At 47.0% G+C, this 123,019-nt stretch overlaps 13 protein-coding genes, 1 long non-coding RNA gene and 1 pseudogene across 29 annotated transcripts; 9 read left to right on the top strand and 6 right to left on the bottom strand.

Moving 5' to 3' along the window:
* Positions 1 to 4,388: 4,388 nt before the first annotated feature.
* On the bottom strand, positions 4,389 to 7,668 carry LOC120663552 (heavy metal-associated isoprenylated plant protein 33-like). 4 transcript variants are annotated; one of them, XR_005670535.1, is made up of 5 exons: positions 7,230 to 7,590; positions 7,025 to 7,111; positions 6,799 to 6,874; positions 5,085 to 6,646; positions 4,389 to 4,739 (listed from the first exon to the last, which is right to left on the bottom strand). XR_005670535.1 is itself a non-coding variant. In XM_039942410.1 (5 exons), the coding sequence occupies exons 3-5, from the start codon at positions 7,052 to 7,054 to the stop codon at positions 5,220 to 5,222; spliced, it is 1,533 nt and encodes a 510-aa protein (XP_039798344.1). In that variant the 5' UTR covers positions 7,055 to 7,111; positions 7,230 to 7,320; positions 7,521 to 7,668; the 3' UTR covers positions 4,572 to 5,219. The 4 variants fall into 4 exon arrangements, 3 of the variants coding, with proteins under 3 accessions (XP_039798344.1, XP_039798346.1, XP_039798345.1); XM_039942410.1 differs by having other exon boundaries at positions 4,572 to 6,646; positions 7,230 to 7,320; positions 7,521 to 7,668; XM_039942412.1 differs by lacking the exon at positions 4,389 to 4,739 and having other exon boundaries at positions 4,981 to 5,963; positions 6,003 to 6,646.
* An 8,502-nt stretch (positions 7,669 to 16,170) lies between these two features.
* LOC120667334 lies at positions 16,171 to 17,499 on the top strand. Its single transcript, XM_039947436.1, has 2 exons — positions 16,171 to 17,126; positions 17,234 to 17,499. Exons 1-2 carry the CDS (start codon positions 16,241 to 16,243, stop codon positions 17,278 to 17,280), a joined length of 933 nt encoding a protein of 310 aa, XP_039803370.1. The 5' UTR covers positions 16,171 to 16,240; the 3' UTR covers positions 17,281 to 17,499.
* Positions 17,500 to 24,719: 7,220 nt separating this feature from the next.
* LOC120663550 lies at positions 24,720 to 27,586 on the bottom strand. Its single transcript, XM_039942409.1, has 7 exons — positions 27,286 to 27,586; positions 27,112 to 27,182; positions 26,789 to 26,897; positions 26,325 to 26,407; positions 25,997 to 26,155; positions 25,209 to 25,310; positions 24,720 to 25,108 (listed from the first exon to the last, which is right to left on the bottom strand). The coding sequence occupies exons 1-7, from the start codon at positions 27,350 to 27,352 to the stop codon at positions 24,956 to 24,958; spliced, it is 744 nt and encodes a 247-aa protein (XP_039798343.1). The 5' UTR covers positions 27,353 to 27,586; the 3' UTR covers positions 24,720 to 24,955.
* A 689-nt stretch (positions 27,587 to 28,275) lies between these two features.
* Positions 28,276 to 46,042, top strand: LOC120663548 (long chain acyl-CoA synthetase 6, peroxisomal-like). Of its 5 annotated transcripts, none has more exons than XM_039942406.1 (24): positions 28,309 to 28,585; positions 29,323 to 29,383; positions 29,460 to 29,537; positions 29,985 to 30,056; positions 30,157 to 30,238; positions 30,375 to 30,480; positions 30,566 to 30,642; positions 31,139 to 31,183; positions 31,273 to 31,359; positions 32,225 to 32,314; positions 32,421 to 32,500; positions 32,585 to 32,678; positions 33,091 to 33,179; positions 33,648 to 33,736; positions 34,072 to 34,201; positions 34,298 to 34,416; positions 34,834 to 34,957; positions 35,040 to 35,126; positions 36,073 to 36,176; positions 36,257 to 36,342; positions 36,618 to 36,704; positions 36,801 to 36,887; positions 36,963 to 37,088; positions 45,867 to 46,042. In XM_039942406.1, exons 1-23 carry the CDS (start codon positions 28,435 to 28,437, stop codon positions 37,056 to 37,058), a joined length of 2,121 nt encoding a protein of 706 aa, XP_039798340.1. In that variant the 5' UTR covers positions 28,309 to 28,434; the 3' UTR covers positions 37,059 to 37,088; positions 45,867 to 46,042. The 5 variants fall into 5 exon arrangements, 4 of the variants coding, with proteins under 4 accessions (XP_039798340.1, XP_039798339.1, XP_039798342.1 ...); XM_039942405.1 differs by having other exon boundaries at positions 28,310 to 28,585; positions 36,963 to 37,082; positions 45,861 to 46,042; XM_039942408.1 differs by having other exon boundaries at positions 28,352 to 28,585; positions 29,328 to 29,383; positions 36,963 to 37,082; positions 45,861 to 46,042.
* Positions 46,043 to 48,048: 2,006 nt separating this feature from the next.
* LOC120663547 (meiotic recombination protein DMC1 homolog B) lies at positions 48,049 to 52,600 on the top strand. Its single transcript, XM_039942403.1, has 15 exons — positions 48,049 to 48,143; positions 48,243 to 48,363; positions 49,419 to 49,510; positions 49,698 to 49,769; positions 49,866 to 49,904; positions 50,123 to 50,180; positions 50,264 to 50,309; positions 50,929 to 50,974; positions 51,096 to 51,157; positions 51,260 to 51,326; positions 51,435 to 51,527; positions 51,607 to 51,675; positions 51,770 to 51,848; positions 51,937 to 52,103; positions 52,320 to 52,600. The coding sequence occupies exons 2-15, from the start codon at positions 48,264 to 48,266 to the stop codon at positions 52,362 to 52,364; spliced, it is 1,035 nt and encodes a 344-aa protein (XP_039798337.1). The 5' UTR covers positions 48,049 to 48,143; positions 48,243 to 48,263; the 3' UTR covers positions 52,365 to 52,600.
* Positions 52,601 to 54,990: 2,390 nt separating this feature from the next.
* On the top strand, positions 54,991 to 60,914 carry LOC120663544 (suppressor of mec-8 and unc-52 protein homolog 2-like). Of its 4 annotated transcripts, none has more exons than XM_039942398.1 (12): positions 54,991 to 55,160; positions 55,259 to 55,327; positions 56,157 to 56,294; positions 56,380 to 56,429; positions 56,550 to 56,664; positions 57,373 to 57,421; positions 57,519 to 57,608; positions 58,490 to 58,558; positions 58,636 to 58,759; positions 59,007 to 59,368; positions 59,556 to 59,942; positions 60,426 to 60,914. In XM_039942398.1, exons 2-12 carry the CDS (start codon positions 55,281 to 55,283, stop codon positions 60,699 to 60,701), a joined length of 1,707 nt encoding a protein of 568 aa, XP_039798332.1. In that variant the 5' UTR covers positions 54,991 to 55,160; positions 55,259 to 55,280; the 3' UTR covers positions 60,702 to 60,914. The 4 variants fall into 4 exon arrangements, with proteins under 4 accessions (XP_039798332.1, XP_039798335.1, XP_039798334.1 ...); XM_039942401.1 differs by having other exon boundaries at positions 54,992 to 55,160; positions 59,010 to 59,368; XM_039942400.1 differs by having other exon boundaries at positions 55,006 to 55,160; positions 55,267 to 55,327.
* A 1,063-nt stretch (positions 60,915 to 61,977) lies between these two features.
* On the bottom strand, positions 61,978 to 66,188 carry LOC120663540 (protein TRAUCO-like). The gene is made up of 2 exons (XM_039942394.1): positions 65,147 to 66,188; positions 61,978 to 62,839 (listed from the first exon to the last, which is right to left on the bottom strand). The coding sequence occupies exons 1-2, from the start codon at positions 66,114 to 66,116 to the stop codon at positions 62,565 to 62,567; spliced, it is 1,245 nt and encodes a 414-aa protein (XP_039798328.1). The 5' UTR covers positions 66,117 to 66,188; the 3' UTR covers positions 61,978 to 62,564.
* Positions 66,189 to 67,455: 1,267 nt separating this feature from the next.
* On the bottom strand, positions 67,456 to 68,462 carry LOC120663541. Its single transcript, XM_039942395.1, has 2 exons — positions 68,330 to 68,462; positions 67,456 to 68,216 (listed from the first exon to the last, which is right to left on the bottom strand). Exons 1-2 carry the CDS (start codon positions 68,349 to 68,351, stop codon positions 67,840 to 67,842), a joined length of 399 nt encoding a protein of 132 aa, XP_039798329.1. The 5' UTR covers positions 68,352 to 68,462; the 3' UTR covers positions 67,456 to 67,839.
* On the top strand, positions 68,037 to 68,740 carry LOC120663543. The gene is made up of 2 exons (XR_005670531.1): positions 68,037 to 68,171; positions 68,273 to 68,740. It is a non-coding gene; the product is annotated as an uncharacterized LOC120663543 (long non-coding RNA).
* A 1,590-nt stretch (positions 68,741 to 70,330) lies between these two features.
* Positions 70,331 to 73,103, bottom strand: LOC120663542 (ubiquitin-like protein 5). The gene is made up of 2 exons (XM_039942397.1): positions 72,710 to 73,103; positions 70,331 to 70,545 (listed from the first exon to the last, which is right to left on the bottom strand). The coding sequence occupies exon 1, from the start codon at positions 72,965 to 72,967 to the stop codon at positions 72,746 to 72,748; it is 222 nt and encodes a 73-aa protein (XP_039798331.1). The 5' UTR covers positions 72,968 to 73,103; the 3' UTR covers positions 70,331 to 70,545; positions 72,710 to 72,745.
* Positions 73,104 to 74,595: 1,492 nt separating this feature from the next.
* On the top strand, positions 74,596 to 77,130 carry LOC120663539 (tRNA-uridine aminocarboxypropyltransferase 2-like). Of its 5 annotated transcripts, none has more exons than XM_039942393.1 (3): positions 74,596 to 75,510; positions 76,070 to 76,098; positions 76,496 to 77,130. In XM_039942393.1, the coding sequence occupies exon 1, from the start codon at positions 74,643 to 74,645 to the stop codon at positions 75,423 to 75,425; it is 783 nt and encodes a 260-aa protein (XP_039798327.1). In that variant the 5' UTR covers positions 74,596 to 74,642; the 3' UTR covers positions 75,426 to 75,510; positions 76,070 to 76,098; positions 76,496 to 77,130. The 5 variants fall into 5 exon arrangements, with proteins under 5 accessions (XP_039798327.1, XP_039798324.1, XP_039798326.1 ...); XM_039942390.1 differs by having other exon boundaries at positions 76,070 to 76,123; XM_039942392.1 differs by lacking the exon at positions 76,070 to 76,098 and having other exon boundaries at positions 74,596 to 75,527.
* A 685-nt stretch (positions 77,131 to 77,815) lies between these two features.
* LOC120667331 (phosphatidylinositol 4-phosphate 5-kinase 6-like) lies at positions 77,816 to 81,567 on the top strand. Of its 2 annotated transcripts, none has more exons than XM_039947434.1 (8): positions 77,816 to 79,281; positions 79,380 to 79,547; positions 79,672 to 79,837; positions 79,917 to 80,033; positions 80,108 to 80,301; positions 80,510 to 80,595; positions 80,702 to 80,762; positions 81,039 to 81,567. In XM_039947434.1, the coding sequence occupies exons 1-8, from the start codon at positions 78,002 to 78,004 to the stop codon at positions 81,328 to 81,330; spliced, it is 2,364 nt and encodes a 787-aa protein (XP_039803368.1). In that variant the 5' UTR covers positions 77,816 to 78,001; the 3' UTR covers positions 81,331 to 81,567. The 2 variants fall into 2 exon arrangements, with proteins under 2 accessions (XP_039803368.1, XP_039803367.1); XM_039947433.1 differs by having other exon boundaries at positions 80,510 to 80,601.
* A 10,530-nt stretch (positions 81,568 to 92,097) lies between these two features.
* Positions 92,098 to 92,901, top strand: LOC120666775 (translation initiation factor IF-2-like). Its single transcript, XM_039946704.1, has 2 exons — positions 92,098 to 92,127; positions 92,209 to 92,901. Exons 1-2 carry the CDS (start codon positions 92,098 to 92,100, stop codon positions 92,899 to 92,901), a joined length of 723 nt encoding a protein of 240 aa, XP_039802638.1.
* A 23,126-nt stretch (positions 92,902 to 116,027) lies between these two features.
* LOC120663537 lies at positions 116,028 to 119,052 on the bottom strand. The gene has a single exon (XM_039942387.1). The coding sequence runs from the start codon at positions 118,914 to 118,916 to the stop codon at positions 116,220 to 116,222; it is 2,697 nt and encodes an 898-aa protein (XP_039798321.1). The 5' UTR covers positions 118,917 to 119,052; the 3' UTR covers positions 116,028 to 116,219.
* Positions 119,053 to 121,454: 2,402 nt separating this feature from the next.
* Positions 121,455 to 122,735, top strand: LOC120666754 (annotated as a pseudogene).
* The last annotated feature ends 284 nt before the right edge of the window (positions 122,736 to 123,019 follow it).

Raw genomic sequence — 123,019 nt, 5'->3', positions numbered from 1 at the left:
GAAGAGCAGTTAAAAAAAGCAAATACTACTATCAGACATGAGTTACAGTCCACAGTATATAAATTTTAGCTGCCTGCCTTTTGGCATGCGAGCTCTCTTGGATCATTTCATGGCGTGATCCTAACCTATCAGTCACGATGCCGTTGTGGGAAGCAACGGGTTACCCGCACCCATGCCCACATATTACCCATCCCCAAATCAATGGGCAATTACCCAATGGGCACAGATAATCCATATCCAGAGCAGCATTTGCACGTTACGGCTAAATGCAGCTGATTATGTAACTAGTGCTGCTTCCCCTAGCTCGCGCTGACTCGTCGCTGGAAGCGCAAAGGCTTGTGCAGTAGTGCGGGCAGCTGAGGCTTGTACGTTAGGGTGTCCGGCCCTAGACCCGGCGCAAAGGTCTTGAGTTCGCTGAGAACGAACCTCAGTGCTGAGCACGGGACCTCCATTTCGCGAACTCTAGCGCCGCCGTCCACGAATGTTGGTGCCGCCGCCGTCCATGAACACCTGAGCTGAGCACGAGGACCTTCATTCGCGAACTCGTGTACCGCCATCCATGAACACTTGAGCGCTGAGCACAGGTACCTTCCAATCGAGAACTCCAGCGCCGCCATGTTCGCAAAGGCCGGCGCCGCCACCGTCCGTAAACTTCGATCGGCGCCGGCGCCGCGGCCACCAGACGAGGAAAGGTGCATGAAGACGGGCACTGTGATTGGCAGACGCATGGCGTGCTCTACCTTCTGCTAGTCGTACGATGATGGCAGCCGGCGGCGACAATGCCGCAGAGAACAGCACTCGCTGCGATGGCAGCTCCGCTTACTGCGTATAAATTTACGGGCATGGATAAAATGGATACTACCCACGTATACCTACCCATACCTAAGTTTATATGGGTAAACCCATACCCTACCCAAATACAACGGGTATGGGTTTGGGTATGGACACTGGATACCCAACGGCATCTAGTCATCAGTGAAGTGAAGTTCCTCTGCTACTTAAAGAAGCGACTGTTCACGAGACTATTTGGGCATCCCTCGTCCGCGTCCTCTTCCCCTCTGCCCCGCCGAGCACCGGCACGCATCATTCATGCCAAGGCGTGCCCGGATCATTGCGGTTCGTTGATGGCAGCACGAGCCACGAGCCGATCCATCGATCCAAACGGGGCCGACCACTATAATTGCGGCACACCGTCCTCTATTGCTCTTCCTCCTCCTCTCTGACATGATAACATATATATTAGGCTGTTAGGCATTTGCTAGCTGCTGCTACCTACCGCCACAAGCCTCTCCTTCCTTCCTAAAGATGGCTTTGAAGCAAGCAATCAGCTACTGCTCATCTGCAATTATGATTCAGTGCCGCCCCCCAGTGTTTTCTTTTGACCTATGCTATGCTTTGCTTTTGGGAGCTGCTGCCTGACCTGCATTGCGTTTGCATACCCCGGATAGCCGTAGCATAATTGTAGTTGTGGCCTTCCATTCCATCAGTTGCCCCCACTTTAGATCCTACTGCTTCTTCTGAATGTGTAGAGAAAGAGGGAGGGATGGAGCTTTATTTGCAGAAAGCTCATGCCTGGCCTACTTGGACTAACAAGTCACAACAGCAAGGCAGGCAGCAAAGCAAAAGCAATATAAAAAGCAGCAGCAGCATTCAGCAGCCTGATGGCACATTCCCAACTCATGAGTCATGATGGCAGGCACGCCACAAAGCAAGCAGTACAATCTCTAGTTTAAGCCCGGGATGCGTGTCCCATTCGGAGGCGTGGTTAGGGATACTAATCCATCCACGGCACCGCATGTCAATCCGAATTCCGAGAGTACCAACGCGTACTAATCTAATCCGCCATGCTTGCTCATGCTGCCGGGGATTAGGCGCCCTGATACGGAAACAAGGCGTCAGGTCCCGCCCGAATCCACAGCGGATGGATCCGCCACTCGCGACAACCAGCACCGAATCTCAACCACCGCCGAGTTTGCAAAATACTACGGAGTAGAACTACTATACTACTAATCCGTACACCATGCGCGGTCGCGTAGTACTCTGCTGCTCCCAAGAAGCATTCTGAATTTCTCACTTTTAAACAAACGGTAACCTGTCCTACTAGTAGGTTTTTTATTTTCAACGGGACTACACTTCAGCCCTGTCACATTAAAAAGAATGTTAATATTTACAAGTATTAAATAAAATCTAATTATAATTTTTGGATGCTAATTTGCGAGATGTATATATCTAGCTAGTAGCCTAATTAATTATAGATTTGCTACAATAACGCTACACTAAACATCCGGATTACGGATTACTTGCCATCATTATATTCGTCTTGTGAAATAGCTTGGAGGTTCTGCAATCAGTTTTGTAATTAAACTTCATTCAGTACATCTAAATAACAAAATTCTCTTTGATGTGATAGGGCTACACTCTTTGGAACCAAAGTTATAGCCCTTCGGAACCAAAGTTTCACATAAATGAGACATTCTTGAACAGGTTATACTTATATGTTTTCCGTGTGCCGAGTAGGCACCATTTAATAAGAATTGCAAAGTTCAATTAGCATGACTATTAGATGGTTCTATTAGACTTTTGAAACAAGCAATTTTCACATTTCACTTTGTATGCGAGCCACTCAGTGGTTGATGGTAGCATGGCTTGGACTGGACATTGGGTTTATACCGAATTTGTTCTTCTGTTTTTCATTTTGGTTTTGAACAATGGGAACCGTTAGCAAAATTATCATATAGTCATTAGTTTCCCAGTGCAAGTTTAGAGACCATACTACCACATATTTGACACAAGTATCAATACTAAACATTCGAATATCACACATAACTCATTCATGTTTGAGGCAGACACGCATAATATGGGCAATTATTTTATTTATATTTGACATCTGAACATTTAAATTTACATTCGAACATTCGATATGATAGCTATTTAAAAACCAAACGAGACCAAACATGGGCTCATGACTTCCAAGATTCTCCCGCTAGGCCCAGGGGAGGTGTGGTAAAAAAGAAGTTGAGAGCTGTGGTTTGAGAGCTTCTTGGTCACCCTACCCTGCGAAAAAAAGTTGAGAAATGCGGCTTGCGAGCTTCTTGAGAGCTGCGAATTAGCATATATCTATGTAATAAGTTTTATAAATAGATTTTATTTATATTTTTTAAATGGTAAAATTCTCTTTAACGATAAATCTGTTCATTTGGTTTGTCAGCAGTATTTTTCTCTCATACCAAATCAGCACCAGCTATCAGCTATTAGCAGTAATTTTCTCTCATAACAAATCAACACTAGCCACCGACCACAGCTAAATGAACACAGCGAACTCTAAAGTTTAACGGATCCTGCAAAGATTTTTTTTACTGTACTGGGGGTAGTTAGACTGGGATCCATCAATCAATTATCGCTGGGAATATGGCATGGGACCATGCTGTGAATCCGTGGCCTACAGGCTATAGTGGAGCAGGTTAATGTATTCATAGGATTGAGGTGTGCCGCTGCAATCCTGGCGTGAGCCAAGCAGACCTGAATGTATGCAGCTGCTACCACGATTTACAAAACCGACCGGTCCGGTCAAACCGCCGACTTTCGGTAGCGGTTTACCAGACCGGTTTGATCGGAAATCGGTGGAAACCGGTTGAATTCAAATCCAAATTAAAAAGCACATGTGTAATCGGTTCCGACCGGTATACCGAACAGTTTGACCGGTTTACCAGTCTGGTCGAACCAGTTACCGGTGTTTTAACCAAAAAATCCGATGGTTTAAAAGTGGTTTCCCGGTTTGACTGGTTTAATGGTCGGTTTGACCGGTTTACCGGTCGCCATATGCGGTGGGCCTTAATGGGCCGACCCATTTTTTCTTTTTCTTTTTTGATTTAACTTCATATGCCCATAAACTATACTAAATGTACAAATTTTTGAGAAATTTGACACCATTAAATTCGTCGCACCTTGAAGTATTTTTAGAAATTTTTTAAATTTTTTTCATTTTTTAAAATTCAAATTCAAATTTTGAATTTGGACCGGTTTGATACCGGTCAAACCGGACGGTTCCCACCGGTTTGGTTAACCCTTGCTGCTACCTGCTGGTGCTAGTGCTATCTACCCAATTCTTTACCTTACCCCATCAGCATCAATAATGCAAGTGCAGGGTGCAGGAAAAAGCAAATTAATCAATCTGCGGCAGCTGCAGCTCCCCCTATTCAATCACATGGACCACCACCACAAGGGAGCCCTCATCATGATCGCCCCCCTCCTCCATTGCTGCCACCACCATCATCTCCTCACCTTGGGGATACAGTAGTAGTATTACATCGAGAACAGAACACACACTTCTCTCACATCAAGGAAGCCAGGCACAAAGGTAAAGGCACTAGAGTTTGACAACATTCCACTAGCATGCCAAAGGAATATGCAGCTCGACCATCCATTCATGCATCCAAAGCACAGGGAAAAGGCACATTGAGATTAACCTTGTTTTGCACATTCTTCTACCTTCACAATATGGAGCAAGAAGGGAAGCCGGCCATGCAGCAGCATCACCTTCTTGGCCTACTGTAAAGCACCACCATCATCTCTTATGACCACTATTCATAATTACTATACCTACCTCCCACTTCAAGGAAGTTGCTTTTTTTGTCCAAAGCAAGAAAAAAAGGTGAAAATAAGCTAGAAAATAAAAAGGAAAAAAGGGGCGATTCTAGCTGGTACTAGCTTCTCATGTATACTGACTGACTGATCCAGGGCCGTGTTTAGTTCCCAAATTCAAAATTCCAAATTTTTTTTCCAACACCTGCATGGAGATTTAAATATAGACGAAATAAAAAAAACATCATTGCACAGTTTGCCTGTAAATCGTGAGACGAATCTAATGAACCTAATTAGGCCGTAGTTAGACGCTAAATTGCTACAGAAATGCTACAGTAAACAACCTCTAATGACGGGTTAATTAGACTCATTAGATTCGTCTTGCGATTTACAGACGAGTTCTGTAATTAATTTTATGATTAGTCTATATTTAGTACTTCAAATATAGAAAGATATCCTTTTCAAAAACTTTACGGGAGACAACTAAACACTGCTCAGGTTCCTGTTATTTCGACCATGGTGACGACGCTGACCGATGACCACCTGTGACCTGCGCTCCCCTCCTTCCGGTTGGTTGGTTCACTGCTTTGCCCAAGGCATCAGCAGGAGAAAGCTTTGCAGGCGCCGGCGACCTTGCCTCACATCATCGAGCAGCTGTTGGGGTTCTCGTCGCTGAACATGTTGTCATGAGGGTGCGGCTGAGGGTAGTACATCGGCGGCGGGTAGGGCATCGCCGGGCGGCCGTACCCATACCCGTACCCCATCGGCGGGTAACCGGCGCCGCCATGTCCATGGTGGCCGTGAGGACCATGGCCATTCATCATCATCTGTGGCTGTTGCTGCTGCGCCATCATGGACATGTACTGCTGCTGCGCCATGGGATTCCCGGCCGCCTGCATCATCTCCGGCCCGGACGGCATGCCGCCGCCGCCAGCACCGCCAGGATAGAACCCAGCCCCAGGCATCATGCCGGCGGCCGGCATGCCGTGCGCGGCGGCACTGCCACCTCCCGGCTGCATGCCATTGCCACCCATGTGGGGATGGCCCATCGGCATGCCGCCCATCTGGCCCATACCGGGGAAACCGGCGCCGCCCATCATGTTCGGCGGCCTCATCATCATGCCCGGCTGCTGCTGCGACGGCATGCCGCCCATCATCGGGCCGCCGACGCCGGCGGGCGGACCACCGCCCTTCTTGGCCTGGCCAGGCTGGTTCCCGCCGCCCTTGCCGTTCTGCGGCGGCTGCGCTCCGCCACCGTTCTTGCCGTTTCCGCCTCCGCCACCTTGGTTCTGCTTGGCGCCAGAGTCCTTCTTGCCGCCGTTATTGGCGTTCCCCTTGATCTGCACCGGGATCTCGTTCCCGGCGCCACCCTTCTTGCCGCCGCCGCCGCCGCCGCCGCCGTTGGCACCCTTCTTGTCGCCCCCGCCAGCGCCCATCGGCATTGCCATGGGCTTTGCCATCATCTTGGGGTCGTCGTACCAGTCGTCGTCGAGGCCGTCGTCCTCGAAATCCTCGTCGTCGTAGTCATCGTCGAACTCGTCATCGAACTCGCTGCCGTCGTCCCCGAACTCGTCGTCCTCGGGAACGTTGAACTTGACGGCCTTGGGGTCCTTCGCCGGCGGCGGCGCGGCCGCAGGGAACGGCATCTTGCCGCCCATGCCCATGAGCTGCGGAGGAAGCTTCATCCCCTTCATCTGCATCTGCTGTTGCAGCTGCTGCAGCTGCTGAAGCTGCTGCGGAGTCGGCTGCGGCATCATCATCTTTGCATCTTTCGGGCCACCTCCGCCTCCACCGGCGCCGTTTCCAGCACCCGCTCCACCCTTGGGCTGGCCCTTGCCGCCGCCATCCTTGGACTGCCCCTTGCCGCCACCATCCTTCGGCTGCTGGCCCTTGCCGCCGCCACCGAGCTGGAGCTTTTGGACCTGGCTTACCACGCCAGGCTTGGCGCCCCACAGCTGGGCGGGCTTGCCAGCCTTGTTCAGCTTCTTGATGACGGTGTCCGGATCCATCAGCCCGGACACCGTCACCTTCCCCTGCTCCGCATCTACGCTGCTTTGGTACACACCTGCAGATCAATCCAACATTTCTCTTAGGAAAAAAAATTAAGAATGGACAGCAGAAGAACAAAGCAGCAGCGCTGGTGAACAGAACTGGCGATGAAAAAAAATGTAAACAGAAAATCAAGCAATTGGCGTTAAAAAAAGGTTTCTTTCGTACCATCGATCTTGTGGAGGATCTTCTTGACCTTCTTCTCGCACCCATCACAGTGGATATTCACTTTCAGCACGCAGGTCTGGGAACAGACAGGAACAAAATGTTAGCGAAAGGGCAGCAGGAGACATGCACGGCGAGATGAAAATCAGGCTTGCCTGCATCGAACACAAGAAGGGACATGGAATGTGTGTGCTGTTGCTTGAGTTGAGAAGAAGCAACACTAACTCACCTGCACCTTGAGGATGTCCTCCTTGCTCATCCTGACCACCTCAAATGCCACAGCCTCCAATCGCCAAAGGCACGAGAGGCTTCAGATCTGGTACGAGTGCACTCAAATCAGGAAGAGAAGAACAAGAACGGCAACAGCCAGGAAACATTTGTCATCCCCTTCTCTGCGAAAACAGCGGTCAGATAGAGAGGAGAGGAGGGAGTACCGTCAGTCTTGTCTTCTCGCTGGAGCGAGAGAGGGCTTATGGCTTGCAATCAAATACTGTCCCTTCCCACACACTCACACAAAGAAAAAATCTAGAGAGGGAAACAACAGACCCTTGTTAGAGTTTGTGTTTGCAGAAAACCACGAGCAAGGCTATTTAAGCGCCTGCAGTGTGGTCCAGAGAAAAAAATAGAGGTAAGAGGAGGAAGAAGAGACTCCTAGTCCCTCTCTCGCCCCCTATCTCTGTCTACCAACAAAGCTAAGCTAAGCACATGGAGGAGGCTCTGCTGACCCTTTTTATTTTCCCTGGAAGCCTTTGCCTTTGGCCATGGAAGCTGAAGCCTTTGCCTTTCTTCTTCAGAAGATGGTGAAATGGTGGTCTGCAAAAGACTAGCCCATGGGGGATTTAAATAGGCTTTGTCACTTGTCACGAAGTACAGGAAGGTGTAGAACATGTGAACTTAGTACTGGGCTTACAGACGTCGGTTTTTCTATATTTTCTTATCAAAATTCTAATTTTGATATACAAGTCCCTATGGGACTTCCATCCTGTTAGTAAATTTTTGGGCTCTGCAAACAACTATTCAACAGGGAATATTCCGTTGGGTGTATGACTGTATTTGTCCAAATAGTTTGTGGGGGACAAGCAGTGACTATTGTTTGACTATTCAGAAAATGAATTGGTTAACCAAAGAACTTGCTTAGGGACAATCTTGTAAAGAGGGGTTTGGATGTAAAAAGCTGGAGGATGAATGCACATGCACATTGCCGCAGCAATAGATGGCCATTTGGCCCGATACCCATGGGGCCCGAAGCCCGGCCCATATTAGCCCGACCCGAGCACGGCACGGGCCCGAATATTATTGGGCTCGGGCCGGCACGGGCACGATATCCGGGCCGTGCTTGAGCCTCAATCCTGGCCCATGGACACGTCCAAGCACGGCTCGAAAAAGCCGGCCCGATCGGCCCGATGGGTGGCACGGCGGCCCAGGCACGGCCCACGGCCCGCTCCCCAGGCCAGGCCAGCAAAAGAGACGTTGGAGGCGCTGCTGGCCCAGCCCAGCGGAGCGGGTATGTAAGGGGCGCGGGGCGCCGGCCTCCATTCGCTCGCCCCCGGCCTCCATTCGCTCGCCCCGCCCGCCCCCGACCCCTCTCGGCCTCTCCGCTCCCCTCGCGGCCTCGCCTAACCCTAACCCTAGATCGAGCCTCTCCGCTCCCCTCCCGTCTCCGTCTCGATCTGACCGTCTTCTCCAACTCCGGTCGCCGGCTCGCCGCCGTTGGCCGTCCACTCTACCCTCTTCTCTTTGTTTTCCTCCCTACTTTTGCATCTTCACCGGTCGACTCGCTTTCTCAACTCAAATCCATCCCCAAACCCGGTCATCCCTCTATAAATCTCGTAGATCCGGCCGTCCTCGATCTCGCCGGCGTCCTTGGTGCTCCGGATCTGGTAAGTCCCTAAACCCTAACATGTTTTTTTTCAGTTTTTTTGATTTCTTTCTCCTGTTCTGATCTTTTTGACCTCTCTGCGCAGTTGCTCGGCCGATGCAAAGCCGTTGGGGTACCTGAGAGGGCTGGATCTTTGGTCTTTGGACCCTAACCGGCAGCTCGGTTCCCTCGGTTTTGCCGGCCGACGCGAAGCCGTGACGCGCCGAAGGCCTGGCGTGCGGCCTGCCCTCTAGGCCATGGACGGCGACGAGGGCCACACCATCAACGATGAGTTGCGGATGATGGGCCTGGAGGGGGACGACGAGGACGGTATGGAGGAGGAACGGGAGGAGCTTTTTGGTCGGCGTGGTAATGTGGAAGTAATCATGCCCCCTCCCCCTCCCGTTGGTGTTGGTGGTGCCGGTGCGGGTGCTGATGCTGGTGTAGGTGCCGGTGCTGGTGCCGGTGCTGATACTGGCGCTGGTGGTGCAGCTGACGGTGCCGCGCCGGACTCTGTCAGCCACGCCGGCGAGAAGCGGGGACGGCCCTGCACCTCCAAGGTGTGGGACGAGTACGAGAAGCTCTTCAAGCAGATCAATGGTAAGACCGTCAGGTATGGAGCCAAGTGCCTTCACTGCAAATCCATCCTTTCTGGCTTTTCCAGTAGCGGCACTGGCCATCTTAGTCGGCATCTTCTAACTTGCCGTAGTAAGAAAAAGAAGTCTGGTGCTCAGTCAATTCTTAGTTTTGATGCTGACGGTAGTGTGGTTTCCTGGGAGTACAGTCCTGATGTGGCTCGTACTCAATTGTGCCGTTTGATTGCAAAGCTTGATCTGCCTCTAGGGTTTGGTGAAACAAATGAGTTTAAAGAGTACATTCAGATTGCTCATAACCCTAGATTTACTCCTGTTAGTAGGCAAACCACTACTAGAGATATTGCCAAGTACTTTAATGAACGCCGTGATGATCTTGTGAAGTACTTAAGCTCTAATTCTGTTAGCTCTATTGGTTTTACCTCTGATATATGGTCTGGTAATGCCAAGGAAGATTACCTTTGTGTGGTTTGTCATTATGTTAATTCTGATTGGCAACTAGAAAAGAGAGTGTTGGGTCTCAGCCTTATTGATGTCAGTCACAGTGGTGACAACATTGCTAAGCGTGCGCACACTGTGATCTCAGACTTTGGCTTGACTAATAAGGTGTTCTCTATCACTCTAGATAATGCTTCTACTAATGCCTCTGCTATGGAAGCACTGACACCTTTAATTAGAGGTTATATTGGTGATGAATACTTGCATCAGAGATGTGCATGCCATATAATTAATTTGATTGTTAAGTCTGGCTTGAAAAGACTTAAACCTTACTTGGAAGCATTTAGGACTGCTATTTCATTTGTGAACTCTTCTAACCAACGCATTGCTGCTTATAAGTCCTACTGTATTGCTGTGGGTGTGAGGCCTAAGAAATTTCAATTAGACATGGATGTGAGGTGGAACTCCACCTATCTCATGCTTAAGCATCTTGTTCCTCACAAGCAAACATTTGGTGTGTTCATCCAAACCCAGTACCCCAGAGCAGAATGTACTCCTTATCTCTTAACTGATGGACATTGGTATGTTGCTAAAAAAATTCTAGAGTTCCTTGAACTATTTTGTGATTCTACTGTTGTCTTATCTGGTGTTTATTATCCCACTGCTCCACTTATATTGCATAATCTCATTGAAATTGCTGGACAACTTAAAAATTATGAAAATGACAGAATGCTTAGAGAGGTGGTAATTCCTATGAAATCTAAATACCTTAAGTACTGGAATGACATACCTCTGCTTTATTCCATTGTATTCATCATGGATCCTAGAGCTAAAATAAAAGGTTTTAGCAATGCTCTCAGGCTGCTCTCTAGTTTAACTGGTACTGACTATTCTGCTTATTTTACCTCTGTGAGAGCTGCTCTGTCTGACATGTTTGGCAAGTATGAAAGCAAGTTTGGTTCTATTAGATTGGCAAGGCCTACACATAAACCTTCTACTGGTAAGAAAAAAGCTCAATGGGGTAAGATCTTTGGTGATGGTTCTACTTCTACTACTTCTTCTGGGTCTGGTCTTGGCAGTGTTGGTACTGGTGGCTCTTTTACTGTTCCTCTTGGTAGAAGGACATCTGCAAGTGCTTTGCTGCAAGCAGCAAGCACTGGTGGTACATATGGTATTTCTTCTGAACTTACTGCCTACCTAGACAGTGACACTGTCAACCAGTTTGATGATGATTTCAACATCTTGACCTGGTGGCATGAGCACAAACAGTCTTATCCAGTACTTTCTATCTTAGCTAAGGATGTTTTAACTGTGCCTGTTTCTACCATCTCTTCAGAATCTACCTTTAGTCTAACTGGCAGGATCATAGAGGAGAGGAGGCGTCAGTTGAAGCCAGAGATGGTAGAAATACTCACATGCCTCAAAGACTGGGAGGCTGCAGATGAAAGAGCTCAGCACATGGTGGAGGATGGAGACCTGCAGGCAGCTTATGAAGATCAGTACCTTGATGAAACTCCAGCACAAGCTGCTGTGTAATAGGATAGTTTATTTGCACTATATGACTATGAGGTTAACTTAACACTGGAACTTGAACTTAATGAGCTAGGCTGTACTCTTTTTTTCTATCTAGGGTTTTCTCACGAGGTGTGAGTTTTTACCTAGATAGGTTTTTAATGAGACAACCATTGCACAAAACAGCTCATCCTTGATATTTTGTTGATTTCTGTCATTTTTTGTTACTCAAGATGAATCGATCTGTTGAATGAGTCATGTTGCGATTTTAGTGCCTAGCCTCGTGCTTGGGCACTTGGGCGGCACGAGCCCGGCGGGCGGCACGGCACGGCCCGAAAGGGTTTAGTGTCATGCCTGGGCCTCAAGTCCGGCACGTTGGGCGGCATGGCACGGCACGAAAGTCTTTTCGTGCCCAGGCGTGCCGTGCCTATTCGTGCCGTGCCTAGGCGTGCCTGGGCCGGATTGTGCCGTGCCGCCCATTTGGCCATCTATAGCCGCATCCCATAGTAATTGGCTACTACCGTCCATGCACCTCTAGCCATGACCGTCCTCTTCTTGGTCACCGGAGGTGTCACTAGACACAGTGACGTGGTGGACTGGGAGCGCGGCGTGGCCTGCAGTAGGGCTGGGCATATTACCCGAAACCCGAAACCCGTACCCGAAAAACCCGAGTCCGAACTCGAAAACCCGAGCCCGAAAAGCCCGATCACCACTTTGGGTAGTAAACTCCGGTACCCGAAATTATTATGGGTAGTTCGGGTATTAAACCCCGGTACCCGAAATATCCGAAACCCGAAGTACCCACCCTGAAATAATACACTTTGAAGGCCTGTAAGTAAATTTGGCCCACCACAGCCCAACTCTTACCTCGCTGCCCACCTCCACCCTAACCTTATCCTCTTTACTGCCTCCCAATCCCCATCTCGCACCCGTCCCCGTGCCCCCACAAATTGCTAGTGGATGGAGCAAGCCTTCTTGCTGAGCAGCAGCGGCGACGGCTGCGGCGAGCGGCCGCGGCGAGCGGCCGCGGCGAGCGGCGCAGCGTCACGACGCGCAGCCGCGGGCCGCGGCAACCGGAGCCCAGCGGCGACGCGACGCGCGGCCACAGCAGCGCAGCGGCGGGCGGCCAGGTGCCACACCACGACGCACGGGGCTGAGGCCTCAGGCGGCTGCAGGCTGCTTGCTACGCCGGCTATTTGCATCCATCTTAGGCTTGCTTGCTGCGTCGGCGACATGCTGTTGAAGTGTGGATCTGTTGCTTCTTGCTTTGGATTTGTGTTGTTGCTACTTGTTCAGTGGATCTGTTGCAGGCTGCCTTCTTAGCTGCATCTCGGGTTGATCGGGTAAACCCGAACCCGAACCCGAAATATCGGGTACCCGAAATGTCGGGTTTTGTTTATTTTGAGCAAATTTCGGGCTAGAGTTTTTGAAACCCGAAATTTGTAAAACCCGAAAAACCCGACCCGAAATTTTCGGATAGCCCGAACGCCGAGGCCTAGCCTGCAGGCTGCAGCCCCCGCCCGGCCGCCCCAAGCATCAGGCATGACCACGAGCCATCCGGTGGTGCGGCCCGAGGAGGGTGGTCAGTAGAGCACATTAACTTCTCACTCTTTTATGACGTTTTGGAATTTAGGGCTTGTTTAGTTGCATCCAAAATTCCAAAATTTTATAAAATTCTACATCACATTGAATCTTTAAACGTATGTATGAAATATTAAATGTAGCTAAATAAAATAACTAATTACATAGTTTGTTTGTAATTTGCGAGACGAATCTTTTGAGTCTAATTAACTCATAATCGGATAATAATTACCAAATATAAACGAAAATGCTACGGTACCAAAATTCTAAAAAAATTTACAACTAAACAAGGGCTTAGGCTCATGCCTAAACTTTCTTCTCTTTTTTTTCTTTCTGTTAGTCCGTTACTGACTTTTTACTAGCAGCAGTAACTCCTCAACAACTCCTAAACTTTGGAGTGCTTGCCTTTTTTCTGTTAGCTTTACTGTCTTTTAGCGGTAACTCTTCTCCTAATCCTAGAACCTGTCCTCTCGTTTCTGTTGGTCTGTTAATGTTCTTTTACTAGCATTTTTTACTTTGCCTAAAAAGTATGTTTCTTCTATTACTCCGTCTTCACGCTCACCTCACACTGAAACAAAATGGAATGGAAAAGCCAAGCAATCGCGCTTCTGACACCATGGTTGCTTGTGTCCAAGATTCCAGGTTCATGACAGTACATGCAACGTACGTATGCGACGTCTGTTCTGAACGGCTCGTCGTCCGCGAAGAGTATTTTGGTTTTTTGCAGTGACAGCCGGTGCAAGGCAGGAAAGGATGGGTGACCGTTTGTGCGTCACTGTCGCAGACCCAGGTTGTTTGTGCGCTCAACTGTGACTCTGTGACTGTGCATCACTTGGTCTTTCGCCATCAAGCGCAGGCACACGACAGATCGATCGATCAGTCAGCACTCAACACTACTGCTGCTTGCAATCAAGTGTCTCTTGGCATATTAGAGAAGATATGTTCTATGGAGCGAGGCACTAATTCATACAGGCGTATCTTAAAAATCAGAGGTTTAATTGCATATTCGTATCTTAAACATCACAGGCCGGGTTTAATTACATATAGTAGTGCTAATATGAGCATGCATTTGCGGATTTGGCATTCAGTTCATGCAAGCATACAAATATCTTATATGAAGATTTCAGTTCATGGAAAATAAATATGCAAATATCTACTACAATTTTGCAGCACCATATGTTTTTTCTATGTAATTCATTAGTTCGCACTACTACAGAAACAAGCTTTTGTCCCGGTTCCAAATCCCCCTTTCATCCCGGTTTTGGAACCGGGACAATGAAGCCGGGACAAAAGGCCCGGACTCTTTAGTCCCGGGTGAAATAACCGGGACTAAAGGCCATGTGTAACGTAAAAAAAATATTCTGTGTAACTCAGAACTCGAACCCGAGATGTCTTGCCTCGCGTGTAATTTCTTTACCACCCCACCTACACACCACATGTGACTTTAGAATGAATGCATTCCTGTTAAACTAACACGTGAAGGACCATTTTGTCCGGGTTGGAGCCACCAACCGGGACAAAAGGACCCCTTTTGTCCCGGTTGGTGGCTCCAACCGGGACAAAAGGCCCCTGTCCCCCCCCCCCCCCCCCCCCGCTGGCCTAGCTAGCCGTTGGACCCGGGACAAAAGCCACCTATTGTCCCGGGTCCAAAAACAGCCGGGACAAATGGCCTGGAACAAAGGCCTATTCTGTAGTAGTGTCGGTTAGATATTGACATGCATGATCTGCTATATATAACTAGACTGATGTCATTTAAAGTGCTAAAAAAAGACAATCTAAATAAAGAAAGGGAAGCAGTGCTAGTATTTGTATATTTTACAGGCACCACATTAAATTCCTGCAAATAAACATGTGTATATCAACGAAGATTTTGCGTATCAGGCTGACATATTCTCTCACTCTCTACAATTCACTGCTTTCCGCTAGAGATTGACATGCATGCTGATCTACTATAGCGCTAGACTGGCCGACGTTAGTGGCGGACCAGAACTTGAACCTAAGGTACGCCTGACAGAGAGATTTGAAGCAGGACTGCAAATCAATAGTAAGAGAGCTGGTTTTTAGCCGTTGATATCTAACTATAGTAATCAGAAGATTGCACAAAATCTAGGTAGTCCTAGGACTATAAACCGCCTGGGTCCGCCGCCCGGCGCCATCTTAGTTTTTTAGCAAAGATTGATGCTATTTTAAGTGGTATAAGTAGGACAATCCAGACCAACATATTTGATCTTTTCAAAAAAAAAAATACACACGTTCACTTTTTCCCTACAATTTATTGCTGCCGTTGGAGAGAGATCGAAATGCAAGTGCTAAATAGCTAGCCTGATGTCAAAACATATTCAAATGCTAAATTAAAGGAAATCTAGAGAAATATCTATGGAACAGAAGCGTGCTTGTTTTTGTGTATCTTTTGCAGGCTGGCATTTAACTCATGCAGATATCAGAGTACACTATCTACCAGCCTGCTACCAAGAGTTGACAAACCAAACAAGTATACGTTGATTTTGTGACAACAGTCCGCTACCAAGAGATGCATGGTCCGCTACTTTTCTATAGCTACAGTGATGTAAATCGTGTCCTCCGGTGCTAAAGGCGTGACAAGGACAACCCTAGAGGTCATGGATGGTTGGTTGGCACTGCCTGAATGTCCTTGTGTCGTTGCATCTACGTACTGCAACAATAATCACAAAGCGAAGCTGAATAGAATATACTATGGTGATTCTGGTGGCTTCTTTCCTTCCATCTCCCAACCGAATTGAAGCAAATCAAGGCGCGCCTTTATTTAATTTAATCTGAATTCTGAAAACCAGCTGCAATGGGATAGATGTACCTGATCTGGGTACATCCTACGTGGTACAGTACAGGGTTTCAGCTGCAGACACGGAGACACCTTGTGGTGGGCGATGACGTTGCTGTGTGCTGCCTGCAGCACGATGATGTCGTCACGTAGTGATACCGGTACTGGTCCTGGTAGTGGTACCGGTAGACACATACGCGTACTTGTATTTTGTACGTAGGTAGAGTAGTGATGGCCTAGTAGCCCTGTATCTATCAGACTGGCGCTGCAGGGAATCTGTGCAGCGTACGTACGAAATGAATCTGTGCAGAAATTAACAAGAATTATGCTTCTGAATATTTAGAATTTTACATGTTTTCCGTTGCAAAGAATTTATTTTGTCTCTATGTTAATTTGAACCAACGAGATAATTGATATAGAGGCTTATAGAATTTATTTCTCAGAATTTTCAGAATATTATAATGTTGTAATTTCTGACCAAAGTTGATATTGCAATATTATAATTTTGTTCAGAATTTTGTATACATTATATCTTTTTCTGCCCAACGGTGATTTAGATTTAATGTACAAATTATTGCATGTTTTAATTTTGACCAACGTTAAACTGATACATGCATTTATTGTTGTCCTCACAAATTTTGAATTCAAATTTCAGGCTCTAATGCTATGACTTATGTGAATGCCATTCCTGAACTGGATGGCAACAACTATGGGAAATGGTACCAGAAATTGGAGATAGCTTTGGCGATGGCCAATATAGATTTGGCCATCACAACGCCAGCTCCACAAGAACCAGAAAAGCCCGTAAGGGCACAGAATGAAGAAGCAGCTGCTTGGGCTATCCGAGAGAAGAATTATGACTCTGCTATGACTAGATATGATGCTGACAAGACACGTTGGAATGATTCCAACCGCAAGTGTCTTATGGTCATGAAGGGTTCCACTTCAGATGCCATCAAGATGGCGATCCCAGATTGTGACACCGCTTCAGAATATTTAGCAAAGGTGAAGAGTCAGTTTACTGGTTCTTCCAAAGCTTATGCTGCCATTCTTGCTGAGCAGCTTATCACCAAGAAATACACTGGCGGTGGCATCAGAGAACATATCTTAGAAATGAGCCACATGGCCAACAAGCTTAAGACAATGGACATGCCTTTGCCAGAAAAAATCATTGTTCAGCTGGTCTTCAAGTCCCTACCAAAGGCGTTTGAGGCATTTCATGTCAACTATAACGCTTTTCCAGAAGATTGGGGAATTGACAAGCTGATTGACATGTGTGTTCAAGAAGAAGATCGCCTTAAGAACTCCAATGGTGGTGAACTTGCTTTTCAAGTTCAGCACAAGAAAAAGAACTTTCAGAATAAGAACTTCCAGCATAACAAGAGACATTTCCCACCAGGCAAGAATCAGCATGAGAGTGGCCCTTCCAGACCACCTCCACAGAAAGACTGGGAAAATTTCCCAGTTGAACAAGACCAGTGCCTGAAGTGCAAAAAGAGAGGGCACTACAAGAGGGACTGCCCAGAATTCCTGAAAGAGTTGTTAAGAAAGGGTGAGGACACCATTACTTTTGTAGATGAATCCCTGTATTTAAGTTATGACAAATCCACTTGGTGGATTGATTCTGGTGCAACTACTCATGTTGCTAATTCTTTACAGGGATCAAGTATGAGGAGGACCCTGCCAAGAGGCGCAAGAAGAATTAAAGTTGCAAACGGTGTAGAAGCTGAAGTCGAAGCCATTGCAGAATTTCATTTAGAATTACATAGTGGCTTTGTACTTTGTTTGAGAGATGTTCTTTATGTACCGTCTTTGCAACGAAACTTAATAAGTGTGTCTAAATTAGATGATGACGCTATTGCTTGTCATTTTGGTGATGGCAAGTGTAAGATACAAGTTAATTCAGAATGTGTTGGTCTTGCCTTTCGACAAGACAAATTATATTTGCTTTCATTATCTGAGAATGTGAATGCAGTATGTTCTGAGAATAAAAATGCCTCCTCATATGAGAATGTTACTAAGAAACGCAAACGAATTGATGCAATTTCGTCGAAATTATGGCACTGTCGTTTAGGCCATATTTCGAGGGGGAGAATAGAGCGCTTAGTGACAGCATCAATTCTTCCACCGTTAGAATTTTCAGATTTAGAACAATGTATTGATTGCATTAAAGGAAAATTCGTTAAGAACATAAAGAAAGGTGCCAAACGAAGTGCGGGAATTTAGAAATAATTCACACAGATATATGTGGACCATTCCCTGTCACTACTGTAGATGGTTATGTTTCTTTCATAACATTTACAGACGATTACTCGCGTTATGGCTACATTTATCCAATAAAAGAACGATCAGAAGCATTGGATAAATTCAAGATATTCAAAGCAGAAGTAGAAAACCAACATGATTTAAAGATTAAGATAGTCAGATCCGACCGTGGGGGAGAGTACTACGGTCGACACACCCCCTATGGCCAAGTTCCAGGACCTTTTGCAAGGTTCCTTATGGAAAATGGCATAGTTGCCCAGTATTTTACGCCGGGCGAGCCTCAGCAGAACGGAGTAGCAGAAAGAAGAAACCGTACCCTGATGGATATGGTCAGAAGTATGATGAGCTACTCCACGTTACCGATTAATTTGTGGATGGAGGCATTGAAAACCGCCATTTACATTCTTAATCGGGTGCCAAGTAAATCGGTGCCGAAAACACCGTATCAACTATGGACAGGGGCTTGCTCCACTCCACGGGGCGCGCGCGCGTACAGACGGTACTCCCTCGCTCGTACCTTATATAATGCCCGTACGTCCTTAGAGATTCCTTTTGGGGATGTCAAGTGTCAATGAAAATGTGAGGTGTTACTAGTACCTATCCACTGAATTATAGTGCCGTTTTATTTGCTCAAGAATTAGAATCACTCGGTAGGGACCGAACGCGCGCATCATATCAGGTTCAGGCAAAGGCACGCCATCGCCATGGCTCAACCGCGTGCCTCCGGGAGCACTCATAATTGTCATTCCTCATCAAGTTAGCAGCTACTACTAGCAAGATAGGAGAGGATAGGCATGTCGGCACTTTGAGGTTCAGGCTTCTGGATAGCATGCAGCTGCATTGGGACTCCAGGGACTTTGGGCCCTTTGTATGCTTGCTCTTCGTACGTAGCATTGTGGGCCTGTACTGTGTAACAATTAGGAAAAAGTCTACTTTGCCTCCCTTAACTATCGCAAAAGTCTGATTTTCCTCCCTCAACTGCAAAATCGGATATCCACCCTCCCCTAACTATCAAAACCGTTTGTTTTACATCCCTCAATGGTTTTATAGGCGGTTTTACATTTATTTTCATACATTTTTCTCTCTTATCTCTTTTTCCATTCAATTGAGGCAGCAAATGTGGTTCAAAAATCATAAAAATTGGCTTAGCGGTAGAGAAGAGTAGGAAGAACCCAATTTTGCAAAGTTAAACCTAAAACAATTTGAAACTTAAAATTTCAAAAAATAAAGAATTGAAAATTTATTTAATTTTTAAGACATCAAGATGAGCTCCATATTGGACAAAATTTGAATTGTATGACACATATTAGAGGTAAATCACTAGATAATTTTTGTGAGTATAAGAGCAAGGTTTATTATGAAGGGTCAAATTTGAGCAAAATTTTATAATTTTATTTATTATCATAAGTATAAAATATACTCAAGAATTTGCATATGTATAAATCAAATATACAAATAAATAAAAAGAATTATATCTGGCTTAAATTTGACCCTTTCTAAGAAGCTTAAATTTTTCTACGGAACCTATACTCCCAAAATCTTTAATTATGCACCTCTAATATGTATCAAACAATTCAAATTTTGTCATAGATGGAGCTCATCTTAATGCTTTAAAAGTTCAATGAAGTTTGAATTCTTTATTTCTTCAAAGTTTGAAATTTCAATTTTGTTTGAGTTCAACTTCAAAAGGTTACAAAATTGTGTTCTCTACTCTTCTCTACCACTATGCCAATTAATATGATTTTTTATCCACGTTTGCTATCTCAATTGAGTAAAAAAAAAGATAAAGAAAAAATCTATGAAAAAAATGTAAAAACTGCTTGTAAAACCGCCGAGGGAGGTAAAACAAACGGTTTTGATAGTTCGGGGAGGCTGGATACCCGGTTTTGTAGTTGAATGAGGAAAATCAAACTTTTACGATAGTTGAAGGAGGTAAAGTAGACTTTTTTTCTAAAAATTAAGATGGTCTTCTCCGGCTGCTGCACTTAGTGGGCCTCCAACCCGACCATCCGTTCCATGCAGGAGAGAGAGACACATTAACGTGCCGTTTATCTGAAAAGGAATTCCTAAACGTCTCCCGAGTAATTTTCTATTTCATCTATCAATCGATTTTTTGTAATTTTCTATTTCATATATCAATCGATTTTTTTTAATTTAGTCGGCTTGTTTCTGTTTTGTTTTGTCGGCCCATCGGCCATCGCGGACGAGGAGGCAGATCGGCCCAGTTCTATCGCTCTTTTTTTTTTTCTTGCGTGTGCACAAGAGAGGTGAAATGCACACGGTAAAGTAAGGAATCTGGCAGTTAACGGATTTCTTGTTATTTGTTACAATATCCAATAATCAAAATGAATTTTGTGCTTTTTCAGATGGACGCGAACGAAACCCGAGTAACCTTTGTTTTTCTGTTGTTCGGGGCTCATCAGTGAATACTACCCAATAGCACATGATGCTTCTTTTGTTCTATAAATTTTCATATATTGCATTGGGTATTGTATTTGTCATGCAATTCTCAGTCTGATCCATCAGCTGTGACCGGAGGCCGGAGCTTTCTCTCCTTTCTAGGGGGCAAAAAAAAACTTCTAATTAGATAACAGCTCCATGATTTGTTTATAGGTGGGGGCCACTTTTTTGAGTGGTTGTTTCTAGGTTTTCAGCCGAATTCGCCCCATCCGACTGGAAAATTTCGAGTGATTTTTATCTTTCCATCACTCAAGTTGTGATTACTGCTAATGTCACGTGGCTTCATTCTATTGGTTTTAAAAATTTGAGTGATAGAATTTTAATTTTTACTCGATTGTTAAGTAGTCAAATTGGCTCTGTTCGCAACAGCCAACCAGTAGTACTTTTCTCTCACAACAAATCTGCAGCAACCACTAACCACCAGCCAGTTAGCAGTAATTTTCCCCCACAACAAATCAACATCAGCCACCAATCACAGCCAGCCGAACAGAGCAACTAATCGGTGAATTAATTTGAAATAGCAGCCCATCCATGCACATCATTTATACGAAAGCTCACCTATGGGATCATGCATGCTATATAGTGATAGAGGGTTTTAATTTTAAGCCTAGATAATCTAAGGGCCGAATGCTAGAAGGATCGGGCTCTAATTTTATTCAATTTTAAGCTAAAAAAAGATAAGTTGAATTGTAAAGAGAGTATTAGGGTCACGGTCTATTACCACCTCTACCTATATATATTACTGTACAAGAGTTGGTTCACGTCAAGATGCATGTGCACATTGTATACAACATCTCCATCACCTGGATCCACAATTGCTAATCGGCCAAGCGCCCAAGCATCAACCAACAACGAACGGTTCGTAGCGGCAGCCCCTCCCCGTACACATACACATCCATCCAGAACGTACGTAAAAGTTGTGGCACGGGGGCCTAGGCCCACCTGCCGGCCTTGAGATTTGCGCGGCAATGGACCAACGTTCCGGTCCATCAGGCCCGACCGGCCCACTGCAAATCCTGCCACGTCAGCCGGAGGCTCCACGTCCTCCTCCCGGGCTCCCTCGAGTTCGAGCCGACCTCGACACCGACTGGTTCGCGCCAAGCCGCTTCTTCTTTTATAAATACAAAAACCACTTTAAACACTTTAAGGTCCAAATTTGACTGATTTCGATAGTTGGATGACTTATGTTATTTAGTTTTATAGTTGAAGCTCGAAAATTGAATTTTTACAATAGTTTGAGGGTGTAATTTAATTTTTTTCTATCAGATTATAACTCATAAGTAGAGCGACATCTTTAGTTCTTTCTTTGTGATCTAACTAATAGCCTATGCCAAAATACGCAACAAGGAGAAGAGGACTAAGATGCATAGATGTATTCCACTTCTACTTTTTTCAAGTAAATGCCTACCATACATAATCCTTGAAGACTTGGGTCATCTTGGCACGAAATTCAAAATCCAAGGCGCAACTTGTAATGATGATCTAGCAACTGGCATACGTACAAAATCGAACAGATACTTGAATCTGGATCTAGGAATGAGTAGACACAAGTGCTAAACGTACATAGTAATTCATATGCTGTTATGTTAACATGATTTCCATCTCAATTCTTTCAGCAATTGGCACGGTACGTTCAGGCTTGATGAGAAACTTTTTTTAGCAAGATGGTTGAGAAACTGATTGAGGACGGCAAGCTACAGAACTCAGCCCTTTACAAGCTGCTAAAATCGGCCAATGGTGACACATATGAAATTCTTTTATTTACCTAGCTTTCCGACTTGTGAGTTCTAATACAAAGGCATCCTCGGCTGTTGAAGAAGGGAGTTGTCGATGGCAGCCCAGACCACCTTCCACTGCCCGTTTGCACCAAGCTTCTGATCAGTGTGGTAGTTCAGTGCAGAATAGATTGGTTATTGAAAGAAAAAAAAGAGTATGGAACCCAACAGAACCAGCGTCCCACCGGTGGTAGCTTGGCCGAACCCAACGAACCAGGCTCGGGTTGGGTCGATGGCCAGCGCGACAACCGAACCAGGTACCGCCTTCCCCCGCCCCCAAATTTCAAACCCCTCCTAGCTCCCTCCCTCCCCTCCTCTTCCCCCTCTTCCTTACCTGACCATGGAGAAGAAAGCCAAGAAGGCGAGTAGCTGAGCAAAATGCCAAATCCACAATCCCCTCCTCCCTTCCCCCAATCCGCGGTTCGCCACCCTCCCTCCACCAAATCAGCATGCCCCCTCCGCACCCACCTCCAGGCCCGAAAGCCGCGATCCCTATGGAGCGCACCCCGCGTCAAGGCAGCCCTCGCGAGGCTCCCGCCGCCACCAAACCCTTGGACCATCATCGGTGGAAGGTCAGGACGAGGCGAGGTTGGCCACGAGGCCGCTGGAGGCGTGGGCGTCCACGCCGAAGAAGACGGTAGCCGCACCGTCATAGGAGGAAAGAGGGGCGGCAACAAGCTCGCGGGAGGCCCAGGCTTAGACACCTTGGGTGGTTGTCAGAGAGGTAATGGCGGCAAGGGCACAAGACGAGATGCCGCTGGTGGCCATCGGGGAGGCCAAAGGGGCGGAGGAGGAGGAGGATGAGGAGGAGGCAAAGCCGGGACGCCACATCCTGTCTCCCACAGCTCCTACAAGCAATGATGAAGATGACGACACCGTGGGGGCAGGCTGCGGCCTGTCTCTCACAGCTCCTACAAGCAACTATCGTCGCTACAATCCATACACCGACCTCCTTGTGTGTGGTACACCTTGTTCGAAAATTTGGAAACAGGCCTGGTACATTAGGCCGCTGCTTCTCGATGACAAGTACCTTGTGTGGGCTAAGAAATCCGCGGACACAACAGCTGACATTCTTGCAGTTAGATTTGCTGAAGCTTTTCTGGACGCAAATCAGCAAATGACGGCAATCCTTAATAGTCACCCTGTTCCTATTGCTACCTTCCGTGTGGACACATCAAAATGGATAGATGATAGTGTACTTCGCACTTGCTTAAGATACTGTCCGACTAGTCTGCACCAGAAGTCACACTTTGAACTTGGGACACGATACCAGCAGTTATTTCCCCATAGAAGAAATACAAAATCCAAATCTTAAGAATTTGCACCTAGGGTTTATGAGAATCCTTGAACTTGATCTTCTTTGCTTCAACTACTCAGCTTTGCGAGTGCTTTGTATGTGCCTACTGCTAGGTCTGAAGCTGTTATGGATCATAGGACTATTTGTGTCTGGAGGGGCTCCACATCGGGTTTTGCACTGAAAATATAAAGGTCAATTCGAAAAGTTTAGAGCTAGTTGAGATATTGGATTCCTCAGCAAAACAATTGGTGATTGAGTGTGCACCGAAAGTGACCGTTTTGGGTACTTCAATCATGCCAGGAGGTGATCACACTCTAGTGAAACCAAAAGGATACGACCCAAAAGTTTCTATCTCTATTAATAGTGCACTTCCCTTAAAGATTAAAGACAATGAATCATCTTCTACCCCTATCATAAGATCACAGTGAATATCATCCCATCATCAAGGTCCGTAGTCCACCCAATGGAATTAATTTTCATTTGGAGTTGTATATTATAAAAATGTTTCTCTGAAGTTATTATTGTTATTGGACTTAAGATAAAATTTCATGTTCTCGTAATGTGCTTGCTTGAGATTATTTATATGAAATACTCAGTGTTTAAAATATCAGATTAAGACATTTAGCGTTTGATATTTGTAGAGGATAAAAAAGACTATAGCAGGCTATAGTCTAGCTAACCCATTTAGCGGTTTTATAAATACCATATATTGATAAATCGGCGCCCCTAATCTTGACTCCGACTTCCGAAAAGTCGTACCTAAGTAGTTTGATACCACTTCTTCCATGTACCACTTGTTCTGTGGACCCATATTACACCAAGAAGACCTTCTCCTAGACACTAATACGAGAGACCAACTCCTATTTATAGGACTCTATGGCTCATATGGTTTTGCCATGTGTCCATCTTCTACACACTTCTTTACATATATTTTAACTCTAGAATTTTTCTCATATTTATCTAACCATACAAATATCTAATTTCTAGAGTATTCCATATTTCACCAAGAAGCATGATGATCATGGTTCATGCATACTATCTAATCTTCTAGAAACTTCTCATAATTATGCATTTCTAGTTTCAACATCCTGCATAAATCCCTAAGTAATTTTGCATATAAACATGAAATCAAGAAAAATTCATGTAATGAAGTACGTCATGGATTTCATTCCCCCGTTATATCGTTGATGAAATACTAAATTTTATATATGATGAAGTTCAATACTAAACTAAAAATAAATAAAAACAAAATATATGATTTAGCTGACTAAATAACCCTAAATTGATTAGCAACCAGCAGCTTGGTGGGTTTTCTTTCTATTCCGCCAAAGAAGTGGAATCGAAAGCGTAATTCTGATTATATTGGCTTCAATAAACTGTGCACCAACAACCATCACGAGGATGCGAAATAGGATCCTGATTGCTAGTGACCCATCACATGCTTTGCAATGTGTTTCAAATGTAAATCTGAATAATTTACAGTTGAACATATGAAGCAACAAATTTGCCTTCTTGAGCAATGTTACGATGCATTAGTACACACCCAGGCAGATCTGGGCGCAGGAGCCGCGGGTCCACATGCAACTAATGTTGGCACCCAGTCTTCTTCATCCTGAGGAAGCTCACTAATGTGATTCTGGAAGGAATACCCGTGCCCGGCCTCTTCTTGATGGTGGTTGTCTTCCACGGCTTCCCGTCTCTTGCACCGCTCGTTGTTGTTGAGGTCACGTTGTAGAACTGCATGTAGACAAGCCGTGATCAAGACTAGAAACAAGCACATTAAAGTGAGAAAGTAAATTCTTCCAGAGGAAACTGGTCCAGTTGGGAGCATATTCACCTCACAGACACCATGCAGAAGCAGCCTCTGGAATGGGTCCTGGACATTCAGCACAAGCACATCTTTATCACTAGTATCTTCAATGAAGGCCCTAACTCGTTCCTTCAAACATGAAAGTGAGAAGCTAGCAAAGTAAGCAACTGACAAGCGGAGCCAAATGTGCTGGAAGAAAAATCAGTACAAGTTACATAAATAATGTGATGAAAATCATGTTTCTAAGTGAAAAGAACTCTGATCCAGATTCTGGTGAGGTGACCAAAAATTCACCTATCACGCATTGGTGCCAGTTTGAAGCCTGTAAATGTAAACACAAGGTTTCCAGCAAAGCAGGTGCCGATAATAAACCCACAATACAACATTTTTTTTCCAACGTATTTTTCTGACAAATCCTAGGCACCACCGAACTGGTTGTAATAGTCATCTGTGCTTTTACAAGCATAGTGCTAAACTGTTGAACTGGAAACTTCACAGTTATTAAACAGCTTTGTATAAATATATTTTATTTCATATACTTCACTTAAATCTTTTGAGCCTTGAAATAAATAACAAACTAGAAGTAGTATGATGTATTATCTACATGTGCTAAATAGTATATAGACGTACAAATACATAATCAACTAAGCAAGAGTTCAGATGTCTTCTTTACAAGAAAAACTAGTCAATCCTGAATCCATTTTAATCACTCTATAAATAGAACTCCAAACATGATCACTTTTTTGAGGGGGAAAAATAGAATGAACTTGGTTTTGCGGAAAAATAAAGTTAAACTAAAGGAACAAAGCTAGTACTTCATATATTTCAAGCAGATCGGGTAGGAAATTTCTCTTTAAAGATTCTCTTGTTTGGCAATCTATACGGCGCCAAGCATTCAGCGCAATTGCCTCATCTTCGTCCACATGAGTCCTTGGTTTTTCCGATGATATTTTCATGTGTTGCATCAATCTTGCCTACAAATAAGAAAAAAAAAATGCAAGTATAACTGATCCATAAACGACTGCATGCAATGGTAGTGTGACATACAAATCCTATCTCCCTTTTTAATATTTCACTAAATTATACTGTGAACCATGATGAACAGCATGTCGCTGGCAAGATAGGCACTAATATGCTACATACCTCAGCATCCATGTCAATGCTCCTGAAGGCATCCCATTCACCAACACTTGTCCTGCAGAATGCTGACAAGGGCAGTTCCTCACCTACATAATCATCATAATATGGAGATGAGCTTTTTCAAATTATACACAGGTAAATAAAGATCATGTATTTGATGCCTATGCTGAACGGAAGAGCAACTCCACATGAGCATCTATAAATGAAAACATATGATCTAAAAATAGAAGAGAAACGAGTGTATGCTTAACTCCGTAAATTTCAGAACTGCGTTACTTATGAAAAGATCAACATGTTTTAAGAGAAAATATCATCTTTATATGATTTTGTCAACAAAGTCTAGAGCTTTTCTGGCATACATTTACGTGGAGCAATCAAACCAGTTACAATGAATAGTTGAAGTACTGAACTGAAAAATCAAGAAAAATCATGTCAAAGAAAAAACTCAAGCAGCATTTGGAGTTTACCCCATGGTGGAGGAGCAAAGAGGCCTTTGATTTCCTCAACATGAAGCCGTGGGACAAGTTCAATCAGCAAGCGGTCATTCATCCATCTACGCGATCTCCGGTTACTGACCTGTGTAAAATTGTAATGGGTAAACCATCAACCTGCAGACCCCTAATACAAATCATAACATGTTTCATAATATATCAGAATTCTATTCCACTAAAGACTACAACAAAAAGATGCTATTTTTGCACATTTTCATTTTTACTTCTCATCACCAAAGACAAACAAAAATGAGCGGCAAGAGGTAGAAAGCAACACCAATTCAGATGAGTTTTCTCACCTTGGTGGCCATGTCCTCGAGGGCTTCAATCTTCCTCTCAATCAACTGTGAACGCGACCGAACGCCGTCGCCTGCGTCCATTACACCAAAAATTTCAGGAAAGTTCGCCACAGTTGCCCGATTTGGGGGAAAAACCGACATCGCCATTAGAGAATTTTCTGGTAAAGGGGCTACCTTTAGCGGAATCGAAGAGGGAAGAGTAGAACTCCTCCTCCCTCCGCAGCAGATCCGCGCTCGCCATGGTTGAAGCCTCGCACGATCTCGGTCTTGAACTGCTGCAGGCCTGCAGCTGTCGATGCGGTCGCCGGTGGTGCCGAAAGCGCGAGAGAACCGTGCCGCACCGCACAACCAGCCACGGTGTTTTTTCTAACCCTGTCCCTCATGAATGCCATCAACCTTGGCAACCAGCTACAGTGTGGTTTTGTATGCCGTTTCACATGAGAAGAAAGAAGCATGATCTGTGGCGTGAATTTCACGGCCACCATACGAAAGTGTAGCAGCGTACCACATTTTTTTGAAGCGAGTTTAATCGGGGGATCAGCAATTGGCATCCTGTCAACCTCCATGCAATGCTCCAACGTAAACATCCTATCCTATCCTCTAGCAGCTGAAAGCAGGAGCGAGCTTTGCTGCTTGCCTGCTTCTACTTGCGGCAGCAGCAGACCGGCCGGCCTTGACTGGGGCCGTGGCCCACCTTCCCGCCCGCAACCTTTCCGCACCGCCGGACTTGGGTTGGCGTGCCGTGCCGGCGCACGACGGCACGACCACGACGAGACGCCCACGCAAGCAAGCCGGCCGCCCGGAATATCCTAGATTTAAAAAATCCCCGCCCCGTGCCCGTGCTCCCCAAACGCCTCCATCCAAAAAAAGCCTTGGAAGTATCCATGCATGATGCATCCATTTGGGAAAAGGCGAATCAGCCCTTCGTTTATCCTGGCGTCCAAGGGCCTGTTTGGGACCGCCAGTAGGATAAGCGCGAGCGTGATAAGCGCAACGCGGCTCCCCGCCCGCTTCTGCGATTTTTGTCCACGCAGTTCAAATCCGGCGTTTTTCCTTTGCAGGCGGTCGAGATAAGCGCGAGCAACGCCGAGGCGTTCGGCGGGATTATCCGGTGTTTTTCGCGGATAAGCGTAGCGAACGCGGTCCCAAACACGCCCCAAATCTGGTGATTAAACGCCGTGGGTCCCCCACGCCCTCGGTCTCTCAGCTCTCAACTAGACGACAGCTCTCCCGCGGCGGCACGCCAGAAAACCGTCCTTCGTTTCGGGCGGGCAGTTCGTCCCCTCACCGTCCCACCACGCAACCTCGCACGGCACGAGAGCCATGGCGCCGCAGCAGGGTCAGCAGCAGGAGCAACCCCCAATGGACGCCGCCCGCCTCCGCCTCCGCGTGGTCTCCGCCCACCTCCGCCCTTCGGCGCCCGCCGCGGGGCGCGGCCTCGACGCCAACCCCACCGCCGGCGAGTACGCCCATGGTCCGTCCTCTTCCCTGTGTTTATTGCCTGCTGATACACGTAGGCGCCATCGTCCGTGCTCCCGCGTGGCGGCACTGGAGTTCGGATTCGAGTCGATGGGACTTGCAAAGCTAAGAACGGGAGGGAGGTCCGAAGTAGCGAGTTACAATAATGCCTTCGCCTTACTCCATCTCTTGTAGGCTAGTACTATCTCGGAACGAAAATAACACAGTACAGAATCGTCGCTTTGGCAATTCGCGCTGGATTGGGGATGTTGCCTTTTTACATCACAAGGCAAACAATTTTGAGACTCTGAAAAAGTGCTTTCAGCAACAAAATACGAGAATTTTGTATTTGGTTTAAGATTTGAATTGCGTCATGCTACTCGCTCCTACTGAACTGAGGAGAGCTGCCTAATCTGGTTCTCCTCCCTGTCGACGACCTGATTAGAGTAGGTGCTACTCCTCTCTGTCAACACATTACACATAGGACGCAAAGTTTCAGTTTTGTAACCGTATATGCATGCACTCACACTTCATAAACTATACTTCTGTATCTGTTTGTCAATGCCAGTGATATGAATCTACCCTGAAACGTGTCAGACATTAGCATCCACACCTTGATTGCTTCTGCTCCTTTTTCTGATGACTTGTTGCCCAGCCGGCGGCAGCCGATGCTTTCTCTATTCCAACTATGCATGTTTGAGTTGACCAACTTAAAAAAACTATCATTATTAATTCGCTCTACTATCTTTTCAGTGCAGGGTTACAGTGTGGTTCTCCCTGAGAAGTTGCAAACTGGAAAGTGGAATGTGTACAGGTAGGCTATCTATAATGTTATAAGCTGCTTTTTTTTTATTGTATGGTGGATCATAATTGTTATTCCCATCTCGCAGATCTGCACGGTCACCTCTTAGGTTGATAAATAGATTTCCTGAAAATCCAGATATTGGAACGCTGCATGATAATTTTGTGTAAGAATCCTCACCATCTCTCTTGGACATGCAACCTAACCAATGCTAGCTCTTTACTTCCTTAGGATGCTCCCATTACTTCTGTTTTTGGAATTGTACCCAACATTGATTCTCTTTAAAACCTAACTGGAAGAAGTTATCTGGAAGGCGTGCTTCTTTTCTTTTATTTTCGGAAACTTTGGTACTGAAAAAGAAAGGTATCTGGGTAAACTATGTGGGGCTAACATGCCAAACAGAGTTTATTTTTTTATATATTGTGGTAAAGTATGGTCTGAAAAAACTTCAATGCAGGAACTTCTATCTGACAGTTTTATGAAAGCTAGTAAAATTATAATGTCATTTTGCAGACTGCATGACTGTTGACTGATATGAAAAATGCCAATATTCAAATTTAAGTACTGTAAAAATCTCTCAGACGTGATAGTCTATGATATCCCATATTGACAGGTATGCAGTTGAGACATTTAGAGATTGTCGATACCTGGGAACAAGAATCCGTGAAGACGGAATGGTTGGAGAGTAAGGAACTAAAGAATGGCTACTGGATGCAATATTATCTCCTTCTTTACTATTTTTACCTGCCTTGTTCCACTCTTTAAAGCGTCAAATAATTTTTCAGTTACAAATGGATGACATATGGGGAAGCAAGTACGAGCAGGACTGCAATAGGTTCTGGTCTCATTCACTATGGAATACTTGAAGTGAGTCTTAACAGGCAACTTTCCATTTGTTTTTGTCTATCAACAAACAGATAATTTGTTGCACACAGAACCTACAGACTACAGTGTAGGGTGGTGAATTTTTTTGAACGTACATTAATAACTTGTCTAATTTCAGGGTGCACGCATTGGTCTGTATTTTATAAACAGACCTGAATGGATCATAGTTGATCATGCTTGTGCTGCATACTCATATGTATCTGTGCCACTTTATGACACCCTTGGTAGGTTCAAATCACAGATTTGCCCAAAACTCTTTGACATCATGATTCATCTAGTGACCATTTTGTGTATTGTACTTTCCTGTAGGTCCAGATGCAGTTCAATTCATCGTGAACCATGCAACAATAGAAGTTATTTTCTGTGTGCCTCAAACACTAAGCGCTGTAAGCTTTAATACCTTCCTCAACATTAGATAATTTCCAACACCTATAATCTATTTAAAGTTTAACCTAAACAACTAATGGAGATGCTTGCCTCTGGTCATACCAGTCCCAACTAGTTAGGTTGAACTGGCAAGTTATTCCCAGGAAGCTAGGCTATTTTTATTGTGAACATGAAAATTGCTCGTCTTAGATGCTTGGCAGTGTCAAAAAATCTTGGGATACTGCAGTTCCTAATGGATACGTCATGCTTTTGTGGGCCCTATCCATGTATGTGCACGTTAACGTGGTGGGTGTTGGGGTCTGATCCTGAAATGGGAGCTGCATGCACTACAGAGAACTTTTTTGTGATTACTAAAGTCATACATTTATTCTTGTTTAAAACAATAAACATTTTATGTCTATTATTGTTCAATTGAAATTGTAGATATATTCTCTGAAAAATAAGACCATTCGGTTTCCTATTTTCCTACCTATTGATTTTCTTTATTGAATGCAGCTGTTAAGCTTTATAACTCAAATGCCATGTGTTCGTCTTATAGTGGTAAGTCTGAACCATTCACAATTAACAATGTAACATTCATATCTTTAGGTTCTACTCTTTCCTTTTATTTTGTAACTTCTTTTGTTTAGGTAGTTGGTGGAGAAGATGTTAAGATTCCACCCACGCCCGCAAATACTGGAGTGCAAATTATAACTTATTCCACGCTACACAATCAGGTGGGTTTTCAAAAGAGGCTCGAGCTTTTATACTAAAACAATCCTGTTTACGCTGAACTGTTTTAAACACTACATAGATGTTTTCTCTTTATAATTCACTTCTAACAAGCCACATAATTCCAGTTAAATGAATATTATTTATTTGTACCTTAAGTTAAGAAACGTTATAGATGCCAACTATCCATTGTCAGTGACATTGATCTTGAATTGGCTAAGTCAACTTCACTATAAGCAATCTGCAATTGTTTTTTTTCTCTATTTCTGTTTGCTCCTGCCTTAATTTATTCTCCTTTTTTTTGTAAAAAATGTGCTAAATGGATTCATACCTTACAAAGTTGATATGCCATCTAGTCTGCATTTATGTTACACAGTTTATATGTGAAACCGCATGAGACAGTGTTTTGTTTTGGTTAAAAAAATGGTTTTAGCTAGAATGTGAAATTGAATCACTAGCTGATACTTGATAGTAAACTGACATGCTAAATGTCTGTTTCAGTGTATGAATATGAGCATATGATGTTACATTTGTATTTTACCATCTCGGATGCCATGCACATGAGAGCATATGGACAATCTTACTCAGCAGTAAATGTCCTCTTGTTCAAGTTGTGTTATCTTCTAACTGTTCAATGCTTATTGGTAGACAGTGTGTGCATGCTGGACATAGTCTTATATTTTATTTTTACGTTGATTAGCAGGTGCATTTCCAATGCAATTATTTCTGTATTCTGTTGCCACAAGTCCAATTTAGAAAGACATCTTGGTGTTTTATATTTGGATAAAAATATTAGCACCTCAATATGCTCACTTCTGCCCATATGTTATCTTCAGCTGTCTTATGAATTCCTTCCGATCTTTGATTTAGGGAAAGATGATCCCTCAACCTTTCCGACCTCCAAAACCTGATGACGTTGCTACTATTTGTTACACAAGTGGTACCACAGGTACTCCAAAGGTAAGTCATCTGTCCTTCTAATTATTATTCGTCTGTTGCTCCATCAGTAAATCTATTCTACTTCTGCATTTCAAACCTGTGATGTTGGATGCCAATATATTACCAGGGAGCTGTTCTTTCTCATGAGAACTTAATCGCAAATGTAGCAGGGTCAAGCCTGGATATTAAATTTTACCCCTCTGATGTGTAAGGATTCTACATTCACTCTAGAATTGTTTCTACTGGCAAGAAATTATTCTTGACGATACATTTTTCTACTTCCCACCTCAGCTATATTTCTTATTTACCCTTGGCTCACATCTACGAGAGAGCTAACCAGGTTGCATTGCTTCACTATGGCGTTGCCATTGGATTCTACCAGGGGGTATGCATATCTGAAACTATTTAGGATGATAGCCTTATAGTACGTTGCTTTTCTTTTTGCTTGAAGAACTACACAATTGGTATTACAATTTGATATGGATTCAGAAAGTAACTGGTTTTATAAGTGCTTGCACATCAGTAGGCAAAGGAGTATAGGACATCCTGTGCAATGCGCATTTGACGCATTTTCAGTATTGAGTATACTGCATAGGTGTTGCTAGTTTCTTCTCTAGTCATTTCTTGTGCTTCTACCTCTTTTATGTTCTGCCTTCTTGGGCTTTCTGCAATACACACAAGTTCATACATAATGTGGTACTAGTACGGTAACTTATTATTGCATGTCACAGTAATCTTTTACCTTCAATTATGGCTGTTTTCCATCTTTTTGATTAGTACGCTATGTTAATTTCCAGGATAATTTGAAGCTGATGGATGATCTGGCCGCTTTGAGATCAACAGTATTCTCAAGTGTTCCTCGGTTATATAACAGAATTTATGCAGCGTAATACAACTATACCAGTATTTAGATTTTTTTTTTGTTTGTACTTTGTGTTATTGCCTCTTGGGTTCCGAATCCAGGCAGTAACCAGCTGGTTAGTTGCCATTTTGAGATGAGAAAAAAGAAAAGAAATAGAAATAGAAATAGAAATGGGACTGGGATTATCATCAATTGACTTTTTACTGACTCAGAGCCAAGGTCTGAGAAACTACTAAGAAACAACTTTTAGACCGTATGAGGTCTGAGAAACTTACTGGAAAACAAGTGCCCAAAATGAAACTAGGTTTAAGCATTTGAAACTAAAAGGGCACCTATACAAACGACAAGCTTAAAGATAAGTGGATGCACGCAGGCAATCTGAACAGCAGATAATTGTAAATGGTTTTTGAACCATGTTTCTAGTCATATCTTCAATGAGGTTATTGTTTCTTCCTTTTTGGTACTGCTAACTAGCTAGATGCCTATTTACAGAATTACAAATGCTGTGAAGGAATCTGGTGGGCTGAAAGAAAGACTATTTCATACTGCATACAATGCCAAGAGGCAAGCAATTCTTAATGGTAAGAACGGTATGAAGTATGTCAAAGCAAGTCCCCATACTGTTTCCCTAGAAGTTGAAAAGACTTTTCCTATGTCTTTTGAACCTATCCTCCAACTGTTTCAAGCTAAAAAGTTAACATGTAGGCCCTTTCACCACTTGTCATTAGTCTATTTTATAATTTAACCGATTGTTATGTTTCCTACAAGGATACCTTCGTAAAATGATCGTTTCTTGCTTTAAGCTCATTTTAACTGTACTAAAAGATGCAAATTTTAATTTTTCATGCCATCATTTGATCAGAATTTCATCTCCTAATGTATAATAAAGTATTACTTCTATACTTTGTGTAATTAGGACGAAATCCATCGCCAATGTGGGACAGGTTGGTGTTTAACAAAATAAAAGCTAGGCTTGGTGGACGAGTGAGACTCATGACTTCAGGTGCTTCTCCATTGTCATCAGATGTCATGGAATTCTTAAGGATGTAAGCTGACTTCTTTTGAGCTCTCTTGGTGCCATATGATAGTTATTTGGAACTTTGCTTTACTACTAATAGTAAATATTGTTTGATTTCTTATAGATGCTTTGGTGGTGAAGTTCTTGAAGGCTATGGAATGACAGAGACATCTTGTGTCATCTCTACAACGGATATTGGTGATAAGTTAATTGGTCATGTTGGATCTCCAAACCCTTCTTGCGGTAAAGCTCTGTATTTGGATTTCCAAGGATATAATAATATTTGTTTATGTAAAACTTACGCTTATGTTGGCAGAAAATTGTATGAATTCAACTTAGTATATTAACAGTACATACTACAACAAAATTAGGAAAGCCATCATGAAATAGCTGCACTGAAGAAACTTATGTTTCTGAGTTGTCGTTATTTTTCAATTTATCAATTAAGGGTTATTATTGTGCTCAATATGCTGTCCACTTAGCAAATTCTAATAGTGCATTTTGATCTGACGTTCTTCAGAAAGAAAATTAGGTTGGCTTTTGTGTATTGATATTATTTCTCTTGACACAACTTAAATTATATTCTATCTCCAAGACTGCATGAAGTTTGTCCTTTTCCATTGCTATCGCTTTCTAATCAAATCCTTTTTTCTTGTTCAGAGGTTAAACTTGTGGATGTACCGGAAATGAATTATACTTCTGAGGATCAACCATATCCTCGTGGAGAAATCTGTGCTAGGGGACCTATAATTTTCCGTGGCTATTACAAAGATGAAGTTCAAACGTAACTTGCTACCCTTCACTTCTATTTACATTTCTATATTATTTTTCAGTGAGCTAAAATAAATTCATTTGACAAACTGCAGAAGAGAGGTCATTGATGAAGATGGTTGGTTACACACTGGAGACATAGGTTTGTGGCTGCCTGGAGGGCGCTTAAAAATTATAGATAGGTAAATCTGAATGATGTACTCTTAGGTATTCCAAAATTTCTTTGGACTTGTGATTATATTTGTGTGGATGTGCTTTCATTTAGATTGATGTGTCTAAAGCTTTGAAAAAGCAGAAAAATTAGCCAAATGAATCAAGTGGAAACCTCAACCATCTGTTTAGATTTTCTAAGTTTTCAACCACTCCAATTCCAAATCTTAATAGTAATCTTCTTGTTTGGTATTTGGGTGGGATTTAAAGCACATTCATCTATGTCCAAACATTCCAACATCAAACTAATAGGCTCCCATTAAAACATATTATGAGTTCTAACCTGTTGGTGTAGCAAAGACCTAACTGCATTGGCTGCATCTCCCCCCCCCCCCCCCCCCCCCCCCATTTTCTGTCTGTAAATACATTGACTATATTGCAATCACGTGTCCCCATCAGCATCCCAACTCGCCTGTGTTGCCACCCCAGCAACTATCGTGATGGCTCTGGAAGAGGGATCCACCTCTGAGGAGTCAGGGTCTGACTGGGCCAGATCAGCTGAATGCAACATGTGATTAGTGCTGGTGTCATTCAGTGATTGCTTAGACCTGGTGTAACGTGCAACTCATGCCACTTTAGCAGCAAAGGCAGTTTACTAATTGATAACATGGCAGCATTGTTTACTACTAATGTTTTCCAAATGCATGCTTAAAAGTAATAGCAGATTTTCAACCTACGAATAAAACAGCAAACCACAATGGATAATGCACAAAATAACATAAAAATCTTGCTCCATTATTGTAGCATCAAACCTGGTCTTGGCCTTTCATGATGCACTGTATTTCATTTAAATAATTACCTATTCTCTTTCTGGTAATTCTTCCTATGCTATTTAACTAAATATAATTCAATTAAACTCTATTTGGTCTGAAGTTTTCTCCTGAGTTGCTAATTGTTTTATACTTTTCTGGGCTCAAGGAAAAAGAACATTTTCAAGTTAGCGCAAGGGGAGTACATAGCTCCGGAGAAGATCGAGAATGTCTATGCTAAGTGCAAGTTCATTGCTCAATGCTTTGTATATGGTAATAATATTCATGACTCTGTATGAGCTGAAACCATCAAGTACTGTCATGTATATCTAAAGCTGTTAATTTGGATGCAGGTGATAGTTTCAACTCTTCCCTAGTTGCCATTGTAGCTGTTGAACCTGAGGTATTGAAGGCTTGGGCTGCATCAGAAGGAATTCAGGTAAAGATATCTTAATTGCATTTGTCTCCTACTAAAAACACAGTTTCCACACTGATCCAATTTAGAAATGTAAACGGAGCATAATTTTTTGGGATGTTGTGGAATATTAGGATGTTGCATCTTCCAGCTTAGGTTCTTACCACTGCGTCATCATCCGGGCTTCTAAACGGTTTACCTGACACGAAACACTCGTCTCTTTTTAAAGTAGAGTCACAGATAGAAGGTCTAGATTTGTAAATCCTGTTTATATCCTAAATGCTCTTTCTGACATGCAGTACGAGGACTTAAGACAGCTCTGCGCTGATCCTAGAGCAAGAGCCGCTGTCCTGGCTGACATGGATTCCATTGGAAAGGAAGCTCAGGTATATTTCTTCACTTGTGACCCGTCTGAATGAAAGTGGTTTGTCTGTCATCGACGAGTCTTCCTATTATTGACTTCTTTATGCATATTTTACCAGCTAAGAGGTTTTGAATTTGCTAAAGCTGTTACCCTTGTTGCTGAACCATTCACATTGGAAAATGGTCTCCTCACCCCAACGTTCAAGGCAAGCCCACTGGCTTCTGTTTCAGGAGGTTTCAATACTAAAATTCTGACGCACTCCATCTCAATGCTTTTTTAGGTCAAAAGGCCGCAAGCCAAGGCATACTTCGCAAAAGAGATCTCAGATATGTACGCGCAATTGCGAGAGGCCGAGTCAGCTAAGCCGAAGCTATAGTCGCTAGTGTAATTATCCGCAAATAGCCATTGTTAGATAATTAGGCAAATTCATGTTTAATTTATTCTATAAAAATGATGCAAGAAAGATTAACATGATATCATATATGTGCTTGTCCAAATAATACATCATCAACATCATCATGAAAAATATTCCAATGCCAAACAGCAAGACATGACATGTGATATTTCTTAATAAAAACACGTTAAACATGCTGTAGACACTAGACACAAAATTACTGATTTTCAGAATTAAATCGGCATACCCAGCGGCAGAGTCGGAAGCACCCGAAAGCGACATGGTGCTTTGTCGATGTAGTCGTCCCGCTTGGTGCAGTGCAGAAAAGTTGTTGTGAAGATCCCGCTCGTTCGCCTAGCGCCGGGAAGAAGTCGTGCCGCGCCGTCGCCCGAACAGGAAGAAGTTGACGTCGCCGCAGGGAACAGGGAACAGAAACGAGTAGTCGTGCCACCGCTGACACTCCCCAAAAACGTGATTGCCGTCCTCACCCGAGCAGGTGAACCCAGCGGACGGAGACGTTTCGGAGGCCTACTCTTCCATCTCGTGTGCGCGCAGGAGACGGAATGGGAAAACTCAGAGTACTGCTGGATTGTGATTGTCGCAAGTTTTTTTTAACTGAAGGTGGTCTACTTGACTTATAGCAAAGGAAGACAGAAGGCTAGAAGCCGCCCGCAGCTACCAGAGGAGACGATAAGTCTCTCACGCATGTAGCAGCGCTTGCACAAGAGCATGCATGCAGCAATGCATGCAGCACTAATTTGGTTAGTAACTCCTGTAATTAGTGACCACATGCACCAGAGCCTGCAGCAATACATGCATCACTAATTTTGGTTGATAACTCCCATAATTAGTGACAAGAATTAGGCCATGCCCGTCCGTTTGTTTGCCATGCATGTCCACGCTCACAATTAAAGCACTTAATGTGCAATATTGGACCATAGAGTTTTATTAGATTTATTAAATATTAATGGCCCAAATGCACATTATATCTAACAATCCCCACCAAACTCTAAGGTACAATGCGAAAATATCTCAGAACCACAATTCTTTTATATACCAGTGTTTCGATGGAGACTGTTAAGTTGAACATCCATCTAGAATAATAGCTACATTCAGCCACAACTGATCAATGGACAAAGCCTTGAATTGACAGTTTTGTGTGAGATGAATTTCGCTAGAATCCTTAACTGATACTAGGCTGCAAAGAGCATTCCCTCTGTTTGAAACTTATAAGTCACACTTCCTGGCCTTTTCATGAGTATTTAGAGATTACCCACATCTCATAGATTGTGACTAGCAATCGAACTCATATAGGTGTGTTCCTTTTAGGATGTCCTGTAGGTCAACATCCCTACTATACAAAGCCACACGGAACACATTAATAAATTAATCAACCTCCCTTACAGTATTGGAGAGACGGTGCATCTCAAATGAGCTAGACTTTATTCTAAGGAGTCTCTCCCTCGGCCATCCACTAGCTTGTTTCGCCATCCTAATTCACGGGATCTCCGATCACAAAGGACATGTTACCACTATGGAATGACTTCAAGTGGGTCTCAAGCCCAACTCCCTCGATGCACCTTCTATCACATTGCGTGATAGATCCTTAGTAAACTGATCTGCCAGATTATTAGATGTATGGACATAATCCAATGATATTACTCCGGAGTTTCTCAATTTTCTGACAGTCTTCAGGCGACTTTTCACATGCCTTGTAGATTTCATATTATCCTTAGAACTGTTCACCTTTGTTATCACAGTTTGGTTGTCACAGTTCATGGATATAGCCGGTATAGGTTTCTCAACAATCGGCAAATCCATAAGGAGCTCACGTAGCCATTCGGCTTCAGCGCCAGTAGTGTCCAATGCTGTCAGTTCTGCTTCCATTGTAGACTTCGTTAAGATAGTCTGCTTGCAAGACTTCCAGGAAACAATGTCACCTCCAAGCAGGAACACATATCCGCTTGTGGCATACAGGTCATCAGCATCAGAAATTCAATTAGCATCACAATAACCTTCTAGTACCCTTGGATACCCGGTAAAGTGAATGCCATAACTCATTGTGCCTTTTAGATAGCGTAGTACTCTCTCAAGAGCACCCCAGTGAATATCTCCCGGATTTGACACAAACCGGTTTAGCTTGCTCACAGCAAACGAGATATCAGGCCTAGTCGCACTAGCCAAATACATGAGAGAACCAATTATTTGTGAATATCTCAGTTGGTCTCTTGCAATTTTCCGATTTTTTCTCAAAATCACGCTTGGGTCATAAGGAGTTGGAGCTGGTGAACAGTCATCGTACTTAAAACGATTTAATACCTTTTTCACATAGTGGGACTGCACAAGAGTAACCCCACCATTTTCTTCTTCTCTCAAAAGCTTAATGTTGAGAATAACATCAGCCTCACCCAAGTCTTTCATCTCAAAATTGTTAGACAAAAAATTCTTCACTTCTTTGATCACATCGACATTATTCCCGAATATCTAAATGTCATCCACATATAAGCACAAAATGACACAATTGCCTCCACTGAACCGATAGTATACACACTTATCAGCTTTATTCACCACAAAGCCGGCTGATGTTAAAGTTTTATCAAATTTCTCATGCCATTTCTTTGGTGCTTGCTTTAGGCCGTATAAGGATTTTAGCAGCTTACACACCTTACCCTCTTGACCTTTTGCCACAAATCAATCAGGCTGATCCATATAGATCTCTTCCTCAAGCTCTCCGTTCAAAAAAGCTGTCTTAACATCCATCTGATGAATGAGAAGACCGTGTGAGGCAGCCAAGGATATTAGCACACGTATGGTGGTCAGTCGGGCAACTGGTGAATAAGTGTCAAAATAGTCCTCTCCTTCCTTTTGTGTATAGCCTTTAGCAACTAGCCTTGCCTTGTACTTCTCAGCAGTACCATCAGGCCTCATTTTCTTTTTGAACACCCATTTACACCCCACAGGTTTACATCCATAAGAACGATCAACCACTTCCCAGGTCCCATTAGACATAATAGAATCCATCTCACTTTGCACTGCTTCCTTCCATAAGTCAGCATCAATGGATGAATATGCCTCGGCAATGGTTGTGGGAGTGTTTTCCGCGAGGTATATAATAAAGTCCTCACCAAAGGATTTTGCAATCCTTTGTCTCTTGCTTTTTCGAGTGACTGTATTATTGTCCTCCTCAGGAGTTTCCACATGAGTTTCAAAATCATCATTATTTATCAGTTCATGGACATCCTCAGAAGAAATAGAATTATGACTAGAAATGCTAGGTGTATTTTTCATGGGAAATTCATCTTCAAAAAATATTGCATCTCTCGATTCCGTGATAGTACCCTCATATATATCCGGTATTTTGGAATTTATTATCAAAAATCTATAACCCACGCTGTGTATAGCATAACCAAGAAAAACACAGTCAACGGTTTTGGGTCCAAGCTTTCGCTTCTTGTTAATTGGCACATGCACCTTTGCCAAAAAACCCCATGTTCGCAGATATGAGAGATTTAATCTCTTTTTCTCCCATTCCTCGAATGGTGTAATTTTTTTGTTCTTTGTGGGCACCCTATTCAGGACATGACAAGCTGTCAAAATCGCCTCACCCCACCATTCCTTAGATAGTCCCGCAGTTTCTAACATGGCGTTAACCAAATCAGTTAGAGTACGGTTCTTCCTCTCAGCAATCCCATTGGATTGAGGTGAGTATGGTGGTGTCCTCTCATGAATAATTCCATGCTCCGCGCAAAACTCAGAAAACTCATTTGAGAAATATTCTCCACCGCGGTCAGAACGTACCCGTTTAATTTTCTTTTCAAGCTGGTTTTCTACCTCAGCCTTATAGATTTTAAAATAATGCAACACTTCATCCTTTGTTTTTAACAGATACACATAGCAAAAATCTAGTGCAATCATCTATAAGCGTCATGAAATATTTCTTGCCACCTTTGGTCAATATTCCATTCATCTCACAAATATCTGAATGAATTAATTCAAGCGGTGCCAACTCTCTCGCCGCAGCAGTCTTGTGAGACTTGCGAGGTTGTTTTGCTTCAACACACACATGGCACTTTGAATTTTTGACCACATCAAATTTAGGAATTAAATTCAAACTAGCTAAGCGAGACATGCAACCAACATTAACATGACATAACCTCGAATGCCAAATATTAGTCTCAACATTACTAACCACATTGTTCACAGATTTAAAGCAAGTATCAACCAAAGACAAGCGGAACAAGCCTCCGCTCTCATAGCCTTTTCCAACAAAAGTTCCATATTTAGAAACAACACATTTATTGGATTCAAATACTAGCTTATAACCTTCACGACAGAGTAAGGAGCCACTAATCAAGTTCTTCTTTATTGAGGGGACATGATGCACGTTCTTGAGCTGCACGGTCTTTCCCGAAGTAAGTTTCAGATTGACCGTACCAACACCATGAACAGCTGCACGCACTCCATTCCCCATCAGCAAGGAGGCAGCCCGCCCGGTCTGGTAAAAAGAAAACAAGGAAAAATCAGCACACACATGAATATTTGCACCGGTATTAACCCACCAATCAAGTGAATAACAAACTGAAAATGCAAAAGGTAAAAATTTACCATACCCAGAAGTTGCAGCTTCAGTCTCAACGGTGTTGACTGATTTCTGTGTAGGAGGCTTCCATTTAGCCTCAGGACACTCTCTTGCAAAGTGCCCAGTCTTGCCACAGGTGAAACAGTTCATCTTTTCCTTAGTCATATTTTTTCCCCTTCTTGAAAGAAGTGGAGGGCTTTGTAGGGTCGAGATGGCGGACTAGAGGGGGGGTGAATAATCCTTTCTAAAACTAATTGCGCGGGCTAACCGAAACTTATGCGGAATTGAAACTATTCGCTTAGCCAAGACTTCACCCCTCTAACTATGACTCTAAGGCACCTCCAAAAAGATCATACACAAAACAAATAGAGTGCCAAGCTAGCAAGAGCTCTCCTAACAATTCTAATGCCAAGCCACACAAGTCTAAGCACTAGTACTTCACAAACAAGGGAAGCTCCTACACAATTCTAATGAGCAAAAGCACAAAACCAAACCTAAGCTCACTAGAAGCTCAAGGAGAAGGATACACAATCCAAACCCAAGAGCTCAACTTGCTTAGCTACACAATCTAAGCAAGATCAACTAATTAAACTACACAAGCTAACTAGTTACACTAGGATCTCTACTTCTAGCTACACAAGCAAGAAGATGATTAGCAAGCTACACAAGCTAACTATTCACTAGAGAGCAACTACACAAGCACAAGATATATATGAATGTAAATACAAGGCTTGTGATTTGGAGAATGCAAACCACCAAGAAGAGTAGACAAAAATGACACGGTGATTTTTATCCTTAGGTTCACTTGGTTGCCACCAAACTAATCTCCGTTGAGACAAGCTCCAAGATTGCCGCCGATCCTCTTGCTAGTGGTGACTCTCAAGTCACACTCTCCCACGTGGAGTGCTCACACTGAGCTCTAGCACATGATCCGGCCGAACCACTTGTTGCTCTTCACGTCTCGCTCAACTAGAGTTGCTCTTCGCGGCTCCCGCGGGGTGAGCATAATACCCCTCACAATTTCTTCTCCAGAGCACCGCACAATCTTCTTGCGGGCTTCAACGGAGCCTCTTGCCACCAAGCCGTCTAGGAGGTGGCAACCTCCAAGAGTAACAAGCACACCAGCTTGCAACACGATCACCTAGTGCCACTCGATGCAATCTCTCAAAGCAATCGCACTAGAATCGCTCTCTCACTCGATCGGATGATTACTATCAAGTTAGAGTGAGTAGAGGGCTCTCAAGCACTCTCACACATGGACACCAAGTCCCCAAGGTGCTCAGCAACCTCAAATGGCCGGCCACACCCTCTATTTATAGAGGGAGGCCCCAAACTAGCCGTTACACTCAAAACCCGTGAAAACAGAGTTTTCGCGGACTGTCCGCCTCACAAAGACCGGACCGTCCGCCATTCAAAACCAACGGCTAGAACTGCAATGATTATGTATCAGAGTCGACCGTTAGAGCCCTGGGCGGACTGTCCGCACCCCTGGGGCGGACTGTCCGCGGTTCAAAACTTCGATCCAACCGTTTTGCAAACGTCTCTGACTAAATCTGGAAGTGACCGGTGGACTGTTCGCACCAAAGGGGCGAACTGTCCGCCGTTCAAAAAGTGAGCACACACAGAAACCGCAGTGTTTCTGTCCCAGAATTTTCAGTAGGAGGCGGACCGTCCGCCCCCAAGGACCGGACGGTCCGCAGTTCATTTTGGACACCCAAGACAGAACTATCAAGTTTCTGCGCCCGTTTCAGCTTTTAAAGGCGGACCGTCCGCCCCCAAGGACCGGACGGTCCGCAGTTCATTTTGGACCACCAACAGAGCCAAAAACGGTTCTATTCAAGCTCATTCGAGATAACGGCGGACCGTCCGCCCCCCTGAGCGGACCGTCCGCAGGTATATTTCCAGCAGAAATGTACCTCGATAAAACGGCCATAACTCTTAGCTCCGATGTCCAAATTAGGTGATCTTGGACTCTATAGAAAGCTAATTCAGAGGGCTACACAACCCAACTGAATATTTGATCCAAAACACAATGGATCAAAGCAGTATTTCACTCCAAGAGCCAACCTAATCTCCGAAGAACACCGAAAAGCCTTTCTTGCTTCCCCAAGTTGATAAACATCAACTCCAACTCTTTCTCCTTTGCAAATGTGCCAACAACACCACGTGAACAACACCATGCGCATGTGTGTTAGCATTTCACAAACATTTTCAAAGGATTTTCACTTGATCTCACCACGCCACTCGATCCTAGCAACATCGCAATGTTAGATCGCTCAAGTGGCACTAGATGACCGATATGCAAACAAGTTTGCCCCTCTTGATAGTACGGCCATCTATCCTAAATACGGTCATGCACTTCTCTACACAATCTTTGACCGGTGAAATGAAATGCCCTACAAGTCATACCTTTGCCTTGCGCATTCCATTTCATCTTCCCAAATGTTGATGCCACACAAGCACCAAAACTCCATCAAGCCTTTTGATCATCATCACGAGTCAACACTTGGCTTGATCTTTCTTAAATGATATGATCCACTCCATATCATCACATGACCTCTTTGGTCCATCGATCTTGACCTTGCTCGCTCTTCACCGTTGCCTCGGTCCATCGGCGCCAAATCTTGCCCAAGCTTCACCGCCTCGCGGTCCCTTGCTTCAAAGCCTTGATTTGCCCTTCTCCATTGCAACCGGTCCATCAAGCCAAGCCTTGTCTTGATCTTCTCCACTTTGGTCACATAACTCCATGTCATGTCTCATATGCAATGAGCTCCTCAATCACACTATATGAGCATAGCATCAACCCTTAGTCATTTCTCCTCCATGGCACATGTTGCTCATACTAGTGTCTTTGTGTGGACTAATCTGCTGTGTATCTCAACATAAACACTTATTAGTCCACCTAAGTTGTCACTCAATTACCAAAACCAAACAAGGGCCTTTCAGGCTTCTGCTTAAGCTCTTGCTGAAATATATGCATCAATGAGAGAATCTCCAATGACGCTCAGCAAGCCACCCCTACAATTGGTGTCATCATGATCGAACTGACGTTGATCATCAACGGTTCGAACAGTGGCAAGCATCTCAGTCACCACATAAAAGCAACGCATAGAGGACAACCACAGAATAGTTTTCTGGCGCCATCTCTTATAGTGAGTGCCCTCAAACGGCGGTGGTTTCAACATACTCGCAAAGCCAACAGAGGAAAATTGCCTATAATCACATTTTGGATTGTTAGATAATTAGGCAAATTCATGTTTAATTTATTCCATAAAAATGATGCAAGAAAGATTAACATGATATCATATATGTGCTTGTCCAAATAATACATCATCAACATCATCATGAAAAATATTCCAGTGCCAAACAGCAAGACATGACATGTGATATTTCTTAATAAAAACACGTTAAACATGCTGTAGACACTAGACACAAAATTACTGATTTTCAGAATTAAATCGGCATACCCAGCGGCAGAGCCGGAAGCACCCGAAAGCGACATGGTGCTTTGTCGATGTAATCGTCCCGCTTGGTGCAGTGCAGAAAAGTTGCTGTGAAGATCCCGCTCGTTCGCCTAGCGCCGGGAAGAAGTCGTGCCGCGCCGTCGCCCGAACAGGAAGAAGTTGACGTCGCCGCAGGGAACAGGGAACAAAAACGAGTAGTCGTGCCACCGCTGACACTCCCCAAAAACGTGATTGCCGTCCTCACCCGAGCAGGTGAACCCAGCGGACGGAGACGTTTCGAAGGCTTACTCTTCCATCTCGTGTGCGCGCAGGAGACGGAACGGGAAAACTCAGAGTACTGCTGGATTGTGATTGTCGCAAGTTTTTTTTTAACTGAAGGTGGTCTACTTGACTTATAGCAAAGGAAGACAGAAGGCCAGAAGCCGCCCGCAGCTACCAGAGGAGACGATAAGTCTCTCACGCATGTAGCAGCGCTTGCACAAGAGCATGCATGCAGCACTAATTTGGTTAGTAACTCCCGTAATTAGTGACCACATGCACCAGAGCATGCAGCAATACATGCATCACTAATTTTGGTTGATAACTCCCATAATTAGTGACAAGAATTAGGTCATGCCCAGTCCGTTTGTTTGCCATGCATGTCCACAGCTCACAATTAAACCACTTAATGTGCAATATTGGACCATAGAGTTTTATTAGATTTATTAAATATTAATGGCCCAAATGCACATTATATCTAACAGCCATATGGGTGGATTCTGCAATTGTAGTTATACAAGATCACGAAATAAGTCAATCTTTTTTACTGACTCGGCAAATAATGATTCCTGCTGTAGACATACTTGGTGCCCCTTCACATAGTACATGAGACTGGATAGGTGTAATAAATGGTGCTACTTAACTGACAAAAACATTCTGCCGAGAAATTTTTCGTACTACAAATAAATGCAACAGTAGCAAAGCTGTCCATTCTGTACAAAAACCTTGTCTCCGTTGGGAGAATCGCTGGCGGCTGATAACTAACAAAAGGAAGCCACTCTCCTTTAAACACATAATAATAAGTACTCCCTCAGCCCAGTTAGGAGGTGTGGGACTGAAAACGAGCGGTTTTTTTTATTTTTTTATTTTTTGTTTTTGTTTTTTACAAAAATATATTTTCGTGTTTGAAATTTACATGAATATACTCCGACCGCCCGGCTACTGAGCGGCAATGTCATTTTTATAAAAAAATTTATGAAAAATTTACGCCCAGATCCCTGGAGGACCGGTCGTCCGGCAGCGGGACGGCCGCCCCCCTCGCCCGGCTGCACCCAGATACTGACCCTCTCATGCATCAGTCTCACTCTCACACATGCATGCATGCGCGCGCGTCAGTATTTTATCGCTGCGCCGCATGCTGCCGCGTACAGCGCGGCGGCAGGAGCCGAGCACGTGCGCGCGCGACGCTCTCGATTACCGGCGATTAAGGCCCCGTTTAGTTCCCAGAAATTTTCACCCAAAAATTTTCACCTCCCGATGTACATGACGACGATTTTTTTGAGCCTAATTAGGGCATGATTGGCCATAAGTGCTACAGTAACCCACATGTGCTAATGATGCGGTCAAAGGCCTCAAAATATTCGTCTCGCGGTTTCCAAGTGAGTTCTGAAATTAGTTTTTTAATTAGTGTTCGAAAAGCCCTCCTGACATCTGATCAAACAACGACGAGACACCCAAAATTTTTTGATTTTGGGAACTAAACGCTCCCTAAACAAACAGCGGTCCGTGTCGGTACGTACGTACGTCGGCCGCGGCCGGTCAGAGCCTCAGAGGCCGGGGGCGCGGGCGTTCGATCGAGCGGCAGCGGCAGCCAGCACGCGAGCGCGTGCAGAGAGTTATTGCATGTAAGCCGGCCGGGAGCGCGGCAAGTCAAAACGCCAACAGCGACGTCTGGTTTCTTTTATACGGAGTACAAGTTGTTTGGTTCCGTTCGTGCTATCCAGGTCGTCGTCGTTGAGCATTTACTTTGTTCGTTCATGGATAGATGAGATCAGATGAGCTCAAAACTTATATTATCCTTGGCATCATCTCTCTCATCATCAGCTCGTCGCTCGCAGTGATTAGTATTAATTAATGTTGATTTGTCAAGCTAGCTCAGATCCAAACAGCGCGTGACCTCATGCATGCGTTCCCTCTTCATCGATCTCTTTCTACCTCTTTGTTGTATTATTCCAGTGCAGGAATTAATTAAACTAATTAAAGAGCTATGCATCCTTGTGTGCAATCGTGCAGCTTGCATTGCCTGTTCTTCAGTGGTTAATTTGATTACAGGAGCCCAGCGAATGGCGATAGCTAGGACGGGAACCAACTCCAGAGCAAATTAAACAACAAGAGCTAGCCAGAGGTCTTTGCTAGGCTGGTTGGTGGGCTCTCACACGTGCTCGGCTCCTGCCGCCGCGCTGTACGTGCCAGCATGCGGCGCAGAGATAAAATAGTGGCGCGTGCGCATGCATGCATGTGTGAGAGCGAGACTGATGCATGAGAGCGCGGTCAGTGCCTGGGTGACCGCCGCCCGGCTGCCGGGCGGCCTGGGGGCCGGCCGCCCCGCTGCCGGACGACCGGTCCTTCAGGGATCCGGATGTAAATTTTTCGCAAATTTTTTTATAAAAATGCCCTTGCCGTCCGGCAGTCGGGCGGCCGGGATCTGGCCGCCCGGCTGCCGGGCGGCCAAGGTACATTTATGTAAATTTCAAACACGAAAATATATTTTTGTAAAAAACAAAAATAAAAAATAAAAAAACCGCCTGAAAACGAAGCGCGCGCGCGCAGGTCGTTCGGCCCATTCGGCGTCTCCTACCTGACTCCCTCAGCCCAGCCCAACGAGAAAATGAGCCCGACCCGCTCAAGAGCGACGCCTTCAAGTACCCCCAAGCACCGGCATGAGGCAGACGACACGAGACAACCACTTCTCTCTCCCAGTCTCTCCGCTTCCTCCTCCCCCAAGTTCCACCTCACTTGGCGGCCTCCGAACACCTCCTGCCGCAGGTACGCGCCGCCGCTCTCCCCCTTCTCGCTGCCGCTAGTGTGCGTCGAACTCGCGGCCCTTGCGCCTAACCTCTCCCACGGTTTCCGATCGCACTGCAGGCGCGCGGATTCGTTGCAGCGATGGCGCCGTCCAGGCACGCGGACGAGGGCGGGCAGCTCCAGCTCATGGAGCCCGACAGGGTCGACGACGAGGAGGAGTGCTTCGAGTCCATCGACAAGCGTAAGCCGCGCCATCACCCCTCTCTTCTCGCCTCCCAGTCCCACATTACTTGCTCTCGTCGCGTCCCGTGTGCGCGCGCGCCCGCGTTTTCCACCCTACCACCCTGGTCGTGCTCCAGTCTCCGGACTCCGGTTACGGCGTATCGCTTCCGTGAGCATACGACGCTTTGCCTTCTAGGGTTTAGTTTCGGGAGTTTCCTTTTCCGTCCGAATTGATGGTGGTGAAGTTGATGCGATTTGAAATTGGTCTCGGCATGTGTTTGGTTTTCGTTGCGTGCAAGTGGTTGTTCTGCACTTCTTCCGATTTCCCCAAAATTTCGAGTGCTTCGGGAGTCAACTAGCGTTGCAATCGTGGCCTATATTATTTGTGGGGTTTGTGTTCCTAACGATTGATCTTCGTTCCGCGGGTAGTTCGGTCTGATTAGTGTTTGCTAACGCTGTTTCTGCACACAGATTGATCTGAATTTAGCCTTAATTTGAGTTCCTGAGTTTATTCTATCACGATGTTCAGCCAGCCAATTCCATTTTAAAGGCAGTTCTGAGTTCGAGACGAAGAATTGGATGGTGTCTTCACTCTTTGTTCTCTCTGTTATTACTAGCTGTCGTTCTAGTCTGGGAGGTCGTCTATCTTGTCGCATCTGGGAACTCCTTTTGTTTCTGTGAGCTGTAGAGACAATGTACCCCGGGAATCCTGGGAGAGTCCGAGTAGTTCGTTCCGTTTAGACCATCCAGCTTAAATAAGAGGTCTAATGGTGCTAGGCTCTCTCCAGTCTCTCCTCTTGCCTCTTCTTCTATCTAGCTGTTAGCTTGTACCCGAACTTAAGGAATTTCCATTTGCATGAATGGAAACGGGGTTGAGACTCATCTCGAAAAAGTAACCATTATGGAGGTGATTTCAGATTTGGGGGCACGTGGGTTTAGACTTAAGTTCATATTTGGTTTCGCAATGATTCACGTTGTGCTATGTTCTCTGTTGCATCGCCTACATTTATTGATACTGAGTTCTCAGCACAAGTCCTGCAGTAAATCTAATCTGTGGTGCATCTGTTGGTACAGTGATCTCTCAAGGGATAAACGCAGGAGATGTCAAGAAGCTGCAGGATGCAGGGATTTATACTTGCAATGGCCTAATGATGCATACCAAGAAGGTTCTGAAGTGCATCCCAAATCTTCATTGAAACTGTCTGAATTTTTGGTTGCATGGCGTGCTAAATTGATATCTTGTTTGTGGCACTGTTTGTTCAATATTCTGAACATAGGATAATATTGTTCTATTTTACAAGAATATTCTAAACAGAGGATTAATATCGTTCTATTTTACAAATCATCTGGCAGAGCCTTACAGGAATCAAAGGTTTATCTGAAGCTAAAGTTGATAAGATCTGCGAGGCAGCTGAAAAACTTCTGGTATGATCATTTGAATTTATTTTGCCTAAAACTTCCATGCAATCATGTTTGTATGATATGGTATCCTGAAACTGCCTTCTTGTTTGTTTGTCACAGAGCCAGGGCTTCATGACAGGAAGTGATCTCCTTCTCAAGGTAAGAAAGTTAGATTTAAGCTACTAGTCAGTGTACAGTTTATCAGTTAGTTTACAGTTTATCAGTTTGGTGCTGTCTGATGACCAATGCTTGTCCCATGTAAACTAACTAACAAAAGGTTGATTGCTTACTAAATCTGCTTTGGCTCTTTGAAATTTCAACTACTTCTCATACTTATTTCCTTTTAAGGTTGTTTGATTTATTTGCTTATTTTGAAGCGGAAGTCTGTTGTCCGGATTACAACTGGAAGCCAGGCACTTGATGATCTGCTTGGCGGTAATGTCTCTTATCTTAATCTGTTCTATGATTATTCATGCCATCATATTAATCTAATAAATAGAAATGTTTTAAATTCGAAGGAGGGATTGAAACACTTTGCATCACAGAGGCATTTGGGGAGTTCCGGTACGCAGATGTTCTCGCTCCTGTTATTTCTTTTCCTCTGAATGACTGCTGCAGGAGCCTGTACTATGTGTATGGCTGCTATTTATGATATGGGCGCCACATTTCAAAATAAATGTAGTTGGGCCTACCTGAGTTATGAATTAGTATTTAGGCTGATGATAATATGATAGAACCTTTCTAAGCCTCTTGTACCTCCGTGTTCTGTTATCTCATCTTGCTGAGGTATTGCTAAGCCGTGCATCTTGCAATTTCTGAACATGCTTTCTGCTTTCTTAACATAGCACATGGATACTTTTTCCAAACATTTTCCTGATGTGAAGTGATTCTTTTTACTAATTGATGAAATTGAGCCGGGACCTGGGATCTCTTTTTTTTCTTTCTTAAAGATAGTAGTATCTGAAATAATGCTTTGTAGTATTCTATTGCTGAGAGAAATTCACTATTGCATATTATGCACATGCATGCTCATTAAATGAAAGAAACCTCTCAACTATTTAATGAGAATAGTGTCATATTGACAATGACAGTGTAGACCCTTGCTGTACTTTTTCAACTCTTTGTATTTGTGAGTTCAGTTAGCTTTTCAATTTGAAATATATGTCATCTGCTTGTCCTGCAGGTCAGGGAAGACTCAGTTGGCTCATACTCTCTGTGTCTCCACTCAGGTTCATCCTCGTATCAATTTTTGTTGTAGCATATGGACCATTAAACTGTAAAAGTAATGGAATTTGAGGAAACATCGAAGCAACAGAATAGTTTTCTTATTTCTGATTGATGAAAGTGCAGCTTCCAATCCACATGCATGGGGGGAATGGGAAGGTCGCCTACATTGACACTGAGGGAACATTGTATCTTTGGAATTGCACGAGTAATTTGTCAAGCTGATTCTCTCAACAGATTTATATCCATTGCTATTTTCTCCAAACTGTTTTCCTTAATGAAGTTTTCAGCCGACCTGAACGCATTGTGCCAATTGCTGAGAGATTTGGGATGGATGCCAATGCTGTTCTTGACAACGTATGAATTCCATGTGGCTAACATTTCAACATTTCTCATTTCTGCTAACCCATTTCATGACTAATAGGGCTAAGCTTTTTACTTAATTTTATTTCTGTTTCTGGTTAGATCATATACGCTCGTGCATACACCTATGAGCACCAGTACAACTTGCTGCTGGGCCTTGCTGCCAAGATGGCTGAAGAACCTTTCAGGCTTCTGGTAGCCACGGAACTGTGATGTGCATTTATTTATCATATATCTCAATTGTGCTTATATGGTTCTTTTGCCCTGGAAACAGATTGTGGATTCTGTGATTGCACTGTTCCGTGTTGATTTCAGTGGCAGGGGTGAACTTGCAGAGCGTCAGGTATTCTCGTCAGTTCATTGTGAGGCCATTGTAAAAAAAGTTGAAGGGCATTATTTTATCTTCTTGCTTATGGGTATCTGGTATGAAATTGCAGCAAAAGTTAGCACAGATGCTGTCCCGCCTTACCAAGATTGCTGAGGAGTTCAATGTTGCAGTGTACATCACCAACCAAGGTGAGCTGTTCTGTTTAGCCCTGTATCTATTCCAAGAGTTTAATAATAATGAGTTTCATATCATAACGTGTCTCCTTTTGTGTTCCAGTGATTGCTGATCCAGGTGGTGGCATGTTCATAACCGATCCAAAGAAACCAGCAGGCGGCCATGTGTTGGCGCATGCTGCCACCATCAGATTGATGCTGAGGAAAGGCAAAGGCGAACAGCGTGTCTGCAAGATTTTTGATGCCCCTAACCTTCCTGAGGGAGAAGCTATATCCTTTTGCTTTGATGATATTTATGTTTCCTGCTAGAGGTACTGATTGCCTTCATTTCACATCTTTCTAAAATCTAGCTAAATTGCCTTGCTTAGACTTGCATAGCAAACTCTTTATGATAGTCAACGTTACCTGCAAACTGCCATGATTGAAAGGTGAATACGAAACAGCAATCTGATGCCTACAAGTTTTGTTTCCCTTGACCAACCACACGTTTTCCAGGTTACATCAGGTGGAATAATGGATGCAAAAGACTGATTATCCGCTCCTGTCCTAAGATCTCGTCAAGGCTTCTTTAGTAAAGTCTGCAACATACATCTGTACATCGAGAGAAGTTACAGTAGTGTTACTCTGTTTTGTCTTTAACATAGGAAAAAAGTATATGGTGCTTAGGCCTTCTACTGGGCATTTTTGCACGGAGTTGAGAACACGAGAGATCGAAACAACTGAACCGAGAGGATATGTTTTTTCTATAACGTGAACATCTTAATGTCTTTTTGGCTTTCAAAAAACTAGACAGAGTATCAAAACAACTCTTCTTAAGAAGACCCCTTGGTCCCCACAAAGTTCTAAATGAAAGGAAGATAAAAGCTGCTGATGCTAATGTGAGTTTTTGGTAGATTGAGCATTGGGGCACAGAGCAATCCAGTACTCGATCATCTTGTTGATTCCAGCTCTAGGCCTTTGGCACCGGTCTGTATTAAAACGTCCAAATGGGCAGTAGTAACAGAGATAGTACGACAGCTGCACGAGCATGATGACTGATGTTAAACACGAGAGCGCCTGCCCGTTAAGTTAACGTACAATGAGCTAGCACAGCACACATCTGGGCATATCAAGTTTTTGGCAACCTGCAAAGGTTTCACATCTCTACGTACTAGTAAGTAATCATTTTCTGTAATAGCAACATGCAGTTATATTTTCTGCCACGCAAACTAAAGAAAAATAATGTCACTTCGATTTATCTCTTGTTTTGATTTGGGCCGTCAGATCTTGAGTCAGACTAGAATATACGTGGCGTCGGATGTCTAAACACAAAGGGCGTGATTGGATGGCGGGCGTCCCCAGTCTACCTGCATCTACGAACCAGGCTCTCGGCACATACAGGTTCCTCTAGGCCGGTGTTTGGTTGCCATCTTTTGCTTCGTTTTGTGTGCATATTACCTTTCAACCAGAGAGCATGTGAGCACTCCGTTGCATCGGCCGGGCCTGGCTCGCCAAATACGCTCGATTTCCACGTTCCTGGCAAGCCTCGCTCGAGCTGCACGGCTGCACGACCGGAACCTGGCTCAAACGCTTGATCAGGAAACCAAACAACTCAAAACTACATCCGGTTAGCCTGGCCAATGAAGATGCAGCTAACCAAACAGCCCAAAAATCCCATCATCTCGTCCCGTGCTCCGTTTGGTTGCGGCCGCAAAAACCAGCGAATCCGAGGGCCATATCGAGAAAGGTCACTCCGGACCGCCGCGCCGCCGTCCTCCAGCGAGAAATTTCGATATTTAACCCTAACTTCGCAGGCCTCACGTGTTCTAACACTACGTTCGCAAGCCTTTCGAAATTTGACATCGTGCCTGCGAAGTGTTTCGAAACAGGGGTTTTTCACCTATTTTCCATTTTCCCTCTATTTCCATTAATCTTTCCCTTTCCCAGCCATCCTAAAAAGACCTATCTACCCTTTGCCTTATACACTTGAATCGATCAGGAGGGTCATGTCACAAGGAGGTGAACCGCAAGCTGGTGGACATATTTTTTCTATGACCAACAGTCATGGTCCTGTCACAAGGAGGTGATACATATCTGAATTTTTTCTTGACTTATCCCTACTGTTTCTACTTTTTTCATAGCTTCACGTTACCTGATTTTTGTAGCCAAACTGCTTTAAGCTTGGAAGTCCAAACAAGTCCTTGTGGCAACAAACAGAGAACTACTATCACCACAAGTCCTGGTCCTATGACTCGAAGGTCAGATATTTAACAAATTAATAAGATTAAAATTTCATGTCTATGAGTTGTCATCTCTACATTGCAAATTCTCTACTGTTTTCAGGTAGCTGGCATTAACCATGGAAGGTGAAGCCACTACTGCTACGACCTCTCCTACTACTACTGCGCCCACTCCTACTACTGCAGTCACCCCCCTTCGGAGGAAGCAATTAGCTGTGAAGAAGAAGATCACTCCAAGGAAGGCAAAAAAATGATGTTCTTCATGCAAAACTGTTATGTTTAGCTAAACTTGTCTTGCTGTTTTGTTGGGAAACCATGAACCCCAATACTATGTTTCATGGCTGCTTTTGTGGAACTGGATGATGTTGTGACCATGTGTTTATGTGCTATTTAGGAGGCCCCTAATGCTACATATATTGCAATGTTTATGTGTTATTTGTATGTTATATATATATATATATATATATATATATATATATATATATATATATATATATATATATATATATATATATATATCATGCAACTTGTCATCCCTAAATCAAAAAATTATGGCCATATGCTGTCAAAATTTTTTTGGGGAAAAACAACATCAGTCCACTTGAAAAAACAAGGCTGTAAGATCTGTAGTCTGAAGTACGGAGAATGATGGCTTCGATCCCTCCTGATCGATTCAAGTGTATAAGGCAAAGGGTAGATAGGTCTTTTTAGGATGGCTGGGAAAGGGAAAGATTAATGGAAATAGAGGGAAAATGGAAAATAGGTGAAAAACCCCTGTTTCGAAACACTTCGCAGGCACGATGTCAAATTTCGAAAGGCTTGCGAACGTAGTGTTAGAACACGTGAGGCCTGCGAAGTTAGGGTTAAATATCGAAATTTCTCTCCTCCAGCCTCCTCCCATCTCCGAGCTGAGCCGGTGCCCCCGCCCCCCCCCCCCCCCCCCCCCCCCCGCGTCGCCTCTATCGTTTCCCGACCTCCGTACCGCTCTGCCCCCCCCGCCTGTCCGCCTCCCGCCGCGGCGCCGTCCGACGCCACCACCGCCTGACGCCGTCTGTCAAGCCCCGTTGTCTCGTTCGCATCATCCGCTGCCGTAGCTAACTCTGAGCAGGTACCGTAAGACCAAGTCGCCGAGTACGAGCCTTGAGCCTGTGACCTGGGCCTGCAATTTCGTCTTCGAGATTCTAATTTCTCTCCAAATGTTTCTAGGGATACAGAAAAGGGAGAGAAGATGTCGTCGAAGAAGAACTACTACAAGGAGAAGATGATGCGGCGGAAGTAAGCACTCCACACTACATGTGCTTTGTGTTTGTTCTGTACATTTCTTAGCGCCAAGTGGATTTGGGATCGGACAAATAGGATACGAGCTGTGTCTCTGGCTCTGGGAAAGGAGTATTATTGTTCCGTTTTGTTTTATATATAACCCCCGACCTGTAGCTGTTTATTAAGGTTTGTGGAACTAACTTTTGATTAGACTTGAAATGGGGCTGCTTGTCTGTGTGTCATATTTCTCATACATACAGAGCAGAAACATTATTCAGTAAAACCACAGCTGCTGATGCTACAGTTACTATTGTTGTGACATGATTCCATGAATGTCTGTAACCAAAATGGGCAATCAAGGCTGACCCCCCCCCCCCCCCCCCTCAGCTTAACCCTTTAGCCAGCTAGTCGGACTGCTACATAGTTTATTATTTGATTCATGTACTCTTTTGGATTTTTTTTTCTCGAACAATAACTCTTTTGGAATAGCACGAATTGCTATCACTAAGTGTGTCTGGGAATATACTATCCATCTTTATGGACTTCTACTTTGTATATGTATCACAAGCTGTTGATGCAGAGAATCACATTCAAATGGCTAAAGTGCTAACCAAGGGAGATATGAAAATATGCAGGATACCCACACTTTCAGAGATTCTGGCTTGGACAGAATTCATACACGTTTTCTGCTTTTTTTTGGATATGTTTTAGAATCCGTAATCATGTGAAAGTTGTAAATGATAGTGACAAATTATATGCAAACTAGAAATACCTCCAACATAAAACTCATGTTACCTATTCTAAGTGATTCAGGAAACCTAAATCGCTCTTGTTTTTCATTCAGAGAGGAGAAAAAGGAAGAACCAGAGACACCCAGGTATCGCGATCGTGCTAAGGAACGTCGTGAAGATCAAAACCCAGATTATGAGCCTACAGAGCTTGGTTCATTTCATGCTGTGGCACCTCCTGGGACAGATTTGAGGTAACAGATCACATGGTCTGAGGCTTCCATCTGTGCTCTCATATGTTTTCTGGAATTTTGATTTTCTACTATGTTTGTGTTACAGTCTGGCAGATGCGCACAAGATTTCAATTGAGAAGAGCAAATTTCTAGGAGGTTGATTGTGTGATGCTATAGCTTTTTTTAGGGAAATAATTTCTTTTTTATGGGGAAAACATTTCCTTTTTCATGTTCTGAACTCTTTGATTGACATTCCATTTCCACTATTATTGTAAGGTGATTTGGAGCATACACATTTGGTCAAAGGCTTGGACTATGCTCTACTTCACAAAATACGGAGTGAAATTGAAAAGAAACCTGATGCAGAGGATGGGAAGGATGCAAAGTCAAGGTACTTGCCACCACAGTATGGTTTTAGTAATTAGCATTATTTCATGTTGCTATTCCTTTTCCTATATGATTGTAACAGTGAGTAGGGTTTACCTTCAAAGTTCACCCATAAGGCCATAATAGTAATTGCTACGTGCAATATTCACTTGTGCCCAAAGAAAACCAGTACAAAAAGTTGGTCCATGGTGACTGAAGTATTTGGACCAACTTCTGTGGGACTAGCTTTACACTAGTTTGAGTTAATTTAAAAGAGATTTATTTTCCTCCCAATTGAATTTTAAAAGAGTCGAAACTGTTGATAAGCTTACTATTCCTAGAGATTGGTACAGTAAATTAAAAAAGGGGTTCTGCTTCTTGTAATAAAATTTTGCATTTGTATCTCTTGTAGTACTGCATAACTTTACCAGCTTATCTTCTTGAAGCCATTATGCACACTTGTGCTGTTCTGCTACTAAGTGCTAACTGAGATTTATCTGAGGTCTTTTCTATTTTGTACAACCAATAATGATATGTTGACCTTAGAGTATATGTAAACATAATCTCAGTTAAATATTGTCTCCTGCACATTGTTAGCACCACCCTCTGCTACAATGACTTTTTTTTGTTACATCTACGATTGGAGATGTACCAATACAAATATCTCTTGTAGTACTATAGACATGCCTAGTGCTTTGGAAGCATGACACATACCTTTCATTTTTTTTGTAAGGTCAACAAAAGAAGATCAGGTAGTCTCCTTCCGGACTGCAACTGCAAAGGTAGATTTCCTATTTAGTTTATCAGTGTTTTTTTTCCTTCATATGTTAAGGGCTAATAAAATAACATGGATACTCATTGTCACTCTGTTTGTTGCAGTCTGTCTACCAATGGATCATAAAGCCACAAAGCATAATAAAAGAGAATGAGTTGTTTCTGCCTGGTCGGATGTCATTTATTTACAATATGGTAACACCCTTATTCCCATGTTGATTCGTTTGCTTCAGCTGCATAGTGGAGGTGATTGTAAATTCAGAATGGTCATGTAACTCATGTATTGTAAATTGCAAACTGTAGGCATTAACTCTCCCTATTTTTCCTCCACAAAAATGACCATATGTAATTGCATTATTTTATTTTCATAACTCATCAGTGTTCATAAGTACCAATAGACATATGCTATGCATGTATAAATATCTGAAACATAGAGAAATCAAAATTATGCTGTCAAATTGTTTTAGAAAGATATTTATAGTTCAGATTTTAACCTTTTTATTCTGATTAGCATTCTAATGTTATGATTATCCTTTTTCCTTTTACAACATACAAAATGATTATGTTTCATTCTATTATAAGAAATATTTGTCTGTTTCTCTACTCATCACCTGAAGTGTGATCAATTTTCTGTAGTTCTCACTTCTGCTTCTATTATGCTCCTTCATCTTCAACTATAGTGTTAATTTACTTTATACCTCTGATATCATGATTTATTCTACATGCATTTGATCGTCATTGCAGTGCTCATGGCCTCATAAGTGCAGCATCCGGTACTTTCTCTATATTCATGTTCCATTAGGGAAACCAAATCACAAGCCAGAAACCATCAGTAGCTCATTATTATTGGGGGGCATGATGCTTTTGGTGTTCTAGATATATCCTTTCCAAAGATTTTCTAAAAAGAATAGAGTACAGGTGTCAGCAAAGCCTATTATCATGAAGTAGCCGATATCATCAAGTTCCTTTTGTTTGCACTACGCCACTACATCTTTTGTTGTATCATTTTATCTTTCTTTTTTGGTACAAAATTTTAGTTTAGCAAGCACAATAATTATCTCCATTTAATCAATCAGGAGGAAGGAGTAACCAATGATATTCCAACAACTCTTCATAGGAGCAAAGCTGATTGCCCAATTCCAGAGGTATTATAACAACAGTTGTATGCCATGTTGGAGTAGCTTCTAACTTTTCTTTCTCAATAATCTTTTTACTTCTGCAGGAGATGGTAACTGTCAGTGTGGATGGTTCTGTACTTGACAGGATTGCTAAAATTATGACATACCTCCGACTTGGATCTTCAGGGAAGGTCTTAAAGAAAAAGAAAAAGGAGAGAGATTTAAAAGGTGGGCTACATCAAAATGAAAATAAATGCTACTGAGAATAGGAAAACTTTCTTGGTAAAGACGTGAGAAAATATGCTAAAGTGATTTGTTTGGAAGAAGCTAGAAGTGTTTATATTTAGTAATACAGAAGTTGCTACTTTTCTGAGGGATGCTTGAGTTTTATTTCAATTGTACCTCAGTATTCTTTCAAGAACTATCTTTAGGTGCTTGATGGGTTAGATATCTATTTAATTTGTTGTGTTTGTAGCAGGGAAGAACAATTTGGTGACCGGTGACTATGACGAGGCAGTAAAACCTTCCCAAACTAATGGTTCTGCTCTGAAACATCAATCACAGAAGGATATGCCGCCACCACCACCACCACCCCGTCGGGACAATAATTTTAATGGGAATGAGAAGCAATCTGCCCCTGTTGCTAGAGCAGATGACGATGACATTTTTGTCGGAGATGGGGTTGACTATTCTGTCCCTAACAAGGAAATGAGCCAGAGCCCTGTTTCTGAGGATATGGATGAATCCCCACATAACCATCAGAAGCAGACTTATTTCACTGAACCCATGTATGGCCCAATACCACCATCTGAACCTGCTCAAGCTTGGCAACAGCCGGTAAGGCTATTAATATTCAGGGACTTAGGTTCTGGTGGATATCTGTAATTTGAACCATGCACTTTGAATGCTAGAGGCTGACAATTTATTTGCTATTTCTCCATATTCGTGCATGCTATAACCTATTTTTAGTTCTCTATATTCCAATTTATCCAACTTGGTCGTAATACTTAATTTCTGGGTCCAGATTGGGTATGATGCTGTTCAAGCCCAGGTGGCATCTGCCGGGTATCAAGGCGACTGGTCAGGCTATGTGTATGCAGAACAGCAGTTGGCTTATCCGGAACAGTATGTGCAACAAAGCACCCTGGAATACGATGTGTTAGCTGACCCTAGTATATCCCAGGATCCAAGGTTCATGACTCAAGCAGACAAGGATCGGGGCCTTGGTTCTGTTTTCAAACGTGATGATCAAAGGCTTAATCAGCTGAGAGAGAAAGATGCACGGGAGAGAGATCCAAATTTTATTTCAGATAGTTACTCTGAGTGTTATCCTGGTTACCAGGAGTATAATAATGAGATTGCCGGGAGCGACGATGAAGATGATTTATCAAAAATGGATATGGGTGGACGGGTAAGTGAAATCATTTGGATCTTATGCATAAAGGTTTCCTTGCTGATGCAAGCCTATGCTTGTGACAAGGGTCTGTGTGAAATAGCAGTAGATAAGCATCACTTAGTTAATATTTATCAAAGTGCAGTTGCTTTTGAGTTGATTTGCACTGATAACTCATTTCTTCTTTTTTTTCATTATTTATTTGAATAATGAAATTGCAGTAGCTGTTCTTGTGAGACCTTACTACTTTCAGTCTGGGATTTTGAACATAATCCCAAAAATGTCTCCTGGTATTACTAAATCTGGTTGTTTAGCCTGTACATGTTCTGTTGTTCACTTGTGATAAAGTAGTAATTGGCTCTTTGCTTCTACTGCAATTATGGCTTTTGGTTTAGATTTAAAATGGTTTGACACATCTGTTGTTGAACCATGCATAAATTTTTATCCTTGACATTTTTGGACCATCTCTGTAGTGTATTCTGATATATGATTCTTGAGCAGGCGAAGGGTCGTCTTCACAGGTGGGACTTTGAGACGGAAGAGGAGTGGGCAAAATACAATGATCAGAAAGAAGCCATGCCGAAGGCCGCCTTCCAGTTTGGTGTGAAGATGCAGGATGGTAGGAAGACAAGGAAGCAGAACAAGGACCAAAAGCTCACGAATGACCTCCACAAGATAAACAAGATCCTGGCTCGGAAGAAGGGTGAAAAGGATGGGGCTGATGATGGTGGCCATTATGATGATGATTTACCTAGCTCAAAGAAACAGCGTGGCTGAAGCTGTTGATGGTTTTTGTTTCTCCTGCCAATAGTGCTTATGTGCTAAATTTACCATGTTTACCTGGTAGCTGTGTGCTGTAGTGTTTGACTACTTGTTCGAGGTGTCACTTTGAAATATATTGAGCTCCTGAGCTGAAACATTAGAGGAAATATGCCTGTATTTGTAACCTTTTTCATGTGAAGAAAAGAGGCAATACTCTATTTATCATTATCCTGTTCTTTCAATTTGTCGAAGGTGCTAACTGTGCGGGCAGCTATCTGTGAAAAATAATCACTGCTTAACCATAAATTGTATAAAAATAATTTCCATGTCTTAGCTCATTGTGCAGACAATACTTCGTTTTGCTGCCAGTATGATCAGCAGGGTTAAGCTCGCGATTGTATGTTTTTGTTTATTTGTACGAGCAATTGTTTCAAAAGGATAGATAGTCTATACTAAGGGCCATCTACCCTGTGATACACCTGTCTAATTGTAAATGACACTTATGTACTATGTGATTACTTATAATTGACCTTGAAAGTAGGGGTAAGAACACCATTGCCCATTTCATTGAGGCGTGTTTGTGGGCATTTCCTATGATCCCCTTGGAATAGGAAGAAAGGTGAATGAATCCAAGGGTGGATTGGGTCCATCACTGCCTCCAAAAGACCAAAACACTGTATTCCCCTTTGAGTATCTTCAGTCAATTTCACACGAATGGAACCGGAATTAATTGGTATTCGTATGAAGAACTATACTATTTCAACAATTATCAGTTTTTGCCAACAAAATATGCTGAAAAATCTGAGCTTCTAAAGCATTTCCTGCATTCTCCCAATTTATTAGTTGTTTTGACTTTTCTAGGTGTAGATTTTGCTATGCACCTAAATATATATTATGTCTAGATGTGTAGCAAAATCTATGTATCTAGAAAAAAAAACAACTAATATTTAGAGATGGAAGTACTTTTTGCCCACGTTGCTATTTTTGAGATGAAGTGCTTTTTGCCCACGTTGCTATTTTTCTTGATTGCCATTTAAACAAACTGCAAAGCTTAATTTTGCAAGATGCCACGTGAAGCATAGGGTAGACTACAGAAAGTGTCGTTGATGTATTTTTCCTATGTAACCTCACTGTAATGTCTACAAGCATACAAATACCCGATATGATGCGTTCTGTTCCTGTATATGTTATCAACAGTCTGACCGATAGTAAATGAAATAAACATCTAAGTGATTCTGTCAGTCACATTCACATTGCATGCGTATTGAACAAAACCAGACAGATTTCACAGTTACAGAAATACTGGCAAAGGCCATTTGGATTGCTTAAATAGCTGGGATGAAAAATGAAAATGAATATAAATTGGCAAATTTACATGCAGATACTTTTTCTAGCCATAAATATCCTTCCTGACCACAGTGAAACTCCCAGCATAAAGTTTCACCTGCCGCATCAACCCACCACCTCCCAATCTCCCATCACTACTCTTCGTCCCACCGCAGGTTGCATACGTTACCATCACCATTCCACTACCATCTGGCAGCACACAAACACTCTATTCACTTGGCTTGTCAGCCAACCAGCCATCAATATTTTTCTCTCATACCAAATCAACACCAGCCACCAACAATATTTTTCTTTCATAACAAATCAGCAGCAGCCACTAACCACAGCCAAGCGAACAGAGTGAATAACTTCATCACCGGGCCAAGGACAGGAAACTGGACCCATTTGGTGACAACATATAAGCATACATCTAGTAGTCAGATATGGCTCCAGCGGCCAACCTCACCATGACCTAGCCATGGGCCCATTTGGTGTTTACACGGGTATTCAAAAACCAACATAGCTAAAAGCCTTAATAGCATGTTAACTACACTAGCTAGTTTTTTCAGCAATACCATTTTCGGCAGGCCCCTCATTCTTCACCTCAAGTGCCTGATAAGGCACTTCGCTCATTGGTTGAGGGATTGGGAGGCCACCAAAATCTTGTGGGAAGAACTCGAAGTCTGGCCCAAAGTTGAATTTGACCACGCAGTTTGGCTCGTTAGGTAACGTATACATTGATGCAGCTGGATAATACCTCCCTCCAGGAATGTCCTTGAAGGCACTGCCTTGGCATACCCCATTCTTGAAGTAGCATATCTCACTCCCTGTGTATGCAAGAACCATGGAATATTTATATTGTCTAAACTCTGAACAAACAAAATAACGGGCAACAGAAGTGTAGAAGAGCCATTGTTGGGGACATCCATTTCTTTTCATGAGTGCAGAACAAAGTGTAATCTAGAACACAGGGTGGTCCACCAATTAATAAATAATGAACACCCAACATCCAAACATTTTAGCACCAATGGGACAACTAAAACCTCTCAAGCATAACCAATTGGGATTTCCAACTAGGCCATACAAAAATCAATATTAAAGATGCACCTTATTCATGTATGGAAGATACAACAATATACTTCAAGAAAGAAATATACAAAGATGCACATACTTATTCATGTATTGAATGAAGCAACTATAAGGTGCAAAGGTGTTACTATGAAAGGACATGTAAACTCCCAGACGAAAAGGTTATGCTGCAAGATAAATTTTCAATTGGCATTTCAATGCAAATGAGCAAGGATTTGTTTATGCAGTATACATTAGTTTAGGCTTCAGAAATTGCTAAAAGATGAATAAATGGAAACTACTATCTAGTGCATGCAATGGAGACATGGTGACTTCGTACACATTTAACTAGTCTATATAATGTCTAAGGAGGGTACAGGAATTCATGCAAGGGTGCATTGGGAAAACACCATCCCAATCTAAAACTAAATGACATGTATCTACCAACACACGGGCAAAGCATGAGCAATACATTTAATTGTTTAATCAAGTATTCAACATCAGTAGGCAATATCTGCATATGATTTCTAAACTTTACTCAGTCCTAACTATTTATTGTCCAATTACCCCTTGATACTACCAGAAAATGAGATTCTTGCTGAATCCGAGTTTGCTGCTCCAACCCCATTACTAAACTAATACCTATTCTATATGTCGTGGAGCTGCAACCACGGCCGGGTGGCGGAAGGCACCCGCCCTAGCCCAGAGGGTGTGTACTCGGGGGTTAGCTAGTCTTAGTTCGATCTCACTCAAGAACGCGATGAACACAGCTGGTTTAGAGTGGTTCGGGCCGCCGGAGCGTAATACCCTACGTCCACTGTGTGTTGTATTGCCTCACGCTCTCTAGCTGAGTCTTGAGAGAGTCTGAGGATCTGTGTTCTAGCGGGTGTGCTCTCCCTTTTATATGTCCAAGGGGAGCACGTACACTGAGCGGGGCCCCGACATGTGGACCCGACGATGTATTATAAACTACACTTTGGCCTTCAATGCCTCAGATCCGGAGATCTTGTCGTCGGCCTCCGTGCGTAGCTTCTGACCAGGGATGGTCTTGAGCTGTCCTATCAGAGTAGAGTCTAGCCTCTGCAGCCGCGCGTCGAGGTCATGATGAAGCGCCGAACTACTGACTCAGTCATTGTAGCAGCGTGCACTGTTGCTTCAGTCAGTAGCTGGTCATCATGACTCGTCGCCCATGCGCACGGCGCTGAGTCTTTAATGCTTGCCTTGGTAACTGACGAGCCGCCTCGGTAACTGGCGATCCACAGTGTGGACTGACAAAAGCTGCCCCGTGCCCAGCGGCAGCAGAGCCTGCCTCAACCACTCGCACTTAATGCGGGTGGGTGAGGGAGCTTCCAGCGGAAGGCTTGAGCCCGCGCCCGCGTCTGCGTGACACGTGGCGGCTCCGGACCCCTCCCGAGCAGCTAACTGAGCCGAGAGCTCACGGGAGTCCGGATAGGCACGTGGAGGTCTCGGACCCATCTGCGGGAGTCCGGATGGCTCGTGGAGGTCCCGGACCCATCTGCGGGAGTCCGGATGGCTCGTGGAGGTCCTGGACCCACCTGCGGGGGTCCGGGTCCGCGGCCACAGGTGCTGAGCATTTCCACCTCTGGGACACGTGGTGACACCGGACCCGTCCCCGAGCGGGAAGCGGGTCCGGGACCGTTGGTCCGGTGAGATGGAGTCGGACCCCAGGGGTCCGGCTGCTCAGCTCCTTAGGGCGTAGTTACAGATAACTACGCGAGTCTTGGCACAGTAGGAGTGGGTACCCCAGTTGCAGGGTACCGACACTGTATAATAACAAAACTGTAAGAGAAAGTGTTTATACATGATTACTTGTTTCATTAGACATTCTTTTCTTGAATTTGTCATCTTGAAATCTCAATACCCCATTTACAAAATTCTGCTAGTAGTCATCTACATTATCTCAAGAACTGAGTGAGAAACAATTCATCTTATTGTACAATAGCTACTTCATAGCCATTTCATTGTAAAAACTGTATGTGTTTTTAAATTGGCACCAACAACCAACCTACAGCTATATACAGAATTTTATTAAAACAGCCACTCACCAGGAACAGGAGCTGGTACCTTCTGCTCCTCCTTGGGGACTTGCACATGAAATGGCATTCCCTTGTACTGAATCAGGTCGGGTTGCTTAGGCTCATATCTCTCCCCATCAGGTAGAGAAATGTAGAACCCGAGTACATCTCCTTCCCCATACCCTTCATCAGCATACTTCTCCCTCCAAGCCTTATGCACCTTGGCGCCATCAATGTCGCGGTACCCAAACCCATAGGCATCATACCCAACCGGTGTCTGGAGATCTGCCCTATTGGTCACCCATCCAAGGCGCGTGTGGCCTGTGGCGCCGAGATGCACAACCTTGACCTCAAAGTACCACGCCCCGGCCGCCACGCCGCGGGTGGCGCGCACCATGCGGTAGCCCTTGGTGCTGGCAGCTGTGAGGCGGTCGTCGGAGACCTCGATCTTCTCGGACTTGAAGAAGCGGGAGAGTTGCACGGGCTGGGTGGCCGCGTCGTCGTTGCGCTCGGCGGCAAGGCGGGTCGCGGGGACGAGCTGGCACAACTCATCTCCACCGGCGATGGGTCCGGGGTGGGCGCCGCTGATGCCACCACCGGGGCCGTGGCCGCCCGGCTGCCTCGCCTTCTTCTTGCCCTTGCGGGAGGTTGGCCGGGTCCAGACGCTGTTACCGCCCTTCTTCTTGGACTTCTTGCTGGCCGGCGCCGGCGGCGCTAGGGTCATGTGCTTCCTGGAGCCGCCAGAGGGGTTGGTGATCCCGTCGTCCTCGCCGTCGCCGGGGGCGTCAGAGGCGGAGGCGAGGGCGCCGTCGGGTGTTGGTGCGAGGGCGGGGGTGTCGGCGTCCGAGACTTCGAGGGGTGCGGCATCGGAGAAGGGGGTATCGGGATCCAAGGAGGCCGGGGTGTCGGGGAGGCTTGGGGTTTGGATGGCGGCGGAGGCCAGCGTATCGGCGGGCGGAGAGGATGGTGGGGGCGGCGAGAGACCGGATGGAGGTTGCATTGCGGGAGGCTGGGGCGAACGCGGCGGCGGCGGCGGCGGCGGCAATCGAGCGCGGAGGGGATTAGGGATTCAGGGGTTTTTTACATATTTACCACTATAAGGAGAGGCACTCGCTCGTTTAGCATTTTTAAAAAGACGTCTACATATTTAGCACTACTGTAGCTGCGATTACTATATTTTTACCACTTTGTCCTACGTGGCACGACACGGCGGCAGGACACGGTGGTGTCCGGTCAGCAAGGCGATGTGAAATGTCGTTATTGCCCCTGCCCAGCTCCTCTCTTCTCCCTCTCCGACAGATGGGTCCCGCAGCTCATCTCACTGCCAGGTGGGCCCCATTCGTCAGGTTCGTCTTCCACCTCCGACGCCCTTGCCCACGAACACGACTGGCTCTGCATCCCCGCGGCGGCCAGCCAGCAGCCGCGGAGGCAGCCACGGCCGCCGCCGACCCGGACGCGCCGCCTCTTGGGGCCTGCCCTCTCCGCGCCGCCGGCCTTATCCCCTCGCGGGCGCCGCCCCTCACTGTGGAGTTCAGTCTCGGAGGAAAAAAAACAAAGAGAAAAAAATCTCCTCGTGCTCTTCCCGTTTGGCGTCGCCCGCCGCTACCATCCTCGTGCTCCTCGTGCTGGAGACAGGATTAGTTACTCCCCATGATTAGGAGGTGAGATTAGCCGATGGGGATTAGATTAATCGGGTGGATCCGGAGGGGGTGACCAGGGTGTGGTGCTGGAGATGCCTGCGGGTGGCAGCGCGGCCGGCCGGCGCTTCACTGCATGGCGTGGCGAACAGCGGCACGGGCGACACGGCGGCCGAGGCAAGCCCAGCGGCACGGGAGCTCCAGCAGGCCTGAGCAGGCGCTGGCCGGTGGCACTGCAGCAGCGAGCGCGTGCCCAGCCGGCGCGGCGCGGGTCCTGCAGCAGGTGCGCAGGCGGGGAGGCAGGGGCTCGGCTCAGCCGCGCGGGGAGGGGAGCTGCGCAGGCGAGAAAGACGAAGCTGACAAGTGTGGCCCACCTGGCAGTGAGAGAAGCTGCGGGACCCAGCTATCGGAAAGGGAGAAGAGAGAAAGACATCAGGGGCAGCAAAGACATTTCGCATGAGCTTGATGACTCAGCGTCACCGTGTTAGGCCGCCGTGTCATGCCACGTCAGTCAAAGTGGTAAAAATGTAAGAGTTGGAGCTACAATAGTACTAAATATGTAAGAGCTCTTTTAAAAGTGGTAAACGAGCGAGTGCTCTTCCTTATAATGGTAAATATGTAAAAATCCCGGGATTCAGAGGGGGAGCAGGACGAGAGGTTCCTAGTTAGTAGGCAAAATTTGCCATGGACACCGTTGTCCCATTTGATGGCATTTGACATAGATCATTAAAAAATTGCATCTTTGCTCAAAGACACCGTTCAACCAGTACATTTGCTCAAGGACACCGCAAGCACTATTTTAATCGATTTAATTGGAGAGAGATGAGAAATGACAATCGTAACCTCGGTGTCTGGGTTTGGCGCTACAATCTTAGCGCTAAAGAGAATTTTTTCCGCATGAAGGACGGAATGAAATCTATTTATAAAATTTTTTAGGGATGAATATAACTTTTCGTGACGAATCTAATAACATTAATTAATCGCGGATTTGCTACAGTAATCATTCTCTAATCGCACGGTCAAAAGTCTCGTTAGATTCTTCAGAGTCACTGAGGCGGGTTCTGAATTTAGTTTTGTAAACTATCTTTATTTGACACCATAATTAACAATCACACTGTCACTATTCACTAGCACCCTGCAAACACAGACCTTCTTCTTCCTCTCGCAGAACCATCGCACGCCGCTGCACTCCTCGTGGCGATTCTCGTACCCAGCGCGGTGGCCACGCCCAGCAGCAGGCCTCCCTGGGCGCGCAGCCCTCCCCAGCGTGCGCTGTCTTCCTCGACGCGCGCAGCCCCGTGGAGGTCCTTTCCTCTCCTCCCACAGTCCACAGAGTGCTAGCGCTGGTGTGAGGAGGCTGCGATGCTCTTTTGCTGTCAGCAGCCTCCGCTCCCCATCCTCGGCAGCGCCCACGAGAGGTGCTTGATCCAGCCATGATCTTGTATGCCAGTCGCTGGATGCACCTGAATGCGCCGTGAGCTAGGAAGCTAATCAAGCAATTATACTAGCTGATTTTCAGAGATGCAAGCTGGAGAATCAGTCAATCAGTTGCCCTGCAGAAGTGTTGCGGCAAGACCTGCGGACCCCCTCAGCGCCATCGCCGGAAGTGGGTGCCATCGCCGGAATCGAGCGCTGCGGCCACCTCGAGAGGGCTCCGTGCGGTATCGAGCGCCATGGCCATCTCTAGCGGGCACCACGTGCCGCCAAGAGTAGGTGCTGCCGCAGTGCCGCTCCCGCTACCCAGCCATGGCCATGGGGAGTTCTAGATCCTGTTTTTTTTTCCGGTCACGAAGGAGTCAGCTCAGCTGTTCCAGGCGAGGGTAATTTAGTCAATTTCAGAAGTTTTCCATTAAACTGAATATAATACTAAATCGAGTGTCCAGCGGCAAATAACCATAAATTTATAGTGTCTTCCAGCAAAACCAAATATTTTTAGTGGCTTACGGCAAAAGTCACCTTTGAGCAGTGTCTGGTAGCAAATTTTCCCTAGTTAGTAGTAGTTGGGAGGAGGATGTGATTTCTTTGGGGTTCTTCTCTTGCCCTCTAGTGGCTAGGTCCGTGGGTTTCTCAATGTGTGGGCTTTAGTAAAAATAAAGAAAAATTGAATTTGTACCATTACCGTGTGTTTGGTTGGAGGTGCGGAGCGAACCTGGTTGGAGCCGACCCAATTTTGGTCTGTTTGGATGAGGGGCAAAGGGAGCGGAGCAGCTCCCGGAGAGGATATTCCCGCAAGATGCGGGTTCGCTCCGTCCGTCGAATTTCGAGGGACGGAGCGAACCCGGACGGGTTCCGTCGGCGTCCGTCTTGTCGTCCTCGTCTCGACCTCGTTCCGTGGCGCCCGTCCTCGTCCTCGTTCCGCGCCGCCCGTCCTCGTCTCGACCTCGTTTCGCGCCGCCAGTCGTCGACCTCGTTCCGCGCCGCCCGTCCTCGTCCCGACTCGCGGCGGCGGAGCTCGCCCGCGGCGGCTCGCGCCCGGCTAGGGAGGGGAGGGAGAAGGGGGGGAGGAGGACGGCCATGGCGGGCGGGAGGAGCAGGGGCCACCGGATCTGGCCGCTCCGCCGCGTCGAGAAGGCCGCCCCGCCGGCTGGACCTCCGTGCAGGCCGCGCGCCGCGCTTGCCGGGCCGCCGCACTCGCGGGGCCTCCTCCATGACGCGGCAGAGGGTGGTAGGGCGGGGCAGAGACCGAGAACGAACCGAGGAAGAAGAAGAGTCTAGAGAATGACCGGTGGGACCCACCAAGCAGTAGCTCACGGTGTTAAATGAACCATCCATCCCCTCTTTTTCATCCCTCCAACCAAACAAAAAATGGGATCAACCCAACCCCGACCCCAAACACAAACCAAACATAATAGAGATTGGAGCCAATCCCAAAACGAGGGTTGGAGCCAACCCATCCCACCTAAGGCGTGTTTGGGACGGCTCCGTCCCCAAGCGCTCCGGCTCTGTGCTACAGTAAACCTCACTATGCGGCACTGTAGCGTGGAGCTGAAACCACCGGCTCCACGCTACAGTCACTGAGGGAGGGGAGGAGCCGGCGGAGCTGAGAAAACGTGGCTTCACCGGCTTCACGCTACAGTGCCGCTACAGTATGCTATAGTAGACGGAGCCAGAGCCGGCTTCCCAAACAGGCCCCTAGTCCCACAACCAAACACAAGGTTAAAAAATCCCAAAATATATATATATATATATATATATATATATATATATATATATATACATACATACATACATATATACATACATATGTGTGTCTCACATATCATTGACTTTGGTGAACTCCACATGTCAGTGAAATAACGATGGTATATATCTAACTTTGAGATTTTTTAATAATACAAATCTTGTTTTTTATGGTTGCTAGGTCAAAATTGTATTTTTTGTGGAACAAATTTTGAACCATAAAATTGCATTTATTTTGGAACAGACAGAGTATAATCTGATCACGAAGAACACCGTGGTCCCATGTGCCGGAAATCTCAAGCGTGCAAGAAGACGCTTCCGCAGACGAATGTGCGTTGCATGAAGCACGAGAACAAGCAGAATAAAAGACACATGACTGCAAGACAAAAGATGGCGATTACTGCAACCAAAGTCAAGCACTATTTTATTTATAGTACCAGTAGTAGCAGCACACCAGGTTCGCGGGTTGATCACACAACAATATATGCGATGCTGTCAATAGTCATTCATAGTTTGGCACAACCATGCCTGACATAAAGTCACTGAGATTGCTTATATGTGCGAGCTTAAGACGACTGGAATTGCACCCATGACTTCAGAATTCAGATCAACCTGCATGGTAATTGAACAATGGTTAGTGGGGAGAAGGAATATGCCAAAGAAAATCATATAAACAGAAATGCCCAAGTGAATTACTCCAGAAGAAAAGGTGCCCAATGACATTCCGGGATATTAAATCAGGAAAATCTACAGGTTCATGGCAGCCTCCTCAAATTCAAGCATAAACCAACTTCGCCAGTAATCTAAAATGTTCAGGTCTGTTGATCATGCCCACAGTGCACAATATACTGCATTGCTCTATGAAAAAGTAACTACAGCAAATGTGATCTTTAAGGAGGTCAATTACAGGCAATCAATCCATGGCAGCCACATTTCTTCTGCTAGAAAGACCAGGACACAGTAGGACACCATCACCACCCCCACCATGTTCAAACACAAATAAATTCTTTCAAAAAAAAACACGAATAAAGCTATTCGTGCATGTGGGATGCTAGCAACACAACATCGGTTTGGTCCATATCACCAGAACTGAAAGGAATAAAAGCTAGGAGGACCAAATCCTTCAAGGATCACATCTCCCTTATCACCTTACTCAATCAACCTTTTATTTCATTTTTAACTCACATAATTTTGCTGAAACAGCAACTGATAATTGGATTACAGCTCAACAGGTTATGATAATCTAATAACATAGCCAACGTTAGTCGTCCACTCATGCTGGTTAACAGTTTTGGGCATATCAAAACACATCTATTGTGTATGATAACAATGAAAAAAGTACACCATCTATCACTTTTCTAAAAAATTATAAACAAAATGTCACTAAACTAAACACCAACAAATGTTTGACAAGCATGACAAAAGAACAAATTAAGACACCAACAATAATTATAAGTAAAACAGGTATAGCATGACTGAAGAAGTGATTTGCAAATATCTTGTAGCTATCAGCAAATAACTAACCCTAGGATTAAATGTTTAAAGGACGGCCAAGCATTGGATATTGTTCGCCAACATCTAGTTAAGTGAGCCTTCAGGTCCCCATAGATTTCATGGATCAATAACTCAACAACAGGGAGACCAGACTCAAATTGGATGTGCCAATATGCCACGAAACAGTTGTCAAACCCGCTACTGAACTTGACATAATACGTTACTTGCTCTTCATCACCAAACATTTGCCATTACAGGTACCCAGTATGAAATTCAGTCTTGTATTTATGTGCATTTCTGAAGATTCTACAAGGCAACAACTAAACCTACCCAATAACTAACCCTGTAAATTACAGTGTCCATAATCAATCAGGATTCAGTAATTCACCATACATATCCCAGCACTAGAATCAAACCTTAAGTCATCTAGATTTCGTTTTGTATGGTCAAATTCATGTTCTGTTTCATCTCATCAGCTCTTGCTGGCAGCATGCGTACTGCAGTCCTGTTACTTTAGAGCAACTCCAAAGATTGATTTTCCCCTTTCCACTTTTTAGGCATAAAGATGATTTAGGGGGGGGGGGGAATTTAGCTCCAACAGATTGATTTTCCCTTTTCTCCTTTCCCTTTTCCCCTTTATTTCTCTTCCATCTCCCCTTTTTAAAGGGGAATTCCACCTTCTCCCTTTCTATCCATTCTTTCCTAGCCATAAGATCCACATGCATGAGAAAATCCTGGCCACTCATGAATTAAAGAGGAAAGGAAAAAATCAATCTGCTGGAGCACATCTCCCCAATAATCTAAAATTGTGATGGGGGATTTCCCTGTAAGATGAGAAAGGGAAAAGGGGAAAATCAATCTGTTGGAGTTGCTCTCAGCTATAGACATTCACTTGTGAATGATCGAGGCCGGATTTTTCGTTAATCTATAAATAAATAAATCCCAGGAGCTACAAGACTCTGACTAAACCTAACCAAAAACTAACCCTGTAAATTACAGATTCACTGATTCAGTAATTCACCATACATACCCCAGCGCTGAGAAAATGACAACTAGAAAGCTTTGGCACAACAGTCCTCCAAATCAGTCAGCATGACTAGATCAGAAGAACGAAGTGAAATTGGAAATACGCCACACCAATTTTTTTTAAAAATGAATTCAATCCGCTAAGCTGCTCCGAGCGATCATCCGATGATCTAGCGTGCAAAAGGAAAACTAATCTCCAAGCCACGCGCTCAGGAACGACGAGGAACGGTGCCGAATCCGAGAGGGGTTACCCTACCTGATAACCAGGGGCATCTGTAGTCAGACAGGGCAGCTAGTTGTAGTAGAGCTCGAGGCCCATGCCGTCGTGTATCTCGTAGTCCTTGAGGGTGATGTGGTCCTTGTAGATGTTGTACCACTTCTGGATGCGGATCTTCTCGGGGCGCGTCCCCGTCTGCGCCGCCACCAGCTTCTTGAGGTCGCCGATGGTGTCGTCCTCGTTGCACTTGACCCGCACCTTCTTCCCCAGGCGGTCGTTCAGCACCACCTCGATCATCTTCGCCTCCTCGCGCTTCTCGCCCTGCTCCTCTTCGAACCCTAGCTCCCTGACTCCGGCGGAGACGTCGAACGGCAAAGGCAGACGGTTCCGGAGGGGAAAGAGAGAGGAAGAACGTGCCGCCGCCTCTGCTTTTCTTCTGGGAACGGGAGGTTGCGGTCAGCTGCATCTGGGCCGTCCACTCACAATTTTACGGCCCAGATTCTGATTCCACCAAGTCTAAAAGTTTATTCCTCCGAAGAATCTAGATGGCCGGCCAGGACAGCTGGCATGCACACGTCAGCGCTGAGCCGCTGATGCAACGAGCGAGCTCTGCCAGAACTCGGGCCCTGTTCCTGTTTGGTTGTTACTTAGTACTAGTAGCACACAATTCCCGATAAAAGAATTATATATGCATGGAGTACTAAACGAAGTTTATTTGCAAAATCTTTTTACGGATGAGTGTAATTTTTCACGACGAATCTAATGATAGTAATTAATCGATGATTGGCTACAGTGATGCTACAGTAACCATCCTCTAATCGTGCGGTCAAAGACCTCATTAAGTTCGTCTCGCGAAGTAGAGCAGCGCTGTGGAGTTAGTTTTGTAAATTACTTTTATTTAGTACCCCTAATTATTGGTTAAAATTTTTGTGCTACTAGCACTACTAAGAACCAAACAGGGCCTCGTTCGCTGTCTCTGCGGTCTGCAAACCAAACAAAAGCAACCGACGATCCATGGCCGTCGCCGATGCGGAACGCCAGGAGCACGACGACAGCGGCCGCTGCAGCCGCCATGGCCGGAGCCATTTCCTCGTCGTCGCGTACCGGCGTACGGCTACCAAGTACCAAGGCCACCTCAACCCGGCCCGCGCCCAGAGGCGAAGCTAAACCCAAAAGCATCGTTGTACACTCCTTCATGTCTATAGTAATTCTATAATTATCAAGTAATGTTTCACTAAATAGCTTTAGATTCGCCCCCCGCGTGCGTCATGCTCTCCGCCGCACACGGCCGCATGTTCCCGTCGTCCATGGGCTCCGACGAGGCTTCCGATGGCCTCATCTCCTACACGTCCCCTACTCCGACGAGTTCGGCTTCGGCACGCAGCCGAGAGGGCTCGAATCAGATGCCAGTTTTGAATTATCCACGAAAATTAGAGTGTACTCCATTCGTTCTAAATTATTAGTCATTCTAAAATTTTTAAAAAATTATTTTTTTTAAATTTAAAAAAATTTATATAATAAAATAATAATATTTATGATGTCAATTAAATATTATTGGATTATTTGTTAGCTATATTTTCATAGTATATCTATTTGATGTCATAAATTTTTGTGTTTCTCTCAATAATTTTAGTCAAACTTTGAGATAGTTTGACTCTCTAAATTTTTTGAAATGACTTATAATTTGGAACAGAGGGAGTATCTATCTTTTTTTTTTGAGATAGGAGGGAGTATCTATCTACCATCCATATTTTAACTAATTATCAGTGGGCCCCTCTTCTGTAATCTTAAACCATTTTTCCCGAGTCCGCTGAGAATTAGGAGAAAACCCATTCATGCATTCCGAATGCGGTTCCAGACATTGGGCCCAGGCCTGCTAAACTTGGGTTCCGAATACGATGGCCTAATGGACCAGGACGTGGGCTGTACTAGGCCTGTGAGTTCGAAAGGACAGCAGTTTCCAGCAGACCAGATGGCCTTCGATCCAGTCTTCTCCGACGACGGCGATAGCGCCGCCGCCGCCGCCTCTCGCGGCCGCTCCATCTGCCCGCACGGCTGCGGCCGCCCGTCCCGCGTATGCCTCTGCCCACACCTGCCCCCCTCCCCGATCCCCACCTCCACGACCGTCGTCATCCTCCACCACCCGCACGCCCTCCGCCGCAACCCGCTCTCCACGCTGCCCCTCCTCGAGCGCTCCCTCTCCAACCTCCACCTCCTCTCTGGCCGCCGCCTCCTCCCCTCCTCCACAACTCTCCTTCCACCTCCTTCCCCGAACGCCGTCCTCCTGCTCTACCCCTCACCCGGCGCCGCTGACCTGGCCTCCTGGTGCCGATCCACGCCGCCCTCCGCGCGCGCCAGCCCCACCCTCCTCCTCCTCGACGGCACATGGAGGCAGGCCAAGGAGATGCACGCGGCAAGCCTCCCGTTTTTGTCATCGTTGGGCGTGATCCCCGTTGCCCTGCCCGTCGACAGCGGCGTGGACGGGGACAGCATGTTCGAGTCGGAGCTCGTGGTGAAGAAGGAGCCGCACAAGGGATGCATGAGCACTATGGAGGCAGTGGCGAGGGCGCTGCGGCTGCTGGAGCCGGAGGGGAAGGGCGAGGAGATTGAGGAGGCAATGCTGGGGGTGCTCCGGGCGATGGTAGCCTTCCAGGCCGAGCATTTGCAGAACCGGACAGTGAAGCCGAGAGTCAAGATGAGGAAGAAGAAGGAACTCAAGAGGGAGGATCAGCATAGCAATGCTAGACTGATGTGATCAAGGTGTCATGGATTCATGTTTGCTCATGGTGGAATTTCTCAGCTTGGAGGCTATCACCAATTAACCAGAATCAACAGTGAAGGTTTAATTTTTCCTCATGTATACAGCCAACCACTGACCAATGTCTGTCCATTTTCCCTTGCCGTAGTGGTTTACTGAGTTTGACAATGCATTGCTGTTTAGCATAAGGATACAAGTATACCTGAAATCGAGTTGATTTTGATATCCTTTTGATTCTATTGGCTCAAAATGTTGTTTTAACCATAGGCAGTTTAACATTTTGAAGCATTAGGGATAGTCCATGGTATCTTATAGACAGTGTTTGTTATGCAATTTGCCTTTTGTTCACTTTTAACCAGAGTCTCAGTTCTTTTGTTCAAATTTCCATATGAGGACTCTAGTCTTCTTTCTAATAAATAATGAAACCTATGGAGCTTTCATTTCTACTGTGTGCATCTATGATCATGATTATACTGAAATAGTGCACTGTGGTCCATAAGCCTCATAAATTTTACGCTGTTCATGAATTGAAAGTGTGCTAAACTCATTTCTATTGTCCCCTTGATACATCATCATTGCCGCTCATTAAATTGTGTAACCTTTGCATCTAAATAATTAATTTTTTCCTGTGCTTGTTGTAGGCCTTAACCCAAATGTTGTTTTCCAGCAGGTCAGAATTAGTCACTCAGGACCATGTATTCTTCTTGTTCCCTTGACCAGTAGTTCTTGAACTTATCTTGTGCATTCCTCATGTTATCTTGACCAGTAGTTCTTGCACTCTTCCTGTGCCCCTTGACCTCCTTCATTCACATTTGGTGTTTGGACATATGCATGTTCAGTAGTGCTTGCAGTTGCAGCCTTGCAGTCTCTCAAGTCCTGATTCCTGAACATGCCACAGGCCATTTTCAGTAGCTCACACTTTAGAAGATTCTACTAGCTTATGGAGAGCATGTGCTCTTTCTCCAGATCATTAGAAGACATATCTTTTATTTTTTGGTACATCTTCATGAAGCTGAATCCTTATGTTGAATTCTTGATCATTAATAAAAAAACTTGATGTGCTGTAGATATGAAGAAAGGTGTGATGACTGAAGATCAACTTAAAAGGTATCCACAATGAGCTACTTCAAATTCTACCAGGCAGATCTTGATTTGAAATGAGAAACCTGAAACGACACATCAGTTAGTCGCCGGAGTTTGATGAGCCCAGAAATGTGTTTGTCCTCACCACTTCCTGTATCCCTTCAGTGGCTGTTCTTGAGTCCTACAGCACTCACCTTGGGCACCAATAGATGATGCAGCATTGTCCGATGCAATCATGTCTTACCTTAGCCTTTTAGCAGTTACCCTGACAAAGTCCATGGAATTTATGCCTTTCTAAAATCTGAAAGGATGATCCGGTATTATCTGTGAATCGCTGGAATTTGTGTTTTTCCTGTCAGCTGTTCACGAACTTGGGAAGTATGAAGAATAAAAGGGCGAAAGCTGGAGATACCTGTGGTCGGAGGCAAATGTCCGACTTTGTAATGAAATGCTGAACCTGGCAAAACTAGGGCTATGCATATCTGAATATTTGATGCAGCCAGGTAATATGTTTTTTGATAGTTCTGATGCAATTGGGGCCCTGTAAACAGCAGCTTTTTCTTGTGGTATAAATAAGTTGATTTTGTTGCATATGAAAGCAAGAAAGATTTACCCGACCTGGAACTTTTGAGGTGCTCAAATCGTTTTTGCTTATGATCCATTTACTGAGAATATTTCAGTGTACGTGAACATTGCCGTCTGTCAGAGGTCTGATTTTGATGTGGTGGGTAAGGTGATCTTTCCTTATCATATTGTGGTGTAACAGGGATCTGGATATCTTAAACATTTCAATTGTATGGTTCTTGGTAGCATCACAATTGGACCATTATAGACAAGTGTTTTTAATAGATCTAAGCTTCTGTTTCCGGCAATCTCCAGACAGAGACAAATGCCCCGGTACTGTTTGACCTGCGTAACCCCAAAGCTCTGGTCAACGAGCTGTTGGTCTTGGGACAGCAAACTGATGCCTTCGCTTTGCCATGGAAAGAATTTAAAATATCCATCGCTACTGCCAATTTGTCCTTTAGCTTTTCCAGTTTTCACTAATTACGTAGCCTCAATCTTTCTGGTTTAAGTGACCGTTGTTTTTTTTTAAAAAAAAGCTGGTTTACAGTGTGTTGGCCAGGAAAAAGCTTGGGAAAAGAGAGAGAAGCTTGGGGAAAGAGAGAAATGGCATGCATTCCACAGGAATACCGTGAGGAGGTCTTCATCTTCTTCCTCACGGATCCCACCTATTATTTGCCAGTAGAATAGTAGTAGAACGCCTCAACGGCCGCGTCCGCTTCCCTCCAAATGTTGCGCTCCCGAGCTCTCCTCTCCTCGGCTCCCACCCCGACAAGTCCTCCCAGCCTCCGACCAGCGAGAGCTCACGTCCTTGGGCACAGCGAGCGACTCGTAATCCAAGGCAAAAACAGCGACCACCATGCACCACAGACCAGGGTTCGCTCCGGCCCAGTCGTGTTGACCTCTCGCCACGTCCAGCGACCAGCATGGCGACGTCGTCGGCGAGGAAGATGAGCCCGCTCCCTGCCCCGGCGAGCCGGCTGTGGGAGGCGAGCATCCGCAAGCTCCAGACCATCCGCCGCGTCGGCACCGTCGCGCCCGCCCCGGGGACCGTCGACGCCGCCACGCCCTGCCTCCTCTCCGTCAGCTCCTCGGCGTCCAACACCATCTACCAGTACCACGAGGACGGCGAGGAGAGCGACACCAGCAACGAGGGCGGCAACGACGACTCGGACGCCGGCGACGACGACGACGCCGCGCTCGGCGAGCCCACCCACGCCGAGCAGCTGCTGCCCAGCGGGGACTTCTACCAGGGGGACCTGCGCGGGGACCTCCCGCACGGCGCCGGCAAGTTCCTCTGGACCGACGGCAGCATGTACGAGGGCTCGTGGCGCCGCGGCCGCGCGTCCGGGCGCGGCAAGTTCTCGTGGACGTCCGGCGCCACCTACGAGGGCGACTTCGCCGGCGGTTACATGCACGGGCACGGCACCTACATCGGCGAGTTCGGGGACACCTTCGCGGGGCTCTGGGCCAGCAACCTCCGCCACGGCCGCGGCACGCAGGCGTACGCCAACGGGGACGTGTACGACGGCCACTGGCGCGACGGCCTGCAGGACGGCCACGGCCGCTACATCTGGCGCCAGGGCCACGAGTACATCGGCACCTGGAAGGCCGGCGACATGCACGGCTGCGGCACGGTGATCTGGGCGGACGGCGACCGGTACGACGGCGCGTGGGAGGACGCCAAGCCCAAGGGCCAAGGCACGTTCCGGTGGGCCGACGGCGGGATGTACATCGGCACGTGGTGCGAGGAGTCCGGCGCGGTGCACGCCGACGGCGTCTACTACCCGCCGTCCGGCGGCCCCGCCGTGCCCGTGCCCCGCGAGCCCTGCGAGCCCATCACGGCGCTGCTCCAGGAGCTCGAGGGGTGCGAGGGGAAGAAGGCGTCGCTGATGCCGTCGCACAAGATACTGACGTGGCCCGGGGTGGAGGCCGTGCAGAAGAAGCCGGTGTGGCGGCCGCCCAAGGTTAGTGCCGACCACAGGAGGATGTCAAGCGCGAGCAGGAGGACGAGCAGCGCGTCCTTGGACCTGGACAGCCTGCAGGCCGAGGCTGCTGAGAGCGAGGAGACGCGGACGGACAGGTCATGCTTGCGGACGTCGTCGTGCATGCGCACGCCGCCGAGGCCAGGGAAGAAGCAGGGGGAGACCATATCCAAGGGGCACAGGAACTATGAGCTCATGCTCAACCTGCAGCTTGGCATTAGGTACGAACTTTATTTTCTGATGATGCCTTGCTCTTCTTCTGAATCTAGCTCATTCATTTGAAGTTGTCATTGATGATCAAATCAATTTTGGAGCACAGGCATGCTGTTGGAAGGCAGTCGGCGCCAACTTCGCTGGATCTTAAATCATCAGCATTTGATCCAAAAGAGAAGGTGTGGACAAGATTTCCTCCTGAAGGATCAAAGCATACTCCTCCTCACCAATCATGCGATTTTCGGTGGAAGGACTACTGCCCCCTGGTTTTCAGGTGTTATGATTTATATATCCTATTTTCCCCCTTTCTCGTGGTAATAATTGATTTGATATTATTATTACTGCTTCCTGTCTACAATGTAGAGCTAATTAAGTTGTTCTTTTGTACTTCGCTGCAGGACTTTGCGCAAGCTCTTCGATGTCGACCCTGCTGATTACATGATCTCCATTTGCGGGGATGAGGCGCTCAGGGAACTTTCATCACCTGGGAAAAGTGGAAGTTTCTTTTACCTCACAAATGATGACAAGTACATGATCAAAACAATGAAGAAATCAGAAGTTAAAGTAAGTTAATGCAATCCACTCACACCTCAGATTAACTATTAAGTTATATGATTGAATTTTTGTTTTTTTATGTGAACAGGTACTGCTTAGGATGCTTCCATCCTATTATAAACATGTCCGTGCTTTTGAACATACTCTATTAACTAAATTCTTTGGTCTCCACTGTGTTAAACTTACCGGAGCTATTCAGAAAAAGGTTAGACTCCTATATGAACAAACTTTAATTTGATATGTGAGAGTCTCTCAATATTTTGTAACCATCAAATACAGGTCCGATTTGTTATAATGGGGAATCTTTTCTGCTCCAATTATGCAATCCATAGGCGCTTTGATTTGAAAGGATCTTCCATTGGTCGCACGACAGACAAACCCATTGATCAAATTAGCGAGCATACAACGCTAAAGGATCTTGATCTTAATTTCATTTTCCGACTTGAAGGATCTTGGTTTCAAGAATTCTGCAGGTACACATCCCATCTGCAAAACGGTACAAGATGTTTTGCTTTTTCCACTTAGTACATTTTATGAATATCTGCATAAAGTTTACTATAAGAATGTTTGGATGTGCCAATCCGTCCAATGAGAAGTTCTTAGAAATGTTTCAAGTCGCAGATGAACTAAAAATAAAAACAAGCATTCCTTGCTATTATGAGTTATGATTTGTCTTCATAGGCAAGTGGACAAAGATTGTGAATTACTGGAGCAGGAGAGGATCATGGATTATAGTCTTTTGGTTGGTATTCACTTCAAGGACAGATGCAAAGGTAAGCTGCATGATGCATGCTTTACATACTTTCACCTGCAAAAATGCTGTAGGTATATTTGAAGTAATAAGACTGAAAAATCTCTTTGCTGGTTACACAGACAGCAGCAATTCTGACAATGGACCACCTCATACTGCCGAAGAAGATTCTGAGGAAAATAGGTAAAAGACCGATTGTACTGGGCTCGTACTAGTGAAATACTATTAGAGATTCATAATTAAAGCAAACAAAAATATGGTGATCTTTTTCACGTGAACATACATAATATATTGCTTATCGTGACATAATATATGCACCAGTGCTTTCAAATTCGAACCATAGAAAGCCTTATCTGTTTTCAGCATATCTTGGTTACATAATAAATATAAGAGTACTGTAACAACATTTGCCTTGGAATTGATCTCTGAAGACTAACATACTAATTCCAATCTATGCAGAAACAAACCACTAAAACTAGGGATTTGCATGCCCTCAAGGGTGGAGAACATAGTGAAGAATCCTGAAAGTGAATCTTTGCTCATCGGTGAGCCCACAGGCGAATTTCAGGATGTATTCTTGTTCTTTGGAATCATTGACATCCTGCAAGACTACGATATTAGTAAGAAGCTCGAGCATGCTTACAAATCCATGCAATATGATCCTAACTCCATATCGGCCGTTGACCCAAAGCAATATTGCAAGAGATTCAGGGATTTCATATTCAGGGCTTTCACAGAAGAGGTACAATAACTAGTTAATTGACAGAGGAGGGACATATCTAATTTAAGGGGTTAACAATTCTTTGGTAGATGTTTTGTGTCCACACTCCAGTATTTTTTGTAGGTAACATCATTGATACACTGTTGTAGATGAAACACATAAATAGTGCGGCAATTTCCTCTTCTCTTGTAGATTTTGTACATTTTTAAACATTTTGTTGAGTAATTAGATGTAGCCTAAATTTAACCATGCCATGTAAAGGATGTAGGTAGATAGATATTATTGTTGATGTAACCATTTCTTCAATGTTTTCCAATTCTATTTTGTTCCAAAGATTTAATCTATGCTTCCAATAGAATAAGATCATGAGATAATGTATTAGTCTTTAAAAACTTTAGAAATGATACGCATGATTCAAAATGCCAAAGAATTTTGGGAATTGATTTTGCCTGTTGGATGAAAAAGAAATAATTTTGGTCAAAAAATTTGGCAAGTACAAAGTTACAGTGTCAGGTTTTGATGAAAACCAGAAATTGAAAGCCGTAAAGACAAGTATGCTTGTACAATTTCAGAAGGCCTCAATTCCTTACGCAATTTCAGATGACTGTTTTCCCTCTTCAGTTGCTAGTTCAGTTTTTGCTTGTTACCTCGAAAAGGCTACCGGCAACCTGCGAACTGGTAGCACAGCAGGACCAAGTGCCTGCCATCATTTTTCTGGCAAAAAAAAAAGTGTCTGCCATCATTTCTAGACAAAAGAAAAATCAATGCACATGGTGCTACTTTGTGCATACTCCAGTATGCAAGAAAGCACTATAGTGAATTAGTGACATGGTATTTCATATCAAGAAAGAAGTAGCATGCAGTAAAGTTTGTTCTAAACCAACTTCCCTTTAATTTACTCTCTAATCGAAGGCATGGCAAGAAGTCTATTATCTTATTATTTGGCCAACAAACGGAGCCTCCACGTTCGCTCTCAAGGCCTAAAAATTTTCACGTTAATCAGAGAAAAATAAAAAAATAAAAATTATCCACCACTACCATTATAATAAAATTAGCCTAAAGTACCCATATACTTAATTAAAAAATTACCCACCAATGCCATTATAAAAAATTAAATGTAAAATATCATTTAGCTATGTTCAGTTACAAACATATTCTATTAATGAAAACTAAAGCTAACAACCATCAATCAAAATAAAACGAAAATAAGAATAATTTTATGCATAATATTATTAAAGCTCAACAAATCAAATTATTATTATAGGTAGACCATATTTGAATTATTTTAACCAATAATAAGACATAATTTATGATAATGAACATGGTGATATATAGTAAAAAAAGTATAATCTTTAGTAAGGATATAACGGCATGCAAATTTTTAAATTTTCAATACTAGCCGCGCAAATGCGCGGGCTATACGCCTAGTTTATATAAACTAGGGATCTTAGTAGCATCCCCTCAAATGCAGAACAGAACAAATAACAGGTACTCTGTTCTCACAAGATAACGCCACATATTCAATGCTCTGCTCGCTTATCCAAAACTACAGACAGCAAGGCGTTATGTTTATTTTTCATGTCTGTTAATGGGTTTCAAGTTAACTCAAATAATGTATCAGTTGTTTGGGACTTTTGATCCAATCCCTGATATGTTTTGGCGAAAAGCGTTTCCTGAAAATATCAGGCAAAAACTTGGGGTTTTTTATTTAAGCTGACAAGTAGATGTGACAACTGATGCTATAGTAGGTACGAAGACCAGAAACCATTAGCCACGGCCACCGGTTAAAGCGCTTATTAAGCGCTTTAACTTGGCGGTTCTGTCACAGCTGTTATTAGAGCTGAAATGCACCAAGGGGTACGGGGTACCAGTATGTTTATTTTTCGTGTTTTCAAAACTAAAAATGAGTTTCAGAAGAAAAAAAACGCTTCTTCGCGCTTAAGTGATTAGGAGAAGTTAGTTTGTAAGCCTTATGTAGAGTATGTTATGTCAGGTGGCTATAAATAGAATATTAACTAACTCCTAACCAGTTATTAGTATTGTATATATATATTGTGATTTTTCTGCAGGTACACTAACTTCACTTACGTAGGGCAAATTCATAACAAATGGCTAGTATGTATATATAGGGAGAGTACGTATGTATGCCACCGAATAACTTCGTATCTTACCATAGTCGTTTTGGCAAGAATTTCTTTTGGTAAGGTACGTATAGATCATGCATCATCATGTCATTTATTTAAATTCATCTTATGGGCCTAAATTAGTAGCGTTTGTAATTAAATATGTGCCAGTTCCTCTCCCTAGAGTGGATCTTGCTATGTTGGATTTTCAAGTTGTGTTGCTGTTCTCATAGTGTTAATCATATCGACAACTCTATTTACAAGAAAGATTTAGGAAATGTGATAAAGAGTTTGCTAGTAAACCTTCGTAATTTTTCATGACATATTTCTCGAATTACGCTCAACTTGGTAGAATTTGTGAAATTTCATATTGTACATGGACAGTAAAATCCATTTTTAATCTTCTTAAGTATGAAATTTAAGCAAACTCATGATTGCAAAGTGTTGTCAAGAATTGAGGGTTTTTAGATTGTGAAATTTGAATTTTTGAATACTGCAGTATGAAAAAGTTAGACAGATTAAGTACTCTATACATATTACGTATGGTTTGACCTATTTTGAACATGAAAATAATGAAAGAAGAACCATCAGCAGTGGTATACCTCACTGATATCTTTCCAAAACAGACTTTCCATGCCATACACAAATTTTTCATGCCAGGTTAGTTTGCAGTTTAGGAGAAATAACTAACATCGTGAATTATTTTGAGTATTTCAATTTATGACAAATCTAGTCATGCACAACTCACTTTCGATAGTTTTGGCCTTAATGTGGTTAGGGGATCATGAAAACCAATGCGTCCATTTGCACAAAACCTATCTATTTGTTCAAACAATTTACGTTCAAAACCATGAATCCGGTAGTGTTGTGAATGTTTCTCATTCTTGGGGATGAACTCTTCGAATCGACATTTTTCCCCAAGATTTAAGATAAGGATATTATCCTTAGATGAAACTCTTAGTTATTCTTTCATCTACATATATATGTATATACCTTTCCCTACCATGGTTAATTCTATGACCCTTCTTGTCATCTAAACTTTTCCCTAATGTTGGTCAATGATAAGTCGAGATCGTATATCCTCGTCTCCAGGCCATTCATTCCAATAGTCGGGAATAATTCATCCCGACTGTCCATGATGACTGAAAGCTTTCTGTTATTCTTCTACTATTAATACTCATTATTCTAATTGTCTTGATTCCTATACCTACCGTGGGTTTGCTTGCATTCTTGCTCAAATAAATATAAATAAATTCAGAACTTGATCATATACATTATAGTCATCCTGCATGAATAAGATCACACGTTGGTTGCCAGGTAAATGAACTATTGCATCGCATCGTATTGCATTGTGAGGCCACGCAAGGTTAGGGAAATCTTGGTGGTAGTTTGACTGACCATATAGATTCATGCCTTTGAACATGTTTTATGACTGCTTTTTGCTTGCCTCTTCAGTCTTTCTATATTCAATCGTGTTGTTCGAATTTCTATTATTGGTTCTTATATGGTGGAGATTTGTCACACGACCTATAGCACCGCGATGGGAGCTAAGGCCTCGCGTGTGCGGCTGCCACGCGATTGTGCTACTGGGAGCACGCTGGTGCTTAAGTGCGTGCGGATAAAACTACATCGATGATTCTTTGGAGCAATAATTGGAACCGTTTTTCCTTTACATTTGTTTTTAAGGGGGTAGGCCCTTTGGAAGTAACAATAGAGATGGGTTGTTTATAAATAAATTTTTGAGGATCATAATCTACTAATCTGCATAACAACATGTGCATTTTGCATCATGCAACTTATTTAATAGATAAAGTTGAGTAAGAATGTTCTGGAGCACAAACTTGCCTTGATGTTTTTTTTTGGGATTCCATGAGCTCCTAGAAGCACACAATGTATAAGTAGTAGTCTCCGTTTCGGCGTTTCCAACCCAAGTCAGGAATTCCTTGAGTTCTTTTTCTTTTCACTGTTTCCTTGACCTCATTTGGATGTCTAGCACGGAGCTTGAGTAAGTGTGTAAGATTTCGTGGCCAACTCTCACTGTTTCCTTTCTACACTCTCTTGTAGCTACTCCCACATGTGTATCTCATGATATACGATGTATCTGATCCAACGAAGTGTATGTACGTGGAGTATATGCCCATACTAGAATATATATGGTGATATATACATTGGGTATGTGACCATATATTGTGTATATAGACATATTTATTTTAATATACTAATATTAAAGTACAATCATAATATATTTTATAAATAGGGATGCTTTTGAAATTTTTCATATATATCTATTTGAAGTATCTTAGAATTAGTATATGAACATACTCAAAGTGATAAATGGGTATGTGGACATACACACAGTAGTATACTGATGATGAGAGTAGCTACACGCGAGTGTAGAAAAAACTCGTCCTTACCATCTCCCAATTCTTATTTATTTCACTCAGCTCTCTCTATCTCTCCTTCCTCCACCGAGCCGAGCTGAGCTCATCCCGTTGCCGCCCCCTCCCATCGATCTTCTTACTCTGGCCGCCGTTCGTCGATTCCTTCCACGAGCACCTTCCTCACCTTGTCCTCCACCTCCCCCGCACCTCCCAAAGCCTCGCTCGAGCTTTCCCTGCCGGAATCGGCCCTCCATCGCCGGCCGCCATGGGAGCATCACCAGAGCTCCACCCCTTCGCGTCGATCCGCTTCTTCGGTCCTTCTCCACCGAAATCGACCCCAAGGATGGGTTCTTGGTGAGCTCCTCCACCTTCCCCGCTTCTTCGCCGCCCTTTTTCCGAAGCTTCCTCGCCGGAGCGCCGCCACACGCCGCACGTCGCACGCGTGCCGCCGCCCCACCCAGGTCCGGATTATCCGGCCTAGTACCGGATCATCCGACTCAACATTCTTTTGAGGCACGAAACTCACTCCAGAAAATGCCCAGGTCCGGATCATCCGGCCTAGGGTCGGATCACCTTCCAGTGGCAAAAAGTACTATTTGGCCGGATCATCCGGCCAATGGGCGGATCCTCCGACCATGGGGACTTAACGGCAATCCAAAGCCAAAACTTTCTGGTGGTGGTCGGATCATCCGATCAGCACAGACCTTTAGTGCTTGTAAAATATGTAGAAAATTGTAAAAAAATAGGAAAATACAAAACCAGTTTTGTTAGCTTCGTATTTTTATTATCTACACGGTAGAACCATGAAATGTGTTATTTGACAACTTTTTATGTGCAGTTTTATTCATACTAATAAATGCTTTTCTAGATGGTTAAATGCGTAAATAGAGTTAGGAATGTGCTAAAAATATAAAACCAGTTGGGTTAACTTTGTTTGACTCGTGTAAGGTTTAATTATCCTCCGCTTATGTAGTTGTTTAGGTTTAGGTAATGGTGACCTTGTGCTTGTATTGCTGCACTTTTTGTTGCATCGTCCATGCATTTATACATATGCATTGTTGCACCTCATTTAGGTATGCTAGATGTACAACGCGCGGACGTGAAGCACGCGGTGATGGAGCCGAACTACAAGACGGTGTTCGGTGGATATCTCAAGAAGATGGAAGGACCCACTGAGGCAACCGAAGACCCGGCCCAAGGGCGGAAGGGCCCAAGGCCTTAATAGTATTAACACTAACTTAGTGTTACCCCCAGGCAAGCCTCGGTGCATGTCCTATTCTTTTAAATTATGAGTCACTATATATATGTTTATTTATTACTTGTGCATTATATTTTAGGAATTATTTGGAATTCTAGTTGCATGATCCCTAGGTTTCCTTGAGTTTATACTAGTATGTATAGGTCGATAGAGATGCCATGCTTAATAGGTCTCGGTAGAAGCCGGGTGATTTCTTGTCACTCGCGAGATATAGGATATTATAGAAGTCGAGTAATTGATGGTTACTCACGAGACGTATAATTATCTTTATACTTCAGTATTTGAGATATGGAATGCAATGTGGAAATGATATATAGGTATGACAGCAGGACAGAGTTCCTGGGTGTCTTAGCCCCGTCTGTGTCGATTAAGGACCGGTTGTTGTCGGCAGTTGTCGGTGTCCTGACCCGGCGGTCCAGACCCAACTAGTGATGATGCTGCGTGTTCCTCGTCCCAGATGTTGATGCAAGAGGCAATACAGTAACACACGGGTTTATCCTGGTTTCGGCCGTGGGGCCGTACGTCCAGCAAAGGGCTGTGCGAGCACTGTACTATCTTGCACCGGGGGTGCTTGTAGTAGGGGGTACAAGCGAGGCGAGAGAGGGAGGGAATCTCCCAAGTCTCTGCTAGAGGAGGAGTTGATTGAGGCGAGTGCCAATATCGGGGGCTCAGTGGTGCTGAGTGTTGCATTCTATCGAATGGGTCCGACCGCGACCCCCTTAAAGGAAGCCCGCCTCCTCCTTTTATAGACACAAGGAGGGATGGTGTACATGCGCAGGGGATCGTAGAAGTCATCGTCTTTTCCCCGAATTGCGGGGGTGCAGTGGTCGAGCACTGTGGGAAGTACACTGTGGGGTATGGCGTCGGGCGTGGCAGTCGTCCTGGGCATCGTCCTCGGCCTTGCGAAGATCGCGCCGGCGTCCTGACAGCCCTAGCAGGCGGCGTGGTCGTCGCTGTAGGGTGTACCGTCTTCCAGGTGTGGCGTGGCGGCATTCCATGGGCCCTGCAGGCCAGGGTCTTGCATATATATGTTCGCCAGCGGTAGTGGGGCACGTGGCGGTCCCGGCCCCCCTAGGTGGAGTCCAAGCGCGTGCGCTAAGGGGGTCCGGGAGTCACGTGGAGGTCCCGGACCCCTCGAGGGGGGAGGTCCGGGCCTCCGGCTGCTAGTGCTGAGCATCCCTCCTTGGGGAACATGTGGCGACGCCGGATCCCTTCCCGAGCAGGGGACGGGTCCGGGGCCGTTGGTGTGGTGAGGTGGAGTCCGGACAGCAGGAGTTGGCAGAATAGTAACGGGAGCTGTGCTGAGCACGTCTCGTACCGCGTCGCAGGTTCCCACAGTGTTGCCACAGCGTCCAGGATGGCGGAGCAGTGACCGGAGTTGACGGACGGGACTCCGGTCACAGCCACTGTGGGGAATGGCGGCCTGACGCCGTCTGACCTGGGCGCTGTGGAGGAGTGGTTGGCATTTAATGCCTCCGTACGACGGGCAGGTGAGCGGAAGGGCCGTTTGTCCTTTTCGTCGAGGGGTGGCCTCGAGCGAGACGGAGACGATTCGCCCCGCTCGAGGGTAGGTTCGCTACCCTCGAGCAAGGCAGAGACGATTCGCCTCCCCGAGGGTAAGCTCGCTCCCTCGAGCGAGGCGGAGACGCGGGGTGCGGTAGAGGGTCTCGATGGGAGCCCTCGAGCGAGAGAGAGTACTCCGAGGCGCGCGCCACTTGTTGTTTTGTTTCGGGGACGAGACGCGCCAGCGTGCTGAGCGGGCCAGGGCCATGATGGCGCCTGCTGCTCTGCAGCTGGTGCTTTTACCGTGCTATCCCGCGCTCAGGGTCTCGGCCCCGCTTTCCCTGGTCGCCTTGCGACGCGCCGTTCGAGGGCAGTCGGCCAGCGCCGATGCTGCGCCGCTTAGCGTCCAAGGGCTCTGCTTTGCTTCGTCCCGTCATGTCTCAGCACAGTAACCGAGGGTATCTTTCACTCGTGGGGAGCCGCGCCCTCACAGGCGGTCCAAGCCTTCGCCCTTCGACAGGTTTGAAGCTTGGCGCCCGACGCAGCTATAAATAGGGGTCGTGGGACTCCCTTTCATCTCCAACTTCCCTGCTCTTACTTCTTGCATCGCCTAAGTCTCGTAATGTTTTCCTTTGCCTTTCACGACCGGCCCCCAGATGGGGTGGCCTGGCTTTTTTAGGCTTTGATGCTAGAAGAATGCTTGCGAGCGGCGGGGGAAGCTGGAGAGAGCGTGCGTACCATCCCTTAGCTTTAGTTTGATTAGCAGAAGAGCATTGGGCCTGTGGGGTCCTGCTTCTGCGATGTCTCTTAGCCTGAAGGGGGGTTGAGATGCCTGACCATGGCGTTGGTGCCAGTTTTGGTGGCCGTTCTTCGCATCGTCCCTGCTGGCGACAATGTCGCTCTCGGGGAGATGGTGTGGAGGGTGCTGTCCGCCAGCTTGACCCCCCGCAGGGTCTTCGGTGGAGGAGATACTAGAAGAAATCTTGCGAGGAGGGCATCCCGCTGGACCCGTGCGGTCTGGGGACTGGTCCTCGCAATCCCGAGCAGCCTGGCCGTCACGCCGGCTAAGGACTCGGTGCTCTTCATCGGCGCTCACTCCTCCCCAAGACAGGGAAAATTGTCACGCAGGTGGCAATGCGTTTGTACTTTTTGACGGCTTTAAGCCAGTAACCCTTTGTAATCTTTGTTCGCAAAGATCAATGAAGTCTCCTTCTCCTTCGCGGAGAGGACGACCGAAAGTGTATGGGTGGGGTACCACCCCTGTAGGGGATTTTGGTCCTTGAATGTGTGAAGTTTCCTCCATGGGGGCGCGTCAGCGCACCCGCGGGTGTAGCTCCCGAGGCCTTGGAGGAGTGTTTGCACTCATCCAAGGGCTATAAACGTCGTCCTGCTTGGTTGCTTCATTGAGGTGGCCGTCCAGCGTCTTTTTCAGCCGACATCGGCACTCCTTTCAGCTGGCCTCGGCGTTTTTCGTGCTGGCACAGCGACCCAGTGTCCAGCTGAACCATCTGGCAGGCACATGTCAAGAGTGGGGGTTTTGGTTAAACACATGGAACTTCATAATCGACGGTCGTCGATCCATTCGAGGGTGCGGCCTGAGCCGCGGTGTGCGAGGAGCCCCCGAGCCCCGGCCTGCGTAAAGGCGTTCGGGGAACCCTCGAATTTTATTATGGCCCTCGTCGTCCTTCCGCAGGGAGGAGGGGTGAAGCGCACCATGCTATCCATGCCCGGGCCGCGAGCTATGGCTGCTTCAGTGAGCTGTTATCGGGTAGTTCAAGTGGACGTCTGTGCCCCGTTCGATAAGGGTCGGCTCGTGGTCCGTGGACACGTCACATAAAGCGCTCGCAAAGGTTCGCTAGGCGGTGCCCGGACCCATTCGATAGGGTCCGAGGGCTCGATACTCTCCCTTGTAGGGATCCCCCTGCTAGGCACCCTCGACTGGCCTTGAACACTGCGTAGGACATCTCGAACTCTGTGTTCGAGGGTAGCTTGTATGACACATCCAAGCAGTTCCTGACTCTGGCGATCTGGGGCACCTGTCGAACCCTCGACGGGCCAGGCTTCGAACCCCTGATCAGTAAGGCCTCGGAATAAGGTTCCCTCGAGGGTGAAGAGCCCCCGAAAGGAATATTCTGTCACGGTTTGCAAGCGGCGCGGAGTCGCTGGTCGTGTGCGCGGGTCTTCCGCTAGTCGTGGGCGACGTGGCCCGGTACGTGTGGTGCGGTGCGGGCGTGCCTTTTCAGGCGACTACCTCGGGTAGACGAAGCGGCGTGGGCGGCGGCTGACGGATGGAACAGTGCAGCAGTCGCGCCGCGCCCATCGGTTACCGCGCCATAGTTATTGCCGAGTGCGCGCGTGGGAGACTCCGCGGTCATGGGGCCCATCCGTCAGCCACAGCAAAATCTACCGCATTCAATGCGAGGGATTCGTGGTGTGGCGGCGAATCCGCCCATCGTGGTGAATAAAAGCGAGAAAGGGGGGATTGTTTGGGCTCACCTGGCCATTTGCCTTCATCTCCCTTGCCTTCTCCACCTCCCCTGCATCCTGAGCCCACAGCCGAGAGCGAGAGGAGGAAGAAGGAGAGAGCGAGAGCGCACCTTAGGCACCGCAGAGCTTGCCTTCCCACACCCCCCCGTAATTAGAAGCAATGTCGAACGTCCGGGAGCAGTTGCCATGGGGGAAATCCACCGCCATAGAGGCGGTTCTGGAGCAGCTGGTCGCCGACCGGCTGCTGCCGATGAACACCAGCTTGGAGCGGCCGGCGTGGATTCCCCTGCGGCCGGAGGAGACCGAGCCGAATCCCCCCGAGGGCTATGTCGTGAGCCTCGTGCGTCTCCACGAGCGGGGATTCGGCGTCCCCGTCAGTAGATTCTTGCAGGCGTTATGCGAGTACTACGGGGCGGAGCTGCACAACTTCGGCCCCAACTCCATCTCGCAGGCGGCGGTCTTCGTCGCTGTCTGCGAGGGATACCTGGGGATTGAAGCACATTGGGATCTGTGGATCCACTTGTTCTGTGGCGAGCTCTTCGTCGAGAACGTGCGGGGCCAGCCGAAGAGGTTCGTGCGCGTCGGCGGCCTGATGCTCCATTTGCGCCCAAGCCGGAACAACCTGTACATCCCCAACAAGATGACGACGAACAACGCCGGGTGGACTCGGGGGTGGTTCTACCTGCGCAACTTCGGCAACAGGCTCCCGGCGTTCACCAACAGGGTGCTCCGGGAGAGACCAGCGAAGTGGGACTGGGGGGTATCGCCCCCAGCGCATCAAGTCAAGCTCGAGGTCCTCACTAACGCGTTGGTGCTCCTGGCGAGGAAGGGGTTGAAGGTGGCTGCTGTCATCGCGAACTTTCACCGGCAGAGGGTGATTCCTCTCACGGAGAGGAGCCTGCCGATCTTCGGCCTCACCCCCGGGGTCCCGGCCTCGGGCTCGAGGACGTCGATGGTGCTGCTCCCCTGAGGCATCGCTGCCCGGAGGGCGAGGAACACGGTGGCAGAGTTCCCTGACAACGCAAACGATCTCTGGGAGATCAAGATGCGCCCCGAGCCGGGGTACCTTTCAGTGGTGAGTCTCGATTTCGATTCGTTGCCGACTTGTGCTATTCCTTTCCCCGCTCCCTGACTCTGATTTGATTGCGTTTTGCAGGGGGTGAGCCCCAGGTGCCACCCCTCGAGGCCTCCGATCCCGGAGGAACACGAAGTCAACCACCTGCACGCAGAGGCGGTGAAGAAGCGGAAAGACGCAGCAGAGGCGGCTGCCGACAATAAGAGGAAGAGAAAAGAAAAGCACGACAAAGCATGCGAAATCGCACACGCGGAGGGGAAGCCGCGGCCTGCTATGCCCGAGTCCACGGATGAGGAGGAGGACACCTCGGATGTCGAGGTCAACCTCCCGGGTGATGACGAGGCGGCGACAGGCGCGGATTCTCCGCCGGTCTATCAAGGGGCTGGCGACGAGGATGCGCCAGTGACGCTGCGTGAGGCGAGGCCCACACCGGGATTGTTGGTGGACCCGCCCCTCGCGGGGACGGAGCGGAGGTCGCCCATGCCAGCGGCGGGACGAAGTTCACCCACGCCGGCAGTGGGCGGAACATCGTCTATGCCCGTGACAGAGCGGAGGTCGCCTCTGCCGACGATGGGTGAGGGGATCCCTGCGCCCGCGATGTCGACAGGTGGCGACGGGTCCGCTGCGAGCGCGGAGACGCCCGCGCAGATGGCCTCGAGGCTCCAGGCCGATCCGAGAATGACACCCTCGGATCAGTCATCGAGGGGCGTCAGTGTGCCGCGGGCCCGAAGGAGTGGCACGGGCAAACGCAGTATGAGCGCCCGGTCTGGGTAAGTGGTTTTGGTTTTATTCTTTGCGTTCATTTAATCGATCCCCCAATACTGCTAAACTCAGCCTTTCTTCCCCGATTTTCAGCTCCGGGGCCGTCGCCAAGGATGCAGCCCCGCTCGCGCTGGCCAAAGCCCTCAAGACCGGGGCGCGCACCACGCCGCACACGGCGCCGCAGCCCCCGCCCGTCGTAGATATTGTGGCGGAGGCTGCGAAGCTGCGGGAGGCGATGACTCGAGGGGCCCAAGCGGCCAAACAGGCTCGAGCGCTGGGGAATGGGGGTGATGCCGGCCAGAGTGGCGTTTAGCGCCGCCCGGCCGGTCACAGAGGAAGGTGCTGGTGGGGACGCGCAGGAGCGCCCCACCAGCCAAACAGAGATGGAGACCCTCGTCCCCGAGCCCCCGAGGGCTGGGGTTGAGGGCGTCGCGGAGAAGGAGGAGTCGGTGCCGAGGGTGCCGGTGGTGGAGGAAACCCGCATCTCGGTGCCTGCAGAGGCCCAGGACGAGGGTGTCGTTGCAGCAATGACGGCACAGGTGGCGCCGGAAAGCGTGGTGCCGGTGGTGTAGCTGCCGGATAGCAGCGAGGAGTTCGGGGACTTGAGGGACATCGACCCCGCTGCTGCGGCAAGTGCCGCCGACCGGATCGCCGAGTTTACATCGACCTGCGAGGAGGTGCTCAACGTGGGGACGTCCGAGGGGCCCCATCACGAGGCAATCATCCAGTCCGGGGTCCCCCCCGGAGTTTCTCCGCGATGAGCAGGAGGAGTCCGTCTGGCAGGCGCAGATCGAGGCCGGCTCTTAGATTCTGAACCACCTCGATTGCACCCTGGAGCTCCATAGGACGACGGATTACCAGATCAGTCAGGTAAGCGGCTCCCTCCCGAGAATCGTTCGTATTTGGCCTTGATTTCGTGTGTTTTACCCACATCTTTCCACTTGCAGCGGCTGAGGGACATCTCGCGCAAAAAGAGTGCCGAGATGACCCGGCTGTACTCCCAGGTGCGCTGGCTTGGTGCTCCAGAATATCGACGCCAACACCAAGATGACGGATCTGGGGGCGCGTCAGCAGGCGCTAGAGGAGGAGCTGGCGCGGACCGCCGGCGAGCGTGACATCCAGAGGGCCGCAGCAGAGCAGAAGGCTCAGGAAGCCGAGGCGCAAACCGCCAAGCTGCAGCGCACTAGGACGGAGCTCGAGCAGAAGGAAGCCGAGCTCCAGCGCAAGGAGGCCAAGCTCCAAGGCAAGGAGGCCGAGCTCCAGCGCAAGAAGGCGACCGTCGCCACGCTCACTGGGACCCTCGAGGAGAAGGGCAAAGCCCTCGAGGAAAAGGAGGTGGCCATCCGAAATGCGGAGGCCGCCCTCAAGGAGAAGGAGAACTCCTTGTCCTCGCTCGAGGAGGCCACCCGAGTCCAGCAAGAGGAGGTGCAGAAGAATATCGCGGGTGTGTGCTCAAAATTTCGCTGTTGTTGGATTCTAATTTTTCGCAGCTTATCTTGGTTCCTTTGATCAGAGCTGAGGCAGAGAGTGGCAAACAAGACTGCGGTGAAGGAGGCGGTCAACACCGCGTTCATGGCGGCGCAGGCGGAGTACACTGACCTGGAGCGGACCGCTGTGAGCATGTGCCAGGAACTCGAGGGGGAGGGCGCCGTGTCTGGTAGCTCGGTGATCAGCCGCCTACGAGCGCTAGGTGGCCGGATCGCCGAGCACGCCAAGAGCACCTTCCGCCTTGGTGTCCTGCGGGGCCTCACCGTGGCCTCGACGCACTATATCATGGACCTCCAGAAGGTGTCATCGGGGTACGTCGTTCCCAACGACACCGATGCGGACGCCGTGTCAGCCATCATGGACGACGCCGACGCAGCCGCCGAGGAGTTCGCCACAGTCCTGGCCGGGAAGCTCGAAGCTGACATCCCCCCGATAGCCGAATTCGATGCTGCTGAAGATCCGCAAAGGGGGATGATAACCTGTAGTAAGACTGGGCCTCGGAGCCCATGTAATGAATTAGTACTTGTCGTAATTGTACTTGTGAATTAAGAAATTCGTTATCGTAAATCGACAGTGTGGCCCATCGAGGCCTTGTGCATTCGAGCCCTCGTTTTCTTTACTCTACTTCCGTGTTCTCGTATGCGACTTTGGTAAACTTCTGTGAGAAATTTCGCGTTCATAAGCGACTTGGGCGTGGGGTGGTGAGGGGGGTGCCGTATCCCGGATGCGTAGGCGGCCCCATGACTCGGCCGGCCCCGTACCGTAGTTGCTTATGCCTCACGTCCGTTTTTCCCAAGTGTACGAGAAACTTAGAGACAGAAATTTTTCGAAAAAAGTTTTTTTTTTCAAAAAATGTTGGCAATTTTTGGGGACGTTCGGGGGTTCCCCCCGTAGTAGCCCCTGAGGGAGGCTTGGCTTTACCGAGGGTAAAGCCAGGCGTACCTCAGTGTTCGTGCGCATCGGAGCCCCCGAGGGTCCGGAAGGTTCCCAAAAAATAAACAAGTAAAGCATACTCCTTTATTGTTTCGGGAAATCGAAAATGCGAGTACAAACGATGTACAAATAGCTCGGAACTCTAAGGATAGAAGTGACATAGCTGCTGTATGTTCCAAGCATTGGTGAAGACTTCGCCGTTTTTGTTCGCCAGCATGTACATGGCGGGCTTGAGCACCTCGGCGATGATGTATGGGCCTTCCCACGGTGGTGAGAGCTTGTGGCGGCCCCTGTTGTTCTGTCGAAGCCTCAACACCAAGTCCCCTTTGTTGAGGTCTCGACGCCGAACTCTCTGCGCTTGATATCTTCGCAAAGACTGCTGGTAGCGCGCAGAGTGTAGGAACGCCATGTCTTGAGCCTCGTCCACTTGATTCAGCGAGTCTTCGCGAGCTCGCTGGTTCTGCTGCTCTTGATAGACCTTGAGCCTTGGTGACCCGTACTCCAGGTCTGTGGGGAGTATGGCCTCGGCGTCATAGATGAGGAAGAACGGGGTAAAGCCCGTGGCTCTGCTTGGGGTTGTCCTCAGGCTCCAAATAACCGAGGGTAGCTCTGTGAGCCACCTCCGGCCAAACTTGTTCAGCTTTGTTGAAGATCCTTGGTTTCAGTCCTTGGAGGATCATGCCATTAGCACGCTCCACTTGCTCATTCGTCTATGGGTGCGCCACAGCCGACCAGTCCACACGTATGTAGTAGCTGTCGCAGAACACTAAGAACTTCTTGCCTGTGAACTGGGTGTCGTTGTCGGTGATGATCGAGTTCGGGACCCTAAACCTGAAGACAATGTCAGTAAACAACAGAATGGCTTGCTCGGATTTAATCTTGCCGATGGGTCGAGCCTCAATCCACTTGGAGAATTTGTCGATTGCTACCAACAAGTGGGTGAAGCCCCCGGGCGCCTTCTGTAGCGGGCCGACGAGGTCCAGCCCCCACACGGCAAACGGCCACGTGATGGGGATGGTCTGCAGAGCGTGGGCCGGGAGGTGCGTCTTTCGAGCGTAGAACTGGCAACCCTCACAGGTCCGCATGACGTCGGTAGCGGCGGCGACCGCGGTGGGCTAGTAAAGGCCTTGTGGAAACACGTTACCCACGAGGGTGCGCAGCGCGGCGTGATGACCGCAGGTGCCAGCGTGGATGTCACGGATCAGCTCCTTGCCCTCGGGGATGGGGATGCATCGCTGCAAGACGCCCGAGGGATTGCGCTTGTACAGCTCATCGTCGATTAGGGCGAAGGACTTGGCTCGCCTAGCGAGGCAACGTGCCTGAGTGCGGTCCGAGGGTAGGATCCCTCGAATCATCCAGTCGAGGCACTGGGTGCGCCAGTCTTGTGAAGTGGGGGCCTCGTCGATCTCCATTGCTTCGGCCTCGTTCGTGGAGGAGGTCTCGAAGTCAATGACCATGGGCTCGGCCTCGTCCGCCGGGGGGGTTCCCACCGGAAGGCCCGGCGTTCGAGGGTCCTGGCTCTGCCGGATCCTTGAATTTGACGAAGGGCTTGGTGATGTCGCGAGCGAAGATGTTCAGGGGGACATGGTCCGCCCTGATGCGATCTTGGCTAGTTCATCGGCATCCTCGTTGTACTTGTGCGGGACATGATTGAGTTCTAGGCCGTCGAACTTGTCTTCGAGGCGGCGTACTGCTTTGTAGTATGCCTCCATCTTCGGGCCGTGGCAGCTAGACTCCTTCATCACTTGGTCGATGACAAGTTGAGAGTCACCGCGTACGTCGAGGCGTTTGACGCCAAGCTCGATGGCGATGCGGAGGCCACTAAGGAGGGCCTCGTACTCCGCCATATTGTTAGACATAGGGAAGTGCAAGCGTATTACATATCGCATGTGATCTCCGAGGGGTGAGATGAAGAGGAGGCTAGCGCCGGCGCCGGATTTCATCACCGACCCGTCGAAGTACACGGTCCAGCATTCAGCCTGGATTTGTGGTGGGGGTAGCTGAGTGTCCGTCCACTTAGCCACGAAGTCATCCAAGACTTGGGACTTGATCGCTTTGCGGGGGACGTAGGTGAGAGTTTCTCCCATCAGCTCCACGGACCATTTGGCAATTCTACCCTCAGCTTCCCTATTGCGGACTATCTCTCCCAGAGGGAAAGACGAGACCACGGTGACGGGATGGGCCTCGAAGTAGTGGCGCAGCTTGCGCCGAGCCAAAACCACTGCGTATAGCAGCTTCTGAATCTGCGGATTGCGTGTCTTGATTTCAGACAACACCTCGCTGATGTAGTACACCAGACGTTGGATAGGCAGAGCATGGCCCTCCTCTTCTCTTTCGACAACGACCACCGCGCTGACCACTTGGGTCGTCGCAGCTACGTACAGATAGAGGGGCTCGCCATCCACGGGTGGCATGAGAATAGGGGCGTGAGTGAGCGATGACTTCAGCCTGTCGAGGGCTTCTTGAGCTTTGGGGGTCCACGTGAAGCGCTCGGTTTTCCTCAGGAGTCGATACAGGGGTAAGCCTTTCTCGCCGAGACACGAGATGAATCGGCTGAGGGACGCTAGGCATCCCATGACCCTCTGTACCCCCTTTAGGTCTCGGATCGGTCCCATCCGAGTGATGGCCGAGGCTTTCTCAGGGTTGGGTTCGATGCCCCGCTGGGAGACAATGAAGCCCAAGAGCATGACTCAAGGGACTCCGAACACGCACTTCTCGGGGTTGAGTTTTACCCCTTTGGCCCTTAGGCAATCGAATGCGATCCTGAGATCGGCAACCAGGTCATCCGCCTTCCTGGATTTTACAACGATGTCATCGACATTTGCCTCTACGATCCGCCCGAGAAGGTCCCCGAAAACGTGGAGCATACACCGCTGATACATAGCTCCGGTGTTTCTGAGGCCAAAGGGCATCGTGACGTAGCAGTACATGCCGAAAGGTGTGATAAAAGAAGTCACGAGCTGGTCGGACTCTTTCATCTTGATTTGGTGGTAACCAGAGTAAGCATCAAGAAAGGATAAAAGTTTGCATCCCGCAGTTGAATCTACGATTTGATCAATGCGCGCAAAGGAAAGGGAACCTTCGGACATACTTTATTTAAACTAGTGTAGTCTACGTACATCCGCCAACTCCCATTCTTTTTCTTCACTAATACAGGATTAGCCAGCCACTCGGGATAGAATACTTCCTTGATGAATCCGGCCGCCAGAAGTTTCTGCAGCTCCTCGCCGATCGCCTGGCGCTTGAGATCGTCGAAATGTCGCAGGCGCTGCTTCACCTGCTTGGAGTTGGGTCGGATATCAAGGGAGTGCTCGGCGACCTCCCTCGGTATGCCAGGCATGTCTGAGAGGCTCCACGCAAAGATGTCTGCGTTGGCGCGGAGAAAGTCGACGAGCACCACTACCTATTTGCTGTCGAGGGTGGCGCTGACCTGCAACGCCTTGTCGTCGGGGCGATTCGGGTCGAGGGGGACCTTCTTGATACCTTCGGCGGGTTCGAAGCTGCCTGCGTGCCGATGCGTGGAGTCCAAGGCCTCGCTTGCCATCTTGTCTAGAGTTGCTGCGAGGGCCTCATCCTCCGCTTGAGCCTCCGCGTGCTCAACACACTCGACGTCGCACTCGTAGGCGTGCTCGAACGAGGAGCCGACATGTAGTTGGGGATGGCCATGAACTTGGCGTAATAGGGACGACCAAGAATGGCGTGATAGGATCCCCGAAACCCCACCACCTCAAAGGTGAGCACTTCCTTGCGGAAGTTGGCTGCCGTGCCGAAGCAGACAGGCAGATCGATCTGGCCGAGGGGTTGGACTCGCTTCCCCGGCGCAATGGCATGAAATGGCAACTTGCTGGGGCGAAGCTTGTTCAATCCAATCCCCATGAGCTCCAAGGTGTGGGCGTACATGATGTGGAGGCTGCTGTCTCCGTCCATGAGCACCTTGGAGAAGCGGGTGTTGCCGATGATGGGGTCGACAACAAGCGGGTACCGTCCCGGGTGTGGGACGTAGTCGGGGTGGTCCTCACGGCCAAAGGAAATGGTGTCCTTCGACCAGTCGAGGTAGGATGGCGTGGCCTTGGTGACGGAGAAGACTTCCCGGTGCTCACGCTTGCACTGCCGAGAGGTCATGTTCGTCGTTGGTCCTCCAAAGATGAAGAAGGCGTTCTCCACCCGGGGGAACTCGTCATCTCCACCTTTGTTGCCAGTATCCTTCTTCTTGTCCTCATCGCGATTTGCGATGCAGTTTAAGTACTTCCTGAGCATTTCGCACTGCTCGAGGGTGTGGTTGACCGAGCCCTTGTGGTAAGGGCACGGCTTCTTGAGCATGTCATCGAATAGGCCGCCTCCACCTCGAGGGGGGCCTCAAGGTCCTTTGCGGTCCGGGGCGGCGACGAAGGCTTCATCGGAGTCTTCTGCATGCCCCAGTCCACGCTGGATTGGTGGGGCCTGCTTCTTCCCTTTCTTCCCCCGCTTTTGTTTCTTGGCGGGAGCGTTGATCTTGGCGTTGCCGCCCTCTGCGGGCGCATCTTCCTTGCGCTTGTTCAGCTTGTCGTCGAAAATGGCGCCAACTGCCTCCTCGCCGTCGGCGTAGTTGGTGGCAGCATCGAACAACTCGTTAGTGTTGGCGGGACGGCTTCGCGCAAGCTCATGCACCAGGTTCCTGTACGTCGTGCCCTCGAGGAAGGCGTTGATGACCTCGACGTGGGTGACGCTGGGGAGCTCGGTGCATTGTTTGGAGAAGCATCGCACGTAGTCATGCAGGGACTCATTGGGCTTCTGCCGACATCCCTTGAGGTCCCAGGAGTACCCAGGGCGCACGTACATGCCCTGGAAGTTGCCCACGAAGATCTGGACTAAGTCGGTCCAGTTGTGGATCCGGTCCGCGGGCAAGTGCTCGACCCACCTTCGTGTGGCGTCAGCAAGGTGAAGGGGAAGGTTGCGGATGATGACCGCGTCTTCCGTCGCACCGCCCAGCTGGCATGCTAGGCGGTAGTCGTCGAGCCAGACTGCGGAATCGGTCTCGCCCGAGTACTTGACGAGGGTGGTGGGCTGTCGAAAGCATGGGGGAAAGGAGCGGTTCGAATCTCTTGGCTGAACACACGGGTCCCGGAGGCTCTGGTGACTCGCCCCTGTCGTGCTCGGGGTCCAGGGGTGTACTTCCTGCCGTTGACAATGTAGCGAGCGTCGCCGTCGCCGGCATGCCCTCGCGTGTCGTGGAGTCGCTCCCTTGCGGGAGCCTTTCCGATGCGGTCGTGCACCAAGGGTGCCTTCGCATCATGTGCTGCGGCTGCCTTTCCCTTCCCTCCTGGTGGAGTGTGCACCGAAACCTAGTGGTCCTGCCGTGCAGTCCCACCGGGCTGCTTCGGGACTATCGAGTGCAAGCAAGACGCAGAGCTCTCGGCCTGCTGCACAGCAGCTTGCTCGATGAGCGCCTGTGCCTCGCGGCGCAGGTTGTGACCCGAAGTTGTCGACAGCTCGGGCATCGCTTGGAGTACGTAGGCCACAGCGACGAGTTTTTCGCCGGCCGTTTTCAGTTTCGGAGGTTTGTCGATGTTGTCATCGGCTAGGATCCGCTCCCGGGCAATGCGTGCCACCGCCTGGGCATGTGCGCCACGCGCGGTGCGCTATTGCTCTAGTGCAGTGCGCAGCTCCTGAGTCTGCCGACGCTGCTCGTCAAGCTTGGCTTGAAGCTACTTGAGCTGCGCCAGCTGTGCCTGCCGCGCCGCCGAGCTTGACGAAGAAGAAGGGGCCGCAGCCGGCACCACCGGTTGGTTTGCCTGCGCATCTGCCCCGCCACTCCTGTCATCACCCGGAGCGTTGTCCTCTTACCCGTCCGTGAGCTGGACCATGAAGCACTCCCGGGTGGGATCGTAATCCCCCTCGCTGGAGTCCTCGGAGCAGATGAGGCAGTAAGCCGCCGCGAGCTGGAACGAGCGGAAAGCGTCGGGGTCGCGGACCCCGGAGTAGTCCTCGGCTTCCTCGGCCGTGAAGTTGTCCATGAAGAAGCTGATGTCGTCGGCGATCGAGCTCGCCGTCTTGGGGTAGGAGTCATTAGGAGATGATGTGATGAGGTTGCGGATCGACAGGACGTGATGACCCGGCAGATCCTCATACTCGGCGAAGTTGGTGCTGGACGAAGAGGCGTAGGAGGCAGCATTGCGCATCCCAAAGGGGAAGGGCGACGCCGCAGTCGCGCCCCCCCCAGGGAGGCACTAGTGCTGCAATCGATGATGGTGCCGGCGTAGCTGACGCCGAAGCACGTGATGACGAAGCGGTGGCCCCGTCGACAGCGATGCTGAGCTGTGACATGGCAACCTCAACCCACGTGGGGGAGCTGAGGTGTGCCGCCCGGCACTGCTCCACGCGCGCTTGTCGCGAGTGCTGGCCCGAGCGCCTGTTGCGCTGGGCTAGTGAAGTCGAAGTGTCAGGGTTGCGTCTGGGCGAGAGGAGCTCCATGAGGTAACCGTTGCCGGTTGCTCTGAACTCAAGACTCCCGAACCAGATCACGTATCCTGCTGGGAGCAGATCCGAGACACCCATGGGGAATGGGTTGGATCTGCTCGCCATCCCTGGAGATCAAATGGGAACAAAAGAGAAAATATCACGCAGCGGCCCCTACCTAGCACGCCAACTGTCGGTGTCCTGATCCAGTAGTCCAGACCCAACTAGTGATGATGCTGCGTGTTCCTCGTCCCAGATGTTGATGCAAGAGGCAATACAGTAACGCACGGGTTTATCCTGGTTCCGGCCGTGGGGCCGTACGTCCAGCAAAGGGGTGTGCGAGAGCACTGTACTATCTTGCACCGGGGGTGCTTGTAGTAGGGGGTACAAGCGAGGCGAGAGAGGGAGGGAAGCTCCCAAGTCTCTGCTAGAGGAGGAGTTGATTGAGGCGAGTGCCAATATCGGGGGCTCAGTGGTGCTGAGTGTTGCGTTCTATCGAATGGGTCCGACCGCGACCCCCTTAAAGGAAGCCCGCCTCCTCCTTTTATAGACACAAGGATGGACAATGTACATGCGCAGGGGATCGTAGAAGTCGTCGTCTTTTCCCCGAATCGCGGGGGTGCAGTGGTCGAGCACTGTGGGAAGTACACTGTGGGGCATGGCGTCGGGCGTGGCAGTCGTCCTGGACATCGTCCTCGGCCTTGCGGAGATCGCGCCGGCGTCCTGACAGCCCCAGCAGGCAGCGTGGTCGTCACTGTTGGGTGTACCGTCTTCCAGGTGTGGCGTGGCGGCGTTCCGTGGGCCTTGCAGGACAGGGTCTTGCATATATATATGCGCCAGCGGTAGTGGGGCACGTGGCGGTCCCGCCCCCCTAGGTGGAGTGCTAGCGCGTGCGCTAAGGGGGTCCGGGAGTCACGTGGAGGTCTCGGACCCCTCGAGGGGGGAGGTCCGGGCCTCCGGTGGCTAGTGCTGAGCATCCCTCCTTGGGGAACACGTGGCGACGCCGGATCCCTTCCCGAGCAGGGGACGGGTCCGGGGCCGTTGGTGTGGTGAGGTGGAGTCCGGACAACAGGAGTTGGCAGAATAGTAATGGGAGCTGTGCTGAGCACGTCTCGTACCGCGTCGCAGGTTCCCACAGTGTTGCCACAACGTCCGGGATGGTGGAGCAGTGACCGGAGTTGGCGGACGGGACTCCGGTCACAGCCACTGTGGGGAATGGCGGCCTGACGCCGTCTGACCTGGGCGTTGTGGTGGAGTGGATGGCATTTAATGCCTCCCTACAACGGGCGGGTGAGCGGAAGGGCCGTTTGTCTTTTTCGTCGAGGGGTGGCCTCGAGCGAGACGGAGACTTTTCGCCCCGCTCGAGGGTAGGTTCGCTACCCTCGAGCAAGGCGGAGACGATTCACCTCCCTGAGGGTAGGCTCGCTACCCTCGAGCGAGGCGGAGACGCGGGGTGCGGTAGAGGGTCTCGATGGGAGCCCTCGAGCGAGACGGAGATCACTCCGCGGCTCCGAGGGGTGCGGATGGGCCGTGTGCTTGGCTTCTTTGAGTCCTTTCCTTTCTTCCAGATTGGAAGGAGGCCGTAGGCCTTCGTGGGCTCAGTTGCCTAATATGTGTTTGCATTTTTAGGGTGATTTTAGTACCCCGATTAGGGTGCCCCTAATCGTGGTCCCCGACAGAAGCCCCCGAGGCTTTGGTCGAGTCAGGGGATTTGACCAAAGGGTATTTCGGCGATTTTACCCCTTGACGTGATCGATCGGCGCACCCGGGTGCCAGCCCGACGGATGTGACAACTCGTCGGTCGGGGCAGTGTGCCTGCGGAGAGAGTACTCCGAGGCGCGCTCCGCTTGTTGTTTTGTTTCGGGGATGAGACGCGTCAGTGTGCTGAGCAGGCCAGGGCCATGATGGCGCCTGCTACTCTGCAGCCAGTGCTTTTGCCGCGCTGTCCCGCGCTCAGGGTCTCGGCCCCGCTTTCCCTGGTTGCCTTGCGACACGCCGTTCAGGGCCAGTCGGCCAGCGCCGATGCTGCGCCGCTCAGCGTCCAAGGGCTCAGCTTTGCTTCGTCCTGTCATGTCTCAGCACGGTAACCGAGGGTATCTTTCGCTCGTGGGGAGCCGCGCCCTCACGGGCGGTCCAAGCCTTCGCCCTTCGACAGGTTTGAAGCTTGGCGCCCGACGCAACTATAAATAGGGGTCGTGAGACTCCCTTTCATCTCCAACTTCCCTGCTCTTACTTCTAGCATCGCCTAAGTCTCGTAATGTTTTTCTTTGCCTTTCACGACCGGCCCCCAGATGGGGTGGCCTGGCTTTTTTAGGCTTTGATGTTAGAAGAATGCTTGCGAGCGGCGGGGGAGGCTAGAGAGGGCGTGCGCACCATCCCTTAGCTTCAGTGGGATTAGCAGAAGAGCATTGGGCCCATGGGGTCCTGCTTCTGTGATGTCTCTTAGCCTGAAGGGGGTTGAGACGCCTGACCATGGCGTTGGTGCCAGTTTTGGTGGCCGTTCTTCGCATCGTCCCTGCTGGTGTTGGCGCTCCTTAAGTACACCTTTTATCCCTTGTTTATCCTTGATAATGGCATGAATTTAATATCAAAATCACTAACCGTCCTAACCCCGACCTAATTATTGGTCATTTTCATGTTTGCATATATATTTTGGAGGAACTTCGTTTTTGCAGGTTTTTGGCCTATTTTAGAGCATGAAATGACGAGGCCCGTGATCGAGCGCTAACACGGAGAAAGACGAGGGCCAAAGCCCAAAAGGGAGGACCAAAGCCCATGTTGATTCGAAGCCCATTCACGCACATCCATCCTCCAAGAGAGCCCAAAGGACCGAGCCCACGAAGATGAGATCAAGATACTTCGGGATTAAGCAAAGTAAATGAAGATTTAAGGAAGGATTCCCTATCCTATCCTTTCCTCGAAGATATCTCCAAGATAACAACGTCCAAAGGGGTGCAATCGTGAAGGACAGAAACTCTAGAAGATGCGAGGAGTCTACATGCCAAAGATGAGACCGAGGCGAGCCCGAAAAGGGGTAGGCCGGCCGGCCTAGGCCCATGGGGCCGGCCAGCCCAGCCCTTTTCTGAGGCGGTTTGCCTTCCCCTTCGACCGGTGGCTTCCTCGGCTTATAAATAGCTCGCACCTTATTCAACTCGAAGCATCCATCCAACCAGAACTCGACGAAAACCTAGGGCCAAGACCGGAGGGAGACGACGGCCGTCGCAAGTCTTCGAAGTTGTTTAGGAGATGGCTTAGGCCATCCCTAGCCGCCATGGCCTCCCTGCGTGGTTGTGTCATGGTGGAGTTCATGAGCTAGTTGGAGTCGTCAATGGTGTATACGCGGTGGTGGCGATCCAAACGAATCTATTATGTGAGTAATGTCTTCATGTCATCCGATCTATTTAGCGATCATGTCTCTCCTCTTTCGATTTCGTTCTTGCTTTGGGTGCGCTTATTCCTAGATCTATTCTCAAGATAGATTGCATGGGGTGTTCTTGTAGCTATGGTGGCTAGGAGTTCATACCGGATCTACCCAAATGGGGTTCGACTTGCTTCAGGGGCGTTAGTGAACGTCAACAAGCTTTTCTGGCGCCATTGCCGGGGATCGGTAACTCGAACCCTAGGGCGATCTATCTAATTTTTTGGGCTAACCCTAAATTTTATTATTGCATATACCCTTGTTTTCTTGTTCGTGTCCTTGAAAGCAGGTGGAAAAAGCTAGACACCAAACTTGGGCTTCGAGAAGTCCACAACCTGCTCCAACAAACTTCGACAATCGACGACAAGACGATCGAGGAGTTCTCGACATCAACATCAAAAACCCTAGATCCACTTCGACAAGATGCGAATAACATCAAGTTTCGCTCTTTAGTGGTAGGTGCTAACTTTTGTTAGTGGCCCAGCATCCGCTATCGAGTCCCCACTCCCTAAAGCAAAAGATGATAAATAAGGTACGCCGCCATGTCAATTGATTTTAAAGACTAATGTTTCTGGGAAGATTTGTTTGCTCAAGCAATAGGTATGAAGCATGTCCGAAAAGAAAATCGTGCGATTGGATCATCATCATCTATGAAGTATCGCTGTTGTGATGAGTTTTTCGTCCAAGATCAGATATGTGCCATGATGAAATAATAGATTATTATGAAGCTCCATCAAGTCTTCTTTCCAACGCATCAAAAATCGTTAATTTTGGAAATCGGTGTGAAGAGTTATGGAAAGATCTTTCAACGTTGCGCGTTCTGAAATCTCTCGGGACGAAGCGTAGCGCCGGAGTAAAACAAGCATAACTTTTTCATCCGAGGTCCAATTTGGGTAAATGACCACTTGTTGGAAACATGATTTGATACACCTCACAATGAGCTTGGAGTTTGGTACATGTTCTGCACTGGACAAAGGAGCAATTCAACGAAGAAAGGTGCAGCAGCAAACAACGGAGAAAGTGATGACGATGTCAAAGGATGATTGGAAGGCCGAGTGCACAAAAGATGATGATTTGAAGTTGACCAAAGCTGGAGGCAACAAGATTAGAAGAATCATGACACCACCTATCTTCTCCAGTAGGATGCTCGATATACTTCTAGTCGAGTGATGCTATCAAGGAAGAAAACCGCTCAGATCATCAACACAAAGCACGGGAGCCTCCACTAATCCCGATACCTTGGGTAAAGCAAGAATCATGGAGAAGACATATCATTGAAGCCATGCTATGTGCTGGTAAATCAATGGTGATGACCTTGAAGCCAAGGACTCACGACAAGACGCTCCAAAGACCACATGATTGAGATCATTGATATCTTCGGATGAATTCACAAGAAGATACTGTTCTCATCAATATTCTGCTCGACCTCAGAAGAAAATTGCAGTATATTTTTGGATATTCAAAAGCTCCACGAAGTTCCGATTCCAACGAATCAAGAATGAAGTCAATCGAAGTTTCCCACAAGAAGTTATGGCCAAAACATCGAAAGTCGTGCACTCTGAAATTTTCTGGACAGCACGCAGCGCTAAAGTAAAACGGTCATAACTCTCTCGTTTGGACTCCGTTTAAAGCGAGTGACCACTCGTTGGAAAGGTAATTTCATAAACTTTTCAATAGAGCTATATTTTGGTATATGTTCTGTTGAGTATACAGGAGATATTCCATGAAGAAGAGGCAGGAGCAACGCGATGAGAACAAGATAGAGAAGATGACGATGACAACAATGAAGATGAGCTTGGGCGATGTTTTCATCAAGAGTACATGATAAAATTCAGAGGCTTGGAGCAGAGGAAGAACCCCAATGACATTGGCAAATGAAGGCACAAGCGGTCGACCTTCGACAAACAAGGATGTTGCAAACAAACCACGTCGGATTACAAGAGCGCAACATTCAACACATGGAGACGTGAGAAGCAAATCACGACGGACCACGAGGAGTGCATCAAGATGACATCTCGCACAAAGCACCATGACTCCAATGAGTATGAAAAAGCTCCGAGGCTAAGGTATACACTGAATTCTCAAGCTTCTATTGGTTTTGTTGATAATCTTTAAAAATCTCATGCTCGAACCGATAGTCGGAATGAAAGTTTAAATTCTATGCCTTGTTCTTTTCATGATGATAGGCTAGAGTTTCTTGAGAATGTTGATTTCATGCTTAAAGAACCTCTGCCTAATAATGAGCGCTGCGTTATGCAAGAAACACATGCCGCATTTAATTACACCATGCCTTGTTGATGAAATTTAATTGAGGATGTGATTATGTTGCATATGTTTACAAATAATTGCAAATCTCGATCTTGCTTTGTGCTTGGTCAAGCTCATGACCCTAAAAGAGCACATGTCGGGAGAAACCCGGGATTTCACTAACCATGCAGGACATGAAACTCAAATGATGAGGAGGGAAACCGTGCCCAAAATTTTGAACACCATTATCAACATCTTCAAGTTTCAAGAACGAACGTCACTAAGCCTCATCAATTTTGTGCACAAGTCCAGAGGTTTACAATGCAAGAAAGTTGAATATTCAGGATCTCCATCAAGTCCTCGGTTCAACGCATCCATGATCGATACAATTGAAGACCCACGGGAGGAGCTATGTCTCAAACATCGGAGATGCACGTGCTGAAATCAGCACGAGGCAGATTACAGTAACGGGAAAAAGGGGCATAACTCCCTCAATTGGAATGCGTTTTGGGTAAATGAAGACTTGTTGGAAAGAAGATTTCGTGCACCTTGCATTGGATCAATTGGTTGGTGCAACTCCCAATCTGGACAGAGAGGAAAATTCATGAAAAGAAAGGTAGCGACGAAAGACAACAAAGAAGGAGGTGACGATGATGTGAGAGACGATTGGGCAAGTTTTCCATTAAGCATGATTGATCATGTCCAACATGGGAAGTGGAATAGGAGCTGCATGGAACACCTTCACCTCTTGCATGAAGGACCATGGCTTCGCATCAATGAGAAGGTATGTAAGAAAGTCGAGCTCTATGACTCTAAATGAAGCGCTTTGCGGGAGGCAACCCGATCTTTTATTTTATATATATATTAATATGACCGTCTACATTGCACTCTTTAATCAGAATATCAAGTAACATTGTACCATTGCTCTAATAAAGACCACAAATTCATGATGTTCATTCTAAATGTTATTGAGGGAGCACTTTGTTATTTGATCTTGGGAAACTTGTAGACCTTTTTGTGTGCCTATTAGTGTTTAGAGTCTTTTTCTTTGTGTCCCTTTTAGAGAGATTTATGAAGCATTGCACCACCCTTTGATTCTAAACTTGTGGCTAATTAACTTAGGCTAACTTTTTGTTTTGTTTTAGACCACCTCATCATGTCATATCATTTTATTCACCCACCACGTGTTGCATTGCATACCATGTTGTTCGTTTCACCCTTGCATTGCATTGCATGTTGCATTTAAAAAAACCCTTTTCTAAAAACATTGACTAGCCTCGCTTTTGAGATCCTAAAACCCTTAGGAAAACCACTCATAGAGCAATCCTAAAACCATAGGGTATGTTTTTCATTCAAAAAAAATCTAACTTATGTTTCTCTCTAGTTTTTTTGAAACTACCTTAGATAGAATTTCTATACCCAACACTCTCTCTTCAAAATTTTTGTTTTAAGCCAAAAATATAGGAAACCCATAAACCTTCTTCTAAAACCTTGTTAGCTCGGTTGCTTGATCCTTTTTTCGATAAATAACCTTTTCATTGACAAAAGCCTCACTTCTTATGAAGTGTCGCGAAGGCTTTTTGTCACTCTTAGCAATTGTTTTTGAATAAGCTAGTTGCGGAACAACATCGAAAGGTCCTTTCAATCTTGCTAACATTTGTTTTTGCTAACTCTGCATTTGCACTTTGGATCCATTCCATTGTTCGTGCCCTCATTTTGCTAGCTTGGTCTCAATCTTATTGATGTATGCTTTCCTATCCATGTAATGCTTATCATGATAGCATTTTCCTTTTTGCAATCTTGTGTAAACATGGTGTTTAGACATGATTGAAAACCATCATCATTTAGTTACCAAGCTATGAGGTTGCATTTGGTTGGTTTATAAGCTTTGCAATGCGCTTTATTTTTTTTCTTGTGCTATGAAGGCCTATTGATCTTGGGATAGACATGGTGTTTTGACCTTGGTTAAATAAGTCTTTGTGGCTATGGAGAAGTTCGGCAATCTAGTTGTAAACATGGTGTTTAGAACTAGGTGTAAACATTGTCTTTGTTTATATACCTTCCTCTCATTTGCATTTACACTAGCACACACGTACACTCACTAGTTTCGCTAAGCTAGCTATGCCACAAATTGAGATCTTAGGAATGGTAGGTTTGTTGGCATTTATTTCTACTCCCGACCATCACCTTGGGGGTAGATTGTGCACTTGAATTGTTTTGCAGGCATGACAAAGTGTTCCCGTGAATTCGTGATCAAAGAAGAAATCAAATTCGTCAATATCTCCAAAGTTCGAGAGCAAGCCCTGCTGTTTTCATCAAATTTTGCACATGGACAGAGGCGTACAAGGAAGAAAAAGTTGATATTCAGAATCTCCATGAAATTCCCGTTCCAACGCATCCAAGATCAATGAATTTGAAGACCCGTACAAAGAGATATGACAAAAACTTTGGACGTTGCGCGTTCTGAAATTCGTCGGGACAGATTGCAGCGCTGGGATAAAATGGACATAACTCTATTGTTCGGAATCAATTTTGGGCGAATAAAGACTCGTTGGAAAGAAAAATTTGTGCACTTCGCAATGGAGCAATGTTTCAGTATAGTTTCTATTCTGGAAATTGAAATAAAAATTCGTGAAGATGAGGCAACAATGGGACAACGTGGAATTGAAGGAGGCGACGACAATAAGAAGCAAAGATTGTGACCTTGACTTAGTACAAGAAGAAGTTGAAGGAAATTGAGGCAACAAAGGTGAAGACACATTGAAGATGATATTCATACACATGAGGGAAGAACTTCAAGAATTGCAAGATGGTCCATCTTCTCCTTCCACGCCTAGCATCATGCTAAGCATGAGGGAGGATTTTGTGGACAAGGAAGAAAGATCTCATGGAGAAAGATAATCACAGTTGCCACAAGATGCTCATGATTCTTCTTCCATGCTTAGCACAATGCTTAAGTATGGGGGAGGCCGCGCTACACTTCATTACGAGTATCGAGAAGGACGGTAATTCTTCCTCAACTCTCTCTTTTTCTAAATGCTTGTACATATATGCCTTCAACAATAGATGCAACCTTTGTATATATCTCTCAACCTATCACATGGCTACTAGGAGGACAACCTAGTTTTGTTTTCAATAAGTGTAGGATCACCATCACTTTGTGCTCACCACATTGATACATTTTGGCAATGCCTTATGCTTATGGAAAAATGATGAAAGTTGCTGCTTTGTTCTACCTACGCTATGTTGTATATGACTTGGCTATTTGCTCTCAATTAAATGGAATTAAAATGATTAAATACTGGCTCTTTTATTTGTGGAGGTTAAATGAATAAATTCTAAACCCACATATTATATGTTGCTCTTTGATTTAAGTCTACCGATGACCTTACACCTTGTGTTGTTTAATTTGAAAACTTAATTCCTATGCTATCTACATTTGTGAATCTCTTACAAAGTTCTACCTACCAAAGCCTATACACACATATTCTTTCATGATGAAACCTTTAGATTGCAAACATATATTTTGATGAGTTGGATTAAGATTGATTTCTTTGGTATGAGACTAAGAAGCTGGTCATTCCGTTCTTTTTGTGTAACCTTCTTTCTGCTAGCCTATCTATCCATGCATTGTGAGTTTCCACTTTGGGAATTTTGCAAACCTCGCTGGATATCCACCCTAAACCAAAAATATCTTTTTGTGATTACCTCCTTGACCACAACCCAATTTGAGTATGGATTATCATTTCGACGGAATCAAAAGAATCAAGGGCACCATATAAAGAAAAGTTTTGGGAGACAAGGCTTCCCGGAGATATTTTGATGCCTAATAGAATCGCGACTTGGTTTTGTGTTTGCTTTGCTCTTGCATGGTTTACCTAGAGTACATCAACTATCGTGTTCTTGTTGTTCGTTACCGATTATCCTCGTGTAGTGACAGTATGCGGGAGGGAAAGGTTTTGATCCTGGAACACACCTTCAAGCGGTTCTATGAAGAAGAAGGTGAATTTGAGATACTTACCCTAACTAGTTGGTTCTCCCACTATTCATACTCGAGGACGAGCATTCGTTCAAGCATGGGGGGATGGCTGGGTAAGTATTCTATGTTATCAAAAGTTCTAAGGAGCAAAAAGAAAGAAAAAAAGAAAAATGAAAAAAGGGGAGAAAAGAAAAAAAGAGAAGAATAAAATGCTCCTTAGTTCTTTTTGGTTTCATTAATTTTCCAAGTTACTTTGAAGAATTATTCCATACTCAAATCTTCCAACCATGTGCAATCCGATAACGAGAACTTTATTTGTGTCTCGGGATCATCCATTTGCCACTTGCACATGTCCACCTATCTAAATGTGTGTTTCATCTTTCCCCCTCTCCAACATTATTTTCCAATGGCCTTTTTTACTAGTCTCGGTAATCCCATTAGATCTCTCTCTTAGTTTGACAATATTTCAGATATAATGTTTTGCTAGGATTGTTTTTACCTACCAAGCTCCACATAAGCCTTCCACTTTTATATATGAGTAGAATAGGTTGAAAATAATCTAATGTAGGCTTGAGCGACTTGATGAGATGAGTATTTCCATGATCTTTTGCAAGAGAACCTCACTTATGTTTGATATGCATTCTTTTGAAAACTCTTCACGATGAAACAAGGTAAAGGTTTGAAGTTCGCTTAAGTTTGAGAGCATTGCATTTATTTATTATTGTGGCTTGTTCTTTAATTGCTAGTCTATCTTCCATAATGAAAAAGTAGCCGGTCAAAACATGAACTTAAATGCTAAATACTTGAGAGAGCAATATGTCTTGTTATGTATGACTAAGTGCAGAGAGGACATTGAGGGGCAACGCTGATTTCTTTATAAGCAAAGCTCCTGGACTTACTCGAGGACGAGCAAAGTTTAAGCATGGGGGGAATGTTGACGCTCCTTAAGTACACCTTTTATCCCTTGTTTATCCTTGATAATGGCATGAATTTAATATCAAAATCACTAACCGTCCTAACCCCGACCTAATTATTGGTCATTTTCACGTTTGCACATATATTTTGGAGGAACTTCGTTTTTGCAGGGTTTTTTTGCCTATTTTAGAGCATGAAATGACGAGGCCCGTGATCGAGCGCTAACACGGAGAAAGACGAGGGCCAAAGCCCAAAAGGGAGGACCAAAGCCCATGTTGATTCGAAGCCCATTCAAGCACATCCATCCTCCAAGAGAGCCCAAAGGACCGAGCCCACGAAAATGAGATCAAGATACTTCGGGATTAAGCAAAGCAAATGAAGATTTAAGGAAGGATTCCCTATCCTATCATTTCCTCGAAGATATCTCCAAGATAACAACGTCCAAAGGGGTGCAATCGTGAAGGACAGAAACTCTAGAAGATGCGAGGAGTCTACACGCCAAAGATGAGACCGAGGCGAGCCCGAAAAGGGGTAGGCCGGCCGGCCTAGGCCCATGGGGCCGGCCGGCCCAGCCCTTTTCTGAGGTGGTTTGCCTTCCCCTTCGACCGGTGGCTTCCTCGGCTTATAAATAGCTCGCACCTTATTCAACTCGAAGCATCCATCCAACTAGAACTCGACGAAAACCTAGGGCCAAGACCGGAGGGAGACGACGGCCGTCGCAAGTCTTCGAAGTTGTTTAGGAGATGGCTTAGGCCATCCCTAGCCGCCATGGCCTCCCTGCGTGGTTGTGTCATGGTGGAGTTCATGAGCTAGTTGGAGTCGTCAATGGTGTATACGCGGTGGTGGCGATCCAAACGAATCTATTATGTGAGTAATGTCTTCATGTCATCCGATCTATTTAGCGATCATGTCTCTCCTCTTTCGATTTCGTTCTTGCTTTGGGTGCGCTTATTCCTAGATCTATTCTCAAGATAGATTGCATGGGGTGTTCTTGTAGCTATGGTGGCTAGGAGTTCATACCGGATCTACCCAAAGGGGGTTCGACTTGCTTCAGGGTATCCCGTTGAAAAGGGGGGCGTCGTGACAGGCCGTCTCCACAGAGTAGGTTGGGTATCGAGGGATCGGATTGGAGGTTTTGATTTAAAGAGGCTTTGGATGAGATGCATGTTGAGCTTACTCGTTTAGCTAGAACTACAACTAGAATGCGTGTGATAGGTTTAGTCATGCCTTCGGTCATGCTTTATCCTTACCGATGTTCATGGATGAGATCAACCTTTGTACATCACTCATATCTATCAAAGGTTCACCTTTTATATGCAATTAATGCTTCATGTTAGGATAGATCCGTTAGATTAGATGGAAAACCCTAGTAAGTTCATTGTCGATCCACGGATTGATAAACCTTGGGGGAATACTCTAAGTGAAAAACTACCACGAACCGTGCGCTTGCGGTATACAAATCGGGGGCGTTAGTGAACGTCAACACTGGCGACAATGTCGCTCTTGGGGAGATGGTGTGGAGGGTGCTGTCCGCCAGCTTGACCCCCCGCAGGGTCTTCGGTGGAGGAGATGCTAGAAGAAATCTTGCGAGGAGGGCATCCCGCTGGACCCGTGCGGTCTGGGGGCTGCTCCTCGCAATCCCGAGCAGCCTGGCCGTCGCGCCGGCTAAGGACTCGGTGCTCTTCATCGGCGCTCACTCCTACCCAAGACAGGGAAAATTGCCACGCAGGTGGCAATGCGTTTGTACTTTTCAACGGCTTTAAGCCAGTAACCCTTTGTAATCTTTGTTCGCAAAGATCAATGAAGTCTCCTCCTTCGCGGAGAGGACGACCGAAAGTGTATGGGTGGGGCACCACCCCTGCAGGGGATTTTGGTCCTTGAATGTGTGAAGTTTCCTCCGCGGGGGCGCGTCAGCGCACCCGCGGGTGTAGCTCCCGAGGCCTTGGAGGAGTGTTTGCACTCGTCCAAGGGCTATAAATGTCGTCCTGCTTGGTTGCTTCACTGAGGTGGCCGTCCAGCGTCTTTTTCAGCCGGCATCGACACTCCTTTCAGCCGGCCTCGGTGTTTTTCGTGCTGGAACAGCGACCCAGTGTCCGGCTGAACCATCTGGCAGGCGCGCGTCAAGAGTGGGGGTTTTGGTTAAACACATGGAACTTCATAATCGACGGTCGTCGATCCATTCGAGGGTGCGGCCCGAGCCGCGGTGTGCGAGGAGCTCCCGAGCCCCGGCCTGCGTAAAGGCGTTCAGGGAACCCTCGACTTTTATTACGGCCCTCGTCGCCCTTCCGCAGGGAGGAGGGGTGAAGCGCACCATGCTACCCATGCCCGGGCCGCGAGCTATGGCTGCTTCAGTGAGCTATTATCGGGTAGTTCAAGTGGACGTCCGTGCCCCGTTCGATAAGGGTCGGCTCGTGGTCCGTGGACACGTCACATAAAGTGCTCGCAAAGGTTCGCTAGGCGGGGCTCAGACCCATTCGATAGGGTCCGAGGGCTCGATACTCTCCCTTGTTGGGATCCCCCTGCTAGGCACCCTCGACTGGCCTTGAACACTGCGTAGGACATCTCGAACTCCGCGTTTGAGGGTAGCTTGTACGACACATCCATGCAGTCCCTGACTCTGGCGATCTGGGGCGCCTGTCGAACCCTCGACGGGCCAGGCTTCGAACCCCTGATCAGTAAGGCCTCGGAATAAGGTTCCCTCGAGGGTGAAGAGCCCCCGAAAGAAATATTCAGTCACGGTTCGCCTTAGGGTAGTTGAGTGGCCGCGGAGAATTGGGATGCATGTATTTACTTTTGGCGGTCTCTCGTAGGGCTTGGCTGACTATATGTAGGTGGGGCGGTTCTGTAGTTCGAGGCGGGGAGGGGAATAGTTGGTGCGTGTGGTTTGACGGGGCTTATGCGTGCCGTGTTGGATAGGTCCACCTTGCAAGGTTAAATCGGATCGATTCGCCGTGTCTCGCGGATATGAGGGCCTTGATCTCTTTGTCGCCTCGTAGTAATGAGATGGAATATGAAAGATATATGATGATTACTTTGAATTGTTATTTAATGCTCCACCATGATTGCTTTAGATATGCAAATATTAGTTGATAGCCTATCTATATGAAATTCTTGAGCTAAATTATTGAAAATAAGGATTCACTGTCTAGATATGTGGACTAAGTATACCCAATAGTCGGGTAAGTCTTGCTGAGTATTATTATACTCAGGGTTTATTGTTTACCCTGTTTCAGGTATAGAAGCTAACCAAGATAAACATCGGTGGGCTCGATATGACGTCCTCGTGCTGTCGTAGTTTTGCTTTATTTTATTTCATCTGATTTTCATTGAAAATTTTTCCACAAGTTAGACTCTCTCTTCCGCTGCTATCATTTCTTATGTTAATTCTAAAGTGAAAGCTATTTTGTAAGCATTTTAAAATTTATTACTATTTTTGTAAAATTGTATCATGCTGGTACCGTCTGTGCTCGCCATCGTGTGAAACTTCTGGTGTGTTACAATCGGCCTGTGGGTTGAAAACGGGCTGTCAGGTTACACTTAATTAAGCTAATATGCCTAATGCGTTCAAATGATGGCGGTTACGCTTAATTAAGCGCTTTAACTTGGCGGTTCTGTCACACACGCGCATATTTATGTTTTGTCATGGTGCTTAACCTTTGAGACCTTTTAGCACTATAATGTATAGCACACGCCTTTCCTGAAAAATAACACTAGTGGAAAAGTAAAAAAGAACACATTTTCCACAACTAATGTAGGGTCATTTCCAAGAGATGATACAAATGAACTAATCAAATTACATCAAATTTCAGAAAAGGCGCTATGTTAGACTTGAAAGCCTAGGAAGAGTTCGAAAATGAATGTACAAAGTATTACAATCACACTTGTGACTTCTTTTTATGCTCATGGTGCCTAGTTTCACAAATCTTCTGGAGAGAAGCACCAGATCATTCGTTCCACGAGCTTATCCATGACTTTTTCCAGCCATTTTGCGACACCTATGGACACAACAAGAAGAACAACAATGTACGCAGAAACCCCGATCACTAATGCCAAGATGTATGCAGAGGTTCTCATTCTCCTGCAGCTCCCAGCAGCATACGCACCCATCAGGCCAAATAAGTTGAGTACCGTGGCAGTGTGCAGTGCCAAGATGGCCGGTTTTGCCCTGCATACTCGCTTGATCAGAAGCAAGACCATGATCACCAGAGACGCCATGAAGGAAGTCGCATTGCAGTAGAAGAAAGCCTTGTACCGATGTGGATAGCTGCTCCGAAGAACCGGGTCACCGGCTATGTGGGCAGTTTGGCCATCATCCCAGAGGCCACCGGGCGGGTTCATGGCGGCTTGGTAAGTGACAGTAGCTGCAAGTGCAGCGATCAGCAACAAGTATTTGGGCAACTTTTCACCCCAGAGATCTCGCGCCCCTCCATTGGTGGCCCTATGAGGCAATATGTCACTGGATTCTTCGTCCAGTATGCCGAAAAATGATAGAAGTCTCTGCACAAGATGCTGAACTGACTCTGATACAACCAGAATAACTTGAAGCGCGATGCAGACTAGAACTGCAAAGACCAGGACGAAGACATAGATGGATGTTGATACCTTCCTGGAGCTCCCAGCGGCGAACGCACCCATGAGCCCAATCAGGTCAAGGATCACGCACACCCTGAGCGCGTGGGACTGTATCCCTCTCGCCGAAAGCTTTCTGTTCACCAGCAGCATGATGATGGCCAGAGACGCAACGAAGGCAGTTGCGTTGCAGTAAAAGAAAGCCAGGTAGCGGCGTGGGTAGTTGTCGCTGAGCACTGGGTTGCCGACGACATGGCCTGTCTTGTTCTCTTGCCAGAAGCCGCCCGGGGGACTCATGCCTGCCTGGTAGGTGAGGCTTGCTGCGAGAATGGCAAGGAGCAGCAGAAGCTTTCGTCTCTTCTCTAATTTCCATTCCAGTTCCTCATCTTCCTCCCCGGCCTGCAGCTCAAACAGCTTCTTAAGCCAATTGGGCACAAACCGCTCCAGCTTCGCCTTCACCATTTCCCTCCAGGTCGCATGGTTTGGGAAGACTTCTAACATGAACACCAGAACATGGATGCCGACGTAGAGGAACACTGGAACCACAAGCACCGAGATGTACACGGATTTGGACACTTGCCTGCAACTTCCAGCAGCATACGCACCAATCAGTCCAAGAAGGTCCAGGATCATGGCAACCTGCAATGCGCAGTACTTGATTCCCTGGGTGCTGAATATGTTGCTGAGGAGCAGGATCAGAATAACCAGCGACGCGACAAAGGCTGTGGCATTGCAGTAGAAGAAAGCCAGATATCTCCGGGGGTATGTGATGTGAAGGACTGGGTCACCTGCTAGGTAGTGATGCAGACCATCGGCAGCATTTGCTTCCCAGAAGCCACCCGGTGGGTTCAGTCCTGCTTGGTACGTCACGCTCGCCGCCAGAATCCCGAGCAGAAGCAGGTACATGCGGGACTTCTGAAGAAGCTGATCCGCACTCAGGGCTTGTGGATCAGATACTGCCTGAACCCGGTGATCTTGTTGTGGCTGAATCCTGTCCAATTTCAGACATTTTTGCAATGTTTTTTGGGCACTGTGGACCCAATTCTCCACAGGCTTGCACAAGAACACCAGAACCTGAAGGCCGATGTAGAGCAGAATAGCAGCCACCAACGCGATGACGTAGATGGAAGTCTTGACGCTTCTGCTGCTCCCGACGGAGAAGGCGCCCGTGAGGCCGATGAGAGCGGCGCCCGTGCACACCCAGAGCGCGCACGACCGGAAGCCGTGGCGCGCCACGGTCCTGCTCATGAGGAGCATGATCACGACCAGGGACGCCACGAACGCCGTGGTGTTGAAGTAGAAGAAGCCCATGAAGCGGTCGGGATGGTGGTCGTGGAGCATGGGGTCCCCGGCGAGGTGGTCGCTGTCCTGGCTGTCCGCCGACAGGAACCCGCCTGGCATGCTCAGCCCAGCTTGGTACGTCACTGTCGCGACAAGAGTCGCGAAGATGAGGAGGTACTTGCGCGAGCGCTCCACCGCTTCGTGGGCTTCTTCAGGCATGGCGTCCTCGCCGGCGGCGGCGGCGTGCGCGTGCCTCCTCAAGGCGCACAACGTGAAGAGCAGGACATGGGCGCAGACGTAGGACGAGACCATCGCCACCAGGGCGACGATGTAGGCGGACATGGCGACGTCCCTGCAGCTGCCGGCGGCGTAGGCCCCCATGAGGCCCAACTGGTCGAGGATCATGGCGGCCTGGAGCGCCCGGAGCCACCAGCGGCGGCGGCTCAGCGAGTGCACGAGGAGGAGGTTGACGGTGATGATGGAAGCGATGAAGGCGGTGGCGTTGAAGTAGAAGAAAAGCGTGTAGCGGCGGGCGTAGGTGACCTGGAGCACGGGGTCGCCGGCGAGCCGCACGCCGTCGTTGTCGTCCCAGAAGCCTCCCGGCGGGCACAGCCCCGCCGAGTAGGTGACGCTTGCCGCAAGCGTGGCCTGCAGCAGCACGTACTTGCGCAGCTCCCAGAGGAAGTAGGCGTCCCTGGCCGCCGTGGTGGCAGGAGTGGCCGGCGCCGGAGCTCGCCGGCCGGGGTCAACGTCAACTGACATTGTGTCTCTCCCCGTTTGGATCGGAGCGTGTGGGAATTTTCTTTTTGGAATGTTTTCTTGGGAAGCTCGGAGCCCGGGAGCAATTAAGTAGCAAGTGCAGTGATGCGAGGATGAGCGATGCCGCGTGTGGAAAATTGGTGAGCGCGTCCGGATCGCGTCGCGGGCGTAGGTAGATTTCACCGAGATTGCCAAGAACGCGGAACAAGACTACGAGAGTCTCCTGATTTTGTCCTGCCTGAAGGACTAGCACTCTAGCAGCTAGCAGTGGCGTCTGTCCATTCTCTTGACTTGGCTCCTCGTTGACTCCACTGTTTTTTACAAGTTCTTGCGCACTCTAGCAGCTAGCACTCTATTGCAAGTGCTGTGTTGTTTCTTGTACTTGTCCAGTCCCTGGCTGTCTCCAACTAGTAGTTCGTGTTCTTTCAGTGCAATCTGCAAGCATTTTCATTTCCTAATTCCTAGATTCAGAAATAACTTCCATTTCTGGAGTCCTCAGTCATGTCGTATCGTATCTGATACTGGTCGGCCGGGCTACTTAGATTAGCTTATACTCAGCTACAGTGCTAGGAATTCACTCACGAGACTGAAGAAAAGGATAACTTGTTTAGTTCTGCTTGTTTAGTTCTGGCGCAGGGCAGACAACCTGCTTGCCGGAGTGTTTTCTTGGAAACCTCCAGGGCTCCAAGTACTTGGTGACATAACACAAAATGGCGAGCGGTGGTTTTGTGGCGAGACACCGTGTGGAAAATTCTTGAGTGCGGCAGAAGTACATACTGATATCGTCTCGTGACAGCTTGACACAACAAGGCAGAGAAATTGAACCTGGCTTTTGTCGCTGACCTTGTTGACTTGATTGTTAACCATCCACAGGTGCTATGCTGTTTGTATGACTCGGGCCCACATGTCAGCGACCGTGTCAAAGAGAAGTTACATCCTCCTTTTGTGTTTGGCCCGGTTGCCGCACCTACTAGTCCTCCTGATTGTCTTGACTAGCAAGGCGTTTTGCCAAGTCGGAGTCAAGGTTTTTCCGAACGAAGCCGATGGATTTGGGCTTGTAGTCGGACCCGGCTTCTATCGTGCGTGCCCCAGCCTATAAATATAATCTAGGGTGCCCCTTTAATTCGTTCCAGCACCATCCATCAATTTCCGTTCCTGGCAACTGATCAGGAGGATCTGCAAGAGCCAAGACCGGCGGCGCGACGACCGGCAGCCTTGCCGCAGCCGCAGGTGGCGTGAGGAAGACGAGGGTGTGGCAATGATCCCGCTCCCGGCTAAGATGATGAAAGAGATCATGGCCGCCATGGTCGAATCGCAGGTGGAGATGGTGGCAGTGTTTCTCGAGTCGCAGCGTTTCTTCAACGTGCCCACCTCGGGCAAGGCGATCCTGGCTCTGCCCACGACGAGGGCGGAGGAGACGGTGGAGCAGGGCTGCACGGTGTGTCGTTGGGCCTTCGAGGAAGGCGACACGCTCAGGGTGATGCCGTGCTCCCACTCCTTCCATCAGAGTTATCTTCCGACGGCTTAGCACCAATGGAACCTGCGGGATCCCGACATGCGGGGCAGCATAGAGGTGGCGCTTCAGGTCATTCCCAGAGCTCCGCGGTCCAGCGCCATCCTGGCGTTTGCTAGAGGGGACGCCATCTTCAGGAGCGAGGAGGGCAGCAGCGGCGGAGGGGGTGCCGGCAACCCAGAGGCCATCCACATCCACCCAGCTGGACGCGAGGACGCCCGTCGCGACGTCGGCAGGAGGATCATCCCGCCGCGAGCACGCATCCCTCGGCGGTGAATGCGAGGGCGGCTACCCGTGCCAAGGGGACAACGCCCACAGCAAGGCCCTGCGCGAGATCGACCGCCGCCGAGGCAGAGGCGCTCGTGGGGACCAAAGTCCTCGCACCGACCTCGAGAAGAACGTCACCGCCAAAAGCGAGGAAGATGGCGTCCGACGCTGCGTCCGCTCCCCCGATCGTAGTGGCCGCGGTGTACAAAGCGGAGCGAACTCCGCGCCCGGAAAAAAGAGGTTGTCCAACTACGCACTAGATGCTACAGCATCGGCCACGCATACCCCCGGGCTTCGTCCCAAGCATGCGAGCACGCACGCCACGGTGTTGGCGAGGGGGACGCTGCTCCCCGCCGCGACCGCGAGCACGCAGCTCTTGGCGGCGGACGTGAGGGCGGCCACCCACGTCAAGGGGACAACGGCACCAGCAGGGCCGTGTGCGAGGTTGACCACCGAGGCCATCGCGGTCGTGGGGAGGAGGGTGCTCGCACCGGCCTACATCACCACGGGGACCCACACGCCTACTGCGAGAAGAACGTCGTCTCCGAATGCGAGGAGGATGGCATCGGACACCGCGTACGCGACGTTTGCCAAGGCGAGGACAAGGGTGTCCAAGACCACCACATGGCAGATAGAGCCCCCGACCACCTGGGACTGGGACAGGTCAATCGCGCAAACAGCAAAAGGATGGCGGCCCCATCATCGCCACGCGTGGAATCAACGGCCACAACCAAGGAGGTGTCCATGGTGCTGGTGCCCAGATGGCTGGAGCTGCTCTCAAGTTGAGGCAAGTCATCGATAACAGACTGGACCTTACGATTGCTCGTGAAATTGTGAGTCCTGGTTCGGTAGTTAGTGCGGATTGGAAAGAGATCTGGCAGAATCATCCCTTAGTTTTTCATGATCTTGATTTGGTGAGAGCTTCGCGAGCCAAGGATGGCGCAAAGTTGGCCTTGACAGATGTCATCACCACAATGCTTGAGACTCATCCTGGCCCAATACAATACTTCAGGTTAGATTCATTTGTCATGAAGAGAGGCTGCAATCAGTTGGAAGAATGGATGGAGGTGTTAAGTAAGAAGGATGTTGAACATGTGGTGGTTGTGAATAGCATATGACCATCACAGACAGTGGAATTCCCACTACAGAGCCTTGATTCTCGTAGCCTCAGAGTCCTGCATCTGTGCTTCTTCAGTATTCCATACATTTGGTTGCCAACACATTATTCAAACCCAGTTGCTCTTGACTTAACATGCTGCATCATAAGCGAAGGAGATTTGTGTGCCCTAGTTAAGCGATGCAGAAAGCTTAAAATCTACACATCGGCCTCTGGGATGAGAGTAGTGTGAGGATATGTTGGGAAATTGACGCCCCTAACCTTAGCACCAACTTCTTATGTGGATTCTTACCCACACTACTCTCTATGGATAGCTTCACACCAATACTAATGTGGGAGACCAACTCTCTACAAGGTAATTCAAACCTTTATTCACAACTCAACTTGATACAACATGAGATAACTCTTACACTCTTTATGTGGCTATCCTATCACGACACCACTACACTACATGGCAACCTTGCCATCTCCTACTTGAGACCTCGGAGAAGTACACCCCTATTTATAGAACTCCATGGTTCATATGGTGTTGCCATGTGTCCACCTTCTACACTCTTCTACATTTCTAGAGTTTTCTACATCTTTATTCTATCATACAAATATCTTTTCTCTAGAGAATTCTACGCTTACACTTCACCATGAAGCATGATAACTATTACTCATACTTGTTGTCCACTCTTCTAGAACATTCTTACCTTGGCATGATCTTATCACCATGCATTGCAAAGTTAGTTTCTTGTGATTTCTACAATCTTCCAGAATGTTCCAAGTATGCATTGCATATTTCAACAGGATAGATTCAGAGAGTCTAGAATTGTTGCAAATATGGTTTTCTAGCAATCCTTATCTTATCATCGACAGTGCACCAAGCCTCAAGAAGATGATCGTGGGAGCACCGATGAGAAAGACGACAAAATTGGCTTGAATCAACATAAGGAGAACTCCATCTGGGCTGCAACAAAATGTTTGGTTCCATCTAACCAGCCAGCTTTTCAGAGTAAACAAGGTTACCTTAGGTCAGGTAAGAACCATACATACCTAACTTCTTTGTGTCACACTTTTCCACTCATTTTGACTACTTTGTAATATTTTTATTGCTTGGATATAGGGAAACATTGTGTTCTCAAATCTAAGAACTCTTCAGCTGACTATTGCTTATAAAACTGACAATCAAAGGAGTACATTGATCGATTTTCTCATATCCTGCCC

Source organism: Panicum virgatum, chromosome 3N, assembly GCF_016808335.1.
Source record: "Panicum virgatum strain AP13 chromosome 3N, P.virgatum_v5, whole genome shotgun sequence".
NCBI classification, from domain to species: domain Eukaryota; kingdom Viridiplantae; phylum Streptophyta; class Magnoliopsida; order Poales; family Poaceae; genus Panicum; species Panicum virgatum.
The sequence above is the reverse complement of the archived record's forward strand: the minus strand, read 5'-3'. Positions and strand labels throughout refer to the sequence as shown.

What these genes read in the sequence shown, in the direction of transcription:
- LOC120663552 (XM_039942410.1), bottom strand. Translation starts at nt 7,054, where the DNA reads ATGAGCAAGGAGGACATCCTCAAGGTGCAG. An exon ending in AGGACATCCTCAAGGTGCAG is followed by an intron (nt 6,875 to 7,024) that starts GTGAGTTAGTGT and finishes GTCTGTTCCCAG; the next exon opens with ACCTGCGTGCTGAAAGTGAA. An exon ending in GATCCTCCACAAGATCGATG is followed by an intron (nt 6,647 to 6,798) that starts GTACGAAAGAAA and finishes ATTGATCTGCAG; the next exon opens with GTGTGTACCAAAGCAGCGTA.
- LOC120667334 (XM_039947436.1), top strand. Translation starts at nt 16,241, where the DNA reads ATGACTTATGTGAATGCCATTCCTGAACTGGATGGCAACAACTATGGG. An exon ending in GAAAGAGTTGTTAAGAAAGG is followed by an intron (nt 17,127 to 17,233) that starts GTGAGGACACCA and finishes AATTCTTTACAG; the next exon opens with GGATCAAGTATGAGGAGGAC.
- LOC120663550 (XM_039942409.1), bottom strand. Translation starts at nt 27,352, where the DNA reads ATGGCGAGCGCGGATCTGCTGCGGAGGGAGGAGGAGTTCTACTCTTCC. An exon ending in GCATTGACATGGATGCTGAG is followed by an intron (nt 26,156 to 26,324) that starts GTATGTAGCATA and finishes TCTTATTTGTAG; the next exon opens with GCAAGATTGATGCAACACAT. An exon ending in TTCTGCATGGTGTCTGTGAG is followed by an intron (nt 25,109 to 25,208) that starts GTGAATATGCTC and finishes GTCTACATGCAG; the next exon opens with TTCTACAACGTGACCTCAAC.
- LOC120663548 (XM_039942406.1), top strand. Translation starts at nt 28,435, where the DNA reads ATGGCGCCGCAGCAGGGTCAGCAGCAGGAGCAACCCCCAATGGACGCC. An exon ending in GGAAAGTGGAATGTGTACAG is followed by an intron (nt 29,384 to 29,459) that starts GTAGGCTATCTA and finishes CCCATCTCGCAG; the next exon opens with ATCTGCACGGTCACCTCTTA. An exon ending in CTGCATCAGAAGGAATTCAG is followed by an intron (nt 36,343 to 36,617) that starts GTAAAGATATCT and finishes TCTGACATGCAG; the next exon opens with TACGAGGACTTAAGACAGCT.
- LOC120663547 (XM_039942403.1), top strand. Translation starts at nt 48,264, where the DNA reads ATGGCGCCGTCCAGGCACGCGGACGAGGGCGGGCAGCTCCAGCTCATG. An exon ending in ATTGACACTGAGGGAACATT is followed by an intron (nt 51,158 to 51,259) that starts GTATCTTTGGAA and finishes TGAAGTTTTCAG; the next exon opens with CCGACCTGAACGCATTGTGC. An exon ending in CCAATGCTGTTCTTGACAAC is followed by an intron (nt 51,327 to 51,434) that starts GTATGAATTCCA and finishes GTTTCTGGTTAG; the next exon opens with ATCATATACGCTCGTGCATA.
- LOC120663544 (XM_039942398.1), top strand. Translation starts at nt 55,281, where the DNA reads ATGTCGTCGAAGAAGAACTACTACAAGGAGAAGATGATGCGGCGGAA. An exon ending in AAAGGAGAGAGATTTAAAAG is followed by an intron (nt 58,760 to 59,006) that starts GTGGGCTACATC and finishes TTGTGTTTGTAG; the next exon opens with CAGGGAAGAACAATTTGGTG. An exon ending in CTCAAGCTTGGCAACAGCCG is followed by an intron (nt 59,369 to 59,555) that starts GTAAGGCTATTA and finishes TTCTGGGTCCAG; the next exon opens with ATTGGGTATGATGCTGTTCA.
- LOC120663540 (XM_039942394.1), bottom strand. Translation starts at nt 66,116, where the DNA reads ATGCAACCTCCATCCGGTCTCTCGCCGCCCCCACCATCCTCTCCGCCC. An exon ending in GGTACCAGCTCCTGTTCCTG is followed by an intron (nt 62,840 to 65,146) that starts GTGAGTGGCTGT and finishes TTGCATACACAG; the next exon opens with GGAGTGAGATATGCTACTTC.
- LOC120663541 (XM_039942395.1), bottom strand. Translation starts at nt 68,351, where the DNA reads ATGGCGCTGAGGGGGTCCGCAG. An exon ending in GGCGCTGAGGGGGTCCGCAG is followed by an intron (nt 68,217 to 68,329) that starts GTCTTGCCGCAA and finishes CGGCGCATTCAG; the next exon opens with GTGCATCCAGCGACTGGCAT.
- LOC120663542 (XM_039942397.1), bottom strand. Translation starts at nt 72,967, where the DNA reads ATGATCGAGGTGGTGCTGAACGACCGCCTGGGGAAGAAGGTGCGGGTC.
- LOC120663539 (XM_039942393.1), top strand. Translation starts at nt 74,643, where the DNA reads ATGGCCTTCGATCCAGTCTTCTCCGACGACGGCGATAGCGCCGCCGCC.
- LOC120667331 (XM_039947433.1), top strand. Translation starts at nt 78,002, where the DNA reads ATGGCGACGTCGTCGGCGAGGAAGATGAGCCCGCTCCCTGCCCCGGCG. An exon ending in TACTGCCCCCTGGTTTTCAG is followed by an intron (nt 79,548 to 79,671) that starts GTGTTATGATTT and finishes ACTTCGCTGCAG; the next exon opens with GACTTTGCGCAAGCTCTTCG. An exon ending in CCGGAGCTATTCAGAAAAAG is followed by an intron (nt 80,034 to 80,107) that starts GTTAGACTCCTA and finishes CATCAAATACAG; the next exon opens with GTCCGATTTGTTATAATGGG.
- LOC120666775 (XM_039946704.1), top strand. Translation starts at nt 92,098, where the DNA reads ATGCGCCCCGAGCCGGGGTACCTTTCAGTG. An exon ending in AGCCGGGGTACCTTTCAGTG is followed by an intron (nt 92,128 to 92,208) that starts GTGAGTCTCGAT and finishes TGCGTTTTGCAG; the next exon opens with GGGGTGAGCCCCAGGTGCCA.
- LOC120663537 (XM_039942387.1), bottom strand. Translation starts at nt 118,916, where the DNA reads ATGTCAGTTGACGTTGACCCCGGCCGGCGAGCTCCGGCGCCGGCCACT.